The 117,913-nt window shown below is 51.0% G+C and overlaps 6 protein-coding genes and 2 long non-coding RNA genes across 19 annotated transcripts; 4 read left to right on the forward strand and 4 right to left on the reverse strand.

The window, feature by feature from the left end:
* The first annotated feature begins 12,302 nt into the window (after positions 1–12,302).
* Positions 12,303–15,330, forward strand: CCL17 (C-C motif chemokine ligand 17). Its single transcript, XM_086349546.1, has 3 exons — positions 12,303–12,573; positions 14,354–14,471; positions 15,076–15,330. Exons 1-3 carry the CDS (start codon positions 12,504–12,506, stop codon positions 15,194–15,196), a joined length of 309 nt encoding a protein of 102 aa, XP_086205672.1. The 5' UTR covers positions 12,303–12,503; the 3' UTR covers positions 15,197–15,330.
* A 7,551-nt stretch (positions 15,331–22,881) lies between these two features.
* On the reverse strand, positions 22,882–35,657 carry CIAPIN1 (cytokine induced apoptosis inhibitor 1). Of its 4 annotated transcripts, none has more exons than XM_086350811.1 (9): positions 35,613–35,657; positions 31,378–31,559; positions 30,567–30,719; positions 29,052–29,128; positions 27,423–27,585; positions 25,923–25,996; positions 24,657–24,772; positions 24,097–24,178; positions 22,882–23,584 (listed from the first exon to the last, which is right to left on the reverse strand). In XM_086350811.1, exons 2-9 carry the CDS (start codon positions 31,532–31,534, stop codon positions 23,474–23,476), a joined length of 933 nt encoding a protein of 310 aa, XP_086206937.1. In that variant the 5' UTR covers positions 31,535–31,559; positions 35,613–35,657; the 3' UTR covers positions 22,882–23,473. The 4 variants fall into 4 exon arrangements, with proteins under 4 accessions (XP_086206937.1, XP_086206935.1, XP_086206938.1 ...); XM_086350809.1 differs by having other exon boundaries at positions 29,052–29,131; XM_086350812.1 differs by having other exon boundaries at positions 35,187–35,657.
* Positions 35,658–35,759: 102 nt separating this feature from the next.
* Positions 35,760–47,814, forward strand: COQ9 (coenzyme Q9). The gene is made up of 9 exons (XM_086350807.1): positions 35,760–35,844; positions 37,827–37,995; positions 39,141–39,276; positions 42,352–42,494; positions 42,754–42,838; positions 44,247–44,351; positions 46,265–46,420; positions 46,757–46,810; positions 47,133–47,814. Exons 1-9 carry the CDS (start codon positions 35,769–35,771, stop codon positions 47,166–47,168), a joined length of 960 nt encoding a protein of 319 aa, XP_086206933.1. The 5' UTR covers positions 35,760–35,768; the 3' UTR covers positions 47,169–47,814.
* Positions 47,815–49,789: 1,975 nt separating this feature from the next.
* Positions 49,790–58,099, forward strand: POLR2C (RNA polymerase II subunit C). Of its 2 annotated transcripts, none has more exons than XR_015145513.1 (9): positions 49,790–49,901; positions 50,081–50,130; positions 52,550–52,618; positions 52,759–52,811; positions 55,436–55,676; positions 55,919–55,970; positions 56,101–56,269; positions 56,417–56,491; positions 57,084–58,099. XR_015145513.1 is itself a non-coding variant. In XM_086350813.1 (9 exons), the coding sequence occupies exons 1-9, from the start codon at positions 49,816–49,818 to the stop codon at positions 57,226–57,228; spliced, it is 828 nt and encodes a 275-aa protein (XP_086206939.1). In that variant the 5' UTR covers positions 49,790–49,815; the 3' UTR covers positions 57,229–58,099. The 2 variants fall into 2 exon arrangements, 1 of the variants encoding a protein (XP_086206939.1); XM_086350813.1 differs by having other exon boundaries at positions 55,436–55,564.
* DOK4 (docking protein 4) lies at positions 58,054–70,990 on the reverse strand. 4 transcript variants are annotated; one of them, XM_086350805.1, is made up of 9 exons: positions 70,809–70,990; positions 65,139–65,391; positions 61,654–61,761; positions 61,381–61,495; positions 60,993–61,112; positions 60,714–60,903; positions 59,919–60,057; positions 59,633–59,756; positions 58,054–59,515 (listed from the first exon to the last, which is right to left on the reverse strand). In XM_086350805.1, exons 2-9 carry the CDS (start codon positions 65,202–65,204, stop codon positions 59,397–59,399), a joined length of 981 nt encoding a protein of 326 aa, XP_086206931.1. In that variant the 5' UTR covers positions 65,205–65,391; positions 70,809–70,990; the 3' UTR covers positions 58,054–59,396. The 4 variants fall into 4 exon arrangements, with proteins under 4 accessions (XP_086206931.1, XP_086206930.1, XP_086206932.1 ...); XM_086350804.1 differs by having other exon boundaries at positions 58,054–59,756; positions 65,139–65,388; XM_086350806.1 differs by lacking the exon at positions 60,993–61,112.
* On the forward strand, positions 63,303–65,418 carry LOC147353298 (uncharacterized). The gene is made up of 3 exons (XR_015145514.1): positions 63,303–63,467; positions 63,941–64,000; positions 65,170–65,418. It is a non-coding gene; the product is annotated as an uncharacterized LOC147353298 (long non-coding RNA).
* Positions 70,991–86,287: 15,297 nt separating the features above from the next.
* On the reverse strand, positions 86,288–90,643 carry LOC147353299 (uncharacterized). The gene is made up of 2 exons (XR_015145516.1): positions 90,275–90,643; positions 86,288–89,410 (listed from the first exon to the last, which is right to left on the reverse strand). It is a non-coding gene; the product is annotated as an uncharacterized LOC147353299 (long non-coding RNA).
* A 142-nt stretch (positions 90,644–90,785) lies between these two features.
* On the reverse strand, positions 90,786–114,215 carry CCDC102A (coiled-coil domain containing 102A). 5 transcript variants are annotated; one of them, XM_086350815.1, is made up of 10 exons: positions 112,277–112,586; positions 109,068–109,205; positions 104,065–104,826; positions 101,058–101,281; positions 99,281–99,389; positions 97,148–97,264; positions 96,634–96,843; positions 94,854–95,024; positions 93,797–93,900; positions 90,786–91,417 (listed from the first exon to the last, which is right to left on the reverse strand). In XM_086350815.1, exons 3-10 carry the CDS (start codon positions 104,665–104,667, stop codon positions 91,288–91,290), a joined length of 1,668 nt encoding a protein of 555 aa, XP_086206941.1. In that variant the 5' UTR covers positions 104,668–104,826; positions 109,068–109,205; positions 112,277–112,586; the 3' UTR covers positions 90,786–91,287. The 5 variants fall into 5 exon arrangements, 4 of the variants coding, with proteins under 4 accessions (XP_086206941.1, XP_086206944.1, XP_086206940.1 ...); XR_015145515.1 differs by lacking the exon at positions 109,068–109,205 and having other exon boundaries at positions 96,522–96,843; positions 112,277–112,661; XM_086350818.1 differs by lacking the exons at positions 109,068–109,205; positions 112,277–112,586 and adding an exon at positions 112,777–114,215.
* Positions 114,216–117,913: the final 3,698 nt, after the last annotated feature.

The following is a 117,913-nucleotide window of genomic DNA, read 5'->3' on the forward strand; positions in this document are numbered from 1 at the left end:
ATCTGGAAGGTCCCTTGGAGTTTGTCTCACAGCTGGGAGAACCAAAGAGGAATAAATGGGTTAATCCCCGGTGAGGAAACCACCTCAAAAATGTCCCTGGTCCATTCTGCCTACCAAGGAAGGCTGAAAGATGCACTCGGCCCTCCAGGACTTCTCCCTCCGTTTCTGCTCCATGTCATCAACTTCCCTTTCCAGCCTGCGCTCACTCGGTCGAGCCTCACTGTGGAGCCCACTGGGTGGTAGGCGCCATGCTTGGCGCTGGGGACACACATAGTGGTAAGCAAAGCAGACGCCCTCCCGTCCCCACGGAGCTGACTGCCTCAGCGTCACACCCAGGCCATTTGCTCCAGCAGCATCCCATGCTGTTTCCCCCCGTTTATCTGTGCTCAGTGCTTCCCTGGTGTGAAATGCCCACTCCTCCTTCCCTTGGTATGAATCCTTCCACCCACCCGACCCATCTCACTGGCTGCAGCCTCCTTGTGGCATCCAAGGTAGCCAAAAGCAACATCTCCCCACTCCAGGCCCCTTGGCCCTTCGTCTCACCTACATGTTCCTCTGTGGGGCTGGGCCTTGTCTCTCCATCCTCATCTCCTGCGAACTCCCCCGGGGTCAGGGCTGGCCTCTGAACTCTGCCCATCCATGACCCCAGCACACACCAGGCACCTGGCAGGGGCTCCGGGGCACCTTGGTTGCTCTGCTCCCTGTCCCCGGCGAGGCAAGCTGCACCCGCCCAGAGCTGGTCCAGAATCCTTTGTGTCTTCTCATGTAACCTGTTCCTTGGAAGGGGCAGGGGAACTTGGCTTGTTCCAGAGAAGAGTTCTGAGTCGGTGGCAAAAACAAAGGGGACTCGAAACCCACTCAGGGAGTTTCCCCCGCTGTGGGGGTTGGGGAAGCCTCATGGTTAATAAACTGCTAATCATCATGGTAACAGTTCCCTGTTGTCCAGCAGAGAAGAGCATGGGGGCCTCATTGGGAGGTGGGGCAGCCATGAGACAGTGGGCAGATGCCACTGGGTAGAGGGCATGCTGGGTCTACAGACTTCGCCCCAGGAGGGCCTGCATCAGCAAACATGCTCCCTCTGCCTCCTCCTAGGACGCAGGCCCTCCCCAGGCAACCCTGGAATTTTGTGTTTCCTCTGGGCTCCAGGCTCTGTCTCCAGGCCAAAGTTTGCCCTGGGGATAAGAGGATATGGCCAGCGGGACAGACTGGGGGCAGAGAGAACCCTCCTGGTCTGTGGCTTGAGGAATGGGTGGGGCTAAGGGGTCTCTGACATGTGATGTGACTCTAAGAAGCAGAGAGATTCTCGTGTGAGGTTCTCTAAGGGCAGATTCCATCTTTCTCAGATCTAAAATTTTGGTGGGGCCCCTGAGTCTCTCTGCAGGTAATGAAACAGGCCCAGAAAGGGTCTGTGAGCTTCCTGAGGTCACACAGCAAAGCCATGATAGAGGATCCTGCCCACAGGGTGGTTCTGCCATGGAGGGGAGGACTCCCCCAGCCAGGAACTGAAGCAGTCCAGCCTCCCAAAGTGGCCTTGGGGGAGGAGAAGGAGGAGCACCTGACCTTATCCTATGGTCTAGTTGAGCATCATGGGTTCCTTTCACAGGTGAGCCATGAGGGCTGATGAGATTATAGTCTGAGCACTGCTCCTGGTAGAGTTGGTTTCAACAAATGGCCCTGATTTTAAACTACCCTACAAAGCTGCAGTAGAGACTTCCCTGGTGGTCCAGTGGTCAAGACTCCAGGCTCCCAGTGCAGGGGGCCTGGGTTTGATCTCTGGTCAGGAAACTAGATACAATATGCCACACTAAGAATTTGCATGCCACAATGAAGATCGAAGACCTTAGACACCACAACTAAGACCCAGCATAGTCAAACCGATAATAATATTTTTTAAAAGCTGCAGCAATCAAAGCATTATGATACCACACAAAAATGGATGCATCAATCAACAGAACAGACTAGAGAGCCCAGAAATAAACTCAGACTTATGTGGGCAATTAATCTATGACAAAGGCAGTAAGAATATGCAACAAGGAAAAGACAACCTCTTCAATAAATGATGTTGGGAAAACTGAACAACTACATGCAAAAAAAAAAAAAAAATCAAACTGTTTAAAGTTTAAAAAAAAAAAATCAAAATGGACTACTCTCTCACACCCTATACAAAAATAAGCTCCAAATGGATTGAAGACTTAAGTGTAAAACTACAACCATAAAAATCCTAGAAGAGAACATAGGTAGTACATTTTTTGACAATGGCCTCAGTAATTTTTTTTTTAATATGTCTCCTCAGGAAAGGGAAACAAAATCAAAAACAAGTAAATGGTCAGAATAATGATAGTAAAATGGAGAAAATGCAAGAATCAATTAACAAAGACCTGGAAGAATTAAAGAATAAACATACAGAGAAAAATAAATGGGACTACATCAAACTGGAAATCTTTTCATAGAGAAGGAAACTATCAACAAAACAAAAAGGCAGCCTACTAAATGGGAGATTATATTTGCAGCTGATATATCTAATTAGGGGTTAACATCTCCAAAATATATGGGATTCCCTGGTGGCTCAGATAGTAAAGTGTCTGCCTGAGATGTGGCAGACCCAGGTTCAATCCCTGGGTCGGGAAGATCCCCTGGAGAAGGAACTGGCAACCCATTCCAGTACTCTTGCCTAGAAAATTCCATGGATGGAGGAGCCTGGTGGGTACAGTCCATGGGGTCGCAGAGTCAGACACGACTGAGCGACTTCACTTTCACTTTCTTTCTTTATCCAAAATATACAAAGATCTCATATGACTCAAAAAAAAAAAAAAAAAAAAAACTGATTAAAAAAAGGGTGTGTGTGTGTGCCTGCTAAGTCAAGCCAGTCATGTCCGACTCTGTGCAACCTTATAGACTATAGCCCACCAGGCTTCTCTGTCCACGGGATTCTCCAGGCAGGATTCCCTGGAGTGGATTGCCATGCCCTCCTTCCAGGGGATCTTCCTAACCTAGGGATTGAACCCACGTCTCTTCTGTCTCCTGCATTGGCAGCCGGGTTCTTTACCACTAGCGCCACCTGGGAAGCCCCCTAAAATGGGTAGAGGAACTGAAAAGACATTTTTCCAAAGAAGACATACAAATGGCCATTTGGCACGTGAAAAGCTGCTCTGCATCACTAATCATTAGGAAAATACAGATCAAAACCACAATAAGACATCACCTCAGGCCTCAGAACAGTTATTATCAACAAGACAGCAAGTAACAGTATTGGTGAGGGTGTGAAGGAAAGGGGACACTTGTGCACCGTTGATGGGAATGTAAGTTGGTGAAGCCACTGGGGAAAACATTCTGGAGTTTCTTGAAAAAATTCAAAATAGAACTACCATGGAATCCAACAACTCTAATTCTTTCTTCTACTTTATCTGAAGGAAACAAAAACATTAATTTGAAAAGATATTTTCACCCTTATGTTTGTAGCAGCACTAGTTACGATAGCCAAGACACGGAAGCAACCTAAATGTCTGTAGACAGACGAATAGATAAAGGTATGGTATACAAACAGTGGAGGGCTCCCTGGTGGCTCAGTGGTAAAGAATTTGCCTGCAATGCAGGAGACCTGGGTTTGATCCCTGGGTCAGGAATATCCCTTGGAAGAGGAAATGGCAACCCATTCCAGTATTCTTGCCTGGGAAATCCCATGGACAGAGGAGCCTGGTGGGCTACAGTCCATGGAGTTGCAAAGAGTCAGACACCACTTAGCAACTAAACCAGCACCACCACCACCACCACCACCCCTGTATATGCAATGGAATATTACTCAGCCATTAAGAAGAATGAAACCTTGCCATTTGTGACAACATAGATGGATCTAGAGGGGATTGTACCAAGTGAAATAAGTCAGACAGTGAAAGCCAAATACCATAAGATTTCACTCAGATGTGGAATCCAAAGAACCAATGGACAAACAGAACAGAGACAGACTCTTAGACACAGAGAACAAACATGTGACAGCTAGAGGGGAGAAGGGGCAGGGGGAGGAGTGAAATAGGTAAGGGACATAAAGAGGTACAACCTTCCAGGTTGCCAAATGAATGAGTCACCGGGATGAAAGGTCCAGAGTGGGGGAATGTAGTCAACAATATTGTAATAACTTTGTACGGTAATGAATGGTAACTAGATTATCATGGTGATGACTTTATAATGCATAGAAACATTGAATCACTACGTTGTGCTCCTGGAACTCACACGGTGTTATATGGATCAACCAACCTTCAGTTAGAAACAAAAACAATAGTGCCTGCTGTTGTTTTCATCGCTGGTAATGAAATGACTGTAATAGCTCAGTGAGCAACACAGAGCTGGCTGTGAGGGGGTCAAATGCACCTCACACCCCGTTGCAGACGTGGGTGTGTGTCATTCTGAGCTGCCACTGGTTGCTCAGGGACAGGGTGGAGCCAGGCTTAGATCCTGCATGTCAGAATCAAAGTCCAGGGTGGCCCTATGAGATGTAGGTTGAGGAGAGGGGCGTGGGACTCTCCTTCTAGGTAAGGAACTCCCATAATCTGACCTGGGGAGCACTGAGCAGACAATTGGCCATTTTCTTTGGTGGCCAGGAGACCCACCCGCAGCCCATGGGGTTCATGGAATGTCTGCTCAGGGCCTGGCTGAGGACAGACCCTGATCATGTGTTCCAAGCTGACTTGACTCTCCTAGGAGCCGGAGGCATTCTCTCCCAAGGATCCTTCCCTTCCGTTCTGCAGCCTAGAGTGAGATGCCCCATTTGGGGGAACTTGGCTTCCCAGTCTCTACAGATTAGGACTAAATGGCGATTCAAACCTGTTGCAAGGTTTCCCTGGTGGCTCAGGGGTAAAGAATCTGCCTGCCAATGCAGGAGACAAGGGTTCGATCCTTGATCCAGGAAGATCCCACATGCTGCAGAGCAACTAAGCCTGTGAGCTGCAACTATTTGTAGGGAATATGCTATGCACAGGCCTGTACCATAATTAACAGGGCTTCTTTGCAAAGTAAGAATGACTTTCTCATCACCCCCAGGCAAAGGGCTGCTGCTGCTGCTAAGTCGCTTCAGTCATGTCCAGCTCTGTGTGACCCCATAGATGGCAGCCCACCAGGCTCCGCCGTCCCTGGGATTCTCCAGGCAAGAACACTGGAGTGGGTTGCCATTTCCTTCTCCAATGCCTGAAAGTGAAAAGTGAAAGGGAAGTCTCTCAGTCGTGTCTGACTCTTAGCGACCCCACGGACTGCAGCCTACCAGGCTCCTCCGTCCATGGGATTTTCCAGGCAAGAGTACTGGAGTGGGGTGCCATTGCCTTCTCCAGGCAAAGGGCTGGGAGCAGTAAAAAGTACAACGTGGAAAAACATCTTGAAAACAAGATGTTGAAGTACTGATGTGACTGATGGAAAACCATTAGTGACTGTTCTCATGACCAGAGCCTTGAGGTAGTTGCTGAGAAAGGTTGTCACTAGCTGATGGGCTAAACAGAGTCATGAAAGGCCTGAAGCTTTGACACTGAGGACTGTGCATTGTATATCCTTATCCCCGATCTGAGATTGTAAAAAACAGATATCTCTAGAGCATGTACAAGAAAGTAGATGTTAGCAATAAAAAGCATGCAAGGATTAGGATCTGGGCTTTTGCCTGTGCATTCTTCTTTATTCTTCTGCGCACTGCCCCTCAGGTCAGTTTGTTGTTGGGCTTGTCCCAACATTTGGTGCCCAAACAGGGACCCGAGGGTGCAAGTAGCTTTCAAGGCTTTTTGACAGTGCCAAAAGACGCGGAGAATTCCAGCCGAGAGATCGAAGGACAGTGAAAGTACTCGGTGAGGACACCCCTGTGGACTTGTCAATCAGGGACACAATGGGGCGATCTCCTTCTAAGCATGCTGACTATATTATGCTTCTAAAAACCTTACTACACAGCTCTGGAGTGCAAGTGAAAGAAGAGAATTTTGGGGAATCATTTCAGGCAATTCATAAGCTCTGTTACTGGTTGAACCCAGAAAAAGGGACTTTGAGTCTTAATGAGTGGAAAGAAGTGATGCGTTGTTTGTGTAGAGCCTATCAGTCTGGGGAACCCATTCCTATAAGTGTGTGGTCTCTTTGTAACCTTATATACTACTTTGGCTCCTTTACACTCTGAACTGTCTGACTCTTCTGATTCAGAATCCCATACTCCTGCTCCTCCTGCATCTCAGGAGTCGCTTGTCCGGCTGCCTCATATTTATGAAAATCTGGATAAAGGGAAATATAATCCTTTGGAAGGGGAGAGAGAGGCTCGATTTTTGAGTCCTAAATCCCACATTAACTACAGTACGGGACAACATCCTCAAGCTTTCCCTTTATCACCAGTCTCACAGCCTTCGGCTCCTTGGCCAGAGCCCCCTATAGCTCAGGAACCCCTCCACTAGATCCTGACACACCGTTGGATGGTGGGGTACTTATTTAGAGCCGCAGTCACAAAACCAAAGACGTAGGCGCCTGCTCTCTCATCTTTTCAACAAGCTCTAGGAGCAGTGAGGCGAGAAGGTGACCTTGGTACTTTGGTTTCGCCTGTTATCGTGACTGTTATCGTGAGGTGCCCCCTAATGCTGAACTTTCACAAGGCGGGGTACAATTTGAACATACTCCTCTCTCTTTCAAAACTATTAAGAAGATTAAACAGGCATTTACACAGTACAGAACTACATCTCCTTACACCACAGGTCTTATTCAGGGGTTGGCTAAGTCTGAACAACTCATTCCATATGATTGAGAAACGATTCCTAGAATTTGCTTATCCACTTCGGAATTTTTACAATTCTGAACATGGTGGCAAGATGAGGCCTCTCAACAGGCTCAAAGAAATGCAGCTGCTAATTCTCCTCTTAATATTACTGTGGAACAATTAACGGGGTCAGGAGCATATCAAGGGGTTCAGAGACAACTATAATTCGATGATCAACTTATAAGTCAGATAAGATTTATTTGTCTTAGGGTGTGGGAAAAGGTTAGCCCCCCAAGACAGTCTCATCCTTCTTTTGTTAATGTAAAACAATCTAATGAAGAACCTTGTACTGATTTTATCACCCAATTAAGACAAAATCTGGTGAGAACTATTGCTCAAATTGAATTAAGGGATATGTTATTACTGATGCTTGCCTATGATAATACGAATTCAGAATGTCAAAAGGTTTTACAGCCTCTCAAAACACAAGGAAAGCCTCTAGAGGATTATATTAAGGCTTGTCATGATATTGGATCAGAACCCTATAAGATGCAATTGTTGGCTCAAGCCATTAAGGCTTGAAACAATAAATGAATCAGGAGATTAAATGTTTTAGTTGTGGTAAGAGAGGACATGTGCAGAAAAATTGCAAGACTAATAAAATACCCCTAATAAGCCTACTCCCACAAATGAAAAGACACCTGGATTATGCCCTTGCTATAATAAAGAAATCATCGGGCTAATCAGTGTAGATCTAAATTCATAAAATTGGATCCCCTTTGTCGGGAAACTGGAAGAAGGGCTCCGTTCAGGGCCCGTCAAACAATATGAGCTCTTAACAAACCTGGAAACTGTTCCTTTTGTGTACCCAGCCAGCGAACAGCAACCTCATCCAGCCCTTTCAAACCATACACCCGGGTTGCCAACCTCCTTCCTGCAACATCCGGGAGTGCAACATTAGATATCCCTGCCATTGATAATTTACTTCTTATGCCAGCTATGAAAATTTATAAAATCCCTATAGGAATTAAAGGTCCGATATCTAAAGGAAGTGTGGGGTTATTATTAGGACACAGTAGTTCAACAAGTAAGGGAGTTCAAGTCCTAATGGGGGTTATAGATGAAGATTATGAGGGCAAAATTTCTATTATGATGAAAACAGAGTATCCTTATCAAATAATAAAAGGAGATCGTATGGCTCAGTTGTTATTATTACCTTATATCACTACTAGTAAATCTCATATTAAAAAAACCGGAGGATTTGGAAAACTGGAGGACAGGAAAACAGGTATATTGGCAAACTTTTGTATCTGATTCTAGACCCACATTATCTGTATATATTAATAATAAGCAATTTTCAGGACTTATAGATACTGGAGCTGATGTTTCTATAATATCTAAAAAGCATTGGCCAGTTTCTTGGCCTTTAACAGATACCCCTATTATGTTAACTGGAATTGGAACTAAGCAAAATATTCAAAAAAGTACTAATATTTTGACCTGTTCAGGCCCCGAACAACAACCTGCAACTTTAGTTGCAGATACCCCTATTAATTTATGGGGACGAGATCTACTGATGCAATGGGGAGCTTATGTAACAATTCCTACTATATCTTCTCAAGCTAAACAAATTATGGCAAATATGGGATACAATCCTGTTCAAAATACACAGGTTGTGGGGGCCACTACCAAACAACAAAAAACAGCACTTAAATTGACATGGGAATCTGAGGAGCCTATTTGGACAGAGCAGTGGCCCCTATCACATGAAAAGTTACAGGCTCTTGAACAGCCAGTAGAGGAGCAATTATCTTTTAATCATATTGCCTCAACTACTAGTCCTTGGAATTCTCCTGTCTTTGTTATTAAGAAGAAATCTGGGAAATGGAGAATATTGACTGATTTAAGAAAAATTAATGCTATCCCAAAGAAAGGCAATGCCAAAGAATGCTCTAACTACCGCACAATTGCACTCATCTCACACGCTAGTAAGGTAATGCTCAAAATTCTCCAAGCCAGGCTTCAGCAGTACGTGAACCGTGAACTTCCTGATGTTCAAGCTGGTTTTAGAAAAGGCAGAGGAACCAGAGATCAAATTGCCAACATCTGCTGGATCATGGAAAAAGCAAGAGAGTTCCAGAAAAACATCTATTTTTGCTTTATTGACTATGCCAAAGCCTTTGACTGTGTGAATCACAATAAACTGTGGAAAAATTCTGAAAGAGATGGGAATACCAGACCACCTGACCTGCCTCTTGAGAAACCTATATGGAGGTCAGGAAGCAACAGTTAGAACTGGACATGGAACAACAGACTGGTTCCAAATAGGAAAAGGAGTACGTCAAGGCTGTATATTGTCACCCTGCTTATTTATCTTATATGCAGAGTACATCATGAGAAACGCTGGGCTGGAAGAAGCACAAGCTGGAATCAAGATTGCCGGGAGAAATATCAATAACCTCAGATATGCAGATGATACCACCCTTATGACAGAAAGTGAAGAGGAACTAAAAATCTTCTTGATTAAAGTGAAAGAGGAGAGTGAAATGTTGAGCTTAAAGCTCAACATTCAGAAAACGAAGATCATGGCATCCGGTCCCATCACTTCATGGGAAACAGATGTGGAAACAATGGTTGACTTTATTTGGGGGGGCTCCAAAATCACTGCAGATGGTGACTGCAGCCATGAAATTAAAAGACGCTTACTCCTCAGAAGGAAAGTTATGACCAACCTAGATAGCATATTCAAAAGCAGAGACATTACTTTGCCAACAAAGGTCTGTCTAGTCAAGGCTATGGTTTTTCCAGTGGTCATGTATGGATGTGAAAGTTGGACTGTGAAGAAAGCTGAGCGCCGAAGAATTGATGCTTTTGAACTGTGGTGTTGGAGAAGACACATGAGAGTCCCTTGGACTGCAAGGAGATCCAACCAGTCCATTCTAAAGGAGACCAGTCCTGGGTATTCTTTGGAAGGACTGATGCTAAAGCTGAAGCTCCAATACTTTGGCCACCTCATATGAAGACTTGACTCATTGGAAAAGACTCTGATGCTGGGAGGGATTGGGGGCAGGAGGAGAAGGGGATGACAGAGGATGAGATGGCTGGATGGCATCACCGACTCAATGCACACGAGTTTGGGTGAACTCCAGGAGTTGGTGATGGACAGGGAGGCCTGGCGTGCTGCAATTCATGGGGTCGCAAAGAATCAGACACGACTGAGCAACTGAACTGAACTAAACTGAACTGAATACTGGACATATTATGGCCAATACTTCTGATGTAGAAATTATTGATTGGAGTCCCGAAGGAGATCCTTTGGATAAAAATAATAATTTAGATTTGCCTATATTGTTAAACAATACTTATGACTCCATGAATAACATTGTTAATAGCTCCATATATTGACATGGAGGGAGTTTCTCCCCTCCCTTGCCTCAATTACCTTATATGCCTTTACAATCAGAATTGTGGAAAATATCAGCTGTCTTCCAAGCCATAACAGCATGGAAGGGGCGATTTAATTCAACAATATCCAGTCATTTCTTACAGTTTGATAAAAAATCAACCCATTGGATTAAAGCATTAGTTTACCTTTCATATTTTTGATAGGACCTACTTTTTATAATGCCTCTTCTGGGTTACTTACTTGTCAAAATTGTTCCTTTTACACTTGTATCAACTCTTATCTCCAATTTCAGAATGACTGTTCTCTATATATTCTAAAAACCAGATCTGGAGTATGGCTTCCAGTAAAAATGAATAGACCATGGCAGGATAGCCCCACAGTCTATACTGTAGAAGAAATCCTTAAAGAAAGTGTCAAAACGCACTAAATGGTTAATTGGACTGTTAACTGCTACCGTTTTAGGAATTATTGCTATAGCTACTACAGCAGCTGTGGCAGGAGCAGCGTTACATCAGGCTGTACAGACTGTGCAGTTTGTGCAGGAATGGCATAAAGATTCTGATGTTCTTTAGTCTATCCAAAGACAAATAGATGGAAAATCAGCTGCACAAACGGCTGATTTACAACAGGTTGTTACACTACTCGGTGATCAAGTAAACAGTCTGCAAAAACAGATTCGTCTTAAGAGTGATCGGAACATCGCTTCTTTTGTGTCACTCCTCACAAATAGAGTGAATCTTCATTTCATTGGGACAAAGTTAAACACCACCTCTTAAATCAAGGTAATCTATCTCTGGATAGTAATAATTTACAGCAAGAGATTATGGAAACTTTCTCTCAGAAACTACACCTTTTGCAAAGATCTAATCTGCAGGAAGCAGCAGCAGATGGGATTTCTCAATTAAATCCCATTCCTCACTTGAAAACTATCAGAGGATCAATGGCTGGTTTCATGTTAATTTTTATGTGCCTTTTTTTCTGTTTCTACATAGTCTGGCAACAAATCACCAAGAAAGTCAACAGACAACAACAGCAATCGGTGACTATCGCTTTGGCTTCTATGATCAACAATCATCAAAAATAAGCTTCTAAAAATAAAAAAGGGGGATACATAGGGAATATGCTCCACACAGGCCCGTACTATAATTAGCAGGGCTTCTTTGAAAAATAAGAATGACTTTCTCATCACTCCCAGGTGAAGGGCTGGGAGCAGTAAAAAGAACAACGTGGAAAAACATCTTGAAAACAAGATGTTGAAGTACTGATGTGACTGATGGAAAAGCATTAGTGACTGTTCTTGTGACCAGAGCCTTGAGGGAGTTGCTGAGAAAGGTTGTCACTAGCTGATGGGCTAAACAGAGCTAAAGCTTCATGAAAGGCCTGAAGCTTTGACATTGTGGACTGTGCATTGTATATCCTTATCCCCAATCTGAGACTGTAAAAAACAGATATCTCTAGAGCACGTACAAGGAAGTAGATGTTACCAATAAAACACGCATGGATTAGGATCTGGGCTTTTGCCTACGAATGGCTTCTGCCCCCAATCCCCCCTTTATTTCTGAGTCTTATTTTTCTTTATTCTTCTGCGGCACCACTCCCTCAGGTCAGTTCGTTGTTGGGCTGGTCCCAACACTATTGAGCCTGTACTCTCCAACAAGAGCAGCCACCGCCATGAGAAGCAACTAGAGAGTAGCCCCTGCTCACTTCAACTAGAGAAAAGCCCACCTTTAATTAATTAAAATTAATTAATCAATAAACGAAACTATAAAAAACAAAAACCTGTAGAGCTCTGGCCTGCTGTGGTCCAAAGCCCAACTTGGTAAAGGACCCACACCCAGGCTGTCTGGGCCCCAGGCCTTTCTCAGGTTGCAATGGAGCTACCCCTGCAGAATGATGCCCGTGCAGCCTGCTGACCCCCGGAGGAGGCCTTCCCAGCACCCAAAAGCTCCTCCAGGTGGGCAGTCCCTCTTGGCCCCAGCCTGGCTGCCCCTACCCCTTGCCCATGGTGCACCAAACATGAAGGACGTTGGCCAGCCTGAGCAGGGATGCAGCCAGCTGAGGATGGAAGCGTCTCAGTTCTATTTGAGGAACCAAGAAATGTCCCCTGTGAAAGGAGAAGTGTGCATGGCCCCCGGATACACATACCCCACCTCTGTCCCCAACGGAGTGCCCATTCTCTGGAAAGCCACAAACATTCCAAGACTGGACTTCTGCTGAATCATCCCGAATTCTTTGAATTCCACGGGTCTAGGGAAAGATGTGGGTGAGGTGATCAGAGGCGGGGCAAGATCCCCAAAGAGGTTAAATAGGTCACCTTCACCCTGGGAGTTCACCCTGGTCTCCCCTGAGCAGAGGGACCCACACACAGAGACCTTCTCCCCGGCTCCTGGCACCATGGCTCCCCTGAAGACACTGCTCCTGGTCGCCATCCTCCTGGGGGCTCTTCTGCAGGACACCCACGCAGGTGAGAGCAGAGGAAAGACACAGGAGGAAGGGACACTGGGCAAGGAGGGGTGGGGCCGCTAAGACCACAGCAGCTGCACACGCACATTATTCCTGCACCCCACTTACTCCTGCAAAGGTGTGAGAGGCTGGCAGCAATAGGATTTAGAGGGAGGCGTTCAAAGGAAAATGATGATGATGAAGAGGAGGAGGAGGAAGATGAATGTCCTAGGACTTGGGGCTCAGCTTCTGAGGAAAAAATTGCTTGCACATCTCCCCCTGCAAATGTCATGAGGCAGTGACTGTGATTGTGTTTTGACAGTGGACAAGGAGCAATTCTCACAAGTATTTGTTAAGAGTCTGTTTATTTAATGGGTTTTTATATACAGTGAGGGGCTTCCCTGGTAGCTCAGCTGGTAAAGAATCCACCTGCAATGCAGGAGACCCCGGTTTGATTCCTGGGTTGGGAAGATCCGCTGGAGAAGGAATAGGAAAACTCCAGTTTTCATGGGCTTTCCTGGTGGCCCAGATATTAAAGATCCTCCCGCAATGCGGGAGACCTGGGTTTGGAAGATCCCGTGGAGGAGGATATGGCAACCCTCTCTAGTATTCCTGCCAGGAGAAGCCCCATGGACAGAGGAGCCTTGCGGGGCTACAGTCCATGCGGTGTCAAAGAGTTGGACACAACCGAGCACCTAAGCACAGCACAGTATATAGAATGAGAGGGCTGGCATCAAGGCAGGAGCACACGACCCCAGAGCAGGTGAAAAAAAAGAGATTTTTATACTCAGCTGGGAAAGGAAGGCTGAGCTAAGATTACTATTTTAGAGAAACAAAGCTGGTTAGCGCCCCGTGTGGTGACACAGTGACAGGGCCACAGTCTTTGGGGCTAGCTTAATTGGGGTGACCTTCACAGTTGGCTGCATGTCTCACTTTTGTAAAAGTCTGGGCCTGGCCAGCTCCGTGTCAGTCAAACCAAGCTCCATCTGCAAGATGGTGAGAGGACACTCCGAGGCTTCTCAGAAAGCACCTTGTGGTGGTCTGAATTGAAGTCACAGATCGTCTGTTTGCCAGTTTGCAGATGCTGGATATTTTTTCTCCTGCTAAGATGAGGACACCAAGCCCCGGGAAAGTGTGTTCACACCCGGGCCTCCACTTTCTCATCTGTAGAATGGGGTAGTGACAGCACCTGTCTCCAGGTGTGCTTGAGGACTGAAGGAACAGCTACAGCCAAGGGTCAGCCCAGAGCCTGGTCCAGAGTCAACGTTTGGTGATTCGGGGCTGGTCTGAGTGTGAGCACACATGGATGCACACACATGCAGACACACACATATATGCGCAGACTCCCCAGGCACATACAGATCCACACCTGCACACAGATCTCCACACACAAATGTGCACACGCACAAAGACGCACACACAGGCATGTGTACACAAATCCTCTCAAACACATATAGACATGTGCACAGACAGACACACAAACACCGCAGGGCCCCTCAAAGCACACACACGACCTCATGCACACAAACGTGCACACTCTGACACACAGACTCACACACAGAGACACAGGTGCAGACCCCTCACATACTCCCCCACACAGAAACATGATCACAGAGCCCCTCAAGGAGACCTCTCCCAACCACACAGACACACACATGTAGAAATGCACACGCAAGGACCCACATGATACCACACACACACAGACTCCTCACCACAGAGACACACACACGTTCTGGCCCTCACAGACCCTCCCCAAGCAGACATGCGCACACATACTTGTTCCTGCTTGGCCTTCCCCGCAGCTCGAGCAGGCAACGTGGGCCGGGAGTGCTGCCTGCAGTTCTACAAAGGATCCATTCCCCAAAAGGTGCTGGTGGGTTGGTACCAGACCTCAGACGATTGTCCCAACAAAGCCATTGTGTAAGTCTGCCCCTGCTGTTCCCCTCTGCCCCCCTTCTTACCCCAGGAGCTGAACGTGGGAGAAGGTGGACCCTGGAGCTCCTGGAAGGGCCACTGCGGAGGGGAGAGGACAGACCGGGGCCTTCATCCCTTGTCGCCCTGGTCCTGCTCCTCAGGGCCACTCCCACTCCACACTCCGTGAACCCCCAAAGGACCTCAGGCTGTGAGGTCTAAGCTCTTCATACATTTATGAGGAAAGGGAGGCCCTGAGAGACATGGGACAGCCCCATGCACAGGGGCAGTCAGCGCCCTACGTGGTCGCCTCTGCAGCCTGGGCCCGAACCCTGAGCCCCTCCTAGGCACCCCTCATCCCCAGGGTTACGTGGATGCAGATGGTCTGAGGTGGGGAGCAAAGCTGTGCAGCCCTGGCTCCCTGGAAGGGTCGGGAATCACTGAGGACAGAGTGTGGGGTCCCAGAACTGCCACTGCCACCCTGGGTGACTTCAGGCGAGTTCCAGCCCCTCTTGGGGGCTTGGGTCCTGGTCATCACAGGGCGAGGCTGTGCCAGGACTCCGGAAGGCCTCCCTGCCCTGACCCCCCACCATGGTGTTCTCCCTCCATGTAGGCTGGTGACTCGCTCTGGTAGAACCATTTGTGCAAACCCCAAGGACAAAACGGTGAAGAAGGCAATGAAGTACTTGCAGAAACACAAGAAGTCACCTGCTTCGGCCCTCCAGGAGTCCTGACCCCTCCTGGACTTCTTGTAGACCTCCCGCCTCCATGTTCATTACCCCAACCCCCAGCTCCTGGAGCCAGAGGAGGCCCTACAAGGATAAAGAGGCCCCTTGTCCCCTTTTCTGATTAAAGTCTTTCTCCCCCAGTCTGGGTTCAGCGTGTTCTGTCCACCCTGGCCTGTCGCCCTGGAAGGGCCCTCAGAGAACATCTAGTCTCTCCCTGTTCACGTTAGAGAAGGAAGCTGAAGCTTCGGGTGCAGACCACCCTCAGGGAGAGGGGGCCCCGGGAGAGAGATGGAGGCAGGGGTGGGGCTGAGGGATGTGGGATGAGCAGGGCAGGGGTGACAAGAGGCTGGTTGCCCACCCCAGCTCTGCTGTATGAGAGCAGGAAGAAGCCCTGGGAAGGGGCTTCCAGCTAGCCTCCCATCTAATCTGCCCCTGGCCTCCTCACGCCTGATCCCAATTCCACGAATGTTTCCAGGATTCTTTCCAGGCAGGCTGGGGTTCTGCCAAGTACTGGGGAGCTCCCTGGCGCCAGGGACTCCTGCAGCCCCTTCTCCATCTTGCCTACCTCTCAGCCCCCCAACCACACACTGCAGCCCAGCCAGCCCCAGAGGGTCTTTGTAAGCCCAGCTGCGCCCCGCCTCTTGTGGCTCCAACTCCAGGCCGGCTCCCAAGGCTGGAGTTACTCCCCCTTTTCCTGAGTACCCCGCCCCAGCCTCACCCCTGCACCCACTCAGCCCCATGGCTCCCAGCCCTCATCTCCCACTCTGAGCAGGCTGCTTCCCACATTGTCCGTGATTCCTGCTGACCTGAAGTGTGAGCCCCACCCTACCAGGTGACATCGCACCCAGCCTCAGCCCAAGCCAGCCTGCGGGAAGCCATCCTGGCTGCCACCCCTCCCGCCTCTCCTGCTCTTCGGGACGGTAGGGCAGCCCATGGGGGTTGTTTTCCTGTTGACTCCTGTGAGGGTCTGTAGTCCTGATTCCTCTATCATATTGGGAGCTCAGTGAGCCCCCCTAGAGAATCCACAGCCCATGTGCTCAGAAGGATGGAGAAGGACCCACCCCCAAACCCCTCTGTCCAGGCCCAGCTGAGGACTGGAGTCATGGGGAATGGATAGAAGTTGGGATCTTCAGATTCTAGATCTGTCTCACTCTCCTCACCAGCCGTGGGCCTGTGGCTTCTCTCTCTGGGGCGAAGTCTAGGGACAGGGGCAGTGCGTCCTTCTCTCATGGAATTCCGTGTTATTTGGCGGGCTGCAAATGAGAGTTCTTTTCGGGCAAAGTTTATGCCCTCTGCTGCCGCCTTGTGGTCAATGTTTTATTGATGGGCAGACATCAGAGCCAAGCCAACGAATAAAAGTGATGATAATAATAAGGTTGACGATGGTGGTGAATTATCTTATCCGTGACCCCAGGGTCTTCTCAGCCACAGTTGGGCTCTTTCTCTGCCCCTGGTCCCAAGGAGTATCCCTCGAACAACCACCTCTGATCCAGAGTCTTTGGGGGCAGCCCAGTCTGAGTCCTTTGTGGGAAAATATTGTCTGGATCCACAGTGTAAGGAGTGGGGAAAAGATGATCTCAAAATTAGGGGAGGCAAGGAGATGCTCCTGTGACAGCAAGGGAGAACAAGGGCTGGAGCCTAGACCTCCTCACCCTGCAATAATGACACTCAGGAAATTCCCTGATGGTCCAGTGGTTAGCTCTTGGCACATTTGCTGCTGTTGTCCTGGGTTCAATCCCTGGTCAGGGAACTAAGATCTTGCTAAGCCACGCAGCACAGCCAAAAAAAAAGAAGAAGAGAGACACTCAGAGATCATGCATGTAATCCCAGTGCATTGCAAACTTGCCTTAAAAGAATAAGAACTTTTTTCCTAGTGAAACCTTCCTGCTGCTGCTAAGTCGCTTCAGTCATGTCTGACTCTGTGCAACCCCATAGACAGCAGCCCACCAGGCTCCCCCGTCCCTGGGATTCTCCAGGCAAGAACACTGGAGTGGGTTGCCATTTGAGGCCCTTCTTGTGAACTTGGATAAGTAGAGGACTATGAACAGGTAAAGAGGGGTGGGGGGCTGGGGGGTCACAGAGCAAGGGGGTGTGTGGCTTAAAGGTCCCTCAGTGGAAGAGAGGTAGAGCCAGGACTGGCAACAACATGCAGGATTCAGAATCCAGGTGTTTACTAGCAGGGTCAGGTGCAAGGTGGGTGGGGGGAAGAGGCAGGAGATGGAACCAGCCACCATGTTCCCCTGGGAAGGGGCCATTTTAAGGAATCATGACAGGGAGACTCACCCAAAAGTAGGGAGGCAGGAAGCAAGAGGACAGGGCAGGGACCAGAGAACACAGAACAGTTGGGAGGCGCACTGGCCTCTCATTGTTCCTTCTACCTGGAAGGTGCTTCATCTCTTCTGCATCTGAAATCCAGCCCCTCTTCTGAGCTCAGCTCAAATGCTGCCTCCCTCAGGAAGCCCCCTCCCTGACCTCCTTGGTTGCAGCTGATGCCCCACTCTGTGCCCTCCTCCAGCTTCCTGCTTTCGCTTTCGCTTTATCACACTGTGCCCTGTAAATATAGTTGAGCTCCTTGGGGCAGGTATTTCTGACAGGCAACCCGGTACTTCCTGATTCATTTATAAGAAGGAGGAAGTCCTTTGTGTATAGTGGACATTTGAGATATATATTTTCATCAACAAGCCCCAGTGTGAATCCCATGAGGAGCACGTCAAGAAAGAAGGTCCCAGAGGAGCGGTGCCCGGATAAGGTAACTGCGCTTCAGTCTAGGCATTGACGTGGAATTCAGAATTGGGATACTCTTCAGAATTGCGCTGCTCTTCAGTTGCCCATCAGAGGGCGCTCCAGCTCTCAGTAAAGATGGATGTACCTGACCACCAGGGCCCTGGCCTCAGCGCGGTCCCCAGGGGCTGAAGTCACCCACGTCGGATTATAGCTGCTCAAGGCCTCGGGTCAGCGTGTCTGTGGCTGGCCAGCTCTTCTCCTGAGGGAACTGGACAGGAAAACACTGCCAGGGGTTAACAGGATGAAGAGGAAGAAGGAAAACCACTGCTAGGGATTGCAGGGCCGCTAATTCCAGATGCGACGTAGGCAGTGCTGAGAGCACCGAGCTAGGGCCTTTTTCACCGCGTTTTTTTAGATTATGAATTTGTCTATTTGGCATACATTTGTCACAAGTTACACCTTCCCTGTGATCTGGCTCTCAAAGGGACGCAAAAATCATACTGCAAACTCTTCAACCAATCCCGAGTCCCCCCAGCCATCTCCTTTATATAACTCACTTCCCAAACCAGTATTTCCCCAAATCACCAAGCGCTGGGTACCAGACAATGAGGGACAGTGCCCGCGCTCCAAAACCCACTATCATGACTCCCACAGGCCGGTCCTCAATCGTTGTCCCACTCCTGCCTTGCTTTTTCCATGGAAACCCAATAAGGGTTGTGGCCTCAGCCTTCCCCACGCTTCTCTTTCTGCCCTGTGGGCTGGCATGGCCCCTCCTCTTGGGAAAGGTAAGTAATAATGGCATTGAGTCACCTACATACATTTAAATCCCATGAGTACATTTTATTTATTTATTTTTATTGAAGCATAGTTGATTATAATGTTGAGTTAATTTCCATTGTTCAGTAAAGTGACTCAGTTATTTATACATGTGTATATAAAATTCTCCAAGCCAGGCTTCAGCAATATGTGAACCGTGAACTTCCTGATGTTCAAGCTGGTTTTAGAAAAGGCAGAGGAACCAGAGATCAAATTGCCAACATCTGCTGGATCATGGAAAAAGCAAGAGAGTTCCAGAAAAACATCTATTTCTGCTTTATTGACTATGCCAAAGCCTTTGACTGTGTGGATCACAATAAACTGTGGAAAATTCTGAAAGAGATGGGAATACCAGACCACCTGACCTGCCTCTTGAGAAATTTGTATGCAGGTCAGGAAGCAACAGTTATAACTGGACATGGAACAACAGACTGGTTCCAAATAGGAAAAGGAGTTCATCAAGGCTGTATATTGTCACCCTAATATGCAGAGTACATCATGAGAAACGCTGGACTGGAAGAAACACAAGCTGGAATCAAGATTGCCGGGAGAAATATCAATAACCTCAGATATGCAGATGACACCACCCTTATGGCAGAAAGTGAAGAGGAACTAAAAAGCCTCTTGATGAAAGTGAAAGTGGAGAGTGAAAAAGTTGGCTGAAAGCTCAACATTCAGAAAACGAAGATCATGGCATCCGGTCCCATCACTTCATGGGAAGTAGATGTGGAAACAGTGGAAACAGTGTCAGACTTTATTTTTTTGGGCTCCAAAATCATCACAGATGGTGACTGCAGCCATGAAATTAAAAGACGCTTACTCCTTGGAAGGAAAGTTATGACCAACCTAGATAGCATATTCAAAAGCAGAGACATTACTTTGCCAACAAAGGTCTGTCTAGTCAAGGCTATGGTTTTTCCTGTGGTCATGTATGGATGTGAGAGTTGGACTGTGAAGAAGGCTGAGTGCCGAAGAATTGATGCTTTTGAACTGTGGTGTTGGAGAAGACTCTTGAGAGTCCCTTGGACTGCAAGGAGATCCAACCAGTCCATTCTGAAGGAGATCAGCCCTGGGATTTCTTTGGAAGGAATGATGCTAAAGCTGAAACTCCAGTACTTTGGCCACCTCATGCAAAGAGTTGACTCATTGGAAAAGACTCTGATGCTGGGAGGGATTGGGGGCAGGAGGAGAAGGGGACGACAGAGGATGAGATGGCTGGATGGCATCACTGACTCGATGGACGTGAGTCTGAGTGAACTCCTGGAGTTGGTGATGGACAGGGAGGCCTGGCATGCTGCGATTCATGGGGTCGCAAAGAGTTGGACACGACTGAGCGACTGAACTGAACTGAGCAACTGAGCACACACCTTGAAATTGACACTCTAGGGGTAATGGCCTAAACCAATTCCAGCACCCTTGGTGAAAACTTCCCACTTGGCCAAGCCCTCACCCATACTTGGTAGTGGATCCATGTGCAGCTTCCCCTCCCCCACACAGGAAGCAGGCGGCTCTAGGTGCATAGCAAAGCTAGGTCTCTGATCTCCTGCCAACAATCTGAGCCAGCCAGGGTTGCTCCGTGGGATGCTTGGCTGCACACGGAACCCCCTGCTTGATGTTGTAACTCAAGTGCCCCCTCGGTTTGGAGCAGGTCTGGGCTCTGACTTGTTCTCTTCCTCCCACTCTCCAGCCCCAAAGGCCCTGCTTTCAGCACCCTTCCAGCTCTCTTGTGGTTCCTCTTGTGGTTCTGTTTCGGCTGTGTCTTAACCCCAAGGAAGGTGTGGTTTGCTCTGCTGCCCACACCACTAGGTGCTTTAAAGTGACTTCAAAGAAAAGGGGAACGCCCCAACTGTTTGCTGTCAGATTTTGGAGATGACCTTAGAAAGAGTTCACCGAAAAATGATTCCTCAGCCCCACCCAGGCCCAATGACAAAATGTCCAAGGACCTGGGTAACCTTTGCCTTTAAAGGTCATCAGGTGGTGGTCACAGCTCATTCTCTGGGTCTCACCCAGTCTCCAAATGTAAATTGTGGTTTTCAGTGATATCTGAGACTGTTTTGGCTCCAAAACCTCCCCTCAGAGCTGCTGTCTTCTAAAGTCCACAGGTGTGAGGACCCTTGTACCTTCCGTGGACTCACTGAGCTGTGTGGCAGCTGGGCACTGAGGCCACGTGTGCACTGCTGGCCAGCCAGGCCGCTCTGCAGCAGGTTGGCCCCCAACTCTGAGCCCTCATGTGGAGTGATCCAGCAGTGCTGGCCTGCGACTCTAACTGCCAGACAGGAGGTGGCATCACCCACTTTGCCAGCAGTGGCGGGGACGCAGAACAAGAATCAAATCAGCAATAACTGGTGGCATTTGCCTGGAGTTCTGCTAAACCCAGCCCAGCTCTTTAGCTCAGGATCTTCTCTCTTCAACCTGCAGGTAGAGATTTTCCTCCTTCACTTTGGCAACTGCAGTGGGAGCCATTAACAGCATCCCGTCCCGTGGCTTGACTTGATAAATATCTGTTCACTTTAAGCCTAGTTGGGGGCTGGGGTGGGTACCATGGGTGTATAATGAACCACCCCCAATCTAGTGGCTTAACACCACACACATTTGTCATCTCAGATTCTGTGGCTTGGAAGTCCAGGCACCACAAGGTTGGGCTCCCATGTAAAGTCCCACCAGCTGGGTCTCATCTGAAACCTAGGTCCTCTTCTGAACGCTCCTGATTATTCAGTTCAGATTTCTGTTCTCAGGTGTGATTGCAGGGCTGAGGGCATTTTCTCTTTGACAGTCATTAGGTCCTGCTCCCTGGTCCCAGAAGTTGCTTGTGGTTCCTTGCCTGTGGATCCCTCATAACACGGCAACTTAAGGCCAGCAAGAGAAACTTGTCCTCCAGTTCTTATAAAGGATCGACTGACTAGGTCAGGCCCATGAAGGACAATCGCCCTCTTAAAAGGCTGAAGGTCCAGGGAGGACGTTTTCCCCCAATTATTATTTTTATTGAAGTATAGTTGCTGTATAATGTTACAGGTATACAGTATAGTGATTCATGATTTTTCAAGGTTATACTCCATTTAGTTATTATAAAATATTGGTTATAGTCCCCATGTTGTACAATAATGTATCTATGCAGTTATTTTATACCTAATAGTTTATACCTCTTACTCCCCTACTCCTATATTGGCCCCCACCTGCTGAACTCATAACTAGTTTGTTCTCTGTATCTGACTTCTGCTTTTTTGTTATATTCACTAGTTGGTTATATTTTTTAGATTCCGTATATAACTGATATCACTTCTCATGTCACTTAGCCTAATGCCCTCCAAGTCCATCCATGTTGTTGCAAATGGTAAATTTCATTTTTTATGCCTGAGTAGTATTCCACTGTATGTATATACCATCTTTAATGTTGCTTATTATTCATCTGCTGATGGACATTAGGTTGCTTCCATTCTTGGCAACTGTAAATAGTACTGCTATGAACACTGGGGTGCATATATCTTTTCAAATTAGCTTTTGGTTTTTTTGGATATAAATCCAGGAGATTTGCTGGGTCATATGGCAGTTGTAGTTTCAGTTTTTTGAGAAATCTCCATCCTGTTTTTCACAGCGGCTGCACCAATGTTGTACATTCCCACCAACAGTGTATGAGGGTTCCATGAGGGACTTTATCTGCAAATCCTTTCATATCCACCACACAATATAACCCAATCACAGCAGTGATGTCCTGTCATCCTCACAGGTCCTGCTCAGTCTACCACGGGCCAGAGTCAAGCCATACCCATAACTAAAATCCATCAGAATGGACAAATACCAACGGGTACTTTTCTTTATTGTTAAAACAGAAAAACCTGGGTCTCTTATATCTACACAATCTCTCTTGCTATCTGGCAAGATCACTTTCATGTTTGTGTAGGTGGGAACAAGAACAGAGTAGCTCCTGCTCAGAGATTTTACTGTTGGTTCTGCTTCTGCCCTGCTTCTCTCTAAATGCTCACCAGCACGGACTCTTCAAAAGGCGATGGAGGTCGGTCCTGATCTCTAAGTGCAGGAATGGCTCCCTGTGGTGTGACTCAGTCTCTCCAAAAATGGTTATAGTACCAGGTGAGCTTAGATGGCTGTGTCAGACATCACAGACACACAGACATACACCCTCTTCACAGCGAATATGCGTAAGTACATAAATTTTAATAACCTGCTGATGAACAGAAATGAAATAGGACACAGATGTAACACATTAACACATGGATGGGGGGAGACAAGTGGAGGGAGCAGGACACTGGATATGATCATGGCAACCCATGAGTGATTCCCTTGGTGCTGAGGTCACAAGACCCTCGCCTCACGTCACCAAAAACTGCATGGTAAATAAACCCCCAACTCTGGGAGATAAGCTGTGGGCGCTGTTGCGGAGCTTAGGATGAGACAGGGTCCTCCCTGTCAGTGTCAATACTCAAGGGCAGCGGGATCCAAGAGTGTCACAGTCAGCACTCTGACGTAGGGAGAGGGGCCCACTTGAGATGAGCACCATTCGCCTAACACTGGGTGAAGGAGGTCCCCACTCAGGTGGTAGGGCCCCAGGATACCTTGGTCTTGACCGATGGCAGCACTCCACACCACTGCGCCCCGGCCAGCTCCACTCTGTCCCCTGATCACCCTCCCCGCCAGGGACCTAAGTCAGAGGAGATGGGGGGAACCATGTGGTGGGATGTGAGGGGCGGGAGCTGGCGGAGGAGCAGGTGTGCCCCAGGCCAGGCCCTCCTAGGCGTCGTGGAGGTTGCTGTCACTCAGGAGCACCTTCTCCCCAGGTTTGAAGGCTGGCATCCCAAGGTAGGGGCAGCTGGCACAGCGGAAAGCATCGCCCAGGTAACACTGTTGAGAGAAGAGACCCATTAGCGAGAAGCTGAGTGTCAGCTCTCCCGGAGATATGGGCTGGAAGATGATATAATATGGCCACAGCAGCCTGAAGAGAATGAGCGGGAGTATCTGTAGGTCCAGCTGAGACCCACAGACTGAGAGTCTTTAAGATCTCTGATTTCATGAAAGACAAACGTCTACAGAAAGTTCCTTAGGTGGACATACTTCTGGGTTCTCAGCAGTTCAAATCATAGCCACACGTAGCAAATGGTTAGGTAGCTTCAGGCCCCGTGTGAAGCAGAAAGAAAGGGGCCAGAAATAAGAAATGACAGGCGCCTGCCTCCCTATGGTCCTGAGCGTGCTACGCACCCTCAGGTGATAACCCGTCTCCCCACTACTCCCTGGAGACACCGTCTCGCATGTCCACCTATTGTTACAATACTTGGGCAGTAGCTTCTGTAAAGCTGGAGCTGGTCTGTGTATGCTTTAGTCCTTTGTGAATACTGAGTAACCATCCAGATACTCACATTTCCACAAGCTGACTTGGGCTGGGAGCTTATCTGGTCCCTCGATTTCTCTTTTTCCAGTTCTTCTGCGAGGCCACAGGTGCTGGGGGAAGTCAGGAGCTGATGAGTGAGATTTCCTGCCACCCAAATCCTCGACAGACCTCCTTTCCCCTTGAGCCTTTACAGATCCAGACATGGACCTTTCCTGGCCTAGTCAGGTTTGGGCTCCACAACTCAATAAGGTATTGTTTGGAGATTCACACAGAGATAGTAATCTATGAAACAAGTCAGGAAGGAGCCCAAACTTAGGAGAATGTAGCCTCTTGGGAGGAGATGGAGGGAGATGCAGCTGAGGAAGCCAGCGGAAGCAACGTCTGAGGTTCCCGATTCTTAACCTGGGTGGTCAGTACCTGGGTGTTAGTTTTAGTACTCTTTAAAATGTACCTGTTTAGGACACTCTTCTATACATCTGACACACTTTCCTGTAAGATATGTTTTAGTAATTGTAAAATACAGTGATTCTTTGAGAGTCAGAAGTGGCTGGCAGCAGCGAGGCAGCCCCAGCGCACCCCAAGGCTTACCAGTTCTTGCAGGCTTTCCTCTTTTTCCCTTCCCCACAGGAAGGGGCCCGCAAGGAAGCTGGGTCTGGCTTCTTCAGATCTTCCGCGTCCAGCAGTTCATCTGAGTCGATAAGATCCTGGAGAGTGTTGGAGGCCATGAATGACACAGTCGTGGTCTCTGCTAATGAACAGCTGATGTGGTCACGGGCCACGGCAGCAGTTCACCCCTGTGTGTCAGAAGGCATCCACCGTCCTACCCAGGGTTGATCATCGCACCCAAGCCGCCCACACAGCAAGTAAACTGCGGGCACGGAAGCTATACTGGGTTGTGAGGGGCCTGGGAACTCATTTATGATGTGCAGAGATTATGTGTGAGGAGGGTGGGAGGGAGGGAGCAGGAAGAACAGAGAACTGTTACATGTACTTGAATATATAAGGACTGTCACACGAGAAAAGGGGATGGAATATTTTCCATATAATTTCAGGGGAAAAGGCAATAATAATATATACACTTGGGTAATTTGTGAGGGCAATTAATCTTTAAGTTCTATGAGGACACAAACCATCACCTATTTTGCTTACCACTAACCTCGATAGTCGCAGAAACGAAGCATTTTATTATAGAAAGCACAGATGTGAGATTTTAAGACAGTGAGCATTTGGAATCTTGTCCAGATGAAGAAGCCAAAAAATATTTTAGCTGGCTAACTCTTTTTAGGTTTACACATGCCTACAAGAGTCTTCAGTATATCACATGAAGTGAGAACAAGAAAATCTGTGGAGAACGATGCTGAAAAGGAAATGTAAGATGCCACCAATGTGGAGTTTCCTTCTGAGTCAAAAACACCAGTGTCAGGCACCACCACAAGGCTGGGCTTTAAATGCTTTCACACTTACGAATTCAGAGAGTCCATTCCAAACTATGACCACTCCTACCCAACATGAACGTCGCTCAGTCGTGTCCGACTCTTTGCAATCCCATGGGCTATATACAGTCCATGGAATTCTCCAGGACAGAAGAGTGGAATGTGTAGCCTTTTCCTTCTCCAGGGGATCTTCCTAACCCAGGGATCAAACCCAGGTCTCCCACATTGCGGTCAGATTCTTTACCAGCTGAGCCACAAGGGAAGCCCAAGAATACTGGAGTGGGTAGCCTATCCCTTCTCCAGCAGATCTTCCTGACCCAGGAATCAAACCGGGGTCTCTTGCATTGCAGGCAGATTCTTTACCAACTGAGCTGAGAAAAGCCTAAAAGAATGCAATCAGGTGACCACAGAGCTGACTCACCACGCTCTCATCCTCCATATCATTGGCCGAGAGGGTCCAGAGCTTGGCAGCTGCAGGGTCCACAGCAGGCTTCCCTGAGTTCAACCAATAAAAGAAAACAAGCTCCAGAAAAGCAGCCAGAAACAAGGTCCACAAACATATTAAGTGCTTCTCTTTAAGGCTGTGCAGGGAACACACTGGACTGGGAGTCAAAAGACTTGGGCTCAAAGCCCAGCTCAACCACTTATAAAGGACCCATCACTTTATGGTAATAAAAGTCATCCTTTGTTAAGCACTTGCTTTGTGCCAGATATTAATACTACACATTAAACACTTTACATATGTTATCTGGTTTAGTCTTGCTAACCACCTCACGAGGAAACTTATCTGTCATCCTAATCTTCTGAGGAAACAGATTTAGATACTTGGGCCGGTTTCATACAGCCACAAATACAGACACAGTCTGCCTAACGCTTTAACCTTCCACTCCAGCTTGCTTTCTCCTCCTCCTCTTAGTTTCAGTCCCTAGAGCATGGGGCTTAATAGTATCCCCTAAACCCACAGCAGGAGATTTGCAGATTAAATGAGAAAGTGTGCCAAAAAGCATTATGAATAGCAAAGCTTTGGTCTCATGTAAACCTGTTATAGACAAGAAAATGGGCTCTGGAGCTGATGGTGGTAGTTTAAGAACAAATCAGTGACAATTACACCTTCTGATTCCCTTTCCGGGGGCTTCAGTGTGGGCTGGCTCATGAACGGGGCTTAGGGGGCAAAGTGTGCCCCCTGTGATCACTGTCACAACTGGATGCTCAGACCCCCACAGGGCAGGTCATCTAAGCAGATCCTAGCTGCTCTGGAACTGTGAATCCAAAGGTTAGGATGCCAAAGAATTTCTTGAAGATTCAGGTTGGACAGCAAAACACAGCAGTGTGAATGTATACTTGTAAATTTCTGTCTACCTCACAGCTGGGACAATTTTTCTCAACCTGGGCATTAAAAGAAAGTGATAGGAAGGGTGAGAATGATGACAAAGGACTGGGTGTAATTTTCTAAACAGAAGAGCTATTTTTATAAATGTCTTAAGATCCTCAAAGAAAGAAAAGCTGACTTCAGTGGCACAGAGAAAAGGACACGCAGGAAGAGGAACAGGGCACTCTTATCTGCCATGACCGCCCCTGGGAGGTCTTCAGAGGGTAAGTGCCATGATTCTGGGGTCTGGAAAGACTTCATTAGCTAATGAAGCCACAGGACTCAGAACCCTGGACTCTGGAACCTGGAGGCCTCAGCATCCTCTGGCGCAGGAGGAGGGGCTGAACTAGGTAATATCCACGTGCCACTTCAGTTTCGGATTATGAATATGCCCAGGACAGCAGTACATTAAGCATCCTTCTATTTGGAAATGAGAGAAATTAAGGAAGGAGCTGATTCTATAAAGTTCTCACCACCTCACTCAGATCTCTGGCTCGGTTTCTAATAGGACCTCTAAGTCACTCAGATAGACATGTCCCTAGGCCATCTCACCGGAAGACTTCTTGGCAATAGAAAGCTTAAGTTGACTAGAAGAGCCCACTTCAAAGTTGGGCTTTTTGCCTGTGATCTGCACAGAGAGCAGACTGTCGCTGTGGTAACCCAGGTGTTCTCGGACAGACTGAATCTCCTCAGGGCTCAAGGACTCGCGCTGCAGCTGGAATTCAAGACAGCAGAGGATCAGGGCACATCACAGTCCTTCTACAGTGTGACACGGTACCATGTCCCCCCATGGATGTCAAATGCTTGCATCTGGAGGAAGCACACGACAGCGGGAGGTCATAGACAGGGCCTTGGGCCTCACGTTCTCCAGAGCGTAACCTCTGTCTGCATGTTTACAGTTAGCCCATCCCATGGACAGTTTGAAAGTATTTATCAGATAGCGGTCTATTGGGTACAAGGCGCTGTGCGAGGCCTTGTGGGGACTATAATAATTGTTATTATCAAGATGAACTGGGTGTGTTGAATAGGATCAAAGCCTGTAGCGGGGAAGCATGCCCATGATAAAGAGGCTAGAAATGAAATATGTAGTAGAGAAAGCGAACCAAGGGGGAGGGAAATGCTTTTTATGTTCCTTGAGACGAAGCAGCAGGCAGTAAAGGTAGGGAAAACAGTAGGGGGTACCACCTCTGCGTCCAACAATTAAGGAATGAATGGCCACAAAAATCAGAGTCCATTTACACCACTGAATGTTGTTCCATCATTAATAACCAAGTGGGGAATACACTGATATGGATAAATGTCAAGCGTATCTAAAGGTGGAGAAAAGAGCTAGTGACTGAACAATGTATAATGTGACTTGATTTACATTAACAATGTGTAGACATACACACATAACACTCTTGTAAATACATAAAATGTCTGAACAGCCACACCAAAAAGTGTATCGGTGGCTTCCTCTAGGGAGGGAAGTGTAAGCAAGGTCTGAGACGTCACTTTAAATTCTTTGGTCTTAATTGAAGTTTTATGAACATCACGTATTTTAGAATTAAAAAAGGGAAGAACTTTAACTAAAAAGAAAAATTAAAAAGGGAAAGTATAAAGAAACTGAGGCCCGCGGCCATGTACAGATCCAAGTATAACAACTATTGTGATTTAACACCTATCTCTCACACAAGAACATTTCAGCATGGGAGAAGAATGCAGAACCATGAATACCTCTATTTAATGTTAATGTTTCTACTGAATTGTCAGAAAAGGATTTCCCCTCTAACCTATTCCAGCCTCCCACCAAAAAGGTGAGGAAAATAACTGTGTAAGATTTGTGTAATAATTGTGTAATAATTACAGGTGACTGCCTTCCCCGTGGGCCTAAGACTTGTGTCCACTAAGAGATGTGTTGCTCCCCTTCTGCCTCAGGCATCACCACCAGTACTGAGACCAGAAAATGGCCCAGCCCACATGGGCCCAAGCTGAGTCTGTCCAGAGGAGGCTGATGTTAGAGGTCTCCTTCGAGGCATCAGGTGTCTTCTCAGTTTGTTTGCTAGTCTAAGTGACGCGGCTCACCTCACCTTTAGGGCTGCTATTTCTCCCGGGTTCTCTCTGTATCATCTGACAAAGAGATACTGGGCTTAGTGACCCAAGGCTTAAATTCCCAACGAAGAAGGTCATCTACAAACATACCTCTTTTACTTCCACAAGACCAGAAAGAGTCAGGGCTGAACACAGCTTAGATGCCGTCTTCACTTTGCTATTGTTAACTGCTAAGAGGAAAACCCCAATTAGTAGCGTTATAGGCCAATGCAGGAAAAATTATAAAGGTTCTATCCTAATCAAGTCAACATCGAGGGCATTAAAATAATAATAACCTATTCTGTTTAATAGAATATAAATATATTTATATACAATATAAATATGTATATATATATTTTAATGATAATATTTTAATTAGAGAAATCCTTTTGGTTGTTCAAAGTGCTCTTATACAATAAATCCTTTATTACTGTTTCTTATCACTCTCTGTTTCTAAGAAATACTTAACCTTACAGAGGCTGCTGGATAATGACTGAGAAAGAGGATTAGAAACTGTATACAAGTATCTTTGTATGGTTCTGGTAAGACGCTGTGTTTAGCCACTCAGGGTTTACCTCCTGGCAAAGAAGGCTATATCTGCTCCTAACATCACAAGTCTGTGTTTCCACATAAACATCTCTATATGTTTCAAAATACTTTCATTTCTATTATCATATTTGATGAAATAATGCATCACATTTTGATAGAAAGTCTAAAATGCTAAAACTCTAGAATGACTCTGACAGCTTTACCACTAAGCAAAAAAAATTAAAAAAGGTTTTTATTTCTTGGATTCTATCTTTAGTTTCACATGAATCAATACTTACCTCATCACTCTTGGACTATATTTTAATTTTTGAGTTTGAAATACTATAGATGTATAGTAAATTAAAAAAAAGTTCAGGGAGGTTCGGAGGACCCTTCCCCTCACCTCCCCATGGTAATATCTTATACAATTATTACATAGTATGAAGGCTGGGAACCTGTCACGTGTAATAATATAGTCCACAGAGCTTATCCGGATTTCACCAGTTTTACATACATGTGTGTGTGTATAGTCTTCATCACCACAAGGAACCCTCACACTACCCCCTTTATAGCCTCATGAACACCCTTCCCTCCTGATCCTAACCGCTGACAATGGCCACCCTGTTCCCTGTCACTATAACTTTGTTATTTCAAGAATGTTCTGTGAATGGAATCATACAGCATGTAAGCTTTGGAGACTGGATTTCCTTCACTCGGCATGATTCCCCTGAGACTCATCCAAACTGCTGCATGTGGCAAGCGTTTGTTCCTTTCTCACCGCTGCGTAGTTTTCCATTGTGTGGATGTACCAGTTAAACCATTCACCTGTTGAAGGATCCAGCCATTTTCAGATGAGCAGTTTCCTTCTATTTTACAACTAACAGGTCAAAGATAACAATTTATTCAGATGTGTGGTTCAGAGTTTTACAATAACTTATCCCTAAGGATAAGGTTTAATATAGGAATATTGATCTCCAAATGATACCTGCTACTCAGAGAGATGCAGCAAACATACCTAAGATAAATACCTGTTAAATCTTAGGGTTTAAGTAGGTCTTTCAAGTGAAGATCTAGTCTTTTAAGTGAAGATCTCCTTACCTACAGCTGTCTCTACCGGTTCCTTCAGAAAAAGACATCCACCAGGCCGAAGAATCCGGGCCATCTCAGCCAAAATCTCAGCACTGTGCAGAGTGGTGCTTCCAGGAATTATACCCGACAAAACAATGTCAAAGCTAGATTCTTTGTGGGCAGCTGAAAAGAAGGAAGACTCTACTTAGTGGTCACCTGGGCCCCAGAAGCCATCGACCAAGCCCCCACAAAAGCTACACGTGTGGCCCCGTAAAATAAACACCTACCTGTTCTGCAAAGTCTATTATACCACTGTTACTAGCAAGTGGGGCAAGGACGCTTGCTCTCCCTCAGTCTTACTAACTTCTTCTTTTACATGCTCAGGGGAAAAAGTAAAAAAAGAGGTGGATGAACACCAAGCTTTAAAAAAAAAAGATGTGGAACAGGTTCAATGAGTAAAGAACCTGCCTGCAACGCAGGAGCCGTGGGTTCAATCCCTGGGTCGGGAAGATCCCCTGGAGATCTTGGAAATGGCAAAGATCAAGGAAATGGCAACCCACTCCAGTATTCTTGCCTGCAGAATTCCATGGACAGAGGAGCCTTGCAGGCTACAGGCCAAAGGGTCACAAAGAGTTGGACACGACTAAGCAGCTAAGCACAAAGTAATAAGAAATAAGAACCTACTTACACAGATCATCAACTCTATCTAAGTCCACTATATCTCAACTGAAACAACCACTATCATGTGCCACCTGAAACAAAAACCCAGCCATCAAGGAACGACAGGAGAGCAGCACCCCCCTTATAACTGCCCTGAAAGACAACCTGGGCAGGTACTTACACTGCAGCAGCTGGTTGATATTTTCCACAGACACTCGGCCCTCATCGCCAGTTAAGGCTTGAAGCTTATCCACCAGATCTTTCAGAGCCTCCACCGGGGATGACTTATCCCAGATCACTGCCACAAACTGGCCAGCCGAGATCCCAAAATCTGCCATTCCCGCAGTGCTGTGGACCTAAAAGCTATGGGCCAAAAAAGAGTCAAGACTGAGCAGAGACAAACATGGAATGATTAGAATTACACCTAATTTTGACCTCCCATTAGAAAATCTCACTGTAGATAGCAGAGTGTGATCAAACAAACCCATTATCCAAGGTTTCATAACCCCAACATTCCCAAACATGGCAGGTGGCTTTCTTGGTGAGAATCGTGACTGGGGAGTCAAGTACGGAGGTTGAAGGCACAAGGATTATTCTCTCTTTGATATGAAAACTCAGCTTGAACAGAATATAAAACACACAGGACATTAATTAAGCATAAGTATGACTCAGCAAGGGAGGCAAATAAGTTGGCTGCCATATCCTAACCACAAGCTGAGATGTTTTTAAAAAGAGACAACATGTGTAAATTTAGCAAATTGAATAATGATATTTCTCCATTCATCAAGATAGGAAAATTCAATTCCACTGACACTGCAGTGACCAATGGTATCTACCATGTCTTTAACAATTAAAATTAGCCAAACTCTTCAAAGCATTTAATATACGTTATCTCAACTGAACCCAAGTATAACCTTAAACTAGGTAATACTCCCATTTTAGTCAGGACACAAGCTGTTGACTTTGCCCAGGTCACATAACTGGTAAGTGTTGTGTGGATAAAGAAAGGGCTGGGATTTGAATCCTAGTCTGTATGACTGTAAAACCCATGCTTTCAACCTATGGAAATTTCCTCCCACCAGAGTCAACTTTCTCTTTCACTTGATACTCAGACAAGTATACAATGTCCTCACGATGCACTCAGGTCAGCAAGATAGCAGTCTATTTAGTTCCCTTTTTCTTTCTTAAACATTAATGACACTGAGTCCCTGCCTGCAGATAGCTCTACCAGATGACACGAAGACAGAAGCTGTAGGAGACAGGTCATGCGTGCATCAGTCTTAAGCGGAACACTTGTGTCTTCTGAGAGGTGGCTAACCCAGTAACAATTATGTCACCACAAACATTCCAGGACTGAGCTTAAGCCAGGCACACACACTCTTCCTTCTTTCAAAATGTTCCCTTCAAATGATTTGCCTTTCAGCCTATTAAAACATGCTAAGGTTAGCCAGGCATCCTTAAATATGATACAAAATCAAAATAGGACTTTTGATTTTGTCGTTCATCTTCTAAAAGAGTTACTAAGGCTTTTATTTTCTAGAGCAAAGTCAAATCTCCTCAGTCCTCTGGATCCAGGTGCTCTGTAATCTCCAGACGCTCTACGTTTATCTCCTACCTCCCCTTGTTCAATGGAAAATCCTGGCATTTTTCACTCCATCGTGCCTTTTATGTGATTCCTTCCTTGTGGAATACCTTTATTATCCTAACCTGCCTTCAAGGCACAGTAAAAGAATGCCAAGTGTTATCAGACAAACAGGACTCCTTATTCACTAAATTGTGGTTTTTTAATCCCTAAAAAGCACACAATCAAGAACTGAAACTTTAAGCTCTCAACTGTTACATGATGTTGAGGAAGAACCCTTACAAGTCTTTCAAGTGAACAACTTGGGGTCTCACATTTAAGAACCGACTGCAAGACAGGAATATGGACTGCTGGGCATGAAGCTATAAGAAATAAACGACCTGTTTCTAGAATGATGTTGAAACAAGTTCTCCCTGGGGGCCATGGAAAAAGATCCCTTCTCACTACACCAACCTTGCACTGTACTCACAGAAAAACCCTCATGCAAGAACCGAGGGGCCAAAGGCTACTCATTAGCAGGAGAAACACAAAAGGCCAGATCTCTAGACCTTTTCAGCAAACTTAATGGAGGCAGAGTTTTACAGAGCACAGGTTTCCAACAGAAATGAACTGGGATTCTATCTAGCACTAGATCTTTTATTCATTGGCTACATAACCATGGATCTGTGATTAGCCTCTCTCTCTTCTCATTAATAAAGTAGGGATAATGATCTTATATTTTGCAAGGCGGTGGCAAGAAGTAAATAAGAATATAAAAATATGCAAAGCACTCAGCAGGGCCTGGCACATAAAGCTCAATAAAATAATGTTCTCAGAGAACTCTGAGCCTCCACTTCTCTGGGGCCAGTTTATTTGCCTTTGCTTCAAACAGTCCTGTAAAATCTTGTTCCTCTTCAGCCTTGCCAGCTGGGAGGACTCCCCAAGGAGAGATGTGAAGCTGCTTTTTCATTGTTAAAATTACACAATATGAGAGCCACACTTTATGACATCTTATACAGTACTCCAGTGGGATTGTCCATAAATTAGAAGACTGGAAAGTGCTCTGTGTTCCATATCCCCTGAAACTAATCTTCTATGGCAACAGGGAGCTCATAAAATACATTTATTAAACATTAACCCTCAAAAAACAAGACACAGCCACCATTTGCAGTCAGCATTTTCTGAATAAAATGCGACACAGTGTTCTTTTAAACATCTAAAAGCGAAAGTGTGATGTTATTCATCATCAGAGTTTTATGTTGTTGTCAATGTTTTTTCTAAAAAGATATAAGGGAAAAAATGTCTGGCACCTAAGTCAACATACTTGGAAGTGTGACTCAGAGGCCCAGTTTCATTAAAATGGTAGAGTAGAAGTCACTGTCACGTCAATGGATTTATCTGAGAACAACTTCTGGAGATTCACTTGTTTATTTTTAAGACACCTGTAAACATCAAATCTTGAAGCATTTGGATTCCTTTAAGGATGAAGGGGGTGGAGGGGAAAGAATTAAAAAAAAAAAAGATTGAAGTTTGGATTTCAGTTCAAACCAAGGATCAAATCCTTTCAAGTCAAATGTATAAAAAAAAATTCTGAGAATACTGACAGTTATCAGGAAATTTTTAATTCAAATAAACTGAAACACACACACACAGAAAAAAAGGTGATAACCTGTAAGGAAGTAGTAAACTCAAAGGAAAAGAAATGGACAACTTTTTCTCCAAGCAAATGCTAGACTTTCTACAAGAGATATTCACTCGAAGATGAGTGGACAGAACTCAGAAAACAAAACCTCATGGGGAGATCAGTAGGGCTTTACCAAAATCTAGAAATATGGATCTGAAATTTTAACACCTGGGGAGTAGTTCTGGCTTAAGGGGAGGCTTCCCCCACACTCACACAGGGGAGAAGAGGTAATTGCAAAGTCTAGAGTTGATAAGCTAACTGAAAAGATTAAAGTTGCAAAGATGCAAAAGAGAAAAGGGTCTAACTGCACAAAATTTACAGAATGGCATGTTTAGCTCCTGCCCTCCGTTATCTCTAATCCCCAAAATAATTTACTTCTTCCGACTATTATGAAGCCTTCCTTGTTGATTAATTTCCCAGTGAGGCACTCCGTATTTACATTTCTGTTCAGTGACTAGTCCATGACCTCCCTGAGTCATGCAGAGCTTGGCACTCAATGTAAGAATAAAGGCCACCAGCCTTTCCCAAATTTGCAGATCATCAAAATCACCCGGAGGCACGCTAAAATAAGATTCCAGGGGTACATTCTGAGGTATTGAATCGATTCTCCAGGAGAAAGATCTCCGCATCCAACTTACTAACAAGTATCCTGATGGCTTTTCCAACCTGGCAAGTTTGGGAATACTCAATTATACCAACTCCACACCTTGGAAGTTCAGGGAAGACACAGGTTCAAATTTACAACCTGGGGCTCCAAAGACCCCTCCAAGACGGAAACTTCAGCTTCTCCGATGTTTGCCAAGAGGGATGTAGACTCAAGGTCGTAACAGCTTGCTACTAGAAGTGGGTCTCAGACTCCGATCTCCCGGTCCCCAGCTGAGCGCTGTCCCCCGGGCCTCAGGCTGGGTCCGGCTGCGCGGGAGATAAGGCAGCCCGGAAAGGGCCGAAGCCACCACTCCAGGGGCCGCGGGGGAGACAGGGCCAGCCCGGCCCCTCACACCGGCTTCCTCCGGGCGAAACCCAGCTGTGGTCCTCAGGGAGGTGGCCACGGCCACGTTTCCGCCGAAGGACGGGGCTGGAAATGGGAAAGGAGCCGATGTAGAGGAGAGAATGGGTCGGGAGGGGACTGTTGGGGACGATCGAGCTCACGGACCACCAGAAGAGCGCTCACCTGCCGCCCTGAGCTCGCTCCCAGCTTCTCTGCATCCGCCGGCTCCACACCTCGCGCCTCTCGCGAGAGGAGGAAACTCCCGCTGCGCTGGGGCGGGCAGAAGTGGCCACTCAGCGCTGCCATTGCATCGCCGTAGGCGGCGTGCCCACTTCCAAGATGGCGGCGACGGTGGCGTTTTCTGGCGTCCTACGCCGGGCGGGCTGGAGGCTCCTTCAGCTGCGGTGCCTGCCCGGTGAGGGGGCGGCCGAGCCCGGGAGAGGGGAGGGAAGGGGTGGGGTGGTGGGAACCGACCTGGTCTGGGTGAGGGGCTGAAGAAGCCTCGGGGCGGCTCGAGGGCAAGGTGAGGTGAAGGGCATAACGGCTCGCGCCGGCGACCCGGGCTTGAAGTGGTCGCCTGGCTGGCTTCTGACCACGTTCTCGACCTGTGAGGAGCAAGAGCATCAGGGAAGGGCCTGTCATTCCCATTTCACGGAGTTGACGGAGCCTGAGAGGAGGGCTGTGGGCGCCCAAGATGACACAGCTCGTCTGTTACAGACTGGCACACTTGCCCAAGTCTCTTGACTCTGATCTCAAATCCCTGGGCCCTGATCATAGGAAACAGCCATAGAGAGCCCCTCGTCTATTAATACTTTTTCCTAAGGCAGTCATTTCCCCACCACTTCAGTAATTCTTCAGTATCTACGTATCACCTTTGCCTCCATATAGTCAATAGTTTTGTTTATACGTCTGATTTTATAAAAATATTGACCTTTATATCACTACCATAAATGGAAAACAAATGTCACCTCCCATAAGTAAATTATGTATTAACATATATAAGTATATAACTGATGAAATAATGTTCTTTTGTATCTCCTGTAGTCCACCTGAAATCTGGACTGCAGTGGTTCTGCAATATTGCTTTGGGATCTCCCAGACCCTTTTCAAAGTTTTATGAATATTTGCTCCATTTTTTTCTGTGCATATACTAAAATAATTGATATTTTCACCTGTCGCATGCTGTGTTTCTTTTAAAAATCATTGTTTTCTGAGTTGGTCCATAGATTTTTTTTTCTTTAATGAGTGCTGTTTTATACATAACTCCAACCTATATTCAGTAGAAGTACAAATAATGCCTGTGACCAGAAAATCTCCTAGATATTTACCCAACAGAAATGAAGGCATATGTCCGCAACAAGATTTGAACAAGTACATTCATAACACGTTTATTTATAATAGCCAACACTGAAACAGCCCAACGGAATAGTGTTTCTTAATGGAATACTACTGAGCAGTAAAAAAGTAACAACCTACTGATCTACACAAAAATATGAATCAATCTAAAAGATATTCTGGGCAAAAAAAAAGTCTTACACATATACAGAACCTACAGTGGGATTCTGTATAGATGAAATTCTCGGACAGGCAAGACTAGAGTGAAAAATTTTAAACAGGTGAATATATATGTCACCTCAATAAAAGAAAAGTAAAAATTTTAACTCTAGTTAAGGATGTGTGTGCTGAAATGTTTAGAAATAAAGAATACTGAAGTTTGCAACAAATGCATCAAGAAATAGATTAATGTAGGAAGAGTAATGGATAGCCGTGTAGAACTTAGGTAGTGGATATACAGGCATTCATGCCACAGTTCTTTCCACTTGTCTGTGTGTTTGAATTTTTTTGTATAAATGCTCGGAAAGAAAACCGTAGTATTAGCCTTTCCTTAGTGAACACAGTACTGTACCTTTTAAAAGCCCTTGCCTGAAGTAAATGGGGCTGTTGCAGTATTGCAGATGAGAAAACAGACACCCAATAAACACTAGGGAGTCGGTACTCAGATCTAATTTCTAGTCCAGTGCTCTTGCTATGATATATAAGTATGTAACATTTTTAAGTCACTTTCATTTTTTGTTTGAGCCTCACAGCATTCTCATTGAGTAAATAGAGATTATTGCTCTTAATTTGCATATTTTAAAGTCATGCTCTTTGTCCATTAACCTAACAAATGATGGAAACATGCCTAGAAGACAGGTGTTCTCCTGGTTTATACTTTTGCCACCACATGGGAACCCATGTCAGAAGGTTCCCAGTTTACTTAAGATTTGTGTCGAGGATCCAGCACTTGGTTCTGGCTTTCCTCTGCTTTTCTTCCATCCCTCCTACCACTCTGGGTCTCAAAGGGTCTGCTTTTGAGTCAAGAGTGTCCTTGACTGATCAGCTCAGTTTCTGTTTCAGTGCCCCGCTGCCGACCAGCCCTGGCCCCACGTGCCTTCCGTGCTTCAGCTATGCAGCTAAGGTCTTTGGATCAGCAGAAGAATCAACCCCCGCCCTCTTCTTCTCAGCAACAGTCTGAGGCGCAGGGCGCAGAGGAACCCAATCCAGAGGCTCTGCGTTCACCCCCCAGGTAGGCATCAGAACACCTGCCCACCCATTTTGTCCACTTTAAGTGCCTGGGTGAATCTGTGCTTCTCCTTTCTTTCTGCTCTCCACCCTCTTCACACCTTTCATCATTTTCAAAACTATCTTTGGAAAGAACTTGTTTGTTTATTTTATGAAAATGGTGCCTATACATTCTAAAATGTTCTGAACAATACAAAGACGTTCACAAAAATCAAACAAAAAAATTACCAGAAATCACAAACCAAGGAATAACTCTGCTAACGTTTTTGTGATTATCCTTTTAGATGTTTCTCTAAGCAATTCATATATAGCCCTATGTATATTATAAATGATTAATTACACTGTATACTATACCTGTTGTTCCAGAGCCTATTTTTTCACTCAGCAGGACATCTTTAATGTCTTTTCACAGATTGTATGATTTTAATTGTTGCATAATATTACAACAAATGGCAGTATCAAAATTTATTTGACCTTCTATTGATGGATATTTAGATTTCATTCACATCATGAAAAATGGTGTGATCAAGTGTGTGATTTTATTAGCAGTGGGAGCACGGAGTCAAAGGTTACGCACCTTATGAATTTTGTTCACACCTGTGGGGCCAAATTGCCTGGCAGAAAGGAGATAATAATTTCCGTCTCCATTAGATACGTTCTGTCTACTTAATCCTGCCCCTGAGAAGCTCCTCCGGCTCTGAAATGAGAGTCCCCAGTCAGTTTTCCGGTTTCGCACTGAATGTCCTTTTCATTTCAGTTCAGAGGGTCTTCTTTGTGCCAGGCCCTGTGAGTAATGTCACCATTGTCCCTGTCCTCATGGATTACAGTTTGGTGCAAATCTAGATAAAGAAACGGTGCCATGAGGCTATAGACTGGGATATCCAGGGTGCTGCGAGAGCGTGTCCCTTCCTATCGCGTGACCTCCTTGCTCACTGGTTCCTTTCTCTCGGTGACTCTCTGGGAGGTGAAGGATGATGTGATTTTTGCTCTGTCGGCGTTCACATACTGATACTGACAGGTAAGTAAATGTCCTCCCAACACACGCTGAGAGGAAGCACAGCGCCTGTGGTTTCTGGCCAGGCACATTTTGCATCGCTCGGCAGGAGGCGGTGAGAGGAGGAGTGAGAACTCTCCCCCTGTCTGTCTCAGGTACACCGACCAGGGCGGGGAGGAGGAGGAGGACTATGAGAGTGAGGAGCAGCTGCAGCACCGCATCCTGACAGCAGCCCTGGAGTTTGTGCCCACCCATGGGTGGACGGCAGAGGCCATTGCAGAAGGAGCCCAGGTGTGTATGGGTGTGGGCAGGGAGGCCTGACCGGGTCAGCCAGGAGGGAGTCATACCGGCCAGAGAAGAGGGCCTCACACTTTCTTCCAGCCCAGCTCAGAGTCCCGGAACCCCTCACGCTATCAGATATTCTGGTTTTGCTTGTTTTTCCTCTGTGGAGTAGAAATGGCTTTATTTTTAGATTATTTTTTAATATAAAAAGAATATACCATGCATTTGAATCTTGAGAGTTAGGTTTTAAAGGCAGATCATAAGTAGTGTGATGGAAGAGATCTGAGCTGAGTGAGGCTGGGGAAGGGTCAGTTGAGGCCAAATCAGACAAGATCCAAAGGTCGCGTTGAAGAGTTACAATGTCTTTTGTCCTAAGAATAATTGGAGATATGTCCCTAGTCGTGTTCGACTCTTTGCGACCCCATACACTGTAGCCACCAGGCTTTTCTGTCCCTGGAATTTTCTAGGCAAGAATTCTGGAGTGGGTTGCCATTTCCTGCTCCAGGGGCTCTTCCCAACACCGAGATCAAACCTGCATCTCCCGCATTGGCAGGTGGATTATTTTCCACTAGCCCCACCTGGAGATACAGAAGATATGGGATTAAATTTGACATTTCAGAAACCATCATTTTGGCTGCTGGATGAAAGAAGTATTAGAGGCAGAGCGAGTCACTGGAGCCTGCTGCCAGTCATGCAGGAGAGAGGAGGGCTTTCTGACCTAGAACAGTGCAGTAAACATGGAGACGGGTGGTAGAATGACATAGGAGGGAGTGACAGAGTTGCCTGTCAGTTTGCATGTGTGGGTACGTGGCGGTGCCATTTTCTAAGATTAGGGCCCCTGAAGAGGTCCAAGTTTGGGGACGGATCATGGGTACAGTCCTGAGCTTTGTTGTGTCTGAGGGATCTTTGGGTCAGCCATTGGGAAACCTCGAGCATACAGGCCTGAAACTGGAGGAGCTGCCTGGACTAGAGTATATGTATGTGATCGTTAAACCAGGGACGTGAGTGAGATTGCCTCGGGTGGCACGAGTGTGAGTGTGCCAGGAGTGTCATGTGAAAAGAGAGAGGAGTCTAGGTTCTCGGGGACCACTGACATTGAAGGGTGGGTGAAGCAGGGTGGGGTGGCAAAGGAGACTGAGGTGGAAGAGCCTGCTCTGGAGGCCAAGCAGCAACATGTGGGCGGAGCTACTAGACATCGGTGACTGCAGTAGCAGCCATCGGAGGGGAGTACAGGTCAGCAGTAACGGGGTGGGTTGAGGAGTGAGTGGAGGGTAAGGAAATGGAGAGGCGTGTGGCAGGGACGGGTAGAGGGGAGCTGGTGTACGAGCTAGTGTACGAGCTAGTGTATGAGCTAGTGTACGAGCGGGGGAAGTGGGATGGAAGTTGGAGCCGGATGATGCAGAAACACGGGTGATGGTAAAGATACAGGAGAAATGGCAAAATTACAAATGTGAGGTTCCTTGAAGGCAAGACTTATGAAGTCCAGAAAACAGGTGGAAAGACTGGCCTTCGATGTATTAGAGGCAAAGCTGGAGAAGACAGCTGCAGATTTCGTTTTAGAAGAATCTTCTGGGTTCCCAGGGAATCGCTTCTGTTTTCTCTGAAGTAGGCGTGGTTGTCTCATGAACCTGAAGTTAGGAAAAAGTGGTAAGAGACAAAGATTTGGAGGTGGCAGGGAAGGTTTGAGAGAATCATTAGAGAAAGATGTAGCACCTGTAGAGAACAGAAATGTAACAGGATTGTTTGGGAAAATCTGAGTCAACTGATTATTCTATGGTTACCTGGCTTTTTTTCGCCCCACTCTGCATATCTCTGTTCATACGGCTGCATAATACCTGTTGTATTTACTTGAACTCAATTGATAAACATTTGGGTTGTTTCTGATTTTTTTTTAGTATTATAAACCTATGTGTATGACATAATTAAGTACATTTCTGGTTGGTTTCTTCAGGACAGATTCTGAGAAGCGGAGTTGGTCTTTCAGGGAGTGCGTCAATCAGAAGAAATCACTCGAATAGAGAGAATTTAACACGAAGCATTGTTAACTAGATGTGACATTGGTAACCAGGTAGCCGAAAGGATAAAGAGAACATTAAGGTATCCTCAAGGTAGCACCTACAGAGAGTAGCTCTCATCCTGTTCTCCTGCACTGGCAGGCAGATTCTTTACCATTGTGCCACCAAGGAAGCCCAAAAAGGCTGGGTACCTCCGCCAGAAGAGAATTCCTTCCCGACTCCCAATGGTGGGGATTTTTTAAGTCTTTTTGTTTCTTTCTGTCCTCCGTCCCTGCTGTCATCAGGGTTCTTCCGACTGTAGCTTCTCAGTGACTGTTGTTTAACAGGAGTAGTAAAAGGCCTCTGTGGCTTTGTTAAATAACTCCTTGACAACTCAGTGAGAAAAGTTTGTGGGTTTTTGTTTTTGTTTTTTTTTTTAATAACTGAGAGACCTACTTTCCAAGAGATTTAGGTTAAGTGAGCTAGAAAGACAGTGCTTTTTCCAAGGCCCTTTTCACAACAGTTAAAATTCTAGGTTACAAGTGTTAGAACTCAACTCTGAACTGGCTCAAGCAAGACAGAGTGTTTCAGCTCATTTAATAACAGAAAAGTCTGAAAGTGGCTCTGGCTCAGCGTTCTTATCTTGTGCTGCTGGGAGCTGTCTCCATGGCGTATATGCTTTGCTTTCCCCTCCGTGAGCTTCATTCTCAGCAGGGGCTTCCCATGAGTTGAGAGAGTCAGCAACCCCAGAGGAGAGAGAGTCCCTCTTCCCTGTCGGTACTAGCGGAATTCCAGAGGCAGCCTCATAGGACTAGATTTGGTCACGTGCATGTCCCAGAACTAGGCGCTGTGAACTCCACACGTGCCGGCCTGGATCCCCTACTTTGCATCACACCCGGGGGCCTGATGGAGTGTGGAGGGACGAGTGCTCAGCTTCTCCCAGATCACATGGACCAAGAATGAGGAGTGGAGGTGTCGCACTGAAAGCCAAGCTTCTGGTGCCAGGAGAAGAGGTGCTAGTGATGAACAGGCAGCCAGTGACCACTGCACCTGCCCGCCACTTCCCTGTTTTCCCCCTCCCCCTCTGTAGTCCCTGGGTCTCTCCAGTGCAGCCGCCAGCATGTTTGGGGATGACGGCAGTGAGCTGATCCTGCATTTCGTGACCCAGTGCAATGCTCGGCTCACCCATGTCCTGGAGGAGGAGCAGAAGCTGGTACAGCTGGGCCAGGCAGAGTAAGTCCCACAGCATCATTGCTCGGGGTAGCAGCTAAGGATGGGAGGACTTGGACCCCACCAGCTGTCCCGAGGAGGCCAGTCCAAGCAGAGCCTGCAGGGTAGCGCTGAGCACCCCAGCTGCTCCAATGGGACAGAAATGTAGCTGCCTGTCTTGTTCTAGCTGGTGGACCCCTCCGTGCTAGAACCGAGTAGACAGGGTAGCACTGAGCCCCTGCCTTCGACCCAGAGACACTCTGTTTTCTTTTCTCTCTTCCAGGAAGAAGAAAACAGACAAGTTCTTGAGGGATGCTGTGGAAACCAGACTGAGAATGTTGATCCCGTACATTCAGCATTGGCCCCGGGTACATGGTCCACCCACATCCAGGCCCCAGGGTGACAGTGTGTTCATGTTTATGATTCTTAGCACCTTCACGCGGAAGGTCTGGCACAATGTTCAGAAGTTAGCTTGCTGGTCTCCGCAGACCCAGGGGTGCGAGGTGCACTGGTACAGTAGGTGTCAGATTGAGAGCCAAAGAGAGGGCCTTCTGAGCCGCCTGTATCTCAGTTCCTGGAGATGTGAGCGGCCTGGTCCTAGATCACGTCCTGGTGGGCTGCTAGTGGCCCGAGTATGTCACTGGGTTTTTGGTGAGGAGGGCTCCATGAAGGAGATGAGAAAAGTCAGAAGATTTTACTGACCATCATCATTAACAGCCCTTTCGCATTCTAGATCTCAGGGGAGTGGGGCTTCTTTTCAGTTTGTCAGTGTGACACTTAGAGAATTGGAGTGTTCATTCCAAGGGCTTTCCCCAACTTTTCTAAAGCTCCATTTTTCCTCCTCTTTTCAAAGTGTGTCACAATGTGGGCCATTCTCGGTTAAGAAAGTCAATATATATCAGAACTGAGAGAACCCACAGATCAACTGGTGTCCGCTGCCCAGCTGGGAGATGGTTGGGCATTTAATTTCAGCTGTGCGCCAGGTGTGAGAGAGTTCAGCCCAGAGTCAAGGCCCACCCCCTGCCCATGCTCGCATGCTCAATTTTGTGGACTTACTCACTCCACCTTGCATTTAAAGCCACACAAGTGCATGAAGTAGGCTCTGGTTGCCTTCTTATTAAGCGTGTTTCCTCCTGGGCTATTTCAAGATAACTTTCCAGCCAATTGGGGACGTCTCTCAAGGCCACAGCCAGTGGGTTTCAGAGTTGGTAAAGTGACAACCCTCGGACTGTCCAGTGTTGATACCTGCTAATGGAGGCATCTCTGGGTTGTGCCACTGCTTATAGGAAAGGATTTTGAGGTCTCAGGTAACAGAAATCAGTTTGAGTTAGAGAAAAAAAAAACTGGAAGGAGTTTATCATGAGCTACGGCAGGGCATCAAGGGCAGGAATGCTGCTGCGCTCCGGGATGGCCTAGAATCGGGGCTTAGAAACCTCCCCCAGACTCCCCTCCTATCCCTGCCTCTTTCTCCATGTTACAGAATGGGGGTGCCCTCCTCCATCCTTACTCAAAGATACCAGGCTAGACCTGGCTGTCTGCATTCCCAAGTTCACATGCCAGGGATTGAGGATCTGGTTGAGCAGCAGAGGGTACTCTGCCCCGGCTCCCATAAGCCACAGTTGGGAGGGAGCCTTAGACGCCAGGAGCTCACAGCTGTGGGTGGAGATGGTGCGTCTCAGAAGGAGGGCTGGGTGGGCCCCTTACTACCTCTACCGAACAGTGAGGCGCTGTCATTACCGGTGTGCAAGTACCCCTTCCTGTGTCGTCTCTCCCCAGGCCCTCAGCATCCTCATGCTCCCTCACAACATCCCACCCAGCCTGAACCTGCTGACCAGCATGGTGGATGACATGTGGCATTACGCTGGGGACCAGTCCACTGACGTGAGTGTTCTCCTCAGGCCCGCAGGGGGTGGGGACGGCTGGGTTAAGCATTTTCTCCAGAAGTTTGTGAAATTTCTTTGATCACACATCCCTTCAGGAGGACTCCAGAGTCATTCCCATCTTAGGAAGGAGAGTTTAACGTATGAGGAGGGTCCCTCAACAAGCCACAGTAGCCTCTAGGTCCTCTTCATTCAGGGACCAGTGCTATATCCACACATCAGTGCTCCTTCCCCCCAGAGTGTGACACACGGCATCAGAGGGCTGACTGGGCTACCGTTTTATAACCATTTTCCCCTCAGTCTCCTAAAATTTAGATTCTGTGGCAGACTTCCTCCATGTATGTCTTTTATGAGACTGATTTTTTTAAAAAAAGGATGCCCGTAGAGACATCCTCTAAGACTTTTTTTTTTAAGACATTGCTTTAAAAAGAAACTCCCTCCCTACAGCCCATCTTGGCCTGCTTTGCTCAGAGATCAATAAGCCTCTAAACAGGAAGCCGGAAAGAATCTGACTTATTAATACTATCATATTTCTGGTAGAAAATTAAAAATGTATATACACATGTATATATCTACACTTTCATAAAAGAAATTAATATGCGATGGTACTTGGTGGGATCCAGGATGGAAGGCAGAGAGATGCTTCCACCACAGTTCTAACAAAGTGCTTTAATAAACTTCCCTCATACGGGAATATACCACCAACAGAGATGGTTGGAAAATGAAATTAGAAAGCCCAGAAATCAGGGAGGTAAAACAGGAAGCAGCAAAGCTAGTGCTCTGAAGAGTGATTGGCCAGGATAGCCACAGCCAGAAGTTGCTGAAGGACTTGAACTCTCAGCTCCTCCCAGGTGTTCCAGTCTGTCCCTGACGCTGCCTCAAGCCCTCACATCACTGATGGATGACACAAGGTTTGGTCACAACTGCCTGATCACAGAGCCTCCCTGGAACTTAGACCCCATGGACTATAGCCCGCCAGGGTCCTCTGTCCATGGAATTCTCTAGGCAAGAATACTGGAGTGGATAGCCATTCCTTTCTGCAGGGAATCTTCCCTAACCAGGGATCAAATCTGGGTCTCCTGCATTGCAGGCAGATTGTTCACCATCTGAGCCACCAGGGAAGCCTGAAAATTATATGAGATCTTTGTGACCCTGTGGACTGTAGCCCTCCAGGCTCCTTGTGTCCACAGAATTCTCCAGGCAAGAATACTGAAGTGGATAGCCATACCCTTCTCCAGGGGATCTTCCCAACCTAAGAATTGAACCTGGGTCGCCTGTACTGCAAGCAGGTTCTTTACTATCTGAGCCACCAGGGAAATACCTAGATGTCCAGAGACGTGGGCTTTTCACTGGTGGGTTCAAAACAGCAGATGTAGCAAAATCATGCTGCTGCTGCTAAGTCACTTCAGTTGTGTCCGACTCTGCGACGCCAGAGACGGCAGCCCACGAGACCCCCCTGTCCCTGGGATTCTCCAGGCAAGAACACTGGAGTAGGTTGCCATTTCCTTCTCCAATACATGAAAGTGAAAAGAGAAAGTGAAGTCGCTCAGTCGTGTCCGACTCTTAGCGACCCCATGGACTGCAGCCTACCAGGCTCCTCTGTCCATGGGATGGCAAAATCATATGGGATGCTTAATAAACATCCAGATCCTGGCACTTAACTTCGGACCTGCTGACTCTGGGCTCTAAGAGGTTGGGCCCAGGAGCCTGCATTTTCAATCTCCCAGGTGATTCTGACACCCAGCCTAGTTTGGGAACAGCCACATTGTCCAGAGGGCCACGTGTATCCGTGAAGGAAAGGGGAAATTAGGAGGGAGCCCAGGAGTGCCAGGGGCTTTGGGTAGGAATCACTCAGACTTGCCCCAGCCTGCAGCAGCAGTGGTGACCTATCCCCCTGGATGGGTTTCTTTGCAGTTTAACTGGTATACCCGCCGAGCAGTGTTGGCTGGCATCTACAATACCACTGAGCTGGTGATGATGCAGGACTCCTCCCCAGACTTCGAGGACACCTGGCGCTTTCTGGAAAACCGAATCAGTGATGCAATGAACATGGGCCACACTGCCAAGCAGGTAGCTCGGGGCTCGGCATCTGGGAAGCCGCCTGACTAAGCGCTCTGTCCTCTTGGGCCAAACTCGTCACCTGTCTGTTCTCTTGCTCTCCTTGGGCCTCAGTTGACAGTCCCCGGGGCCTTCACAGGGAGCCTGACTGGTTCTTCCTCACCCCAGCCCTTCCCTTAGAGCCACATGTGGTCCCTTTGTTACTGTGTTATCTGTAGACTCTTCTTCCAGGACACAGGCCCTCTTGATTCTACCTGTTGGGGCTAGTAAGCCTACTGATCAGACCTCCCTGTCTCACGTCTGGGCAGTGATGGGGGCCTGAGAGAACCTAACTCTGACTCCTTCTAGGTCAAGTCCACCGGAGAGGCCCTGGTGCAAGGACTCATGGGCGCAGCAGTGACGGTGAGTACCGCCCGTCTTGTCCCTGCCCAGCTGGCTCCAGTCCCATGATCCTCACGCATGTCACTCATCCCAAGTAGTTTTGTAGCCTTAAATTGGGGAAACTAATCTTACGACTGGCAGTGGTTCAGTCCCAATCTCTAGATCCCAAATATCTCACCTCTGTTTGTTACTGGCATGAAGACATTATTTATGCCTGGGACCCTGGTACATCAGATCTCTGCATCATAGCCACACAGGCTGCCTCGGAAATCTCAGTCTTTGCCATTGGAGTCCTGGGGGCAGGGCCAGGTCTCATCATTCTCTGTTTCCATCCTGTTGTCAGCTCAAGAACCTGACAGGTCTAAACCAGCGCCGGTGAGCAAGAAGGGCTGTAAGCTAGAGTACCCGGAAGAAAACCCACGGATGTATCCAAAGGGCTTTGAAACATACAAGGTGCCATCCATGGAACAGGGTGTCACCGAGAAAGCGCCAAAGGACTCTGCAACACTACCACAGCCACCTGGAAACCACAGGGCACTGGACAGCACAGGTGTAGCCCAGAGTTGGGCCACTTCTTCAGTTCCTAATGCCAGGCCAGGCCTCCTGATGCCTTTTGGCACCATAGCTGTGGGACTGAAAAATGCGGCACTCAATCAAGCATTCAGATCATGGAAACCCAACACATCCCTATTGTGGTCTCTCAGGCACTTTGACCATGTCTTAACCTGCCTCTGGGGCTCCCAAGTCAAGAGTCCGGATCTGAGGCCACCCCCGGTGGCAGCTCCCCCACAGCACAGCACAGGCCTGTGGGTTCCATGCTGCCCTTTCATGCTCCAGTGTCCTGAGTCATTGCACCGGGAAACCCCGCGGGCAGGCTGCCTCACCTGAGACAGGTGCCTGCCGGTGCTCAGCCTGGCCAGAGGTGTGGTCCCAGGCCCTGTGTCATGTTAAAACAGCACTCACTGCAGGGTTATTAGTGAACTTAGAGTCTGTAAAATATTATAATAAATATCTTTGAAGCAGTTTCCTGTTGTGTAGGGAATTTCCATACAGATCATGGCAGCTGTCCAACACCCCAGAAGCAGAGAGCCGGGTTTTGGAGAAGGCTTGCAACTGGCAGTCAGGAGACCTGAGTTAGGGTCCCGGTGCTGTGTAACACTGCTGGGCAGCTATGACAGCTCTGCACCTGTGGGCCCGGGCCTCCCTTCAGTAAAATGTGGGTGACAGGGGTCTTTCCCCCTCCCGGTTAGCTTTGGCTCCTCCTGCCCATCACTGACTATTTCCTTGACACAGTATTTAGCTTTACAAATTCAGCCTCTGTGCTGGCTGGGCCCCCTATTTAAGTCCGGTTAATTCTGTTCAGCCCCTGAACAGACTTGTATAAGTCTGCTGTGGTGAAATGTCTCACAGTTATAGAAGCTGGAAGTCCAAGATCAAGGTGCCAGCTAACTTGATTCTTAGCGCTTTCTTCCTGACACACATGGCCACCTTCTCCCTACATTCTCACACAACAGAGAGAGCATGCAAGTGTGCTCTGTTGCCTCTTCCTGTTTTTGTTAGAGCACTAATCTCCTGAGAGTTCTATCCTCAGGACCTCATAAGACCCCCATTTCCAAGTATCCTCACATTAGGAGTTGGGGCTTCACCATTTTGGTACACGCAGCACTCAGCAGCCATCTGTCTTCTGCTTTGCTGTCTCCTACCCAAGTAGACTGAATGATGATGGGAGTAATGGCTAGTAGGAATTTCCTGTCTCTTGTGCACTTTCCTCTGGGCCCTTTCTGCACCTAATTCTTTTATCTTGACATCCTGTCAAGTTGCCTGCAGTAGCTATCCCATATTTTGTTCCATTCCCTCTTTTATCTTTTATAGCATCCATCTCACACTCAACAGACAACCTTAATTCTTAATTTACTGAGATGATACAGGCGTTAGTGCTAGGGCCCCCTTAATGCTCTTCTTCTCTGTCTCAGTTGTCACTCCTTGCTAAGGCAAACGCCTCTCTATCCCCTCTGATTATTCTTTCTCTGCCCCTTACATGTTGTCCCCTGCCAAATTCTATTTTAGGACTTCTCTGTATAACCTGCTGCCACCTGGGAATTCCCTGGCGGTCCAATGGTTAGGACTCTACTTCATTTCAGGGGACATGGATGTGGCACAACCAAAAGCAAAAAAAGACCCATCAAACTCTTTCCAGGCTGTTTAAGGCACTGCGTACTCTGTGCATGTAACCTACATGTGCCCTCCCATATAATTTATCTTTAAGTTTCTTACAGTACCTAATACAATGTTTAATGCTATGGTAAATAGTTGTAAATGCTATATAAATAATTGCTGGTCGTGCAGCAAATTTATTTTGTTTTTGGAACTTTATGGAATTTTTATCTTCAGTTGGTTGGGTTCAAAACCCTTGCATATGGAGGACCAACTGTACTTTAGTTCTTCCATAAATTTACACACTTCATCCTTTTAAACGTTACACAGTTTTTTACACAGTATTCCTGTGTTTGTATGTTTAACCAGGTCTCTGTCAATGGGCAAGTTTTATTTATCTTTTGCTACAGACTGCTGCAGTGAACTGGAGAAGGAAATGGCAACCCACTCCAGTGTTCTTGCCTGGAGAATCCCAGGACGGCGGAGCCCGGTGGGCTGCCGTCTATGGGGTCGCACAGAGTCGGACACGACTGAAGCGACTTAGCAGCAGCAGCAGCTGCAGTGAACGTCCCTGTACATGTATGTTTGCTTACAACTGCAAATGTTTGTGCAGTATGGATTCTTAGAAGTGTTACTGCGGAATCAAGGATGTGTGCATGCTTTGCCAAATCGCCCTCCGAATGGTTGAACCTGGCGCCTCTTCAAGAAGGTGGTGGGAGGGGTGGGTAGAAAATTTCGGGCCTCCGAGCAGCAGGCGGCGCTGTGAGCGCCCCTCCGCGCCAGTGGCGAGGCCCCGCTGACGGACTTCCGCTGGCGGAGTTGCGCAGGCCGGGCAGAGCTGACGCCAGAGGCCGAGCGAGCGGTTGGGCGCGATGCCGTACGCCAACCAGCCCACAGTGCGGATCACGGAGCTCACCGACGAGAATGTCAAGTTCATCATCGAGAACACGGACCTGGCGTAAGACTGCTGGGGGAAGAGGTTGGCGGTTCTGGAGAGCCGGGGGCCCCAGCTTGCGGGACGTCGTGACTTTTCAGAACTGGCTCCCGGGCCAGGGCTTCCGCTTTGGGCACGGTGGGGCGCGACCCCGGCCTGTCGAGGCTGGGGTACCCACACGCCGCTTGGTTTTCATTCCTCAGGGTGGCAAATTCTATCCGGAGGGTCTTCATCGCTGAGGTGCCCATAATAGGTAAGCGACCCCAGTCTCGTTGCCAGGGCTACCAGGCCTCTCTCTCCCCCCACCGCACCCCTCCCTTTACCTTGCAGCTCCTGCCTCCAGCCTTGGTTTGGGCGACGGACTGGGGGCGCTAAGAGAACAGTCGTGCTGGAGACTTGATCGGGCCCTTTGCCCTTGGCCCAGGGCCATTCTGGCTACCTCTCTGGCTCCACGGGCTATTTATTTTGTTCCATTCTTTTCCGTGCGTTGGTGAAGCGCATGGGCTCAGGAGTCTGTGGACTGGGACTCAAAAACTGTTTTCACTTACTATCGCTGCGAAACTTGGGCAAGCTATTAAACTCTGTTGCAGCCCCCTCTCTAGTGTTCGGACGCTAATAGCAGTTGTCAGGGCGACGTTAACGATTAAGGGTAATAATTTCTGTGCCTTGTGTTCAGTGAGTCTCCAGTGCCGGTAGATGTGAATCTGTTCCGTCAGCTGCATTTCGGGAGCATCCAGGCAGTGGTGCTAGGCACTGGAAACGCAGAGCTGTAAAGTACAGGGTTCTTTAGGAGTTCATCTTCAGTTGCTCAGTTGTGTTCGACTCTTTGTGACCCCATGGACTGTAGCCCACCAGGCTCCTCTGTCCATGGGATTCTCCAGGCAAGAATACTGGAGTGGGCTGCCATTTGCTCCTCCAGAGGATCTTCCCAACCTATGGATCAGACCCTCTCCTCCTGCATTTGCAGGCAGATTCTTTTAGGGTTTAAGGAGAACCATAGCTGCAGTGGGTTTGACGCTTTGAGGAGAAAGGATCTGTTTCTGCTTTTCTTCCAGCCACTTTTCACTGGGTGTTCTGCCTGTCTACAGATACACTACAAATATTTTCTGAGTGTTAACTCAGAGTTTGATTTAGGAAAAAGAGATGTAAGCCATAGTTACTGCATCAAGTGTGCAAATTCCTAAGAGATAAACAGGCCAATTGTTTGGTAAGCAGAGGACATTGTAGTTTTTCCACCATTACCACCCTCCAGAGACTTTTTCAATTCAGAGCTTGGAGTGTTGGTTCTCCTTGTCTGCCAAATCACCCCGTGGGGTCTCAGGACCCTAGTTTCATCATGAGTAAAATGAGGCAGTTGTGCTTTAGACACTGACATTCAAGCGCCACTTTTTCCACAAGTAGCATGAAGCATCTCTTGCAATCCAGACCCCAGTTAGGAATACAGAAATTAAGACATCTGAAGACCCAAAGAATTTTTGAAGCTTGAAGTGGAAGCAAGATGCACACAAATATAACGCAATTAAGACAAGTGTCTTAAGAGAAGTATGGACAGAGTTCTAGGAGAGAGTAGCTTCTTCCTGGGAGAGAGTGTTCATCTCTATCACAGAGGGTGGGCAAGTCCTGGTTTATGGGAAGCTCACAGAGTTTTTAATCCTGCACAGGAGAGGTTAAAGGCAGGCCATTGGGAGGAAAGGCAGAGACAGAAAAGCTTGGCTCTTAGTCCTTACTTGGCTCAGGTTTAGGAAGCAGAAGGACAAGCAGGTGGGGGTCTGGTCATGTCTGGTCCTCTGTTCCTAGTGTCTGCCCCTCATTGGACAGTTGGTCTCACTGCCCTTTGACTTCTGAATTTAATTGTTTATGTACAGATATTTATGAATGAATGAGTAAATGTGTGTTTAAGTCAACTGTGTGTGACACTACAGTTCTCCTCGCTCATGGCTGGTAGGGATTAGTATGCCTTGCCCATTAAAGGAATTGTGTAAACATGATTTGGTTGAATGATAATAAAGTATTAATTTGGGTAATCTAGTCATTATATCACAAAAGGAGATGTGGACCATAAGTCTATGTTACTTCTCTGAGGTTTGTCCAACTTTCAAATGCCCAAATAGTTTGTGTTCTTACTGGTGTTGGCATGAGTAGCAGATTTAAGTGCTTCCCACAGAAATATTCAGCTCTAAGAAACACATTCCCATTCTCGTGGTATCTTTAGGTCATTGTTTTTGGGGTAATACAGGGAACTCTGCATCATAACTGCCTGAGCAGGGAAGTGCGGTGCGGTGTGTGTGTGTGGTTCTTATTAAAATGCAACTTCCTGGGCCCCACTCCAGAGCTGTGGAATCAGAGTCTCTGGCAGCCTGACTCGGCCTCTGCAATTTAGTACGCACTAGATGATTTGGAGGAGCTCAGATGGTAAAGAATCTGCCTTAGTGCAGGAAGCCCCCGGGGTTCGATCCCTGGGTTGGGAAGAGTCTCTGAGAAGAGCATGGTAACCCACTCCAGTATTCTTGCCTGGAGAATCCCATGGACAGAGGAGCCTGGCAGGCTGCAGTCCATGGGATTGCGAAGAGTCAGACACGACTGAGCAACTAACACTTTCAGATGATTTTTAAATCTGGAAAATTTGGTGGCTAATCTGCCCGTCTGCTTTTTCTGCTTCCTTCATTCTTTAGCAATTGACTGGGTTCAGATTGATGCCAATTCCTCCGTCCTTCATGACGAGTTCATTGCTCACAGACTTGGTGAGTGCTGGGTTTGGAGAGTTACAGGGAGGGGGCTGTGCCAGTGTCAGAGGAAGAAGCATCCTCACTCCCAAGGGGACTTGTGGACTCCTTCCACCTTGGCCCCTGCTTTCTTCATTGTGCTTTTCTGTGTCTTCCAGGATTAATCCCTCTCACCAGTGACGACATTGTGGACAAGTTGCAGTACTCCCGGGTATGCTGTGTGCTTGGGGAGCTCGGGGGAGGCAGGGAATTCAGTTCTCAAGGAGATTTTTTGCTGACATCTCGATTTTGGCTTTTAGAAAGACAGTGTGGAGATGTTGTCTGGAGCCCAAGGCAGACATCGGTCTTTGGTTCTGATGGGACCACAGATTGATGAGGCTCAAGGGGCATAAGAGAGTCTCATTAGCCAGAGGGGACATACACCTGGATGCTCATTTATACCGAATGGGTGGAGCTGTTTCTCTTCAGCATCTGGTGTGCAATGTTTTCCAGAGCATCTCTTCCCAGGGACAGGGGCCTAGGAGGCTAAAGGGCATCAACAGAAGGATAGTGGGTGAGGACAAGGAGCAGAGGGAGTGAGAACTGTTCTGCAGAGCAGCAGCTGTCTGCCAGCTATATGCCTCACCCTATGGGTTGTCTTCCTGAAACATGGCTCCATTCTGGGGTGACGTTTGCCACTTCCATGATACATTAACAGACTCAGAACTAGGGAACGTGTAGGACAGGATTAGGTTACCTGTATCCTTTCATCAGAGCTGCGTTAGTTGACAGCTTGAGAGTATTCCTTCTTGATGGCTTTCGGTGGTCCTGAATCAACCCCTTTTCTGGTATTCCCAGGGGCACATCATTTTGGTGTGCTAATGGCTAATTTGATATATTTTGTAAATGTATATGTGTGTTGCTGTTTGTTTTATTATTTATTTATTTTTGGCTGTGCTGGGTCTTTGTTGCTGCTTGAGCTATTTCATTTGCATCGAGTGGGAATACTCCTGGTTGCAGTGTGCAGGCTTCTCACTGTGGTGGCTTCTCGTTGCGGGCCCTGGCCCCAGGCTCAAGGGCTGCAGTAGCTGTGGCTCGCGGGCTCCGTGGTTGCTGCTTGCTGGCTCAGCAGTAGTTGTGGTGCACGGGCTTAGTTGCTCCACAGCATGTGGGATCTTCCTGGACCAGGGTTTGAACCTGTGTCCCCTGCATTGACAGGTGGATTCTTATCCACTGCGCCTCCAGGGAAGTCCATATATGTGTTTTTTTTTTAAATATTCAAGCACACAGCAAAGTGTGGAGCTAATAAAACAAATAGGCATGCTGCCGCCAAACCACCTGTCACATTTTGACATTTCATCATTTTTGCTTCATGTCCCCAGAGTCTGTTTTTAAGAAATAAAACATCACATATATTGGTAAAGACAGTTGTACCACCAATTGAAGAGCAGTTAGTCCATATCTTACATAAAGATATGCATCCCCCGTGACCGAACAGTTCCTTCCATTAAATTTTTTTCTAGTATTGCATTTACTGAATAAAGATGGTCTGGATTTTTCGTTTGTGTTTTCTTAAAATTTGCAGAAAAGTTAAAAATAGAATACATATTCATTCTCATTTCACTTTTAATTTACAGTTGTTGATACTTTGCTATATTTGCTTTATGTTTCATGTAGATGTTGTGATTTTTGCTAAACCATCTGAAGGAACGTTACAGAAATCATGATACTTCTCCCCTAACTACATCAGCATGTGTGTCCTAAAAATAAGGATATTTTCTTACCTAACTACAATATTATGTCTAAGAAAATTAGTGTGGATTTGTACTATCTATATACAGTCTAAATTCAGACTTTCCTAGTTATCCTCAAAATGTCCATAATTTTTTTTTATTTGGCTGAACTGCTTGGCTTACCAGATCTTATTCCCCTACCAGGGTTTGAACCCCACACTTGACAGAGAAAGGGCAAGTCCTGACCGCTGACTGCCAAGGAATTCCCCCTGATTGGCTCTTTGTGATCTGTGATGCATGCACTGCATTCGGTTGTTACACCTCTTTAGTCTCTTGATCTCTTGAACAGACTCTTCTCTCTTCATTGTACTTTTTTTTTTTAGGTTGAGTACCTTTTTATATTTTTGTCTTCCATTACATTTTGATTCTTTAATTTCATATTTCTAAGAGTGATTCCATCTTGAGGGTCTAGGTTGCCTTCCTGTCCCACCTGTGTGATTACAGGCTGGCCAGGTGTGGCCCATAGATTTCCTTCATCGTCTTGAAAACATCAAAAGTAGCTTGGATTTTCCTCACTAATATGAGGGGAGAACAGTTTGCTTGACTACATTCTAGTAGCTCTCTTCTTGCCTGACGTTAAATGGTGGCAGCTAGTCTCTTAAGACGGGAGTGTTTCAAGAATCGGTTTAAAGAATGGCACACTTGAGAACTGTTAAAACTGAGCGATACTTACATGGTGGCAGTCTCTTATACCCTTCTCTGCTTTTGTGAATGTATGAAACTTTTTTAGAAAAGGTCAGTAGTCTGGAGCTTCAAAGGTACTTTTTCTATTGTCCCCTAGATTGTTTTAAGTGTTAATTGCATCCACAAGCTAGTGCCAGCTCATGGATACTGAACTGTGTGGGCTGAAAGCCTCCTCTGTTAGTGCCTTGGTTCTCTGAGGAAGAGCCGTTCAGCAGCCCAAGAGTGGTGTGTAGATGGACACAGCTGACAAGAGACTGGCGGCTGTGGTCCACCCTTTCATCAGATGAAGAACCTTCAAGGACAGGGTATTAGAAGCGGGGAGCCAAGCCAGACTTCACTGTCTGTCCACAGACTCACTGCTGTCTCTCTCCCACCTCAGGACTGCACGTGTGAAGAGTTCTGCCCCGAGTGCTCGGTGGAGTTCACTCTGGACGTGCGGTGCAACGAAGACCAGACGCGTCATGTCACGTCTCGAGACCTCATCTCCAACAGCCCCCGGGTCATTCCGGTCAGGAAGGCCTTCCCTGTGGGGACCTCTGCTGTTCTTCTGGCTCCAGTGGGCCAGATTGGGGTGGATTCTTAGAAGATGCCAACTTCCCTGTGTTACCCTCTGCCTTAATGTGAGCCTGATACTTAGAAGTGCTAATGATTCTGGACCCTTGCCAGGATGGGCAGAAACATTGGTGCTGTGGGCCCTCTTCCCCCTTAGGACCCTTTTCAAGACCATGGTACTGTTTTGACTGAGGAGGTTGTAGGGGTTAGAGGCCAGTCACCAGCACAGACGGGATCCCTGGAGGTGCTGGAAGATTTCCAGGTGAGATGAGCAGCTGCTAATAAATGCCTCTGTTTGGATTCCCTGCAGGTGACATCTAGGAACCGAGATAATGACCCCAACGACTACGTGGAGCAGGACGGTAAGGCACCCCGAGAGAGGCAGAGACCAGATCCAGCCTCTCATGTTGTCTGGTCTTCCATGGGCTGCAGGTCAGACCCGGAGAACTGTGCCTCTGCCGGCCCTCGACTGACTGTCGCCTGTCCCCACAGACATTCTCATCGTCAAGCTGAGAAAGGGCCAGGAGCTGAGACTGCGAGCCTATGCCAAAAAAGGCTTTGGCAAGGAACATGCCAAGTGGAACCCAACTGCAGGAGTGGCTTTTGAGTATGACCCTGACAATGCCCTGAGGCACACGGTGTACCCCAAGCCAGAGGAATGGTATGTTCTTGGTGGGAGTTGAAGGCTGGCTGGGCGGGCGGGTGTGGAAGTGGCTCCTAGTGACCCAGATGGGGCAGCCTGACTAGGAGACACGGGTCCCTTGAAAGCAGCCATAGCAACCCTGTGCTGACCTCTGTTTGACCTCAGGCCAAAGAGTGAGTACTCAGAGCTGGATGAGGATGAGTCGCAGGCACCCTACGACCCCAATGGCAAGCCAGAGAGGTAAGACCCTAGTTTGGCACTCGAAGGTCACAGGTCTGGTGCAGCCTCTGAGTTAGGGAGCCCCTTTCCCTCCTGTCCAGTTCCCCTCAGCTGAGGAGGGGCCAGTAACTGCTGAACCCCCCTTAAGTCCCCTTTTGGTCACTGGGAGAAGGGGGCCCTCCAGTTATCCAGACTGTTCCTTTTGTGATTATTCAGCCCCCAAAGAAAGACCAACATAAGATCAAACCTAGGGCCCCAGACTGTCCAAAGCCTTCTAGTGACAAACATGAAAACAGTCCCCGGGTCATTCCGGTCAGGAGCAGTGGCACTGCTGATCATCTTCCTTCCCCTCAGTGTGGAGTGTGTCTGTACACAAGTGTTTTGAGATTGTCACACAGTATCTTTTTGAGGCCGCTGTGGCCCTTTTGAGGTCCTACAGAGTGCACTGGGACCACTGTTTTTAAGAAGCTGGATGGAGGTCAACCCTGGAACAAGGTCAAATTCATGGGGAGAAAGGAGTCAGGACCAGAAGGGAGGGAGGCCCTTGGCCAAAGCTGGGGCCCGCTGGCCTGAATGCTTTGTGGAGGGCTCTCACTGGACTCTTGCCTCTCAGGTTTTACTACAATGTGGAGTCTTGTGGCTCTCTGCGCCCCGAGACCATCGTCCTTTCAGCCCTCTCTGGATTAAAGAAGAAGCTGAGTGATTTACAGACCCAGTTAAGCCACGAGATCCAGAGTGACGTCCTCACCATAAACTAGCTGCAGCTCACCTGTTTGAGCAAAACAGTTGGATTTCAGGTCTCTTCTGAGACTCTTTTTGGCTCCTGGGCACCGGACAGCTGTTGCTCAAGTTTCTTGGCAAGCCTTCAGTACCAATTAGCAAGGCAGCAGCGGGGAGGGGTAGGTCCATGCCAGCCTCGATCGGTTACAGATCACCAGGGGCGCCACTGCCATTGCCGGCAGGACAGTTTTCCCCTTCATTTAGCATCCCTGGGCCTGCCTGTAGGTTGGCAGCAGTGCTCCCTGAAACACTCCTTCCACCCTGTCTCCCAGTGTGCCTTGGGGGCCATAGGGCTCCCCTGTTGACAACCACTGAGCTGGACTCTCACCTTTGGGTCATTTCAGCTCTTTACTTCGAACCCTTTCTGTTCATGAGTTGGAGTGCTCACCATTGTAGGCTCGTGTGTAGGGACTGACTCTGAATCCTGACTCGGGCTGCACGAGCGCCCTTCCAGTCCCTGCCTCGGCCACCCTGTTGGCCTTTCACTCAGATTCTCAAGTGTCCTGAATTTGAGAACCTCTTAAGAGTAGTGTTAGTCCTAGGCTATCCCCCTCTTCCCCCCAGTAAACCTTGTATTTTGTTCTCTACCCATCAGTTTCAATCTTCACCAACAATGGCCAGATGATTTAATTTGTGTGGTGGGGGCAGGGGAGAGGACAAGGACCTTAATGAAGATCTGGCCTTGACCCTTAGCCCTGTAGGTAGGCACACACCCAACACAGTTAATTAGGCAGCCTGGCAGGAGAAGCCTGGAGAAAACCGGAAATCTAGTACAGAAAGGAAGGGTTATTTATTAACAGTAGTTGTCTTTTGAAAGTTTTTATTTTTGGCAATAAAGAGCACAACGTACGTAATCTCCTTCATGCGTCATCGAGCCACGAACCGAGCCAGCCAGCTCTGCCTCCCTTCCCGTGGCCTCTGGGTGCCCTTCTTCAGGCTAGCTTACTCCTGGGGTGGTCATTCCCTGGGTCAGGTTCAGAGCTGAACGGGCTGTGGCCCCTCCCTGGCTCCAGGGCTCTGTCTGGAGGGGCCTCTTGCTTTACCATCCTCCTGCCACGACTCGAATAGTGGTTATTTACAACAGGGTCTGTTCCCACAGATCAGAACCCTAAAATATTAAAAACAAAAAACCCAACACACACACAACCGAAGGTTTGATGTGAGTAGAAAGATAGCCCTTCTGCACGGTAGTCAATAAATACCAGCACTAGAAAATCAATTGCTTTAATTGCGTTTCAGCAGGGAGCCTCAGCACCATGTGGGGAGGAGGAAATGGGGCGGTCTCGGTTTTTGAGTCCTTTTGGCCAGAGGGAGGCCACACAGCAGGGGAGCACCCTCCACGGGAGCACTGCCCACCTGGTCAGTGAGGGGGCAGCAGGGTGCTCCCCCCGACCCCTCAGTCCTCCTGGGGGCCGGCCTGGCCCTGGAGCAGGAAAGAGCTCAGGAAGGGCCACCCTCCCTGGGCTGAGGTAACAGCACCCTGCCCCCAGGGCGTCTTCTCGCCTACGAAGCAGGAAGAGCCTGGGCAGAAACCACTTTAAAACCAGATTTTCACCTGAGGTGTCAGCGAGATGTCACCTCTGTGTAAAACTCCGAAGTGCAAGGCTGCCGAGTGGCACAGTGTAAGCTTGGATCCTTCCTGTGCCACCAGGCCCAGAGGGACCGAGAAGCCACCTGCTGTCTCCACCCCTGGGCTGCGTGGGAAAGCCAGCAGCCAAAGCAGGCGCCGGGAGTGTGGACTCTTCCTCCTCAGGCCTGAAGCAGGAGGGCTGGTACCCCTTGGGGGACAGGAAAAACCACCGCCCTCACATTCAGAAACAGCCCTGACTGTGGCCTGGTCATGGGGATAAAAAATATGTATGTGGTGGCAGGGAGGGACAGAGGGGGAAATCTTGTTAATATAGAATAATGTCATAAGCCATATATATTAAAATCATTAACCGTATATAGTCCTATGGTAGCTCCAGCCCCTCACACATGCTCAGGTGGCATGGCCAGCCCTTTGCCTTGGTCCAGTCTCACCCTTGGGGGCAGAGAAGGGACGGCTTGCTCCCTTTCTCTGGGCTCCTGGCCCACAGCCCCTGCAGGCCGTCCACGAGACACTGCAGGCAGCCCCAGCGGTCGTCCGAGCACGCTAGCTCTGCCGTCACTGGGAAGGGGCCCTGGCCTCGCTGCTGTCCCCCTGGCTGGGCTTTGGCTTTAGCAGGATGAATCTGTTCAGGAGGTCCGTTTCTGAGCTGGCCTGGGCTGCCGCATACCCCTCACCTGTGGACACAGACGCAGGCTGAGGACTTGGGCCCAGGACAGAAGACCCCTGCCCAGCATGCCTTGTCCTCCACAGAGCCTCCTGGCTGGTGGGGGTGATGCACAGCAGTGACTCACCGGCGAAGCTGGAGGCCTCGGCGATGTTCTGGGAACCTGTGATGTGGTGCCAGTAGGCACTGCGGGGCAGCATGGTAGTGGGCGTGCAGGGGTATGAGTAATGTTCTGTGCCCTTGTTGAGCAGCTGTGGGGCAGAGAAGGGTCAGCGGCTAAGCCCAGGGGTGGCCAGCCCGAGACCCTGCCTGCCTTTGCCATACACATGAGCTGGAGACGGCTGGCACTCTCCCGGTCCTCTGACTGCCCGCCCGCCGCCCCCTACCCTGGACTGAGACGTGCGCGGCCTCACCCTCACATTCTTCTCCATCTCCAGCAGGACTCGTTTGTGCTGCTCGGCGATGGCCAGGGTGGCACTGTGGACCCGCTGGTAAATCTGTTCCCCTTCCTGTGTCTGGAAGGTGTAGAGCCCTTCTCCAGCGTCACACATCCTGGGGACACAGAGAGCACGGTGGTGGGCGCGTCCCACGTATGTGACATGCTCAGGCTCTCCTTTGGGGACAGGCAGGGCTGTTACCTGAGGGCCTGACCACCCAGCTCAAACGTGTTGAACATTTTCCATGGGCCTGGTGGTGGTCTAAATGCTTTACGAGAATTAATCCATTCTGTTTTCTCCACCACCTGGTCTGTGTGCAATCAGTTTGCTCATTACTACAGTTTTTCTCAAACTATCTTATAGATGAGAAAACTGAGGCATTCAGAAGCTAAGTAACAACCAAAGTTACATGGTGGAGTATACAGAATTGGAGTCTAGGCAGGCTCCTCCAGAGTTCAAGATATACCCAGTCACCATCATCACCCAGTGTATGAGGCTAGGTACTTTTATTATCCCATATGACAGATAAGAAAACTGAGACACAGGTCTGCCATCACACAGCTGGTCAGTGCCAGTGCCAGCATCTGATTTGAGCTTTTGACGTACTTGCTGGGAGCCTCGATTTCTTCATCTGTAAAACTGGAATATTATGTTCCCCTTCAGGATGCTATGCCGATAAATGAGCTTTCAGCACAGGGCCCACCCAACACAAGTGAGTGGCAGCCACCATCAAGACCGTGGCTGGAGGGTGGGGAGGCGAGTGAGTCCTACCGGCCAGCCTCGAAGGTGAAGCGGGTGGCATCCCGGCCATAGCGGCGCAGTGAGCAGAGGGGCCACGAGACGAGCTTCACGCGGGGGTTGTGTATGTCCCAGAGGTAGATGTTCTCGTGGGTGATCTGCAGCTTGCACTCGCCGTACACGTCCAGGTTGGGACAGGGCAGCAGGAAGACATTGAAGCGATCTGGAGGGGAGAGGACAAGAGGGCCTGGAGCTTTCGGGGGGTGGGGGGAGGTCCTCCCACCCCCACCCTGTGCCAGCACCAGGCCTCACCTGTCTGCTCACACTGCACTCCTGGGGCCAGGAGGTCTGGCTCTCCCAGACTGATGTCGTTGAGCCTTGACCCCAGACACTCCACAGAGAGCGTCTTGTACCACTCCTCTGCCTCCAGCTCTGGAGAAAACAGTATCTCATCATGCTGCCAACTCAGGGTCCCTCGGCAGCCTACCCCACCTGCTTCAGCCGGAGTAGTCCCCGCACGCAAGGCAGAGAGGGCGAGGCCAGTGGACTCTGCCTGCCTGCCCACCTCATCCTGGGGGGCGGCTCCCTCAAAGGCGCCCTCCTCCCCTACACCTCACACCCCATCAGGAGAGCTAGCCTGGCTCTGCCCCCTACCAACTGGACCTTGACCGGCACACAACCGGCAGCCCCATCCCCTCACCTGAGTCGCAGGTGAAGGTCCGTGCGGAGTCGTCAGTGAATATGATGGCCACTGCCTGTCTCTTGGTCTCCTTGGGGAGCCGTGTGACACACTTGACATTGCTGATCTCTGTCACCTGGCATGGCATCCACAGGGGACTCAGCCAGGGTGAACCACCTCCCGCTACATCCCCCGCAGCTCTCCCACCCCCAGGAGGTCCTGTTGGCCCTCAGGACTCTGAATAACAATCATCGCTGCTTACAGGTTGGGGAGCTAGGGCCCAGGCCCCCTAACCTTGGGGCAGCCTCGGAGGCACACGGACTTCTCGTCTGGATACTTCTCCAGCCGCTGAGGCCCCTTGCTGGAGGACTTCCGGAACACCAGCCAGCACCTCCGGTAGATCTGTGGGGCGAGATGGCAGGGGGATGGACCCTGGACCACTCCCAGCGCAGCCAAAGTGACCCTGCAGTTTTCCCTGCCTACCACGAGGGGCAGTGCCACATAGCCTTCTAGGGGGCTCAGGCCCAGGAGACCTGGGACAGCTGACACCAGTGTGACACCCCACCCTGGGGAAGAGACCCCTCCCCAAACTGAAAAGGCAGTCATTTCTTGGCTGGCTCCATAAAAGTTGCTCCTGAGTTACTGTTTACTATGAGTTCAGCCCTGGGTTTAATCTAAGTAGCCAACATTTATTGAGTGCTTCCTATTTGTGCTTTTTGTTATTAGCACTCCTCACATTTAATCTCAGGGTCACTCTTGAGGTCAGTTCTATTATCATCTCCACTTTACAGATGGAATCTGAGGCACCCAAGAGTTGAGTAACAGCTTATGAATGGCAGAACTGGTATTTAAAACCGGCTGCCTGGAGCCAAGGCCGTACTGGGAAACCACTGCGCTAAGGCTCAGTCCAGGAGCACCGGCCAGGACAGAGGCAATGTCGTGCGGATAGGAATCAGGCCCGAGCCCGCTCCCAGCCTGCACATCACCGCAGCCCTTGTTCTTAGAGCCAGGGGACAGCTCTTGATGTAGGTAACACCCCCTCTTGTCTCCAGGACCATCCTGGGAATGAAGAGAACCAGGGTTAGTTTCCTGCTCCAGCTGGGAAACCAGGCGCTCTCAGAGGTCAAGGAGCAGAGCCAGGAACCTGGAATCACCCCAGAGCACAGAGCCGTCCCCAGTGAGGTTCATCACTCCTTGCCCCAACCACCGCCAGTGACCCTTGCCTAAATCCACCTAAATTCTCTATAGCTTCCCGGACTCCATCCGAGGGGCAAAGGAGCCAGGGAGCCGGGAGCTGCAACGTTGGTGGCCCTAGCCACTTGCCTGGGCCTCTGACTCTTCCTCCTATGGCTCTTTTCCAGCCCAAAGTCCAGCTGGGGTGTACCTACTCTTTCAGCAAGCACTCTAGAAGGCTGGCAGAGCCATTCCGCAGGAATCTCCAGTGCTCCTCTCACTGGCAGCATGGAGACTGAGGGGCCCTCCTCTTTGCCCTGCTATGTGGGCACCAGATCCTCGGCAGGCAGGTTCCCAGAGTGCGGTGGGCCAAGGCAGTCTCCATCCTGAGAAGCTACTCACACCAGGCTATTTCAGGCTCCGGAGACTCCAGGAGACATGTCTGTCCCTGCCCCCCTGACCTTGGCTCAGCCCTCGGCCTGTCTGCATAAACCCCAGCAGGCCTCAACTCTAAGCTGAGCAGCTCTTTTAGGGCAGAGATTGTATTTTATTCTCAGAATCCTCACATCCCAGTAGCCTCGTGAACAGAGCCTGCTGAACAAGTGAATGATCATGTGTAGAGACCGTGAATGGATGGATGGATGAATGAATGAATGAATGCATGAATGCTGCCAACTCAGATATGCCCTGCCAGGCGGGGCTCTGTGCAGCCTGCAGGGGCGGAAGGCCTGGGGGCCTGAGCGCTCTGGTTGCCTGGTTACAAGATACACACACACACACATGCACACACGCGCACGCACACACACTCGCACGAACACAGAGCCCCAGGGAGCCACTGTGCTCAAGAGCCCTCCTTCCCCACTTCTCACAGGTCTTTGATCAGCGCTTCAGAAACGCGCTGCCACAGCTCTGCCTTGGGAGGAAAGCCCTGGCAGGTAGGAGGGCCCGCTCCTGATCTCTTTCAGCCCTTCCCCCCTCACCTCTGTGGGCTGAGACAAGAATGGCTGGCCTGAGACAAGAATGGCCCGGTGGCCCCAGCCCCTCACAGCAGATCTGCAGGGGGAAGTCGAGTTCCCTGAGTGGGGGTGACTCCAGACGGGGCCTGGCCACAGCCCAGCTCCTAAACCCTGCCCTTGACTGTGCCCACCGTAGGTTCCCAGGCCTCCCCCGAAACAGGCCAGGTTCTAAGCCCAAGTGGCCACCTCAAGTGCCTTGGCTTCCTGGGAAACTCTGCTCTGGACCCGCCCTCGGCCCAGCTGGCCCCTGGGGACCTGAAGGCGCTGACAGGTCTGGGCCCTGGGGAAGGAGGAGCCACACTAGAAGCTGGGCCCCTGCCCCCTGCCTGCCCACCTCAGCCTTAGCTTTTCTCCTCGTTCTGTGCTCCAAATGGGCTCCATCCTTCTCTCAGGGCAAGAACACAGTGGCTGATGGCCACCAGGGCCCAGGCTGGGACACAGTCCAAATCCAGGTAAGACCCCAATGTGCCCACCAGCTAAGTGGCTGCCCCCTGCCTGGACAGAAGAGCCCCCAACAGGGGCCCTGGGGTGAGGGCCACAGAAGTGGAAGAGGGCGCAAGAACCACCCTGCTCCAAGGCCAGTCCTGTTCTGTCTGGTACCCACGCAGGGGCCCCTGAGTATCAGAGCCCAGCTCCTCCGCCAGCCCACTCTGCTGAGCCAGGAAGCCTTGAAAGTCAGATCACACCCCCACTCCCATCAAGGCCATGGCGGAGGGGAGGGTGAGCAGGGGGCCCAGGTAAACACAAGACTTGGGCTATCTCAGGGGCCAGGGTTTCCATCTTACTGGGGAGACCCCTCAATGGAGAGAGCGGGGAGAGTCAGGGAATAAAGTCAGCTCTTGGGACAGCCTCACCAAGATTATTAAGTTGGTCCCTGGGGCCCCTGCTCATGCCTTTTTGGGGGGGCGGTTTCAGCAGTAGGGGGTGGGAGAGGGTGCACACCCAGCAAAGGTGCATCTGAGGCCTCATCTCCATAGGCCCTCCAAGCCCCCAAAACCTGGGAAGAAAGCAGCCGGGCCCAGTGCCATGGGCCATCCCGCCCAGGTGCTCATTCATAAACCACATAAATGCCAGCTTCTGTGCCCCTCGTACCGCCGCCCTACCCCCAACAACCAACCACTCTCCTTGGCCAATACTTCAACCATAGAAGCAACAACCGAAGACAAAATAAATAAATGCCAGTACACAGAAAGCTACGGGAAGCAGGAGAGATGAGGTACTTTAAAGAAAAGAGGCCAGGGGAGGGGAGGGGGAGACGAGGAGGTGATGGCAAGGGGAAATGACAAGCTGGTCTCAGCTCAGATACAGCCCGGCATTTCCAGCCGCTGCCCGGGCGACAACTTCAACAATAGCAGGCGAGCCGCCTGCCCATCGGCCACCACCACTGGCCCAGCCACTGGGACTCCAGCCAGCCGGGCTGGGGTGGGGGCTGCAGTGGGCAGAGCCGGGCCCAGGCACATGCCAGGCAGCCCGCCGGCCAGAAACCTCGAGAGACCGGCAATGCACGATGGCCGGCCAGGAACCGGCGGGTGGCCGTGCACCCCTGACATCCCAGATGCCAGACCCAGGGCCCCTTGGAAGGTGGCTCACCCCGAGCTTCCTGCTCTTCATCTTCACGTAGCCTTGCTTGACGATGTCGTTGAAATTGGTCGCCATGGTTTCTCCACCGTGTCTTTGAGGCTCGTCTCTCCCGGGCGCCGAGGGGAGGGATGCCCAGGTGGCCTCGGTTTTCCCGGCTCCTCCGATCACCTGTTCAAGATCCTCCGACGGGGCTGCTGCACGGAGCTGCTCCTCACCTTGCCTGCCTCAGCATTGTTCTAGCAGCTCCTTCGCCCGGCGCCTGCTGGAAATAAAAATGACAGGGAGATTAGACAGTGACATCTTTCTCTTCCCCTGGCCGTCTCGATCTTTTTTTCCTTCCTCTACCCACACTCGTCCCCTCCCTTCCTCCCTCTGCCCGCCCTTCTTCCTTCCCTTCCCTCCCCACCCCAGGACGGCAGAACCATTCAGGAAAACCCCGAGGTGGAGGCCTCTACGAGGAAAATGGTCTAGCCCAGTCCCCTCCCTCACACGGTTAACCCCTTCCTGGGAGGACGGGCTCCGGCTCCTGCTGTGGAGGTGGGGGCAGAGGGAAAGGTGGCCGGGGAACTGCCGGCGGGGCCCTAGCTCCTGCTGCAGCTGAGGGGCAGGCTTCCAGCAAGCCCCCCTCCTGCGCGGGCACCTCCCTGTAGGAAGCCTTCCAGGAGACGGGCTCCTGGGAGATGGCACAGATTCTGGGACCATGCTCCCTGAGGTTAGATGATCCACCCCGTCGGTTTCAGCAGACAGCCCCCCCAACTACTCCAGGCCCTCTGTCCCACTTTGTTCTATACCTGGATCTCCCCAGCTCCAGGCAAGAGTCTGAGAACTGTCCCCTCAAACCCTGCTCTCTCCGCCCCCTGGAACTCTTCAGCAGCCTGTCTGGGTGCTGCTTCCTGGGTAGGAGGGTAGAGTCCAATGGGACGGGCCTGCAGATAAGCCTGAAGAATGTGCTGGGCAGGCTGGCAGTGGCCACTGTCAAAGCGGTTGCCTTGCCCTGGTGCTGGGAAGGCCAGGTTGGTCTGTGAGGGCATCGGGTCTGGACAGGACTCTCGGTGTCCCGTGTCCTGGACCCGGGCAGGAGTTAATTACACAGAGAACTAGCAAACACCTGGGCTGGGAGCAAAGGACACAGCTGGACCACATTGAGGGGGACTAAGGGGAAGTCCATACGCAGCTGGAAAAGGGATGCCACCAGGGGCTCTTGGAATCAGGCAGGTCGGCAGATAACAAAGACACAGACTTGGCGGAGGGGGGTGTCTCAGTGATGACCCAGCCCAATGCCTATTTCAGACCATTTTATGGTTGGGGAAAAGCAAGCTGCCCAGAGAGGAGAGGCGGTGTGGCCAGGGTCACAGAGCAAGTCCAGGCTTCAGCCAGGGACAAATAAGTTCCGGAGTGGGTGATGGAGGTGGCCCTGGGGATGGGATGCTCTGCCACCTGGCACTGGCCACTCACCACCGTCTTAGCCTTCTCTGCCACCCAGGCTCAGGGGCAGGGCTGTGCCCACAACATGGTCCCCTGCATCTCTGGATGAGAATGTAGCAGCATTGCTGGGGTCAGCTGGGCATCTGTGCTGCCAGGACAGGACCCTGGGGCAAGTGTCCTGCTGGAGCTGCCAGCAGCTTGGCATTAATTAATCTTCTGGAGGCCTGTCTGTCAAGTCCCTAACAAGGAACAGATGTGACTATCCCAGTGTGCACATGCAAACAGGCAAAAGGACACAGAGGGTAGTGCTCTCTATGCCCCGTGTACCCCGAGAGCCCCTCCAGCATCCCTCAGCGGCCTCCGTGCCCATCCACGCCTTCTCTCCCAGCTCCCTGGGAGCCAAGACCCTGCCACACCCAAGTGATCTGTTTTCCTCCTGTAAGGTCGGCTGTGGGGTCCCTCCCTGGTACTGACCACCCCCCCAACAGCCTTGCCAGACCCAGGTGCTGGCACTCAGATGAACAAGCTTTCCCAGCTCTGTCTCCACCATCTGGGGCTTCCTTGACCCCCCAGCAAGGACCAGCTCTGTAAAAGTCCCCTCTGAGATGATGGCCAGCCAGCCGCTGGCTGAGGGTCCAGAGCAAGGAAGGCCCCTTTCAGAACACACTGACCAGCACGCATGGGCCCAGGGTTCATCCAGGGCAGCTTGGGATGTGGCCCAGCCAGGAACACGCACTTAACGGCAAGAGGTCCTGGGCAAGCCACTTAACATCTCAGCGCCTCAATTTCCCCACCAGTAAAATAAAATAAAAAAAGATAAATCAGCCCATTTTAAATGAGGAAATGAATCCTTAGGCACCTGCCTGCCCATGCTGGACCAAGAGCGTCTGCCTTGTAAACCCAAAGGGCTGACTGTATTTCGAGAGCTGCTGCCCAGCCAAGGGCTGTGAGATCACCCTAACCCAGCCTTCCACCTGCCCAACACAGGCCTGCTCCTTCCTGCCCCTCCCCGTTACCTTCCCCGCTGTACCCCTTGAGTGACTGCAGCCGCCAAGCTCTCGGGAGTACCCCTGGCACGTCTGTCCACAGGTCCACACCCCGCCCTAGGCTCCAGGCCCTAGAAATAAACCAACGGAAAGAGTAACCTTCCAGGGAGAGCCTGGGTGGCAGGGCGCCCGGCAGCTCACGCTGGCCTGGAGTCACAGGTGGTGCTGACCTTACTCGGTTCCAAATAAATATGCAAGAGCAAGACCCAAGCTGGGGCCCAGAATGATACAGCACAGGAGAGCTGGGGAGGCGGGGAGAGAGGGGGAAGGGTCAATGGGTAGACTTACATTTGATGGGCAATGGGATCAAGGTGGGGGGTGGGTTCCCAGAACCAACAAATCCCCCAAAGGACGCGGCCCCCTGGCTGAGCCTGTGCAGACCCAATCAGGCATCAAGAGATGGCCGGCGGGCTGAGCACAGCAGGCAGGAACCAGGAAGGCGACCACGCAGCCCTCCTCCCCTTACCGCACCTGGGGCCACTTTCCCCATCACTACTGAACCCCCAGCAGCTCTGGCGCTCACAAGCCTGCAGCAGGGAAAGATGCCCCGCTAACTGTTGTCTCAGGTCTGTAAGGTCAGCTCTGAGCACTCTGAGAGGCTAAGCAGGGTGTCCAGCACCCCCTCAACAGGGAAGGAGTAAGGACCCCCATTCCTCCTCCCAGCCTAGCATCAATGTGGTTCCTCAGCCACAAATGGTACCTGCCCCCGACCAGGACACCAGAGGGGACTCTGAAATGTCCCCTCTCTCCCAGGAAGAGCAGGCGTCCTGTGCGGAGTGGGTAGGAGACTCCCTGGTGCCCAGCAGAGGGGTGGGGCAGGGCCACTGCCCACCTGCCCGGTGGGACAGCCGTCTAAGCACTCCCTCCCTGCACCCAGATTCTGCCTGGAGGCTTGGCTCCAGAACAAACACTACTTGCTGCTGCTGGGAACCAATGGCTGAGCCGGAGTGGCTGTTGGCCTGGCTGGGCCTCCCCACCCTGCAACAGATCGGATCTTATCAGGGCTTGGGGACAGCCCTGCCTGGACTCCGGCTCACTGACGGCTCGCTGTCTCCACCCGCTGGCAAAGATCCTATCGACCGGACTGTCTCCAGCATCAGGGACATTTCCCATCCCCCACCCCAACCTGGTCCTCTCTACCCCCATGTGATGGCTATCAGGGGCTGGGAGGAGGTCCTCCCTTCCCCAGAGGGCCCCATCCTTGATCTCCTCCACCCCTGCAAATCCTCACAAGCAACCACCACCTGAAACACCGCAGGACTGAAAGTGGGTGGCAAAGTCAGATCCAAAACCAATTGGGAAGAGAAGACTGGCAGAAAAAGACATCAGAACAGTCACTGTCTTCTGGGCCCTCCAGCCAGGAAGGTGGTGCTATGTCTCCAGACCACTGCCGCTGGTCTTCCTCCAGTCCCCCGCCCACCCTTCCGGCCTCATCTCCCCCCTGCCAGGGGGCCGGGGGGTGCGGATGTTCCTCAATGTGCCTAACTCCTACCCATGCGGATCACTGCACTTGCTGTTCCCTGCCTATACAACACTGTTCCCTCAGATGGTCCAAGGTTCATTCTACCGAATCAGTTTAAAGACCATCACTTTAGAGAGGCCTCCCCTGACCACTCTGGCCAAAGGGAGCCCCTAGTCAGCCTCTACCACCACACCCAGTTTCCACTGTCCCCACATATCCCCACAGGTTTTACCTCTTCATCTGCTGGTTTGCTTGGCCACTGTCTCCAACAACATCCTAGAATGTCAGCTCCCTGATGGCTAAGCCTCCTCTAATTAACAGCTCCATCCTAGCACCTAGAATGGTGCCCAGTGAAGAGTGTTGTTTAGTTACTCAGACATGTCCGACTCTTGCGACCCCATGGACTGTAGCCCGCTGGGCTCCTCTGTCCATGGGATTTCCCAGGCAAGGATACTGGAGTGGGTAGCCATTCCCTTCTCCAGGGAATCTTCCCAACCCAGGGATCAAATCCACATCTCCTACATTGCAGGTGGATTCTTTACTGCTGAGTGCAGAGTAAGTACTCAGTACATGGGGGCTGAAAATGTAATTATCTCCAGGATTTGTTTTGTCCTCTTCATCCTTTCTCCCATCACCACCACCAATATCCACCTGGTCAGACCTAGCTCAGCTTCCAAAGACATGTGGGCAGCAGTGGGTTCCCATTTCCCTGGGCCCTGGACCCACAGTTTGGTTCAGAGCTGACCCGGGGGGAGACAGCACTGCTGACCCCGTGTCCGGGCCTGGCTGGGTGGCCCCACCTTGGCCCTGGTTGTTGGGTGAGATCATGCCCAGCTCTGCTGCCCTGCCTGGGAGAGAAGAGCTAGAAGTAGCCATTGCCCATGCTCAGAAGGACAAGCAACTGGGGGCACAGCTCCTGAGACCCATCCCAACTGGGGGACAGGACTGGCCTGCACTGGAGCCACATCTCTTGAAAGGGGCAAGAAAGGACTTTGCACTAAATAAGCCCAGCCTCAAATCGCTGCTGTGGATCCTGCCCGCCCGTCACTGCCCTTGACTCTTAGACCCCTACACCCGAAACCCTCCATCTGAGTCTCCTGGCAACAGCCACGCAGCCACAGCTTGGGATATGGCCCAGGTGCCGGCCTCTGCTCATAGCCCTCTGCAGTGACAGCAAACATTTAACGGGAAGCCAGACTTTGGGAGCCCTGGGGGAGAGAGTGAACAGGACCCCAGGAACAGGCAGAAACAATCAACAAAAGCAGGCAGCTGGCTGCGAGTTTAAGCTGTAGGGCAGGAATCATCTGCAGGTGGGGTGGACGGTGGGGGAGTTGGAGAGTCTCTAGGAATTTAGGGGCGGAGGGTACTGAGAGAGTAGGAGGCCATGAGAGCAGAAAGGGTGCGAGGACGCAAGCTATGATGAGCTGAGCTGTGCCCCTTCGAGATGGTAGGGCCAGGGAGCACAAGGGCCTGGGCCCCTCCGATGGGTAGGTGTGGGGTAGGTGCTGGGTAGGTGTGAGGTCAAGCCCTGACCTGGGGTCCCCTGGAGAAGAGAGCTGAGGGAAGGCGGGGCTCAAGGGGTAGTTCTGAGGGCAGGGACTGGCTTTTGGAAGTGGACCCCTCAGGACCCCCACGGGGTAGGAAGGTCCCATAGGCTTGGAGAGTCCTCAGGGGGGAGTCGCCGAGGGTCTGGAGGGCTCCTGCGCGACCTGAGGCCCCCTCCCCGCCTCGCGCCCCACTAGTTACCTGGGATCCGCGGCCCCTGATGGGGGCGCTGGCTCAGCGGGCGGCAGGCCAGGCTCATGCCCGCGTCACGGCGCGACCGGCGGGGGCGGCGGGGCGGCGGGGCGGCGGGGCAGCGGCGGCGCCGGGCTCCGGGCGGGGACGGTGAGGGAGGCGCGGCCGTCCAGCTTGGCTCCGGCTGGGACTCCGCGGAGCCGCCCCGCCGCCCGGCTCAGCCTCGCCGCTCCGCCCCGCCCCGTCCCCCCTGGCGGCCCGCCCCCGCCGTATTCCTCTGAGCTGAGGGACACCGACTTCTGCCCCGGCTTCCCTGCCCTCCCCGCCTCCTCCCACCTCCACCCCCGCCGCCATTCCCTGCTTGCCTCCGCGGGCCCCATCAGGTGGCCCTCCTCACCCCCGGCTCAGCCTCACCTTCCCTTCCTGGGCCCCCAGTCGCAGTCTCACATCGCCTCTCAGCCCCTGAAATCTGAACTCCACATCAGCTCCCAGTCCCCAAATCTCTACCACCCTCTCTCCATTTCCATAGAAATCATACACACATTCCTTGCTCCCCTATCCCCTAGAGAACTCCTTGGGCCTTTCTCAGTCTAGCCTCCCGGAGGACCCCCCACCCCCAGGGACCCCCTATCGCCCCTCTCCAGCACCCCCCACCGCACCCACACAATCGAGTAGCTTCATGAGCGCCTCTCACCCAGATTGTCAGCTCCCCTAGCAGGCGAGCCTCTCCTTCCTCCCCAGCCTCCTCACCACCCTCACATCACCCAGTACTCCCATCCTGCATCTCCCTGAGACTTTTCTAAATCCCATGGCCCACCATCACCCGCCCCCCGCAGCACTCACCTCACAGCTCGTCAGTCTTATCACTGCCCTGTTGGAATCACAAACCGCAGGCCCGCATAAGCTGTGCCAGGCAAGCATGCGTAGGTCGCCTAGGGCCTCCCCAGGGGTGGGACTCTGTCACCCCTCTGGTTTTCTGGTCTGCACCCTTTAACACCAGTGGTTTGCAGAGTGAAGGGTCAGCATCCGTATCACTTTGAAACTTGTTAGAAAAGCAAATTCCCTACCCCAGCCCAGACCTGTGAAATCAGGATCTCTAGGCTTAGTGCCCAGAAATCTGCGTTTTAACAAGCCCCTAGGTGACTCTGATGCGCGTTAAACACTGCTTTACACCAAGTACACGAAACAAAACAAGAGACCACACCTGAACAGCTGAAACCCTTAAACATGTAAATGCTTCCCAGTCTAACCTTTGACCAGGTTTTCTCTGAGCGGAGAGCCCAAGGCACCGAGGGTCCGAGAACCACAGCACTCACTCAGGGATCGAATGCCTCTGCCTTCTAATCACTGGGCCTCAGTCTAAATCTGGCGCACAGGACTTCTTAGGGGGCTGCTTCCCTTCCCCTGAATACTTCCTAGGGTGGTCACTCTCATGCCAGTGGCCACCAAGGGAGCCTCAAGGGCTCCTAGCAGCCTCCACCCTGGTCCTGAGCTAACCAGTCCCTCGATGCCAGGGGAAGGAGGGGACCACGCTCATCTTGTCCTTGCCAGCTAAGCTGGCCTGGGTCTCGACCTCCTGACCTCCCTATGAATCTTTCAAACTTGACCCTACCTGCTTTGCTTCAAACCACAGCTCGTAAAGCTTCCAGCACTTGACTCATCACAGCAAACTCTTTTTACCACCAGTAACCTTTGGAGGGGTCTTCCCTGGTGGCTCAGTGGTTAAGAACCTGGCAATGCAAGAGATGTGGGTTCAACCCCTGGGTTGGGAAGATCCCCTGGAGAAGGAAATGGCAACCCACTCCAGTATTCTTGCCTGGGAAATCCCATGCATAGAGGAGACTGGAGGAGTCCATGGGGTCACAAGAGTCAAACACAGCTGAGTGACTAAACGATAAAAAACCTTTGGAGGAGTTTTGGCCAACAATAACCACCAAGAGAGTTTTCATAATAAAAAAGCATCTTTTCTAGAGTAGGGCTTCTCAAACTTCTTCCTTCTCTCATTCTCTTAATTTTTCCCCAGTGCACTCTCTGTCTGCAGTACTGTCACCTAATTTTTTTAAATTAAACTTTTTTATTTTGAGATATTTTAAGATTCACATGCAGTTATAAGTTATAGAGAGAATTCATGTGCCTTTACCTAGCTTCATGATATCTTGCAAAACTGAGAACAGTATCACAACTAGCATGTTCAAGGCACAGAACGTTTCCATCACACAAGATCCTCCCTGCTGGGCTTTTATAGCCAAACCCACTTCCCTTCCCACCTTACCCCCTCTAACCCTGGCAACCACTAATCTGTTCTCTATTTCTGTACTTTCGTCCTTTCCAGAATGTCGTAAAATCAGAATTGTAAGTATGTAATCTTTGGGGACTGGCTTTTTTTTTTTTTTTAAACTCAGTGTAATTCTTTGGGGAACCATCCAAGCTGTTTCCTGTATTAATATTTGTCTTTTTCATTGCCAAATAATATTCCATGGCATGGATGTGTTGCAGTTTGTTTGTTTGCACACCCATTGAAGGATGTCTGGTCCAGTTTTTGCCTGTGATGAATAAAGCTGCTATCATCGTTCATGTATAGGTTTTTGTGTGAATATAAATCTTTACTGCTCTGGGACGAATGCCTAGGAGCACAACTTCTGGGTCTTATGGCAATTGTATGTTTAGTTTAAATTGCTGCACTGCTTTCCGTAGCGGCTGTACCATTTTGCATCCCCACTGGCAATGTATAATTTGGTGACCTCATCTCTTCACATCCTTGCCACCATTTGTTATCGCTCTTTTTCTTTTCAAGTCATTCTGATAAGTGTATAGGGATATCTCGTTGTGGTTTTACTTTGCATTTCTCTACTGACTAATGTTGAAAATATGTTCATGTGCTTATCTGCCATCTGTGTATCTTCTTCAGTGAAATCTTCATGTCTTTCGCCGATGTTCTAATTTGAAAATTTGCTTTTTTAATGTTGAGTTCTGAGAGTTCTTTATATATTCTAGATACTAGTCCTTGTCCACATATTTGTAAATACGTGGTCTACAAGTATTTTCTCCCAGTCTGTAGCTTGTCTTTTCATCCACTTAAAATGGTCTTTCACAAAGTAAAATTTAATTTCAGTGATGTCCAAATTATCGGTTTTTCCTTTTATAAATTGTGCTTTCAGTGCCAAGTCTAAGAACTTTTCCCTTAGCCCTTGATCATAAAGACTTTTTCCTGTGTTTTACTCTAAAAGTTAGATCATTTTATGTTTTACCTTTAAGTCTGTGATCCACTTTGAGTTAAATTTTGTAGAACATATGAGACTTGGGTTGATGTGGTGTTTCCCCACCCCCTTTGACCCATGGATGTCCAGTTGTTGCAGTACCATTTGTTGAAAAGTCTCCTTCTCTTTATGCCATTGAATTCTTTTTACAACTTTATAAAAAAATCAGTTGGATCCATTGTGAGTTCTCTGTTCTGTTCTGTTGATTTATGTGTCTATTTCTTGGCTAATAACACAAAGGCTTGATTACTGAAGCTACGCAATAAGTCTTCAGAATCAGGTAAACTGAGTCCTCTCACTTTATTCTTTTTGAAAACTGTTTTAGCTATTTTATCTCCTTTGCCTTTACATATTTTAGAATAATCTTATCTATGAAAGTGAAAGCGTTAGTTGCTCAATCATGTCTGACTCTTTGTGACCCCATGGACTGTGTAGCCCCGTAGGCTTCTCTGTTCATGGGATTTCCCAGGCAAGAATATTGGAGTGGGTAGTTATTCCCTTCTCCAGGGAATCTTCCTGACCCAGAGATTGAACCTGGCTCTCCTGCATTGGCAGGCAGATTCTTTACTATCTGAGCCACCAGGGAAGCTCGATCTTGTCTATAGCTACAGAAAATCTTGCTAGGACTCTGATAGAAATTACCTTCAAATTTGATCAGTTTGGGGAGAATGGACATTTTTACGATGTTGAGTCTTCCAATCCATATTTAAAATGTAGAGTGTGGGGTTTCCTTGGTGGTTCAGTGGATAGGAGTCTGCCTCCCAGTGCAGGAGACACAGCTTAGATCCCTGGATGGGGAAGATCCCACATGCCACACGGAGCAACCAAGCCCTCGTGCCACAACTATTGAGCCTGTGCCCTAGAGCCCATGCTCTGCAACAAGAGAAGCCACCACAGTAAAAAGCCCACGCACGGCAACTAGATGGTAGGCCTGCTTGCCACAAGGAGAGAAAAGCCCGTGCAGCAAAGAAGACCCAGCACAGCCCAAAATAAATAAGTAATACAATTATTTTAAAAATGTACAGTGTGGCAAGGGTTTATGTAGGTACACCTATCAGTACAACCCTGATAATGAACATCCTCATCCTTCCATAGTTTCCTCCTTCCCTCTCGTGTCTCCTTTACCCCTCCCCCACCCTCATCAGTCCATGGACGATCATTGCTTTGATTTCTTTTACTATATATTAGTTTGCATTTTTTACTAATTGTACAGATAAATACATACAGTGAAATACAACAACAATTAAAACAAAGAAATATTCTATATGCAACAACATGGATGAATTGCAAAATAATTACTCTGAGTGAAAATAAATGAAACCAGAATTAGGGAGTACATATTATGTGATTTCATACACATACACTCCCCCCACAATATAACATATTTTATACATACATATACACTATATCTTAAAGCATGGAACTGTTTCATTCATGTGCTACCGAAAATCAAGTATGCATAAAACACTGCTCTGAAAAGTCTTCCTAAGAGCCAGTTTCTACATTTGAACTCAGAAGTTGCCCACAGTATGTCTTCATTTAACTCCCGGGTATAACTGGGGATAGGGGAAGTTAGGGCTTTCCTGGTAGCTCAGCTGGCAAAGAATTCACCTGCAATGCAGGAGACCCCGGTTCAATTCCTGGGTCGGGACGCTCCTCTGGAGAAGGGGTAGGCTACCTACTCTAGTATTCTTGGGCTTCCCTTGTGGCTCAGATGGGAAAGAATCCACTTGCAATTTGGGAGACCTGGGCTTAATCCCTGGGTTGGGAAGATCCCCTGGAGGAGGGCGTGGCAACCAACTCCAGTATTCTTGCCTGGGGAATCCCATGGACAGAGGAGCCTGGTGGGCTACAGTCCATGGGGTCGCAAAGAGTCAGATACAACTGAGCAACTAAGAACAGCACAGCACAGGGGAGGTTAAGGTGCTGTGGATTACCAGGAAAACCTTCAGTGGAGACTGGAGATGTCTGTCTGTGAGGCCACTGGCAAATTATCTCCCTTCCCAGAACCTCAGCACCCTCATTTTATTTATTTATTTGGCTGCACCAGGTCTTAGTTGCAGCATGTGGGATCTAGTTCCCCTACTGGGGATTGAACCTGCATTGGGAGCACAGAGTCTTAGCCATTGGACCACCAGAGAAATCACACCACTCTCCTTTTAAAATCACGGGTGGGACAAGGAATGCCCCCCAATTTACAGGTGAATGGCCCCTCCATCTTCCAGCACCAGCTAGAGGAGGTTAAATGAGGATGGTGCCAGGTGGGTTTGGCTCTCCAGCTCATGGCCGGGGTTCCCAGCCCCAGTTTTAATCCAGCATTGATGCTGGGCCTAAGAGGCCCAAGATGGGGTTGGGGGAGTCTCCTGGGCTCCAGCTGTATTTGCTTTATCAAGTCCTTGAGGCTCAAGCCTGCTGAGCAGTGGCGCCACTCAGCCCCACTGGGCAGGCCGATTTTATTTTCTCACATTTTCTTTCTATAGCCAACACACTTTGTAGGTGGGTAGACTGGCTTTGCTTCTCACTCGAGCACACTCCAGGCTTTCAGTTGCTCTGGGCACAGGCTCATGACTGATTTGTATAGGGGGAGGGATGTGATCCCAAACAGTGGCAATGGAGTGTGATGGAGTAAAAGCTGGGCATTCTCTGGGCAGCAAATGGTTAAGTCCAAGAGCTGTGATAGCAACACCTGTGTGCCCAGGGTCCAAGCACAGGCACCAGCATTCCTGTTGCCTTCTTTAACACACCCCACCCCCACGCCCCTGCCCCAGCTCCCTCCCAGACGTCTCAGCTGGGAGGGAATGAGGGAATGATGAAGACCGGGCAGCCAGTACCTCCAGTAAGGATGTGGTGTCTGGGCAAACTGAGACCATGAATAAGGGACAAGGAGTTGGCTGTGCGAATTCAGCTTTGTTCCTCCACTTCCCTCTGGCCCATCCGAGAGGCTGTCCTCCTAAAGACAGGAGGGCTCCAGGCAGACAAGGGCAGTGTCTTAAGCACGTAGGCTCCAGAACCAAACCACCTGGTTCAAGCCCTGGTTTCACCAACTGGGCAACTTACCTAGCCTCTCTGTGCCTCTGTTTTATCATCTGTAAAGTGGGGACAATGAGCTATGAGGAAATATATTCGGAGTTCCTGGAAGAGGACCCTGCCTGTGGGGTGTACCCCAAACAGGCTGGTTAGTAATCCACATCATTTCTTTCTTTCTTTTTGCCTGTTTCCTAAATTTTCTACAGGGGTAGAAATTTTTTCCTAAATTTTCTATAGGGCCCAAATTTTTGGCCACAGGAAAGCCCTATTTTGAGCCATAGACTGAATTTTGCATTTCCCTGAATCTCCCAACATTTGAAGAGAAGAGGGTTATTTGAAGCCCCAAGAGGTTGATCCAAAGCCATGTGACCCCACATTGGACAAACACAGGGGTGGGGATGAGGGCCAGGCACGCAGGCCACTCACTGAATCAAGAGTGAAGCAGGAGGAGCAGGTGAGGCTCAGAAACAGAGACAGTGCATGGAGAGGGCCTGTCTTCCTCTGCCCCAGGGGGTCACTGCAGCCAGCACAGAGCAGCCAGGGAGAGCTGGCCAGGTGGGCCAGGGGCGGGGGCCCGCTTTCCCAGGAAAGAGGACAGCAAGGGCACGGCCTGGCACCCTCAGGCTGCCTCTGAACAACCACACAGGAGATGAAGTTAGATCCCCGGGTTGGGAAGATCCCCTGGAGCAGGAAATGGAAACCCATTCCAGTATTCTTGCCTGGAGAACCCCATGGACAGAGGAGCCTGGTGGGCTACAGTCCATGGACCTGCAAAAGAGTCGGATATAACTGAGTGACTAAACACACACCAGGTATATATTGCCTCCTGGGTGCAGCCCAGACTTCAGGACCTCACCCAAGCATGCCGCTGGGAGCCAGTACTTGAAAATTCTCACTCAGGACAGAGACTGGGAAGCATGGGAGCTCCTAGCTGTGCTGCAAGACAGTTCATGATTTGGAGCCTCAATTTCCTCCCCCGGAAATGGGAATAATGAGAGCTAGATAAAACCACATCAGTGGAAACATCTTCCTCGGTGCTTGGTGTACAGAGTAGAGGAGGCCCACACGCTCCTGTTTCTGAATCAGTAATAATATACTCAGGCCTGAGATTTACTCCCAGGAAACTCAGAGCTGTTCTCTGGTGTTGACTCTTCTGGTCCCTCGCCCACACCCCTTGTTTGTATATCACTTGAGAGTTTTTGAAGATTTTCACCTAAAGCGCTTTCACCCTGCTAGAACAGTATTTCCCAAACCCCAGCCACTCCAGCCACTTTGTGATTTTTCCCAGATTCAAGTGTCTCCTGTGCTATTATTTGCTCAATGCCTTTCTTTCAATCACCTCACAATTTTCTCTTTGCTTCAAGAGCAAACCTACATAAAGGAAATACCTGGAAAATAAAATAAATGCATTCAATGTGTGCTAGCTAACCTCACCTGCCTGGAAAGCTTGCTCCAAGGCTTTTGTTAAAGGAGTTTAGCAAGTGTTAGAGAAGTGCTAACCCACGCTACCACCTGTCTGAGACCTCTTTCTTGAAACTGGCAGAGGATAAAAAAAAAACGAACTGAGACTCGCTTCTGTGTAGCATGACCCCAGGGTGGTTAGGGGTGTTTTGTGGGGTGTCACTGCCATCATTCTACTTGTCGTGGTGGTGTGAGTCCACACCGGGAGCTTGTTGAACCTCACTGCAACATCCTGAGTAGATATCGCAGTCCTCATTTCACAGGTAGAAAAACTGAGACCCAAATGAATTTGTCTAAGATGACATGGCCATGGCAGGACTTGAACGAGAGACCGTGTAGTCTCTGTGTCTTGGGGCCTTGACATAACCTAGAAGGATGGGGATCCTTGTCCATGCTGGTTTCCCGGGGAACCTCTAGCAAAATCTTCACTCCTCCCACACCCCCAGTTCTGCTCCTGGGAAAAGGGCGGGTTTGACAGAGCCAAAGGCAGAGCCAGAGGAGAAGGAATCCGGAGCTGGGAGGAGGCCCCAGAACCTCAGGCAACCTCACAGCAATCGTCAGATTGGTGAGTTCTTTTCAGATGTTGTTGGTGAGTGGCTGGCATCTGTAAGAGTCCCGGACCTCTCCACTGGCCGGAACACTGAGGTCTGGGCCAGTTTGCCACTCAAGACAAGGCCCTGAACGGTCTCCCTGAATGGTCTCCCTCCCCCCGCTGGTCAGTGACACAAACCAGCCTCCCCAGGAAGCTTCACATCAAAGGGGACAAGCCAGGAGGGGTGGAGAGGAAGGAGATGGGGCCCCCCTGCTCCCTCTGCTTCCTCCCAAGGAGACTGGGCCAGGGGCCATTTCCGATGGATGTGGAGAGCCGCTTTTAGGAAGATGACATTCCAGCCCCACCTCCCAATGCGAGCCCCTCTCCAAGACAGCTCTCTCTCTGGGCTGCCTTCCTGAGCACACATGTCATATGCTACTATCAGGACTGACATGCTATACCCTGGACAGGCATGCCAGCCAGCAGTAAAAGGAGGCTGCAGGCTCAGCCCAGCTTCCCCTCCCTCACTGATTCATTCAACAAACATCTGAGCACTTAACTCTGTGCCAGGCGCTGGGCAATGGGGACACTGTGGTCAACAAGAACAGCCTGCATCTGAGGAGTTCATAGTCTAGGAAAAGTGACAGGGGCTGGGACACTCCCAACGCAGGGGGCCTGAGTTCAATCCCTGCTTGGAGAACTAGAGCCTGCACTCTGCAACTAAGAGTTATGTGCTGCAACTAAAGAATCCCGCATGTCACAACCGAGACCAGGTGCAACCAAATGAATTGATTTTCTTTTTTTTAAGTGGTAGGCATTGATCTAAGAATTCCATAGTTGCAGGTACAAGATACGAGGAGAGAGTGGGAGAGAAAGGGACTATAGGGTGCTGGAAAACCTATGGTGAGCTCCTGACCTGCCTGGGGAGGCTTTTAACAGATGAAGTGATTCTTAAGATGAAAGTAAAAGGGTGAGTTCTCTAGGTGGAGAGGGATGGCAGAGTGTTCTGAGCTGGGGGAATGGCATGTGCAAAGACCCTGTGGCAGAAGACAGCCTGCCTGTCTAGGTGCATGGGAGGATGCCTGGGTGGCTGGAACGCCCAGGGAGATGGCGACACATGCTGCTCAGTGAGGCTGGCTGTGTGCAGAGTCTTGACGGCCAGTTCAAGGGTTTGGTCTCCATTTTAAGAGTAGCAGAGAAAGACTTCCTTGATGGTCCAGTGGTTAAGACTCTGCCTTTCAATGCCAGGGATGTGGGTTCGATCCCTGGTGGGAGAACTAAGATCCCACACGCTATAGGATGCGGTCAAAAATTAATTAAAAAAAAAGAACAACCGTTATTAAGAGTCAAAAGAAAACAAGTGTCGGCAAGGATGTGAAGAAAAAAAACAAACCCTTGTACATCATTGGCAGGAGTGTAAGATGATATAGTTACTATGGAAAATGGGGCTTCCCAGGTGGTGCTAGTGGTAAAGAATCTGCCTTCAATGCAGGAGACCTGGGTTTGATCCCTGGGTTAGGAAGATCCCCTGGAGAAGGGCATGGTAACCCTCTCCGGTACTCTTGCCTGGAAAATTCCATGGACAGAGGAGCCTGGTAGGCTGCAGTCCATGGAGTCAAAAAGAATTAGACATGACTGAAGCAACTTAGTACACACACATCTGGAAAACAGTATTGAGGTTCCTCAAAAATAACAGTAACGAGGAGATAGTCAAAAGTTTTAAACAGAGAACAGGATAGGATCCAATTTTCATTTTGGAAAAGTCCTGATTGCCCTATAGAGAAGCCATGGGGGCAAGTCAAAGGAATTGTGGGGAGCAGGACAGAAAGTGAAGGCAAGTTGTATAGGAGAAAGGTGGTCTAGCTTGGGTAATAAGAGAGGTGGTGGCAAGACATCCTCAGAAAGTCTGGGATAACCTGATTCCTTGGTGATTGGCCGCCAGGAGAATCAGGGATAGAAAAGGAAAACAACAGCACTACCGTTGTGGGTTTGATTCTTCTACACAAACAGAGAGGAAACCAAGACTGCAGTGTATTTTGCTCTTGTTGTTCAGTCGCTCAGTCGTGTCCGACTCTCCTGTCCTTCGTCATCTCCTGGAGTTTGCTCAGATTCATGCTGACTGAGTCCGTGATGCTACCTAACCAGCTCAACCTCTGTCGTCCTCTTCTCCTCCTGCCCTCAATCTTTCCCAGCATCAGGGTCTTCAAATCTGATTTTTCACTTACTCCCTCTTCTTTAGCAAGCGTCACCTTGCTGACTGTCTAGCATGCCCCTGGAGAAAAGGACTATCATTTACTTCCCCAGCCCCTGACCGTCCAGCTGTTTAGTTGTCTCTATTTTTGCTTTTGTAAACAATGCCACAATGAGTGCTCTGTGGCTAAATATTTGTACCCATGCTTCTCTATATTACACATACTTACAGCCTTCCTTAAGTGAGGTTTCTAAAAAATGACTTGTCTTTGTTTTAGCAGCATTTGGCCAGCATTTGCTCTGTGGGGATTTCTACGCTTTGACCATCTGAGGATGCACATTGCTGGAGGAAACCTCACCAACGCCTAGAAGGTCAAAGCAGTTGTACCTTTAATATCCGCTGCCTGGGGAAAAAAGAAGACCATATTGAGTGAAGGCTATTATGAATTCCACAGATCGTTGAAATGAATTTGTGTCTCATCTGTCCTGTGGCCTCTGTGCTTCCACTTAAAAGTGGTTCCAGTCTGGCGGGGGTGGCGGGGTGGAACATAAGGATTTGAGGAAGACTTTGCTTTCTGCCAAGACCCTTCCCAAGAGTCCTCTCCCAAAGAGATGGCTGGAGAAGTCATTCCCTACTCAGAACCCCTGCAGTGAGGCGATGGGAGCCACTGAGCTGGAGGATCTAGGGAAAGTGGGGAGGGGAAGATGTGGGGGTGCTGGGGATGGCTAGAGGCAGGGGCTCTAGGGTCCCTGAGGACCCACCCTCTGGCTATTTCCTGAAGCAGATCTGAGCCTTGACAGCAACACTGGCTACATAACTTTGGGGCCTGGTGTAAAATGAAAATGTGAGACTCCTTGCAAAATTATGAGTAATTTCAAGACATTAAACTAAGCATGGGGTCCTTCAAAGTGTGGAGACTTTGTGTGACTGCACTGGCCACGTGCCCAGGAATCTGACCCTATGTGGCCAGCCTCTCTTTTCCAGAAGAGGTGCCAGGGGAATGGAGCAGCAGAGAAGAAGGAGGGAGGCCGTCTTGTGGGCAGGGCAGTTAAGAAAGGGCCAGGGGCCGGGCCAGCCCAGCCCAGCCCAGCCCAGCCTTGGCTTGTGGCTGCTGCAGCCGGGGATCCCCTGGGACCTCATTGGGGTTGCCTGTCAGGCTGAGGGAGTGGATGGATGGGGTCCAGAGAGAAGCAGACGCGGCCAGAGGCCTGGTAGAGAGGCATGCACAGAACACCTCTTCAGCCTCAAGCCTTGCAGCAGAGCAGGGAGGCTGATTCAAAGCCATCCCAGGGGGAGGAGGAAGGAGGTGGGCAAGGTCACCCTCAGGGATGAAGGGCATGGATTTGAGGGCCAGGAGAAGGATGCTGAGATTAACAATAGGGACTGCCCTGGTGGTCTAGCAGCTAAGACTCTGTGCTCCCAATGCAGGGGTCCCAGGTTCGATCCCTGGTCAGGGAACTAGATCCCACATGCTGCAACTAAAGACTCTGTGTGCAGCAACCAAGACCTGGCATAATAAAAATAATTTAAAAAAAAATTTTTTTAAAGAGAGAGATATTAACAACAATATGAGCACCAGCGGCCCTTCCTCAGTGTCCCTACCTCAAACCAGGTGCCAGCAACACCTGTACTGGACAGATGAGGAAACAGAGGCCCAGAGATATTAAGCAGCAGAAGTGAGAGGTTCCAACTTCCACTCACCTGCTCTTGCTTGTCCTGCAAGGGACAGATGGGGGAACAGAGGCCTGGAATGGTGGAGAACTGGCCACCCACTAAAGGTCCCAACTCCCAGAGCAAGGCTTCCCCTCATAGCCATTGCCCATGCCCTTGGGGTCCTCACCTCTGGTTCCACCTCCCTCCCCTTAGCCTGTCTACTGGGCCTGGGGACCTGGGCAGGTGTGTGTGTGTGTGTGTGTGTTTCTGTGTCCCAGACATGCAGGAGCTTCCTCTCCCCCCTACCCCTGCCACAGATCCAGAACTAAGGCCAGCTCCATGGCCACGTCGCCTCTCCCGGTTGACCTCCAGGTGTGTGTCCCTGGTACCTTGGTTACTGTTTCTGAATCAGCCATGTGGTGGCCCTTCCACTGTATCCGGGTTTGATCGTCCATAAAAAAATTAATGGTCCCTGCAAATAAAGAAGCACAACAACAGAGGAAGGCTTTTTAGACAATCAATTAAAAGCCTAAGAGAGGGATTATCTCATTGAAATATCAATTTTTAATAGCACTGCATCTCTGAGTTTCCTCTAAAAAAACTTTGCACAGCTCATTTGCCAGCCCTGGTTTATAACTTCATCTCTTTGCTGCTTTTGACCGACCTGAACCTCTGGGACTGGCCTTGGGGAGCCCAGAGCAGGGGCCTGGGAGGGAGCATGGATGGTCATTCATTCATTTGTTCACCCATTCACTCATTCATTCACCAAAGGCTCAGCGAGCTCCTGCTCTGCGGCAGGCATAGGTGCTTGGCAGAGCGGGGGGACCAAAGTGAGTCATAAGAACCTGATCCTAGCCCTTAGGGAACTCACAGGCTAGCAAGTCAGCACCAGCCAGGTGAGTACATCGGTAATTACAGAAGGAGAAGCCATCTGGAAAAATCAATGTCATGGGACTGAGAAGGAGGTTAATGGGCACAGGAGAGGGACTATCTGTGTAGCTAGTGAAGCCAGGAGAGTATGTGAAGGCGGAAGGAAGAGCACGCCTGGAGGCCCCGGGGCAGGCACGAACTTGGGGTTTTGGAGGAGTAGAAAGGAAGCTGGTGTGGGCTAGAATAGCGAGTGAGGGGGAGAGGGTGGTAGAGGAAGCTGGGCAGACAGATACCATCCTGACTTGCAGAGGCCCTGGAAGCCAGGGAAGGGGCCTGAGCTATATTTAAAGTGCACCAGGAGCCGCTGGCACAGTGGTAAGTGGCATCCTTGCTAGGCAGCGGTGGCCTGGATTCAGGAAGCCGCCAGGGGTCTCAACCTCGGTTTTCCTCACCTGTAAGGTGGGATGATACCGGTGGTCCCCTCACTGGGCTGTCAGGAGCATTGAAAGAGGTAGTAGAGGCAGAATGCTTGGTGTGGCTTTTTTCTAACCCTTCCCCTTAGCTTGATAGCTCCCTCAGTTTACCCCTTGGGGATTGGGCGATCAGATTAATTTTATCTGATAAGGGACTCCCACCAGACAAATTCCCAAGGAATTTTGTTACACTCCTAACTCCAGCTTATCAACCCAGGGAGTGGGTTGGTGGGGAGTGGGTGGTGGTCCAAGAGCAGACAAAAGTGCTTTGCTCTCTCAGTGCTACTGCTCAAAACCCATTCCATCCTGGAATTAAGATACCTTGGGCAACTGGGCAACTGGGTGGGTGACCAGGTGGAGGTTTCTGAGATGCGATGGACAGCAGAGACAACCGAGTGTGGCTGGGTGGGGTGGTGCAGAAAGGCAGGGATGGGTCTCGGACAGAGACTCCCACCCCAGTATGCACAAGTGCACTCACTCTTCCTGCCCGGACAACTGGTCTCCCACACAGATACGGTGGTGGGAGTCCTTGGACAAAGGTGGACAAACAGCAATACCGCTGGATCCCAAAGCCCATGCCGGGGCTTGACAAGTGTCCTTTCTAACTCCTACAGCACCCCATATGACATACGTGGAAACTGAGGCTCAGGTAGGTGGTGCTTAGTTAGTGGTATAGGTGAATCCACATCTCATTGACTGCTTTCTTTTTTAAAAAAATTATTTTATTTGTTCATTTTTGGCTGTGCTGGGTCTTCATTGCTGGGTAGCCTCTTCTGTATTTGCTGGGAGAAGGGGCTACTCTTGATTGTGCTGCTCGGGCTTCTCACCGTGGCGGCTTCTCTTGTTGTGAACACAGGCTCTAGATGTGAGGGCTCAGTAGTTGCAATGCACGGGCTTAGTTGCCCCACATGTGGGATCTTCCCAGACCAGGGACTGAACCCGTGTCTTCTACATTAGCAGGTGGATTCTTTACCACTGAGCCACCAAGGAAGCCCCTTGACTGCTTTCTTATTATAACGGAGGTTAATGTGTGAAAGTCACTCAGTCTTTGCAACCCTGTGGACTGTATAGCCCTTGGAATTCTCCAGGCCAGCATACTGGAGAGGGTAGCCTTTCCCTTCTCCAGGGGATCTTCCCAACTCAGGGATCGAACCTAGGTCTCCAACATTGCAGGCGGATTCTTTACCAGCTGAGCCACCAGGGAAGGATTATGACCCTATCACAATAACCTGGAGATTCCAAGGACACAGTTGCTGGGTGCCCTTGCATACACCACTTGGCTCTCTGGACCTCAGTTTAATTCATCTGTGTAAAGAGGTCCCCAAATCTGACTGGCCTAAGTTAGAGCATCAAGTTATCAAGTCAGGTGCTGGAGGAGAAAGTCTTGAGTGATCGAAAAGGAAGAGGGCTTGGCGACAGTGGTCACACCATTATTATCTTACACTCCCCCGCTGCCCTCTGCCCCCGAACATGCACAGAGCCTCTGCTTTGAACTGGGCCCAGATCTGGGCTGAGGGCTGTTAGCCGAGAGTACCTGGTCTTTGGAGCTGTCTGGATTCGAATCCTGGCTCTGTGATTTACTGGCTGGTTCCTTCCCTCTCTGGGCCTCGGTTTCCTCATCTTGCCATTGTCCACTTCTGGAGGTGATGCTTGTGCTTTGAATGATACTCACACTCCTTTCCTGGGGAAGGCGGGTGGGAGAAGGAGATTTCCACAGGCGGGGCCCTGGCCTTCAGAGCTTGAGGTCCTCGTGCGAGCAGACCGCTGCAGTCACTGAGGAGCTGTCAACCTGTCTGACTGCGCCATCGGCACTCCAGCCGTGGGGCAGATATGGAGAGGACGCTGTGGAAGCCAGTGGGGGCAGAAAAGAGGGGCCTGTCAGGACTTTATCCTGGAGCAACAGGGCCGTGAGACCAAGGCCGCTGGGGAATGTACTTAAGGGCATGTCTGAACCTCCCCCACCCACGGGTCAGGATGTAGAACAAGACTTTATCTGTCCAGCAGTGGAGAGCCATGGCTAGTTCTTTTTTTAAAAAAATAATTTTATTTATTTATTTTTGGCTGCGCTGGGTCTTCATTGCTGCTCTGGCCTTTCTCTAGTTGTGGACTTAGAAGTCGTGGCTCCTGGGCTCTAGAGCACAGGCTCAGCAGTTGTAGAGCAGGGGCTTAGTTGCTCCGTGGCGTGTGGGATCTTCCCAGGTCAGGGATTGAACCTCTGTCTCCTGCATTGGCAGCAAATTCCCTCCCACTCACTGAACCCCATGGCTAGTTCATGAGTTGGGGCGGTGGGCCCAGGATGTGCCTCTCTGACGTGGGGGGAGCCTGGGAAATGAGAAAGGCTGAGAAAGGCTTCACATTTACACCTCTCCTGGCCCCCTCCCAGAGCAGGAGAGGGGAGTCTGAGCACCATGGAGACCACTCCTGTGCAGCTGGGTCTGTAGGGCTGGTGGGGAGCTGGGAGGCTTTCCAGGGAGCCCTTGATCCATTGGGAGGCACCCGCCTGGGGCCTGGGAGGCAGCTGGCTGCTTGCAACCCTACAATTAGTAAACAGAGGAGTTGAGTGGTGGTGGGGGAGGCAGGGAGCGGGCTGAGAGCTGCAGCTGGTTCCTGGGCGCTGCCTCTGTCTCCGTCTCAGCACCCACTGTCCCAGAGGGTGTTCAGGATGGCTGGTGGGCCCCCACGCCAACCGGGAGCTAGGGTCTCGGGAGGGGATGGAGAGCATAAGGAGAGCCAGAAAAATAACACCAACAGTGAAGCCATCTTCTGTTGGGAGAATCCAGCTGCTACTGTCTGCCTTTCACAGATAAGGAAACGAAAGCCCAGAGAGGGGCAGGAGCTGGCCAGAAGACACACAGCCAAACAGAAAGCAGCGGGATCCGGAACTCAAGCTTGCCTGGAGGACTGGGAGGTGGGGACTCACTCCTGGGCATAAATCTCAAGGCAGGGACCCCTAGAGGCTGCCTGGTTGGGGCAACACAAACTTGATTGGAAATCAAGGGGAGGACAGATGCCAGGGCCCCCAGCCTCACGCTGCAGGGGGAGGAGGGGCTGGGCAGGGCAGTATCTGGCCCGTCAGGTTCTGCAGCTTGTCCGGGCACTCCAGGTCTGTGAGAAGAGGCCCTGGCACTGCTGCCCCCGGGTTGCTGCAGCTTTCAGTGACTGGGAGACTTCTCAGCTGACCAGTAGAAAGTCTTCTAGGACCGGTCCTGCGAGTATTGCAATGAAGCTGGAGTCGGAGTGAGGGGTGGGGGTGGGGGGAGCGGTGGTGGTGGTGGTTCTGGCTTCAACCTTCTACCATCTCATTCATCCAGCCATCAATCCTTCCTTCTTTCCCTCTTTTAAAGATGCTCACTAGGCCCAGGGCACTGTGCTGACTGCTGGAAGGTTTCTCTGCCCTCCAGGAGCATCTGTTGGGGCGGAAGAAGCAAATACACAGCCCAAATGAACCAAGTAGACTGAGCTTTGAGAGGCTGGTGGGACTTTGAAGGGGAAGGGGCAAATCTGAATGGCAGGAAGGGGGTTCAACATTGCTCGAGCTGCAGGGTCTGTGGAGTGGGGTGGGGCTGCAGAGAGCAGGGGCTGTACCACATGGGGCCTGGCCTTGGAGGGGTTGGGGAAGGTCATCATCAGGAGTGTGGGCTCTAGCTTCAGACTGCCTGACCTGGAATGCCAGGGTCACCACTAAGTAGCTGTGTGGCTTTGGGATAGTTCCTCTTTTGTGTGTGTGTGTGGTCTGAGAGCATGCTTTGTATGATCTGTTCCTTACCTGGTTCCTTTTTTTAAATAATTTCTAAAATTTTTTATTTTTTGGCTGTGCTGGGTCTTCATTGCTGCATGAGATTTTCTCTGGTTGCAGTGAGCAAGGGCTGCTCTTTGTTGCTGCGCAGGCTTCTCATTGCTGGGGCTTCTCTTGATGCAGAGCACGGGCTCCAGGGCACATGAGCTTCAGTAGTTGTGACATGTGGGCGCAGCAGTTGCAGTTCCTGGGCTCTACAGTGTGGGCTCAATGGTTGTGGTGCATGGGTTTAGTTGCTCCGTGGCATGTGGAATCCTCCCAGACCAGGGATCAAACTCATGTCTACCGCATTGGCAGGTGGATGCTTTACCACTGAGCCACTAGGGAAGCCGCCTGGCTTTGGGACAGTGACTTGCTCCCTCTGAGTCCCTGCATCCTTGGTGTAAAGTGAGATGACGCTGGGATGCCCTGCCTCACAGGGTCGTGAATCACACGGTGTGGCTCAATACACGTTAACTGCCCTTGGCACTCCTGCCCATGGTGACAAGGAGCTTGCAGGAGTTCTGAGAGGGAGAGTGACATGTGAACTTGGCCTGGCTGTGCCTCACAGTCTTCAGCCACCACCCCAACTCGGTCACTCACTTTCCTCACTTGTTCAAAGAAGGGACGAGGCCAGGGGCAGGACACGTGCCTGCTTCTGGGGACCAGGTGGTGACAGAGGCGAGGAGGGTGCAGGGGAGGCTGCAGGGAGTGGTGGGGACTGTGGTTCGTGGGTGCCTGTGTGCCCCTCCAGGGAGCACCTACCTCTCACCTCCACCGCTGCGGCCACGCAGGAGTGTGAGCCCAGTGTGGTCTGACCTGCTGAGGTCTCAAGAGGGGGAAATCCACATTTTTTATGAGGAAACTTCCCATTATTAACATCAGCAATGCATTAAATATCGTTTTTCAAGCACGATGTGAGCCAAGTTGATGCTTCTGTTTGGTAGATGTTGCTGCCATGACCCCCAGGATGCAAGGGCTCTGAGCAAGCCCTTGCTCAGAGGCAGCACAAGTTCCAGGGCCAGAGAACCTTCCAGCCCTGTGTCTGTGGCTGCGCTTCCCTCCCAAGACTTCCCGGCTCCGTTGTACATGGGAGGTGGGAGGCCAGATCCTCTCTTTTCTGAGGTTCTCAGGAGTGGCCCCGCCTGCAGACAGGGGCTGTAATGGGGCCCCTGCTCCACGCTATCTCTCCAGAGGTGCCAGGGAGTCTGGGGGAGCCCGTCGGGCTGGACGGTCTGCTCTGTGTCTGGGAATGGCAGGTCCGCCTGGCTGCCTGGGGGGACAGCTCTCAGGGCTGCTGTCTGTGAGTGCCTGGCTCCTGGCTCCCGGGGGTCAAAGGGCAGCACTTTCAGCCTTTTCTGGGGCCCACTTCCTGTTTGGGAGAGAAAACAGCAAGACCCCCCGCAGGAAATGTTCCTCTTCCCCCAGAGCCTTTTTTCTTTTCTGCTGGCTCTGGCTTGTGGGGAAAGGCCCATGTGGGGTTTCTCCCACTCCTCTCTCTCCCCCTTGGAGCCCAGGAGGGGACCTGGGGCATGACAGCAAACCCCACCTTGCCAGCATGGTCAGTTCAGTCTTGGCAACAGGGGACCTATTTATTATCCCCTGCGGGGCTCCTGGGCCTGCTTGGCGCCTCCTATCAGCCCCCAGGGCCTGTGGCAGCTGTGGGTCCTAGCACCATAGCCCCAAGGGTCCTCTAGACTGGGCCACAAGAGAGAAGTCCTTAACTGCAGCTGCCCACCCCAAGGCAGGGAGCCCCCCAACCTTGATCAATTGAATTTAACTTCTCTCGGGAGTTGGTGATGGACAGGGAGGCCTGGCGTGCTGCGATTCATGGGGTCACAAAGAGTCGGACACAACTGAGTGACTGAACTGGGTGCCAGGCCCTTGCTCTGAGCCCAGCCTCTCCGTGCTCACCTCTGAACACAGGGAACTCGCCTTGGCCTGTGGGCTAGGACAGTTCTGAGAGTGCCTGCTCCTGCAGAAAGCAGGCCCTGGTGCTAAGAGTTCATGTCAAACTCTCATCAAGGGCAGGTGACTCAAAACGCCCCCTCAACTTGCGAAGATTCAATAACGTATGCTACCATGCTTTGAATAACCTTTCCTACCAGATTCAATATACACTGGCTGGTTATAGAAGGTGTAGGAATTAAAAATCAAAAGATAAAATCTATAATGTCACTACCTAGAGCAGGGCTAGGAGAATGACGAAAGGGTTACAGGTGTGTTCATACCCAGCTCTGGGTAAATGCCCACCAGTCAGTTGCCTGAATGTCATCCCTTACGGCTGAACCCAGCTGGCAAATCCCTCCTCTCCAGGGCATACCTTCAAGTATTTCGATTATAATTCACCTTTACTGAGCTCCAGGTGAACTCATCTAATTCTCCTGATGACTCTATGAGACAGTTTACAGATGGAGAAACTGAGGCTCAGAGAGGACAAGTAACTTCCCCAAGGCTGCACAACCAGTAAGGGCCAGAGCAGATACCTGAATTCATCTGGAGTCAGAACTGAAGTCTCCTGCAGATTAAACATGCACCATCCCTTCTCGTTCCCCTCACAGGAGCTGGATTCCAGACCATTCATCAGTTCCACTGTTCATTCATTCATTCTTTCTCACATTCATTCATTAAGTCACTCAAGTGACTGCATATCAATATTCCCGAGCTCAGGTTTGGTGCCGGGGCAGGCTGATCCTGTCTGTCCCCCACATGCGTGCCTGCATCTGCCACACACTCAGGACTCCACCTGAGAACATGAACTCCATTTATTACAAAAGACTGGGTTATCACATTGTACTATGAACAGTCACAGCCCCTGCCAGACCTCCAAGGTCCAGAGAGGCAGCCTGGATGGAGGCCCCTAAAAGCTCTCCTTTGACACCCCCTCCCCCAGCAAGAAAGTCCTGGGTGGGTGGGGGCACCTGACTGGGCCTTGGAGTGGTCCTGTGTCTATAAAACCAAATAAGTCCAAAGACCCCAGGCATATATACTAATATATATATGACATATATATATATATATATATAAAATATATATATATATAAAACGTAGGCCACGGCTTCCCTTCCATGGAGTGTCAGTAAGGCGGGACCATCAATGCCCACCGTGGGAGAGAAGGAAGTTGTCTGTGGCAGGGACTGGGGTCTGCTCCCAGAGTCAGCACGGACAGCTGCATCAGTTCGAGTGGCTGGGCAGCCTGGGCACCCAGGGTTGGGGGGTGGCGCCCAGTCCTGCCTAGCCCTGGCAGGTCTAAGCCACCTGGATCTGCAGGTCCTCGTCCTCGTCCAGGTCGCTGGCTCCGTCCCCTGCCTCCTCGGCACCAAAGCGAGCACTGCGGATCTTCCCAAAGAGGGGGGCATTCTGCTGCTGTCGGCGGAGCCTGTGGGGTGGGGTGACAGGCGGGTCAGAGACGAGCCTGATCCACTGGTGCTGACAGCAGCTAAGCCTCCCCTAGCGCTTCCTGCTGCCAGGCACCAGACTGGGCCTTCCACAAACATTACCTCGTCTCACTTCATCCTTCCAGAAGCCCCCGAAGTGAGGGAGGTGCTCCTGTCACTCCCATTTTACAGACAGGGAAACTGAGGCACTAAGTCCCACAGATGACAGCGAGCAGGGGCTGGGCTCTGAACTGGATGGCTGGCTCTGGAGTAGGGTGGGGTGGGGGGCACGGCTTGAAGAGGTGAGGCAGCCGGCTCAAGGTAACGCGGCTGGGATTTAAACCCAAGCCAGGCTCCAAAGCCCACAGGAAGAGAGTCCAGGGGTGGGGGTTCTGAGTCCCCTACATCCCTAATGTCAGTGAGAAAGCCCTCCATCCTTGTTCTTCCCCACATTAAAATTCCTAAAGCCAAAATTTACGAGGCAGACTTCTCTAAGAAGAGCCAGTGGAGGAAATGCCCATCCCCCCTCCTCCCTGGCTCCCCGTGCCCACCCCCAGCGGAGTAGCCGCCTGGCTGCATCTTACTGGAAGGCATGAATTATTAACACGGTGGGGAGGGGCGCGGGCAGGGGCCTCCATTACTGCCTGGTGATTTAGTGAGCTGTCCCCGGAACATTAAAGCACAAAAAGTTGGGGAATAAGATGAGGCAGCGGTCCTGGGCAGCCCCGCCCTCCTCATGGAAGCACTTGAGAGCCTGGGCAGAGCCAGCCTGCCTGCCCATTTCGGGAGTTTATGGCTCCCAAAGAATGTGGCCAAAACTGCGGGAAGGCCCTGAGGCTAGGCGGGTATGAGGGGTATGTGCTTGTGAGGGGTATGTGCTGGAGTGGCGGGGCAGAGGGAGGCGGGGAGGGGTGTCGAGTGGGCAGAGCTGGCCAGACACTGAGCTTGACTTGCACGCACGACACTTCATAGGCAACATCCCAAGCATCTGGGGAAACTGAGCCTTGGCTCCCCAGGTCACACAGCTATCAGGTCTGGCTCCACAGTCTGTGCTCTTAGCCACAGACACTCAGCACATATCTAACAGTACATGTTCTGCAAATAAGGGCTCAGGTGGCAGACGGCCAGGGAGGCAATCTGACCTGACCACCCACCACCTGTGTGGTGGTGAAAGGCCTTAACCCTCTTGTGCCTTAGTTTCCTTGTTTGCCGGCCCCCTGGGGGGAGAAAAAAATTTTCCTTCCTCTCTCTCCTAGGAGCGTGGTTCTTAAAGCACAATGTTGTTGATCAATCGCTAAGTCGTTTCCGACTCTTTGCGACCCCATGGGCTGCAGCACGCCAGTTTTCCTTGTCCTTCACTCTCTCCTGGAGTTTGCTCAAACTCATGTCCATTGAGTTGGTGATGCTATCCAACCATGGCACAATATCTGACCCCGATACTAAAGCTCCGCTACTATTTAGCATTTATCATGGGCCTGGTCCTTTTATAAGCACAAATCAGCTTATTTAATTCCCACAATCAAGAAGTAATAAAAACTGTTATCAATCTCATTTTACAGATGAGGAAACTCTGGGAAAAAAAAAAAAAAGAGGTTAAGTAAGTGGCCCAAAATAACACAGCTACTTAGTGCAGAGCCAGAGTTCCCACCACCCAGGCAGTCTTGGCAGCAGAGACTGGGTGCTGTCTATTCCATGAAATAAGAGGATGGAAGTAAGGGCCTGGCCTGGCACAGGAAATCAGTCTCAAGTGGGAGCTTGTGAAATGGGGTGGGGCCTGGACTAGATGTTCTCTGACATACCCCAGCTCTAAGGGGAGTCTGGGGGAGAGAGCCACTCTTGGGGTGTTGGGATGGGGTGGGAGGCAGAGCATGCTGGGTGGGCCCCCAGACCTCCTGGTCCTCCCTCACTGAGGCAGATGGGTCCTGTCTGCAGCTGAGGGGTCTGGGCTGCCATCAGGGCTGGGATTCCACAGATCCCAGCTGGTCCAGAGTCACCCCAGCCTGAGGACCTTGCAGGCTGCTTGTCCTTCTCATCAGAGACTGCCCAGATCCACCCGCCCTCCCTGCTGCCCCGTGTTGGGCCTGACTTCTTTGGCTGCTCCCTCTATATCCGCTGACTGCAGGACACAACTCCCAGGCTCCCAGCTGGTCTTACTTCCTGCACTCCCTTCCCTGGTTTCCGAGCCCTGGCCCTTCCTGCTTGGAGGGGACAGGATTCTGGCCCCAGGACGTCCGGATCTCTTCCTTCCCTGTCTTCCCCTCTAGGCCCATTCGGCTGGAGCCCTGACCCCGACCCTGGGCCTCCCTGGGCTGGAAGCACCCTTGCCTGTTTGTGCACCCCGGCCGGGAGTCCTCACCCCTGGGGCGGCACGCTGGGCCCACCTGGACTGCACGTGTTCCAGCTGCACTTGCAGGTTCTCGCTCTGCTCCGTCTGCTCGTCCAGCGACCGCTGCAGCTTCCGCGCCTGGTTATGGGCCTCGTCCAACTGTGGGGGTGAACGGAGCCAAGAGCATAGGAGTTACCTTGGGTTGGGCCAACCTGCCCTGCCGTCTGCTGAGGACCAGCCACTCCTGCCGTTCCTCTGTGAGGACGATCCTCCTGGAGAGCAATCCCTGTCTCTCCTTTGAGGCCTAGACTGAGGCCCAGCTCCTCCAGTAGAACATCCCTTTTTTGCCTCTTCTTGCCTGTTGCCTCTCCCTTCCAAATCCACCCACACTCCAATGCCCCAAGCTACTGATCCATCCATCAACTCACCTACCCATATATTCCCATGAATCTGTTCACCTGACCATTCATCCATGGAAATATCCATCTGCCTATGGAGACACCCACCGACCCACTCACCAGCCATTGATCTATTCAGCCACCCGTTCATACAACTTTTGTGTCCTTCCACTCTTCCAAACCCGTCTTCCCATCTACCCATCCTTCTGCCTTCTTTCCTTCGGTCCATTCACTCTTCCACCCACTGAAAGTCAGCTGTCTGTCCACCTTTCCACTATCCACTCAGTCATCCATCTTTCCACATATCCATTCATCCACCCATCTATCTACCTACCCCTTCATCCATTCATCCAACCACCCATCAGACATCTGTTGTTACATCTCATCCATCTCTCCTCTCTCCCAACCATCTGTCCATCTATCCCCTCATCCATCTGTTCATCCATCCATGGTGTTATCCTGTCCCTTTAACCAACTCCACATCCACCCACTCATTCATTCATTAATCTACTCAACCACTCATCTACGTTATCTGTCCATTTCTCTTCCCATCTTCCTACCCACACACCACCTGTCACCCACCCACTCTCTCCTGAGTGCCTCCCGAGAGTCAGGCTTGTACCAGGCACGGGGGACCCAGCACGGAGTGACACAGGAGGGCCCTGCAGCTCCACCCCCACCGACCCCAGCTGAGGTCTGCAGGCTGGTGCTCACCTCGTCCTCAGCCTGGGCCAGCTCCTTCTTGAGCTCTTCCACTCGCAGCCGCAGCTTCTTCACCTCAGCCTCGTGCTGCTCCACCCGCCGGTTGGCATGGGCCAGCTCCGCCACCTTCTCCTGGAACTGCTTCTTCAGCTTGCCGTGCACGTGCTTCAGGTCGGCCAGCTCCTGCAGGAGAGCGGAGACGGAGGAGGGCTCATGCCGGGAAGTCCACGAGGTCAGGTGGTTCTGGGGGTACTGGGGTCCCTTCTCCCTGGAACCTCTCTGAAATGCCAACACTAGAGTCGGGTGAGGAGCTGGAGGCTAGAGGTGCCATCTAGTGAGGTGAGAAAGCCTGGGGTTGATGAGGGGAGAGGTGGGTGGAATTGCTGGCTCCATTCTGGACGGGGAACTCTGGGGTGCCTGCTGGAGATGACATGAGGTGTGCAGTAGGCTACTTGAGCTGAGTCTCATTTTCTGGGGAGGGATAAAGTCAGGACTCTTTGATGTATCAAAATGGCATTAAAGCTCTGGGTCAGCTGAAGAGTGCATTTTGGAAGCAAAGAGATCTGATGCCAGAATGGCTGGGAAGAAGATGAGCAGCCAGGAGAGGAGCTGTCCACACCTGAGCTCTGGGAGCTCTCTGAGCCCTCAGTCTTCACATTTGTGAAATGGCCTCTTGAATCCATTCTTTGTTCCATGTCCACCAACCTCAGCCTGGTCCTGGCCTCCATCATCTCCCGCTGCCCCCAGGAATGGCCCAGACTCCCCATCCACTTGCCTTCTCATCCGTCTTCCACCCCGCAGCCAGTGAGCGCTCAGAGCCACAACTTGCTCTCACCTACCTCTCACTTTTCAAAGGTGACTCAGGCCTCCTGCCTCACCTACCACATCCCTCTTGCCTGCTCCCCTCCAGCCACAGCAGCCTCCCTTGTTCCTCCAAAGCTCCAGGTCCCTGTCACCATGGGACATTCATTCACATTATTTTCCAAATTTCCTCCTGGAGTCAGTCCACTGCCAGTCAACATCTACTCTCCCTGGAGACCTGGGCTTAAACGTCACTGCCTCAGAAAAGCCTCCCAGGACCTGGGCCTCAGCCAGGTCCCCGGGCATCCCCTCTTCTCTCTCCCGGCCACGGCCACGGAGCTGTGTGACCAGCATAGGTGTGTGACGGAGGGAGCAACGTCTATATCTCCCTCAGCTATCAGCTCCACGAGGGGAGGCCACGTCCCTCCTGTCTGTTCACGGCTGTGTCCCCACCACCTAGAACAAGGCCTACACACAGCTGGAGCTCAATAAACATTTGTTGGACCGATAAAAGGGCTGTTGAAAGGATTAAGTGATGTTGTTGTGTTTAGTTGCTCAGTTGTCTCTGACTCTTTGTGATCCCATGGACTGTACCCTGCCAGGCTCCTCTGTCCATGGGATTTCCCAGGCAAGAATACTGGAGTGGGTTGCCATTTCCTTCTCCAGGGGATATTCCTGACCCAAGGATCAAACCTGCATCTCCTGCTTGGCAGGTGGATTCTTTACCACTACGTCACCAAGTATTCTCCATAGCACGGGCAAAAAGCACCAGCAGGGAGCCTGGCCCACAGTGGTGCCCCACAAACCCAGCTATGATGGTGGTATCACTGAGCCTGGCCCACAGCGGGTGCCCAGGAGGAGCCGCTGCCAGGCAATCACCTCCTCCGTCTGTAGTCGTTACTTCAAGGGTCCCTGGCCCCCTGCAGTCTGGAGCTGGACGCCCAGGAGGTGGTCTGCCCCGGCCCTGGCTGCGGCCCCCTCACTACGCCACCTTGTTCTTCTCAAAGAGCGCAGCCTGGCTTGCCCGCAGGTCGCAGTCCAGCGCGCTGGCCGTCTGCCGCCGACGCCGGGCCAGCGCCTCCTCCAGGTCCCCGACTTGCGCCCGCAGCTTCTTGTTCTCCCGCTCAAGGCCCAGTTTCTCCGTCTCCAGCCGCTCCCGGCGACCCCACTCGGCAGCGTTCTCCGCCTGCAGCCGCTCCATCTGCAACAGGGCAGGACCGCGGGAGGGGTCCACAGGGAGGGGCACAGCACGGCCTGAGCGGGAGGTTCCCCCTCCCCACCTCCTCCGGCAGTTGTTTTGGCTCCAGGAAGCAAGTCCAGCTGCAGCAGCTATAATTAACCCGGGCTTATTTCACAGCGCACGGGGTGTGAGCAAGAGAGGCCCACCCCTTGCAGACTGGAGCACCCAGGGCTGTGGCTGGTTCCTGTCCTCCTGTGAGTGAATGACTGATGGAGGCAGGGCCCCCCGGGCGTCCCCAGACCCAGGGCCCTGCCGGTGGTCTCACCTCGCCCCTCAGCTCCGCCATCTTCCTGTCCATGCTGGAACGCGCACCCAGCTCATCCTCCAGGTCTTCGGACATGCGGCCCAGCTCGTCCTGGTGGGCCTCCTTCAGTATGCTGAGCTGTGTGATACAGCACAGGCTGGTTAGGTGAGGACCACTAGCTCCAGGGAGGGGTGGGCGCTGGTGCCGGAGGGCTCCGCAAGGAGTCTCATGTGGTGCCCAAATGGGCCACGGGGTATCCAGAACAGACCCTGAATCTGAACGCATCTGCCTCCTCCGACATCTCTCACCTTCTCCCTGATTATCATCCAGCCTCCCAGTGTCCATTCTTGGGTGCCCCCTCCTGCCCCCTGACCTTCTCTTATAAACCCATTTTTCGCAACAGTAGCCCTTTTTTCTTAATCTTAAAAAAAAGATAAACCCAGGGGAATTCCCTGGTGGTGCAGTGGTTAGGACTCTGAGCTTCCACTTCAGGGGGCACAGGTTCCATCCCTGGTTGGGGAACTAAGATCCTATAAGTAAGCCACTCTGTGCGGCCAAAAAATAAACTGATTAATTAAAAAAAGATACAGCCAATCATATCCCCAACCCCAGGTTCCCTAAGAACCAACCTGTCCCTATGGTCCCACAAAGCCATCTCCCATCAACCGCATCGCCCACTCTCCTCCCCAGAGGTCCCTGAGCCTCCTCTCTAGTCCTCAAATGCACAAGTTCCTGTCCATTGCAGGCTTCACACTGGCGGTTCCCTCTGCTCGCTGCCCTCTTTCAGAGGTATCTTGAAGGGCTGACTTTTCTCACTCTCAGGTCTTGGCCTAAATGCCCTCTCCTCAGGGAGGCCTCTCCTGTCCTCCCTGCCTAGAAGGGGTGCTTCTCCATCCCCCTACCTCCCCAAGAATGTGAGCACAGGAGACAGCATGTCTGTCTGTCCGCCTTCGTATCTGTGTATGGCCTGGGCACCCTCAGTGAACACTGGCTGAACACACCCAGGGGATCTGCCTGTGGGTGGGGGGCTGGTCACATCAGAATTGCCTGGGGTGATCTAAAATAGTACAGAGTCCCTGTTGTAGAGCAGGGAAAATTGTCAGAGGAATGCTCTTTGCAATGGCATGAATGAACCTTAAATATGCAATGTTGATGGGAAAAAAAACCCAGATACTAATGAGAATCTTTATAGTTAAGTATCTGTAAAACTGCACAGTTGGATCCCACATTTCTTCAAATGATTACACAATTTGAAAAGATTAAAAAAACAGATTCCTGGACCTAAGCCCCAAAGATGCTGACTCAGGAGAGTGAGGGCAGGGTCTGGGAAGCTTTATTTTAGGAGATTCCTTAAAGAGATTCTACTTAAAGACCAATCTTCCAGGGCAGTTTCAGGCTCTGGGGTCTGTGAGCCACCCACCTTTTGGAAAAGCAGGGTGGCTGCGCCCTCTGGTGGCCATCAGGGTGAGCACAGGGAAGCAGTAAGGGAAGCCCAGCCTGACCCCAGCATGCAGGAGTTCCCAAACTGCAGGGCTGGAATTTCCTCTCTGCCAGCTAGAGTCTCAGTTTCCTCATCTGTAAGATGGGGACACCAAATGTGTTTCCTTGACTGCTGTGAGGCTCTAGCAAGATCTCATACCATGTGCCCAGTGAATATCCAGACTCCTCTTTGTCTTGGTCTACAAGGCCAGTGGGATCCCCTTACAATCTCATCTCTCACTGACTACCCTCCAGCCACACTGGCCTCTATTTCTTGAACACACTAGGCTTGTCTGGACTCAGGACTTTTGCATTTCCTGTGCCCTCTGCCAGGAACTCTGCCCCCTGCCTCTTCTCAACAGTGGCTTCTTCTAATCACTTTAGGTCTTGCCTTGTGTAACCTTCTTAGAGAGACCTTTCTATGACCCACCACCTCATCTCTCTAATCGTGTTTTGAATTTCACAGTTTCTGAATTTATCTACCTGGTTACTGTTGGCCTTCTCCCCACAACCCCTCCTCCACCTCCTGCCCCAGTCCACAGATCACCACATGGCATAGGGCTGGGGCTTGACAGTGAATGACTGAATTCCCCTCTTTCTCCCCTTCCCACTGCTGAAATTCAATGACACAGTACTGCTTCCTCCAGGAAGCCCACCCTGGTCTCTGACACTCACTTGCTTGAGCATCTCCTGCTTGGTCTTGCTCAGTTCCTCGTACTTGATCTTCCACTGGCTGAGCTCTCCCTCCAGCTTCTCGATGTTCCTGCTCAGTGCCATTTTATCCCTGGGGAGGGGAGACGTGGGGGTGAGCCCACTGGGGCCCTCTGCTGAGTCCTCCTGCATAGTCCTCCAGTCCCTTCCAAGTCTAAGACCAAGGTGTCGTGAGAGGTAATCTGTTCTATGCCGCTTCCCTGGCTTCTGGTGGTTTGCTGCGTGCTCCAGGCCTTAGCACCCCACTCTGTGGCAGGCAACCTGGGTGTGCGATCTCCTGGAGCTCCACCCTCCACACAACTGTGGGAGTCCAGCCCCTGCTGTGGGGAGTGACTGGTTCTCCAGGGCACCAGGCCCTGGGCTCATCCATCAAATAATACCTCCACTGCCCTCTATCTGTTTTATGCTGACTTGGTGTGAACACACAGCTTGCAGTCAGAAAAGCTGGAAAACACTTTCCAGTGACTCTCTGAAGGAGGAGTCCCTTCCTGTCACCATCACTGGGTGGGAGTCCCATAAACCGCTCTCACGCCCCTCACCCTTCACTCTGCCCTGAATGTGCAGGAGGCGCCGTGGGTATTTGGCCCTATGTAGTGTTTCATGACCAACCCCCACACCATGCTGGCCTCCCATTCTGAGTTTAGTATCACTTTACATTTCAGTTAGTACAACAGGTTGATTTTTGTTCACTGGGCTTAAACAGAAATGCAGCATCTCAGTTCTGGAGGCTTCAAGTCCAAGACCAAGGTGTTGGTTCCACGCGAGGGTGGTGAGAGGACATCTGTCCTATACCTCTTCCCTGGCTTCTGGTGGCAATAGCTGGTGCTCCTTGGCTTGTAGGAGCATGGCCATGATCTCTGCTTCTACCTTCACAGGGGCACTGTGTTGATTTTTAAAAGATTTCTGTGTGTAGTTATCTTATACCATCTTTGTGTTTAATTTCTGGATGGAAAAGGGGGTGTTACTAAATATTCAACATAATCAGGCAAAAATGACCAATCAAGGTCACTGGTGACCTCCAAGTCCTAAATCCACTGGTCAGTGCTCAGTCCTCTTCCGACTTTACCAGCTGACTGCTCCCTCATCCATGAAACGGTTCCTCCTGCTTCCTCTTCCCCCTCACTGGCTCCCTCCTCCTGTATCCTTTGCTGCCTCCTTCTTCCTCTGATTCTATAGCTGGTTGGCTCCAGGGCCCCATCCTTTGACCTCTGGCCTATCCACTCTCACCCGAGCTCATGGTTTTCAGCATCATCTATTCGCTGATGACTCCTGAATTTCTACCTCCAGCCCAGACCTGTCTCATGAACTCTATAGACTCATTCACATCCCCAAATGCCTTTCTGCTGAATCAAGCTCAAAACGTCCAAAACCAAATTCCCAGCCTCCACCCCTCAGTCCCCTTATCCCTCCTTCCCTGCTTTGATTTTCGCCCACGGCACTCTCCCTGCACGATGGCAGGGATTGCTGGTCTCATGGATAACTGTATCCCCACCGAGCACAGTGCCTGACCCAGATCCTTGACACATATTAGTTGAATTAATTTTAAAAAGCCCTCATATTGGGTCCTTGGGTACCGTACCACTGTTTTCAAGTCCCAAGAATCGATGGGACTCAAAGGGGAAGTCCCATTCCCTTTCATTGAGTCTCACCTCTGTGACATGGATTTTCATTCTGTGATTCCGAGGAGGCCCTGGTACAGCCTGGCCCGCCCCCTAGCCCCTGCCTGCCTCCCGGGACTCACTCTCGTTCCTTGAGCAGCACCTTCTGGGACTCATCCAGCCGTAGCCGCAGGGCGGTCAGCTTGGAGGCATCCTCCTCGACGGTGGTGTCCTCCCAGGGCAGGCGGCCGCGCTCCTGGCGGCCCGAGCTGCCCCGTGGGGCCCCGGCCCCCGCGCTGCGCACCTCCCAGCAGCCCTCTGGCTCCTCTGGTCTGTTCTTCAGCAGGCTCTCCATCAGCTCGAGCTCCTATGGGGACCCAGGCAGAGGCTGGACTAATGATCGCTGAGTCCTCACCCTCTTGGCCTTCATCATGGCCTCTCCCAGGTCCAGGGCCTGGCATTAGCTTGGTGGGTAATCGTGGGCAAGTCACACAGTCCTCTGGACCCCCGTTTCCTCTTCTGCTGCCTGTCTCTCCACCCCTGGAGAGGGAGGGCCACACCCTCCCCCTTCGCTACTTAGAAATGCACAGAGTCAGCCACTCAGATTCCCTGAATCCTGGAAGATTCCCCAGAAGAGGTGGTAAGTTCTCTGCTGCTGGAAGTATGCAAATATTTGGTGGGACACTGATGAATGCAGAAGCAGGGATTCCTACAAGGAATAAGGACGAGATTCCCTCAAAAGGGATTCCTGCTCAAAGATCCCACTTTTCAGTGGGATCACCTGAAACATAAGTGACATGGTAAAAGATGCATGGACTTCCTTGGTGGCTCAGTGGTAAAGAATTTGCCTGCCAGTGCAGGAGACTCAGGTTCAATCTCTGGATTGGGAAGATCCCCTGGAAAAGGCAATGGCAACCCACTCCAGTATTTTTGCTTAGGAAATCCCACGGACAAGGAGCCTGGCGGGCTACAGTTCATGGGGTCACAAAAGAGTCAGACACCACTGAACGACTAAACCACAATAATAAAAGATGCACAGGAAGGCGGCCTCTGAGAGCAGAACCAGCTCCCAGACAGAAAGCAGTAAGGGTTGATTAACACAACCCTGAGCCCTCTTCCTCCCTGTCAGGCTCCTCTTCCCCTCTGCCCTTGTCTGCCCCCTGGCCTGCCTCTGACCACAGATCCAAGATGCCCGTGGCCTCTGTCCCAGCCTGGCTTCTCCCACAGTCATTCCAGATGAGTTTGGGCTGGTCCCTTCCTCGACTGACCTTCAGTTTCCCTATCAAGACTAGGACAATGGGCCTGAGGAGTGAAATTCTACTCCTCTTTTATCTCAGACTGTCTGGGTGGGGGCCTCTGAGGCCATCTGGTCCAAAGCTCCAATTCCCAACTGAGGAACCAGGGAGGGAAGAAGGGAATTGCTGGAGGGTCACAGAGCACAGACATGGCTGGGCTGGAAAACAAACTCAGGCTGCATCCTCCGAGCTCTTGACGTGGTACCTGCTACCTCCTGGGGTGACTCATAACCGAACACAGAGAGGACAGGAACAGTGTCCGAGGCTGGCTGATATACAGAGGCTCATTCTCTGCCCCAAAGAAGAGCAAGGAATGTCACCTGCACCAGTCAGGCCCCGGCGAAGGGGGCTGCAGCCACCAGGAGGCAGCAGTGCCCACTCTAGCCCACAGGCAGGAGAGGAGAGAGGGCAGCTAAGAATCTTAGGAGCTGGCCTGACTGGGGATGGAGCTGGGAGCAACCTGAGCCTGGACTCTGTCCCTAGACAGCCTTCAGGTGAGTCTTGCTTGTTCAGAGGAGGCTGCCCTCCGTACATATCATTAATGTTCCAGATGGCCTAATTATTATCACCATGGGCTGAGAAGTTCATCTGGGGTCAACTCCCAGCGACTCCAGTCACCAGCTGGGAGCCACTGGTAATTAACCTCTCAGCACCTCAGTGTTTTCATTTGTAAAGCCAGTATTTCCTGGGTTGCCCTGAGAATTAACTAGATAGTGTGTATGCAGAGCCTAGCATTTTGTAAGGGTGCCCATGGAAAGACGGAGGCTTTTCCCAGATTTACCAAGCACTCTCAGCCTCTCGCTATTTGCACAGAATTTCCATCACCTGTAATGCATTCCTGCACTTTTCACCATCAATTCCTCCTGCTGCTGCTACTGCTGCTAAGTCGCTTCAGTTGTGTCCGACTCTGTGCCACCCCAGAGACGGCAGCCCACCAGGTTCCCCTGTCCCTGGGATTCTCCAGGCAAGAACACTGGAGTGGGTTGCCATTTCCTTCTCCAATGCATGAAAGTGGAAAGTGAAAGTGAAGTCGCTCAGTCGTGTCCGACTCTTTGCGACCCCATAGACTGCAGCCTACCAGGCTCCTCCATCCATGGGATTTTCCAGGCAAGAGTACTGGAGTGGGGTGCCATCGCCTTCTCCTCAATTCCTCCTATCTCAGCTTAAATGGGACCGCTTCTAGAAAAGCTTCGGTGAAGCTCCCTCCTCAGAGCCTGGCTCAGGTACCTCCTTCTGTGCTCACATTGTCCTGACACTCCCTACCCCCAATCCCTCAGCTTTGATAAGACACCTGTTAAAATGTTTACTCCTTTCTCTAAATTGAATAAATGAAGGGATTCAGCTCTGCGACTAATGGATGTCTTTGAGGTAAGTTCTTACAACTTGCTCCTGCTCAGAGAGGATGATTTGTTGGTTTTGTTGATTACTGAGGGTCGGACACGACTGAGCGACTTCACTTTCCCTTTTCACTTTCATGCATTGGAGAAGGAAATGGCAACCCACTCCAGTGTTCTTGCCTGGAGAATCCCAGGGCCGGGGAGCCTGGTGGGCTGCCGTCTCTGGGGTCGCACAGAGTCGGACACGACTGAAGTGACTTAGCAGCAGCAGCAGGTATGGGAGCGGCGGGACCACCATAATCAGGGACACTCTGCCCTTGGGGTCTGTGGGAGGACGGTAACCTGGGGCCCTGCAGGGCAGAGCCTGAATCCCAGAAGGTGTGATACCTACCCAAGTGCCAGGCCCTTTCCCTTTCTGAGCCCTACAGCCACCGCTCCCGCCCGGGTCAATCAGCCCCTCCCACTTCCGGACCCCAGCGCGAAGGCTCCGCCCAGAAGCCCCGCCCCTCGCCGCGCACCTGGCTGCCCTGCGGTCTCTCGCATCCGGATCCCACGTCGCGCACCGGCACCGGCTCCTGTTCCCTTTCCGGCTCCGTCTCGGGCCCATCGGGCGTCCTGTCCACGCCTCCCCGGGCGCCCCGCAGCCGCGCCAGCTCGCGGCCCCGCGCCTCGCTCTCGCCCTGCGCTTCTTGGCGCTCGCGCCGAGCCCCCGCCAGCTCCTTGGTGAGCGCGTCGAGGCGCTGGCGCAGCTGACGCACCTCCTCGCGCGCGCGGTTGCGCTCGGCGCGCACCTTGCTCCACTTCTCGCGCCAATTGGCGGTGCAGTCCGACCACCAGCGCATGGTCTTCTCCATCTGCGCCGCCCGCGCGCGCGCCTCCTCCAGCTCCCGCAGCCGCAGCTCCTCGCGACTCTCCCAGTCCCCGTCGGCCAGCAGTGCGGGCGTGGGCGGCAGCGGCAGCGCAGGTGGCGGCCCTGGCGAGGGCGTGCCGCTGGGAGGCGTGGGCGGAAGCGAGTCGGCCGGCCCCATGCGCTCGGGCGACGGGCTGCCCAGGATGGTCAGGAGGCTGCCCTTGGACAGCTGCGGGGACTCGGCCAGCCGTGGGCTCGGCCCGTGGCTCATGGCGTGGCCGTGGGGGCGGGCAGGCTCGTGGGTGTTGGGCTGGAAGTCCCGAACTCAGAGGCAGCGCGGGGGACGCGTAGCAGATGCGAAACCACTGTGCATGATGGCCACTGCTACTGGCTGCTCTCCGGGCTATGGGGAGGGGTCGCTCCCTCCGACCTGTGGGAGAACACAACCATTATTTGGAGGTGGCCACCAACCGCCCATATCCTTAAGCTCAGCCATGGGAAGCGAAGGGAACAGCTCGCCCGGTAGAAGGAACAGCATGGGCAAAGGTGGAAGGAGTGCAACTGGTCGCCTCCAGGAGCCCCAGTGAGGCTGGAATGGTGAGCCAGGGCCTGCAGCCGCTTCCTCACGGGCCTCCAGATAACCCCCTTGAGTCGCTTCACCCTGGAGCAGCCACGGATGATCTGAAACCTTGATCTGCTGTCCCTGACCTTCAGGTCCCATCTCACACATTGAATGGCTTATACCGCTCTCCACCCGGAATGCTATGTGCTTCCATGCTGGCCCTGCTGCCAGGAGTCCCTCCCAGCCTCTTCCTGCGCTGGGCTGACTCTTCCCATCCTTAAAACTTACCTGAAATAGCATCTTCTCCAAGAGGTTTTCCAGGACCCCTTCAGGCCAGGTGGTCAGCCCCTGCCCAGGTCTCCACCAGCCAGCCTCGCTGTACTATTTTTCTGTGTCCCTGTGAGCACCCCATCTTCACCCCAGGCTATGAGTTTGCTGAGGGCAGGGGATGGCTGGCTGTTGGTCTTTGTCCCAGCACATGATGACAATAATAATGACATTTATGGAGGGCCAACTACAGGCCATGCCTATGTAAGCTATCCTCTCAACAGACTCAAGGGCAACTATAGACATTTACTGAAGAGGAAAGGGAGACTCAGCAAAAGTAAGCCCTGGAGTTGATCCAGATACACCATCCAGAAGTCCAAACACTGGCGTGGGTTTGGTGAATACGTGCATGTGCTGGTGGTATGATGGAAGTAAGCTGGGGTCTAGATAGGGGTGCAGTGTGGTGAGGTGTCTCCCCATGCCAACCACTGAGCTCTGCTGTTCGTTGGCCACATCCCTTTTAAAATAAGTGAGACACATGCCCGCTCTGTCCCCAGTCTGCCACATTCTGCCTCAGAGTGGCTTCATGCTGACCACCAACAGCTCCTTGGGCTATCTCATACTTCCTTCCCCATTCAGCTGGGCCTGGCCCTCAGAGCCTCACTGCAGCCCCTGAGACCTGCCCTGATCGCTATTCCTTCCTTTTCTGGGTGACGCATCAGGGCACTGCTGGTGGGACTCTCAGCATCCTGGAAGAGTGTCCCAATACTGTCTGGCTGTGTCCCTTCATCACCCTTTTCCAGCCTCTAAGCCCCCCACTCGGCAGCACATCTAATGTCACAGTTTGTGGTAAAAAGAGGAGCTATCAGGCTGGCACTCCCTCCTTGTCCTGCCTTTAGCCCCACAGCTACCTCCTCTCTGCCATGAAGAGGATGGGGGGCTCTCCCACCTTGGGTCAAAGGCCCCCCCATCCAGCTTCTCCCACCCCAACCAGTGATCCCCCTCCAAGGAGCCTGCTCCCTGCTGAAGTCTCTCCTGGCACTTTCACCTCCCTTCTCTGTCTCTTCCCTTTCCAGGCCAATCCAGAGTGGGCCATGCTTGCTGTCTCCCCACTGTGCACCTCCCTCGCCCTCTCTCATCAAGCCTTACCAGCCTGGCCTCCACCCCCCTGCCCTACCCTCTGGGCATGTCTCAGCTCTCGCAGGTATGCCCTCTCTAGCTCTGGGCACCTTCCAGCCCTGCTTTCTTGCATCACTCCTTCCCAGGATGTTCTCCGGGTTTTCCTCCTCTTCTCCAGTGGTCCCCCATTAGCTTCTCGGGTTGGCAACCTGGGCTCATCCCTGCAGTGCTGGCGTGACCCCAGTCCTGGCCGCCTTCTTCTTCCTGGCTGCCCCTGCCTGAGCCATCTCTCCATGTCCGCAGTAACCTCCAGTCTCTCTCCCAGCCTGGGCTGCTCTCCAGAACCACTCACATGTCCCTCAGACAACTCAGACTCAGCTTGGTCAAATGGGACTCCCTGTCTCCATTCCCCCCACAACTGGAGCCTCCTTCTGGATGCCCTCTCCGGGAGAAGAGTGCTTCTTTACTTCTTCACACTGTGGGGAATATCCTGGAATTGGCTTTCTCTCCACCTCCAAGTCCAGTCAGTCTGTCTGCCACCCATCACGGGGATCCTCCTACCTTCTTCATCCTCAACCACTAACCTGTCAGGCCACCACCATCATTTCCCACTGGGGAGACTGCAGCCACTCCTTGTCCCATCCCCCTGTCCCCTTTTGCCTCCTTCAAATCCATCCTCAAGAGCAGCAGCCAGAGTGAGTTTTTAAAAACACAAACCAGATCGTGCCACTGGCCACCACCTTTGCCATTACCAGTAGCTGCGACCCCTCCCCTCTCTACAGTCAATTCCAAACTCACTCTCTCAAAGGCTCCAACACTAAAAACTCATCGATTCCCTGACTTGTTCACTGTCCCCACTGCCCACCCTGTTCCTTCTCTCCTTGCTACACCCACCCAAATGCCCTCAGTGTTCCAGCTACCTCACTGTTCTTGTCTCTCCAGGCAGTGCCGCCTCTGGTTGCTTCCACTGCTCTGCCTGCTCTTGCCTTCACCCGTATAACCAGGCATCACAGGTTTTCCACCACTGTGGACCAGTGTTCATTTAAATTCATGACTATTACAGTCAGAGTTCCTTAGCACGGCTCAGTGATCCTACTACTGGACTGGCCAAAAAGTTTATTTCAGTTTTTTCCCCTAAGATGTTATGGAAAAACCAGAATGAAACTTTTGGCCATTCAAATGTATTTCTCCAGTGCGTTTGCCCTTAGTTTATTGTCTGTCTTCCTTCACCAGGCACCAGCTCTAGTCCCTGCTCTGTCATCAACCTCATCTAAACCACTGCCCCATACTGGGCCTGTTTCTCCCCTGGTAGAACTGGAGTGAGGGGTGAGGGAGGCCAGTGCTTCTAGAGCAAGAAGTCCTTCAGATTCACCTGGACATTTGCTTAAAATGCAGTTCCTGGACCTCACTCCTCAGAGAATCATGTTCAGTAGGTGTGGGACCGGAGATTTGCATTTTAACCATCCAACTGTGGGATATTTTGAGTAAGTGGTGATGCCGTGTCACCACCCATAGTTCCGTATGTACAAACATGTCTATCTCAACCCCAGTAACACCTGCACAGACTAGGTTACGCCCCCAGACACAGCCCTCTGGGCTTAGGTTCCAGTTCCCTGTACACCCGACTCCCCAAGGGATCCCTGGAAGGCTGAGTACCCACTGTGACTCTGTCTTTCCACCTGTGCAATGAGGTGACTGGCCTAGATCCCACGTGCATTCACAGACATGCGCACACCCAGACACACAAGCAACCCCATACATGTAAATATAGATAAAGACGTGGGCAGGCAGACACATACACGGAGGTGGCCCCATAGGCACACACAAGAACTATATATATGTTCAGAGAGATGCTTCCTTGTAGATAGAGTCACAGACACACCTGAAGACATACATATGCCCACACGGATACACATAGAGACACGCAAAGATACATACTCATCCCTGAGACAGACAAATGCACACACACACATATACACACACACGAACACATATACGGACACTCGCAGCCCTCCTCTCCCCAGTTTCCTGGCCGAGCTCCACATGGAGAAGCTCTTGGAAAAGAAAAACAATGTGAGAGCCTGCGGGGGAGGGGAAGGAGGCAGGAAATCTGAGTGCCAGCCCGGTGGCCTCGCCAGAGGCCAGAGCTGTGCTGGGAATGGGGGTTCGAGAGGTGGGGGTCCCTGGGGCCAGGCCCCTGTCTGCTGGGCCCTTCCTGCAGCCCCTAAACCGAGAGGGCGGCAGGGAGGGGGCTGCTGCCACATCCTCTCTGCCTCTGGGAGCTGCCAGGGCTGAATGGGGCTTGGCGGGGAGGGGTGGCCTGCTCCTTCCAGGAATCCCAAGCCTGTCGTGCAGGGCCAGGGCAGGCGCCACCCAGGCCCCTAATGGCTTCCAGGCACCCACGCTCAAGGGAGGGGGTGGGGAGGAGTGGGGGTCAGAGGGGCTCTGGACGGGCCTCCTGCCTTTCTTCCTACAGGCCCAGGTCCCCTGAAGGGTGTGTGTGCACACATGTATAAATGGATGGGGGTTGGGGGGGGGGTCCCAAGGTTAGTCTTCTGGAGAAGCCCACCCCTGGACACACCAGGAACCCTGCGTACACACTCAAGGGCAGCTTGTCTCTGCCTAGCAATGCTTCCCCCTCACCCCTACCCCCACCCCACTGACATAACACAGCCTTAGGGGCAGACACACACACATCAAGCCCTGGTAACGTACACACTCACCAAGAGAGACGCCACATGGAGGTTCAGCTGGCAGTTGTAGACTGGCTCCCACTGCCTACCCCGCCTGCCCTTCGTCACCAGGATCAGCGTCTTCCTCCCCTGGGATGTGAGTATGTGTGCGGGGTGGCCTCCTGATTCCTGCAGGGTGTCACCACTCCCTATGGAGCAGGTGGAGGAGGGACCAGCCTCCACAGGCCCAGAAAGTCCTTCCCACTCACCCTCCCCTCTCCTGTGCCCACCCCCCACCCCCAGCACCAGCCAGACGGGTCTATTCCTGCTCAAACCCTCAGGATCTCTGCTCAGCCTGATCCCCTACTTGGGATGCCCCGCTCAGACTCCGAAACCCCACCCAGCCTTCAGGCTCAATTCCACAACCTCCCTCCCGGAAATGCCTTGGTCTCCCCAGCCCCACTCTGCCAGGGGAGTATATCCCCACAACCTTCCAGAACCAGACCTGGCCAGCTGCCCTCTCTCCTCTTGCAGTTCAGGCCTCCCCCAACCCAGGCAGGACACTTGTGCCACCCGGAGCCACTAGCACAGGCCCTGCACACAGGATGTGCTCAAAGTTGGCTGGCGGGGTGGAGAGCAGAAAGCAGAACCATGGCTTCACATCCCCTTAACTGGGTAGCAGAGCCACCTGGGAAGGCTTCCCATGTGGCACTAGTGGTAAAGAACCCACCTGCCAATGCAGGAGATATAAAAGATGTGAGTTTGATCTCTGGGTTGGGAAGATCCCCTGGAGGAGGGCATGGCAACCCACTCCAGTATTCATGCCTGGAGTATCCCATGGACAGAGGAGCATGGTGGGCTTTGTACGGCCCATAGGGTTGCAAAGAGTAGGACACTACTGAAGTGACTTAGCAAGCATGCACAGGTCCACATGGGACTCAAGAGCTCCTGAACCCCAGCCCCACAGTCATCCTCACTGCTCCAGGCAGCTGCTGGCCAGGACAGAAGAATGTTTTGACTGGATGTTTGCCTCAGGCAAGGCCTTCATCAGCCTCGTCTAGACAAAGTGACCGGTGGCCCTTGCTTCTAGTGGACCTGTTTGGAATGTTCTTTCTCCTTTCTCTAGCAGTACCTCCTACACATCCTTTAGGACATACCTCTGGGTAATGATCCCCTGGGTAGCCTTCCCCAACCTCATACAAAGAGTATGTTAGTGCTCCCAAAATGGCACCTCCTTGTTCTTCAGCAGTGGCCACACTGAGAAACCACAAGGGCATCCTGGACTCACTGGCTGTCAGCACAGGGCCCAGCATACAGCAAATGCTGCACTAATGCTTCCCAGGCTGATGGGTAGAAGATGGACAGCTAGGGGTTCTCTGTAATCGGGGAGGGTTGCACCATTCTAAGGATCAGGAGTCACTTTAGGGTCAGGCTCTGAGACAGGTAGGTGTCAAAGCCTGTAGCCAAGGTCAAAGTCAGAGGTCATCTCATGGCCAGGTCAAGGATCAGGCCTCTTACCTGAAGGAGTCTAACTGACTCGCAGGGGGACAAGTTTATTTTGTCCTTACAGTGTTTTGATGGCTCATACCTAGTAAGAAGAGTAAGCAGTGCTGAGGCCTAGATGGGGCCCAGCTTAGGGGGCTGGGGTGGGTGTGGGGTGGGATGGGATGGCCCAACTCCTCCCTCCAGCTCAGAAACCCTCTATAACTTCCCAGAACCTTTCAGGTGGGGCTGTGGGGCTGGCCTGTGGCCACAGGCCTGGCTGTGGGCAGGGAGCAGAGCCCAGCAGGAAACCACAGAGGACAGCCTGATTGGATAAGTGCAGGGCCCAAGGCTGGTCAGCCCACAAACTGTGGGCGCTTGTCCCTCTGACCTGTCACCCGTGCTCCCATCACTGGACCTCCAGGAGAGGACAGGGAGGCAAGCTGAGCCTGCAGGCTGAACCTGAGCCCTGGTGGGTAGGCACCCCTAATCAGTTCCCAGGTAACTCCATCTCAGACAGAGAAGCCAAAGATATCCTGGACCACTAATCAGAACTCCTTTTTTACAAATGGGCCACCTGAGATCCAGAGGTACAGCTATTGGTCCACATCAAGGATCAGCAGCAAAACTGGGTGTGTGTTGGCAGGTGGGGGGGTGGGGTCGCTGGATTGCTGGGATTGGATGCCTCCCCTCCTGGGTCATGATTACCTGAGGGGCAAGGTGCCCCTGGGACCACCTACACTATGGGGTCCTCAGTCATCAGGCCAAGCACAGCTGGGAGAGGATGGGAGGTTTTCATGGGGTGGACCCCAGCCCCGGGGTTCTGAGCAACTCCTTGAACTATACACTCTAGTACAGCGGACGTCTCAGGAGCCCCAATTGTACCTCTGTGATGCTGTTTGATACCTGCAAGGCCACGCCCTCTCTGATGCTGTTTTCTTACTTGTAAGATGGAGAGAGGCACTAACAAGATACCTAAAAGCTTTGTCTAAACAGTGGGCAGAATCTGTGCCGACACGAAGTAATCCTACCTCCCCAACAGCCCTATATAATCCACACTTAAGACAGAGAAACTGAAGCCCCGGTGGGGAAGGAGGCTTGCAGGATATCACCAGTTCTCACAATCGTAATAGTGGGACAACGGAGGCCCACTCCCTTCTCATGACACTAAGCCGTCGCTCCACCTGTCCCAACTCCTTCCAGAAATTCCCTTTCTGGCCTCCCACGACCAAGAGTCGCCTAAATCCTCACTTCCTCTCCCCTTCCCCAGCACTTCGGCGGCGGGATGAGGGAGGAGGGTCTCCCGGCCCAGCGAGACGCGGTCCCGCCCACCCCGCCGCGCGGCCCCCCATTGGCAGCCACCAGGGGCGTCGTGCTCCGATTGGCCCGCGCCGCCCGTCCGTCCCGCATTCGCCATGGTGACCACGTTGGGTCCCCCGGGAGAGGTCCAAATTCCGCCCCCGCCCGCTGCCACCGCCCCCCTGGGGTCTGGCCCCCGCCCGCAGCTTTTCAAGGGCGGCCCTGCCCTCCCCCCTCCCCCAACTCCCGAAGCCCCATCACTCCTGAGGCTGGGGCTCCAGAGGTAGGGGAGCCCGCGGAGGGGGCTAGGAAGTTCTGCTTGGAGTTTGGGGGTTGCTGCGGACGCGGGAGTCCCCGCTGCTCCTCTTCCAGCACGCCCTCCAACTTAACCCCTTCCCTCCCGCTGAAGGTTCGCGGCCTGGAGGGAGTTCCCGGGACGCGGTGGCTTTCGGCCCCCTGCACTACCAACCCCCGCTCACCTCGGCCGGCGACCAGCGGGCTCCGGACGTCCGATCCGCCGCGGCTGGGCGGAGCGGGCACGGGGCTTGCTGCGGCCGCCGCCAGGAGGGCCGAGGGAGGGCCGCGGAGTCTCCTCCTCCCTCCCGGGGGGAGGGGAGAGAAAGGAATCGGCGAGGCGGGGGCGGTGGGGCCCGGGCGGGTTGCGGCCCCACTCTGACCCTGGCCCGCAGAGTTGGTTGGGTGGGAGACCCGCGCCTAACTTTGGGGAGAGGGGCGCGGGCCGAGTTGGCGGGATCGCCACCGAACGGGCCGGACACCGACGGAGGCCCCACCCCGCCGTCGGGCCTAGAGGAGGGGGAAGGAAGGCCGGGTCTGGGGGCCCCGCGGGGTCGGCTTTCCCGCCTCAAGTTTCCCGGAGCGGCAATGACGTACTAGGCGCCCAGCAGCAGAAGAGGGCACAGCCTGTCCCCGGCTCAGCACGTGCAGCTGTATACCAAGCTTGTATGCTTTTGTTACCTACATTCTTCCTAGTGCTAGCTCTGCCACCGAGTGGATGCGGAGCAGCAAGTCCCTGCACCTCATCGGGCCTCAGTTTCCCCTTTGTACAGCAGAAGGATGGACCATAGTAGCCTCGCGCATGTTGAGAAGCGTGGGTGGAGCCGGGAGGAGGTTTTCTCGGATGTGCTAGGGTGCTTCCCGTGCAGAGCCGGCCTCAACTGGCTAGGGGAACGGGGTAGCGGGGGGGAGGGGGGCGGTCCCGGTACCTTGAGGGGTACTTGCGTGCGCCTTGGCACTTTGGGGCTTCCTGCCTTGAGAGTGTCTGCGGTTACTTTGAGAGAGGGGGAAGCGGTCTTCTTACCACATCCTGTCCCCTGGAAGGCCGATGAGGTGAATCCGTGTTAAAGGAGGACCAGAAGTTCAGAGTTGTGGCGGAGGGAACCTTGCTGTATTGAGTCTTTACGTGGAAGAAGAAACTAAAAATAAAGAAGATAAATTAGTTTGAATTGGTAATTAACAATAGAGGCATATGTCTGTTTATTGCCCTTCGCAAGATGCTGTGTTTCTGTTTTTGTTTTGTACAAATTGAAGGTTTGTACAAGTCTCATGTGGAAAGCGAGTCTTGGCACCAACAGCATTTGCTCACTTTCTGTCTCAGTGTCACATTTTGATAACCCTAAAAATATTTCAGACCTTGCACTAGCAAAAAGATTACCAGTTGGTGAAGGTGCAAGCGATAAAACTTTTTTAGCAATGTGCTTGCGTGTTAAGTCACTTCAGTCATGTCCAACTCTTTGGAACCCAATGGCCTGTAGCCTGCCAGACTCCTGTCCATGGGATTCTCCAGGCAAGGATACTGAAGTGGGTTGCCATGCCCTCTTCCAGGGGATCTTCCCCACCCAGGGATCAAATCCCATCTCTTCTGTCCCAAACTGCATCTCTTCTGTCTCCTGCATCAGCAGGCAGGTTCTTTATCTCTAGCACTACCTGGGAAGGCCCTTTTTAGCAATAAAGATTTTTAAATTAAGGTTTATGTACTTCTTAAAAGACATAATGCTGTTGGCACACTTACTATACTAATATAGTGTAAACATAAGCTTTATCTGCACTGAGAAACCAAAAAAATTCGTGTAACTCAATACATTGTGAGCTTTGATTTACTGTGGTGGCTTGGAACTGAACTGGAAATATCTCCAAGGTATGCCTGTATTTGGGGGCTTCCCTGGTGGCTCAGATGGTAAAGAACCTATATTTAGATTATGGTTGCTATCATGCGTGCAGTAGCATCAATAAAGAATTGGCTCTTTGCAGCAAGAGGATCACTTTTGCAAACATATTTGAGAGTTTCACACCAGAGTTCACTCTGAATCCTGTGACAGTCAAACAGTTCTCTCTGCAAGTTCTTGGGCCTTTCTTTTACAGAAGCTCTCTTCCTCTGTGGTCAGTGGCTGCTCGTTTTCCACAGCATCACTTACACCCACTTCGTGAAATCCCACGCTTTTTTGCAGGATTTGTAGTTTCACTCATAACCATGTGCTTTGTCTTGGCATGGCTGAACGTTGATAGCATCTGACAATCAGCTCAGGGCAGATTTTGCTGGCACTATGTGGGGTTTGAGAAGGAACTGACCTATGAATATTGCAGTGGCTGACCTTTGCTTACTGTGTACTTTGGACCTGTGAGATTCAGATATTGAGTACTCAGACAGCTGGAACACCCCCGATTTTAAACTTGGGGAAATGCTCACTGAGGCGCTTAGCTGAGACTTACCCAGAGTTTCACAACCAGTAAGGACAGTTGTGGACCAAGATCCCAGAGTTCTTTCCTAGAGTTTCTGAAGGCGGGGATATGGATTAAGAAGATGGAGGAGGCTGAGTTGATGGTGAACCTAACCTCCAATTGTTATTTTACAGCTTATTTTATTATTATCATTATTGGCCACATCATGTGGTATACGGGATCTTAGTACACCAACAAGGGATTGAAGCCATGCCCCCTGCATTTGGGAGCCCGGAGTCTTAACCACTGGACCACCAGAGAAGTCCCCTAAGCTCCAGTTATAAAATCATCATGATAGAGCTATCTGTCTCAAAGAAAAGAACCAAGAACATTGTCCCAGGCATGTCTGTTGCAGGGGTTGAGGGAGGGAGAGCTACCCACTCATAGAACCAAGCTGTGTCCTGACCATAGGCTTGGGAGTTCACATGAATTAGCTCAGTGTTATAGCCATCCTTGGCTTCCCAGGTGGTACTAGTGGTAAAGAATCCACCTGCCAATGCAGGGAGGCAAGAGATGTGGGTTTGATCCCTGGTTGGGAAGATTGCCTACAGTAGGAAGTGGCAACCCACTCCAGTATTCTTGCCTGAAAAATTCCGTGGACAAGGGAGCCTGGTAGGCTACAGTCCATGGAGTTGCAAAGAGTAGGACATGACTGAGCGAGCATGCACACATAGCCATCCTATGAGCTGGTATTACCATCATCTCGTAGTGAGAAAAGTGGGGATTAGAAGCCAAATGACAGACTCCAGTCACACGCTGGGAGATCTTAAAGCCCAGATCTGACTTTCAAGTTTACCATTTCATTCCTGTTGCTAAAACCGCACCTCCTGGCAGCCTACTGGATGCAGCACTTATCTGGTTTCTTTCCCCAGTTTAGCACAGTAGGGTTTTCCACTGAGGCTTATGTTAGTATTTCCCACACATCAGCAGTTCTCTGTCCTGTGTCTCTACCACCACTTTTTGCCATCAACACATAACTCTTATGCTATTATTTACTTGGCATTTTTCCTTAAACCATTTCACTTTTTTTTTTAGAACAGATGTATATTTTAGGCTAAATAGGAAATGTTATCAGTTGCTGTAAATAGAAGAAAGTCATAAAAATAAATGTCATGTAAATAAGCAACATCCTCAATCAAGCTAGAAACCCTCACTTTGTTAAGAAAGGAATACAACTTGTACACCCACGTTCGTAGCAGCATATTCACAATACCCCCAAAAGATAAAAGCAACCTAAGTGTGTGTTGGTGGATGAATGGATAAACAATGTGGTCTATACATTCAAAAGAATATTATTCAGCCTTGAGAGGAGGCTAAAGGAAATTCTGACATATGTTTAACAGCATAGATTGACCATAAAGACATCATGTTAAGTTAACAAGCTACACACAAAAGGAAAAATATTGTATGATTCCACTGATAGGAGGTTCCTAGAATAGTCAAACAGAGACTGAAAGTAGACTAGTGGTTACTTGGGGCTCTAGGGGGTGGGGAATGGGGAATTAGTGTTTAATGGGTACAAAGTTTCAGTTTCCAGAAATGGGAAAGCTTTGAGGGTGGTGATGGTAACAATATAAATGTACTTAATGCCACTGAACTGTACACTTAAAAATGGCTAATATGGTAAATTTCATGTATATTTTTGCCACAATAAAAGAATCACTAAACATCAGATATCCTGTTTTCTATGTCCAATATAAGTTTGAAGAATGAAAATCAAAAGGATGGAAGGCGGTGGTAGAAAGGGGCTAGAGATAATTTAGTTCTAAACAGACACTTCTCCTGGATGTCACTGGGATTGAGAGAGACTGAAAAGTAAATTACTTTTTCTTGGTGTGACTCAGTTTATCTAATGTCCTGTCAGGGGGTGCCACTTACTGCCCTCTTGCAGATCACCAGGGGGAGCAGCCCCCATGGTGAGAGACATCCCTAGGGCTGGGGATGACTCTCTCAGGGTGGGGAGTGGGAGGTGGCTTGCCTTCCTCCCTGCCTGGGAGACTGAACAAGGGCCAGGCATGCCTCCCAAAGTAGAAGCATCTGGAATGTTCCATAGGGGAACTGGAAGTAGGGAAGGCTTCCTAGAGTAGGCAGGACTTGAGATGGGCCCTAATGGATGGAGAGGAGCTGGTGTGCCCAGGTATGTGTGTGTCATAGCAGGATAAGAGCAGGGAGACTGGGATGAATAAGCTGAAGCTCCAATACTTTGGCCACCTGATGCGAAGAGCCAACTCACTGGAAAAGACCCTGATGCTGGGAAAGATTGAGAGCAGGAGAAGAGGGCAGCAGAGGATGAGATGGTTGGATACCATCACCGACTCACTGGACACGAGTTGGAGCAAACTCCAGGAGATGGCAAGGACAGGGAAACCTGGTGTGCTGCAGTCCGAGGGGTTGCAAAGAGTCGGACACGACTGAGCGATTAAACAACAATGGCAAACACATCCCGAACTGGGTGGAAGTAGTGACTGACTGGGGCTAGACAACGAAGACAATGGGAGCCACTGCCGGCTCCTTGAGCTGGGGGTGTGTCTTGGCAGTGAGTTCCAGAATCTGGAGTGCAGGGCTATGAAACCAGCACCCCCAAAAGGCAGGGTGTAGTGAGGCAGGCCCAGATTCAAGATGAAAAATAAAGGGGCTTTTGGGGTGAATAAAGCTTCCTCCTGGGCCCTGAGAGCAGCTGCTGGTGATGCAACCCTAGAGGTGGCCAGGAGAACTCAGAAAGGAAGGAAGAGCCTAGAGGTCAAGGGCTGGGTCATGGCCACAGAAAACCAAAGTGCGGAGGAGGGCAAGAATTTGTCCGAGTCACCCAGCAGGAACGTGGCCAAGGGATCAAGCATACAGGTGTCCCTGCAAAGTCACTGCCCTGCAGCTGGGGTGGGAGCCTGCACACGTGGGTCTGCGCCTCCCTGAAGTCTCCCTGTCCTGCAAAGAGCAGCTCCCTTCCTTCCTCCCACCAAGTCCGCCTGAACTACCTATGAGCTGTGCTTGGCGGAGGCCGCAGGGGCCCCAGCATAGGGGCAGAGAGGAGGGAGACCGTGTTGGGACCTGCCTGTTTCTCTCTGTAGCTGCATCCCTAATTCATCCCTGGGGGTAGAAAAGCTTGTTCCTGAGTCAGAATTTTCCCAGGGAGTCCGGCTGGGCCCCTGGCAAGAGAGAGCACCCTGTCTTCTCTCTGACACACACCGACACTTCTTCCTGTTGCTCAGGGCTCTGTGGAGGAAGTGGCAGATGTTGGACAGGCTCAAGGAGCAGCTGGCCACCTTTCCAGGCCCCCAGTTCTGGCCATGTCTTCTGATCTGTACTCTCAGTGAGGCCTTTCTCCAGAGGGCTCTGGACTGGGTAACTCTGGGTCAGGCTTTTGTCCTCCCCCCACACCTCCA

Source organism: Bos grunniens, chromosome 18 (assembly GCF_055505025.1).
Source record: "Bos grunniens cultivar Pamir isolate PY7600 chromosome 18, Bosgru_T2T1.0, whole genome shotgun sequence".
In the NCBI taxonomy this organism is placed as follows: Eukaryota; Metazoa; Chordata; class Mammalia; order Artiodactyla; family Bovidae; genus Bos; species Bos grunniens.

Bases quoted from the DNA above. Each gene is read 5' to 3' on its own strand.
- DOK4 (XM_086350804.1), bottom strand. From the start codon at position 65,204: ATGGCGACCAATTTCAACGACATCGTCAAGCAAGGCTACGTGAAGATG. The intron at 61,762-65,138 runs GTGAGCCACCTT...CTCGCCCCACAG, and splicing joins TGAAGAGCAGGAAGCTCGGG to ATCTACCGGAGGTGCTGGCT. The intron at 60,904-60,992 runs GTGAGGCCTGGT...TCTCCCCTCCAG, and splicing joins AGTGCAGTGTGAGCAGACAG to ATCGCTTCAATGTCTTCCTG.
- CCDC102A (XM_086350818.1), bottom strand. From the start codon at position 104,667: ATGAGCCACGGGCCGAGCCCACGGCTGGCCGAGTCCCCGCAGCTGTCC. The intron at 101,282-104,064 runs GTGCGCGGCGAG...GGGTCCCCATAG, and splicing joins AGAGACCGCAGGGCAGCCAG to GAGCTCGAGCTGATGGAGAG. The intron at 95,025-96,633 runs GTGGCGTAGTGA...GCTCTCCTGCAG, and splicing joins CGCTCTTTGAGAAGAACAAG to GAGCTGGCCGACCTGAAGCA.
- CIAPIN1 (XM_086350809.1), bottom strand. From the start codon at position 31,534: ATGGCAGATTTTGGGATCTCGGCTGGCCAGTTTGTGGCAGTGATCTGG. The intron at 29,132-30,566 runs GTAAGGAGATCT...TTTTCCTCTTAG, and splicing joins ACCGGTAGAGACAGCTGTAG to CAGTTAACAATAGCAAAGTG. The intron at 23,585-24,096 runs GTGAGTATCTGG...TTCTCTCAACAG, and splicing joins CCAAGTCAGCTTGTGGAAAT to TGTTACCTGGGCGATGCTTT.
- POLR2C (XM_086350813.1), top strand. From the start codon at position 49,816: ATGCCGTACGCCAACCAGCCCACAGTGCGGATCACGGAGCTCACCGAC. The intron at 50,131-52,549 runs GTAAGCGACCCC...TTCATTCTTTAG, and splicing joins CGCTGAGGTGCCCATAATAG to CAATTGACTGGGTTCAGATT. The intron at 56,270-56,416 runs GTATGTTCTTGG...GTTTGACCTCAG, and splicing joins TACCCCAAGCCAGAGGAATG to GCCAAAGAGTGAGTACTCAG.
- COQ9 (XM_086350807.1), top strand. From the start codon at position 35,769: ATGGCGGCGACGGTGGCGTTTTCTGGCGTCCTACGCCGGGCGGGCTGG. The intron at 39,277-42,351 runs GTGTGTATGGGT...CCCCCTCTGTAG, and splicing joins CCATTGCAGAAGGAGCCCAG to TCCCTGGGTCTCTCCAGTGC. The intron at 44,352-46,264 runs GTGAGTGTTCTC...GTTTCTTTGCAG, and splicing joins CTGGGGACCAGTCCACTGAC to TTTAACTGGTATACCCGCCG.
- CCL17 (XM_086349546.1), top strand. From the start codon at position 12,504: ATGGCTCCCCTGAAGACACTGCTCCTGGTCGCCATCCTCCTGGGGGCT. The intron at 12,574-14,353 runs GTGAGAGCAGAG...CCTTCCCCGCAG, and splicing joins TCTGCAGGACACCCACGCAG to CTCGAGCAGGCAACGTGGGC. The intron at 14,472-15,075 runs GTAAGTCTGCCC...CCCTCCATGTAG, and splicing joins TGTCCCAACAAAGCCATTGT to GCTGGTGACTCGCTCTGGTA.